This window comes from Miniopterus schreibersii (genome assembly GCF_964146895.1).
Source record: "Miniopterus schreibersii genome assembly, chromosome: 1".
NCBI lineage: Eukaryota > Metazoa > Chordata > Mammalia > Chiroptera > Miniopteridae > Miniopterus > Miniopterus schreibersii.
In genome coordinates, this window is record NC_138101.1 from 22,223,499 (window position 1) to 22,367,677 (window position 144,179).

Here is a 144,179-nt window from a genome sequence, read left to right on the forward strand (position 1 = left end):
GTACCTTAGATTAACCCATCAATGGTTCAAATTTTGAATCTCGACTTTTCTGGTTCAGTAATATGGAGAAGTCAGTTAAAAGAATGAGTTAAACAAAGTCATGGAGTTGCACGCCAACCAAATTCTTTTTTTTCTTTTTTGGTGTACAGGGCAATGCTCCAACCAACTGAGCCACCCCAGCCAGGGCTGAGTATGCTTTTTTTTTTTAAAAAAATATTTCTTTATTGATTTCAGAGAGAGGAAGAGAGATAGAATCCTCAATGATGAGAGAGTCATTGATTGGCTGCCTCCTGCACACTCCCAAATGGGGATTGAGCTTGCATCCTGGGTATGTGCCTTGACCAGGGATTGAACTGACTGGGATCTCCTGGATCACAGGCTGAAGCTCAACTGCTGAGCCACACAAGGCTGGGCAGAGATGGGTAATCTTAAAGGGCCAGGATTATCAAATTATGATAACTGAATGCAACCATTTTAGTAGTAAGGGCAGACTTGCTAAGAGAGGGCTCCTTTTTCTCAACCGATGATAAGGTATTTCTTTTGTATGGATTGAGCTAGAATGGTATAATTCTTGGCTTCTCGCTATCTTTTTACCCATTCCAGGGAAGTGACATCTGATTGGTAAATTCAGGAGGAACAACCTAGGCACCTTGCCTCCTTGCCTCTCTTTCCTCTTTCTTGAGTAAGGCTGCTCTTAGAGAGTATACACTTCGTCCAGGATTTAGCTCACTTGGCCCACGGTGTCGCATAGGGCCAAGTCCTCCATGAAGCACAGTGGATATAGTGTCTAGAGTCCAGGATACTTTCAGGGACCCTTAAGATGTTTTGTTTAAATTTAAAATCAGAAGGAAAAATTATGAACTTGTAGGGCAAATAAAATGTTTTAAAATATAATATTAATATATATATTTTTATGGAGGAAGGGACCCATCTAGGCAGAAGTACCTGTGGCCCCAGACAAGACACAATGAGGTGCTGTGCTGCCTGTGGGACAGGGTGGGGAAGTCTGTCTAATTCAGGGGTTCAGGTGACAGGTCATTTTGCTTCTCATAAACTACATTCTTCAGTTAGCCTGTATGAGTTCAAGGTGATAGTTGAGCTGTTATTTGCCTTATGCTTGTCCTTCATTTTCAGTTTGGGCAGAAAAGAACAATGCTGTTGACTGGGCTCCCTCAAGACCCCAATATCACAGGAATACATATATTTACTGAATTGAACTGAAAGAGACTGGAGAGTGTGTGTACTGAGCAGGACTACCCTGATCAATGCTGGTCAAACCTTCTATGTTTTGGAATTAGCCTAAAACAACATTAAAAATACCCGAAAGAAACTCATTAACATCATCCTACAGATCATGATTGATTTCTGATTTGGAACAGATTTTTTGCAGTAACCCATCCAAGTAAGCAATGAGACATTTCTGTGTTTTACCATAAACAAATATCCAACGTAGGACATATTTTTAAAAATTCACATACATCTACAGGGGACCCAAAGCAGAACCTGGCACTGTTTTACATATTAAAAAGTCACTTATTGCCCTATCTGGTTTGGCTCAGTGGTTAGATCATTGGCCTGTGGACTGAAGGGTCCCAGGTTCGACTTTGGTCAAGGGTACATATCTTGGTTGCAGGCTCCATCCCTGGCCCTGGTCGATGTTCCAGTGGGAGGCAACCAATTGATGTGTCCCTCTCACATTGATGACATTGATGTTTCTCTCACTCTCTCTCTCTTTCTCCCTCCCCGCCCCTCTCTCCTCTCTCCTCTCTCTTCTCTCCTCCGCCTTTACTCTCTCTGAAAAGCAATGGAAAAAATATCCTCAGGTGAGGATTAAAAAAAAAAAAGGTCACTTACTTTAGGTGATGTTATTACATTCAGATAGCAAGTTGGAATGACAAATAACATTTTTTCTAAGACAATAATTATATTCTAATTTTTTTCCTTTACCCGGTTACCTTGATTAAAACCCTAGATATTCCTTTGAGTTTTAGCTGTAAAGCTATGAAAGTTTTGGTTTTTAAGATGATTAAAGTTTTAATCCTAATGTCTGGAGACTTTATCTTCACCTATTATTTGTTAAATGGTGGACTATCTTATGAAAATGTTTCAAGAAATTGTTTAGTAAAATAAAATAAGGTTTTAGCTAACGTCAATTTAAAAATTCCCTGATAATAGAACTAACGCATTATGATAAATGAGTAAAAAGAGTTAGAAACATGTACTCAGTTCAATTCAGTTAGGGAAAGAACAAATATTTATCAAGGACCTGATAGGTAGCAAGCATTTGCTTAGGGACTTTCATCTGTATTGTCTCATTTAATCCTTACAGTGGGCCTCTGAGATTAGCATCCTTAACCCCATTTTGAAATTAAGAAAACTGAGGCTGGGAGCAGTTAACTACCTTCGCAGAGCTCAGACATTAATGACGTGGCAGAACTAAGAATGTGAACCAAATTTTTTATTGTATTAATTTTTTTGTGAACCAAGTTTAAAAGCCACTGTTCTTTTCCACTTCACTATCCTATTTCTCTTAGTAAAAACAGTAATGATAATGCTTTGTATCTGCTATCCTGTATGTCTGATCCTGGAAGAATTACAATAAAGCTCCTTAAGGAAGGATCCATGTCTTATACTTTTACAATATTCCTAATAATAAATTCTCAAGAAATATTGCTTGAATGAAGAATAGTTCCTGTTATTTATAAAACGGTATTTAATTTTTCAATGGAGCTTCAATGATAGATATAAATTGTGTTCTACACCTTGCTATTTACATGCAATTATTCCGACTTATTTCAGATAAGAGGTAATCTCATCATCTTGTTTATATTCACCTTATATAAAAGGTGTATAAACATATGTAGCTTTGCCCAGCTGGTGTTGCTCAGTGGTTGAGCGTCGACCTATGAGCCAGGAGGTCAAGGTTTGATTCCTGGTCAGGACACATTCCTGGGTTTTGAGCTCGATTCCCAGCAGGGGGCATGCAGGAGGCAGCCGATCAATGATTCTCTCTTTTCCCTTCCTCTCTCCGAAATCAATAAAAACATATTAAAAAACACACACATATGAAGCTTCTGTGCTGCAATTCTTGGAATGTGTATCATGATACCACGTTCATACAAACTATATTTAACTTCATTTGCAGGCTGTTTAAGGTATTTGATTTATAAACACACCATTCTGGGCCTCCGGAGATATTTTCCTAGGTACTTCCTATCTTTTCAGTACTGCAAAAAATGATATGAAATAAATATTAAAATGATGGTTCTATCTATAGATTTGGAAATATGGACAAAGAAATGGACACTGCTCTCTGAAAGGGTTAGCCTTAAAATGTTAACTAGCCCTGGGTCTTGGAACTCATATTTGACTATGCTCAAATAATTATCACGCAAGGTCTTTTCACCCTAGGATTGGTGCTCTTGTCCTGTTCCCTAATGCCTTTCCTATCATAATACAAACCAGTCTAAACCAAACCAAAAAAATGTCCTATAATCCTCAAACTCCATCCCAATTAGCAAAATTCAAGAATTTGTCTTTCAGACAGGCTATCACCAAATATTACGTGAGAAGTCTGTTCTTACACAGGGACTAAGAGGAGAGTCTAGTAGGTAGAATGTGTCACTTGGCTCCATACCCAGTTTATATTTTCCATCAGCAAATACCTCTTTAGCTTACGGCAAATGTCTTTCAGAAGGCCCACTTGCCCACTCTCAATTTGAGAGATTCAAAAAAAAAGTACGTGAACCCATGCACAAGAGGTTACTGGTTTGATTTCTGGTCAGGGCACATGCCCACCAGGGTTGGAGGCTCAATCCCCAATAGGCAGGAGGAAGCCGAATGATGTTTTTCTCTCATTGATGTTTCTATCTAGCCTTTCTCCTCTCTCTCTAAAAAAAAAAAAAAAAAAAGCGCAGATTTTGAGAACCCAAATGGATTTCATTATAAAGAACTTCATATAAAACTAATTATAATTATGATAAAAGCTAATATAATTAGTGGGGAGCTGTGAAGTTTCTGAGACATAGTCAAATTTGTTTTTCCCTCAGCCTGAAATGCCCTTATTCGGAAACGTTTTTCTTGTTGTTTTTGTTTGCTTATTTTGTTATTGTTTGGTTTTTCAATAGTAGATGGACTTCCCTCATCCTCACCTATCCAGCTTTATTGAGGTATAATTGACATTATATATACTTAAAATGCATAATTTGATATACACTGCAAAATGATTACTGCAAGTTAACACATCCACCACCTCACATACTTTTTTAAAAAATTTTATTTTTGTTTAAAATATTACAGGTCCCTTTTTCTCCCCAATGACCCGTTCCACCTGGTCCCATCCCCCTCCCCAGTCCCTCTCCTCACCGTTGTCTGTGTCCTTCATAGTTACTTTTTTATGTGTGAGTTGAGAACAGTTAAGATCCATTCTCTTAGCAATTTTCAGTTTTTAAAAGTTGTCTCCTCTTAGTATCCTATTCCTTCTCCCCTCAGGATATCTGTTTTCTCATTTTTTAAAAAACAGCACTTTATGTCTGCCTTTCATAGATAAATAATTGCACAAAGAAAATTACTTTTTCTTCATGATTGAGTCAACTAATATCTGCAAATAATAATAACCTCCTACCATTTACTGAGTTTCACTGTTACCTGCTTTCATTATTTTAATTAATGAGAAAGTAGGTATAATTAATGCATTTGAGAGATGAGAAGACTGAGTTTTAGAGGGCTCAAAATAATGTTCCCAAGTCCACAGAAAGTGTAGTTCCTGTTGAGTTTGGTAAAGCATTCTTTTATAAAGATAAGACCATTGATACTTACTTACTTTAGATAACAGCAATATTACCTACTATCCAGTTTCTACCAGATTTATAATTGAAAAGCACAGAGGTTCCAGCATACATTCGTCCTATTTTCTTTTTGTGAAGTGTTGACATAAGAAACGTCCAAACCTGTAGAGAATTTTTATGAGTTTATTTGAGCCAAACTGACAACATATGCTGGGAGGCAAGATCTCGGATACTCCAGAAAATAACCACTCTGCAGCTTCTTTTATGCATTTGAAATTAAGGAGGGAATGTAAGGAAGATTACAAGAAGGTGGGAGGAAGCAACCCAGGGATTGGGTTACAGAATAGTTAAGATTATGTGCTCTCTCTCTTCCTGAAAGTGGTCCAAGTGAACTGTGAAAATGGTTTGCTATTTACTTGACCCAGAAAACCCCATAAAATCTTGCAAATCAAGAGGTTCAAATCTTCGTGTTTGCTTTAAGAACACTCATGGAACTGGTCAGGCCATCAAAGGTATGCATGTCCAGTAAGCCACCAAGTATCTGAAGGATGTCACTTTACAAAAGCAATGTGTGCCATTCCCTCCTTACAATGGTTGAGTTGGTAGATGTGCCCAAACCAGTGGAGCTGCATGCAGAGTTGGAGGCCCAAAGAGAGTGCTGAATTTTTGCTGCATATGCTTAAAAATTCAGAGTAATGCTGAGCTTAAGGATTTATATTAGATTCTCTGGTCACTGAGCACATCCAGGTGAACAAAGCTCCCCAAATGCAGTACAGAACTTACAGAGCTCAAGAGTGGATTAACCCATACACAAGCTCTCCCTACCACATGGAGATGATCCTACTGAAAAAGAGCAGGTTATTCCCAAACCAGAAGAGTAGGTTGCAGGGAAGAAAAAGGTAATCCAGAAGAAACTGAAGAAACAAAAATTTATGGCCTGAGAGTAAACTCAACATAAAACAAATACTAATAAAAGTAAAAAAATAAAAGATTATGTGCTTTTTTCCATGTTTGCATGGTCAATTAATATTTGACAAAGGACGCAAGAACATACAATGAGGTAAAGACAGTCTATTCAATAAATGGTGCTGGGAAAATTGAACAGATACAAGCAAAAATGAAACTAGACCACCATACAAGAATAAACTCAACATAAATAAAAGACTTTAATGTAAGACTGGAAACCATAAAACTCCTAGAAGAAAACAAAGGTAGTATAATCACAAACATTTCTTTTAGTAACATTTTTTCTGATATATCTCTTTGAGCAAGGGAATCAAAAGAAAAAAATAAACAAATGGGACTACATCAAACTAAAAAGTATTGCACAGAAAACGAAACCATCAACAAAATGAAAAGACAAGCAACTGAATGGGAAAACATATTCACCAATACATCTGATATGGGCTTAATATACAAAATTTATAAAGAACTCATACAACTCAACACCAAAAACAAACTAACAATTCAATTAAAAAAATTCAGGGCAAAGAACTTGAATAGACACTTCTCCAAAGAGGACATACAGATGGCCAAGAGACCTATGGCCAAGATCAATAATCATCAGCAAAATGCAAATTAAAACCACAATGAAATATTACCTCACACCTTTCAAAATGGCTATCATTAATAAATCAACAAATAACAAGTGCTGATGTGCAATGTGGAGGAAAAGGAACTCTTGTGCACTGTTGATAGGAATGCAGACTGGTGTAGCCACAGTTGAAAACAATATGGAGGTTCCTTAAAAAGTAAAAAATGGAACTGCCTTATGACCCAGTGATTCCACTTCTGGGTGTATGTCCTAAGAAACTCAAAACTAATTAGAAAGAATATGCGCACTCCTATGTTTATTGCAGCATTATTTATAATAGCCAAGCTATGGAAGCAACCCAAATGCCCATCAATAGACAAGTGGATAAAAATGTGGTAGTGCATATATACAATGTAATATTACTTGTCCATAAAAAGAATGAAATCTCACCATTTGTGACAGCATGGATGATGGACCTAGGGTGTAATTACATTAAGTGAAACAAGTCATCCAGAGAAAAACAAATACCATATGATTTCACTTATATGTAGAATCTAAAGAACAATATAAATAAACAAAACAGAAGCAGACTCATGGAATCAGAGAACAGACTGATGGTTGCCAGAGGGGAGGAGGTTTGGGGGACAGGGTAAAAAAGGTGAAGAGATTAAGAAGTACAACTTGGCAGTTACAAAATAGTTATGGGGGTGTAAAGGACAGCATAGGAAATATAGTCAATAATATTGTAATAACTATGTATGGTGTCAGGTGGGTACTGGAAATATTGGAACACTTTGTAAAGTATATGACTGTCTAACCACTATGCTGTATGCCTGAAACAAATACAAAATAATATTGAATGTAAACTGTAATTGAAAGAATAAATATATGAAATGCTACCCTGGCCAGTGTGGCTCAGTTGGTTGAGTGTCGTCCTGTGCAGCAGGAGGTTGCCTGTTCGATTCCCTGTTTGATGCTAGGGTTACAGGCTCTATCCCCGGTAGGGGGCATGCCAGAGGGAGGTCTCACGTCCATGTTTCCCTCTGTCTTTTCCTCTTCCTTCCTCTCTCTCCAAAAATCAATAAACATTCTTTAGAAGAAAAAAGAAATGCTAAAAAAGAAAAAAAAAAAGAAAAAAAAGATTTGTGCTCTCTTGAGGGTAGTTATGGTTTATTTCAAGGCATGTTAACCTAGATGTACAGAAACAATGGACAGCGCTTGCTTACAGCAAAGATAAACCTTTTACTAAAAGGTTATATTCCTGGGGCTTGACTATCCACCATGACCTGCCCAGTTTGGAATTTATGATCAGATCACTCTGTGAGGTTATTTGCCCATAGAACCCCCTGTTTTTGGGTCCACAAAAGTTTTTGCACAATGCTATTCTAAGTTTAATTGAGAATGAAAACAAGCATTTAACAGCTATTACGTAGAGGAGGAAAAAATCTTGAGGCAGATTTTCTTTTGATTTGCCATATGCTGTATCATAGAGTAGTGCTTACTCATTCTTTCACTCAGAAAATATCCAGGGAGTGTTTATTTTGTACAAGGCTCTGAGTTTGGCAGTGAGGAATACAAGGCTAAATGGGAAACAGAACCTATCTTCAAGGAATTGATGATCTACTAAGGGAGATTATAAATATGTAAATAATTAAAATTAAGCAGAATGCTCCAAGTGAAAATCAAAGTATAGGTTATTTTTGGAGGAAATCATAGTTATGTTCTAAATATAAACACGCATGTTTAGAATTTAGTCATTTAATAGACCAAAGATGGGTTTAGGTAAAGATAGATTTATTTATAATGCATTGGCCATTTAATTTACAAAAATCCAAGATATTTTCTAAAATATAAACTTCATTATTCCCTTAAATGCCAGTTTTTCATCTAAGGAAGTGTCAGCATTCACTTCTTTTTTTTATTAAATATATTTTTATTGATTTCAGAGAGATGGAGAGGGAGAAATAGAAACATCAAACATGAGAGTCCTTTATCAACTGCCTCCTGCACTCCCCCTACTGGGGATTGAGCCCAACACCCAGGCATGTGCCCTGACTGGGAATTGAACCCGTGAGCTCCTGGTTCATAGGTTGACATTCAACCACTAAATCATGCTTGCCAGGCTCAGTGTTCATCTTATTTAAAGTGTTAAGTAGTAGGCATTTTGCCATTCTTCAGATTTATCTGGTATTTTAGAGAATTAAATATTTTAACAAAATCAATTGTAACATAACCAATAGGAAGATTACAGAGAGCAGAGTGTGATCAGGAATAGTACTGTGGTATTTAAGTACATAAAGATACTCAAATAACTCAAAGATTCTTAAATTTCTTCTTTGAAATTGAAAGATACATGATCTTGAATGAGCATGATAAACAATCCATTTATCCAATGTTTCAATCTAATGCTAACTGATGTTTTACCCTTTAAAAAATGTGTTGTCCTTTTCCTGTTGGCTTAGAATTTAAACCAATAAGGAAGGAGAAAATCTTTTTTAAAAGCCTTTTTATTTTTTAAATATATCTTGATTTCAGAGAGGGAAAGAGAGAGAGAGATAGAAACATCAATGATGAGAGAGTCATTGATCGGCTGCCTCCTGCATGTCCCTACTGGGGATTGTGCCCGCAACCCGGGCATGTGCCCTGACGAGGAATCTCCTGAATCTCCTGGATGCTCAACCCCTGAGCCACGCCCGGCCGGTCGAGAAAATCTTATATTCACAAAGGCAGACTGGCATTGTGAATGTTGTGTAAAAAGACTGCTTTGTTCTTCATTTGAGTTGGACTTTTAGAACTTTATAGTATTTATATTTTTCTTTTATTGATGTAGTAAGCACCACTTAAAAAAATATTCAGCATGGGTGATGTCTTGATGGCTTGAAATACATTTTCCAATGTTAAGAACACTTTTATTTCTTATTGTTCATACTTAAGATGTGATGAATCCTGAACAATGTTTAAAGGGAAAATCAAGAATTTAAATGCCAGCTTTTATGGCCATGGTGAACATATTTCATATGAACAAAATTAATATTATTTTGCTAGATTTGTTTGAAGCTTATAATTACTAGGGTTTGTTAAAATAAAAAACAAATGGAGATCAACCTTGAAGGGTCCCTGAGCAGACAGAACCATTTTAATCATAAAGTTTAATTTAGCTTGTTTTTCAGGACTAACTTGATCATGGTCATTTCTTGCTTATGCTTCTGGAAATCCTAAACAAACTTGAACTGTTTTCCGAGGTTGATATGAGGTAACTACTGAAAATTCTATTATTTTAACCAATCACTGTGAAGAATAAACAGTCACTGCTTTCTCACTATATAAACTGCTTTACAATATATCCCTATGCCTCATTCCAAGTTTTGGCTTGAGTGCTCACAGTTTGCAAACTGTCTTTTTGGTGTGTGCACAATAACATTTTACTAATTACTACTTCAACGATTCATTGGTTTTGCTTTGGCTATTTCTGAACCCTGTACAGGTTTCTTCATTTGTAAAGTGGCATCTATCACTTTTATTAGTCTCTTTTAACAGCTGTTCAGAGGCAGAGTTAATATTAAGTTCTCAGCAATATCTATTTACATCCTGAGATTCTGGGTACTTTAAAATTTTTGCTGTTTTAAAATTAACAAAAGCACTAATAAAGGTGTTTGTATTGTAATTTCTTAACATTGGGACTCAGGGGATCTTTAAAAATACAAAAACAAACCAAAACAAAAAACCACACACTCATACAAAAGAAAAAAACCCTTTTCCTTTGGCTTTTTCTGTGTGGTTGGTTTCATGAGAAAATTTACCATCCTGAGGTCTCTGCTTAAATTTTCCTGGTTTCTAAAAAACAAAACAAAACAAAACAACAAAACACTAGACTGTTTTCATTGAGTGTGAGTAGATGTTCCAATTAGACCTAAATGAAGATAAAAATCCATTTGCAATTTCCCCAAATTTCTACTCAGTTTAAAGCAATTACTGCGACAACATTGACAGCTAGTCTGTCTCTTAGATGCAAAAGAATACTGTCAGGAGTCTATTCATTTCTCTACGAAAAACACTGAAAATAGAATAAAAATTGCAAAGGGAGAGGGACAGAGAGAGAAAAAAACCGATAAGCAAAACCACCACCCACCACCACCAGGAAGCAAGCGTGAAAAATTCGTGTACCTGAAAACACTGAATATTTGACGTCAGAACCCAGAACAAATCAAGGAAAGCCGAGTTTAGGAGGAAAAAAAAAATGGACCCAGCCTGGGGGACATGCTAATAATACAGTGATCGCAAAAAAGAAAAAAAACACCTTTGCTTTTACTTGGCTCCTGAAAAGCGAAGTTCCAAGTGGGGCAAAGGTCGGTGCCTGCAACAGCCGCGCACACGTCTTTGTGCTTCCGCCAGCGTGTTTCAATCGCACTTTGGAAGCGCCGGTTGGAACCTGACATCCTGGGACCACTCCGCGGCCGCCGCGGGTCCCTTTGTCTGCGGGCTCGGAGCCGGCCGCGTCGTATCCGCCGCCCGAGCGCGCCGAGGGGCCGAGGGCCGCGCGCCCGGAAGCCTCCCGGCCGCGGAGCCGCACGCGCAGAGCGGGGTTCGCGCGCCCGCCGCCTCGTCGCCCCGAGCGCCCGGAGTCAACAGCCCAGTCAGGCCACGCGGAGGCCGCCCGGTTCGGCCCGCGAGTCGCCCCGGCTCCGCCAGCGAGTACGACCTTGTGTTTCTGCTTTGCGTTTCGGGTTCGGGAGCGTGAGGAAGGCCAGCCGCTGCTGTGGTGTACCGCGCCGCTTATTTCGACACACATTGCGGGCCCTTTTTTTGTCTCGTTCACTGGCGCAAAACGGCTCCCGCCTGCCCCGAAAACCCGACACACTGAAAAGGGCTTGCTCCTCCAAGTGACCCCTCCGACCAGGGAAGGGGGACACTCAGGCTTCCGGCCGAGCTTCTGGGGGTCGGGGGGAGGAGGGGACGGGTCCCATGCGGCAGAGCCCGCCAGGCCCGGACTCGCTGTCCTAAACCAGCGGAGGAGGCGGGAGCGCCCGAGGGCTCGGGTCGCCGAGGCCTGCCCGGGGGGCGGGCCCAGCGGAGCCCCGGGACGAACCAGAGGTCGCGGCGCCGAGGGGCGGCTGTGAGGGAGGGGAGGGGGAAGTGGGGGAGGGGAGAAGGGGAGGGGGAAAGGGGGAGGGCGGCGATCCACCTGGGCGACGTGGCAGCTAGTCCCTACTCCCCGAGACCCCTCCCCATTCGGCCGCCCACCCGCCCTCTCGCGGCGGGCTGCAGCGAGGCTGCTCTTCCCCGGCCGGGCAGAGAGCGGCAGTGTCTCCCCGCCGGGCGTCCCTCGCGCGTCTACCCTCAGTTACTGCCGCCGCTCCGCAGCCCAGCGCCGCGCCACAGAGCGCAGTGGCGGCGGCGGGAAAGAGCTGCGGCTCCGCGGCGCCGCGGCGCCGCGTTGCGCACTCGACGACGCGGCCCCGGCCTCGACGCCCTCCGCTGGCTCCCGGAGCAGGTAAAGGCGGCCCGTGGGAGGTGAGGCGGCGGGTCCCCGATGAGGGTCCCGCGGGGAAGGCACGCCAGGGCGCCGAGCCGTAGGCGCAGCCCGGAGGCAGGGGCGGGGGGCGAGGCGGCCGAAATCCAAAGTTCCAAATGCGGAGTACGGCGCCGGCCGCTTTCAGCCCGGCCCGTGGGCCCGGACGCCCGGACGGAAGGGAAGTGAGGCGTCGGCGGGAGGCGGGCCCTGGCGCGCCGCCCGAGGCCGGGCGAAGGCGGGGGCCGCGGCACTTTCCCCGGCCTCCCAGTTCCGGGCGGGTCTCCAGGCCCCAGGCACACCCCTCCCCCCACGGGGGCGCTCTCTGGTTCCCGAATGAGCTTGACCGAGCGCCCCTCCGAGCGCCTTCGCCGTGTCCCAGGCAGAGCATTCTTGGAACTTCAGGCTACCCTCCCGAGCACAGAGTCAAGGCAGAGCCGTTTATTTACTCACTTCTTCACCCCACACGTTTTGATTTTGAATACTGCGGGGAGACATTCGCGTCCCAGGTGTCCGTGCCTCCCCCCTCCCCCCTCGGCGATCTTGGTCCTCACTGGGACCCTCCTTGAATCCTACTGTCACCCGGACCCTCTCCGAGGTGTCCGTTTGGAAGTCGGTTTTCCATAGAGGAGTCATCTGACCGGGGGCAGTTCATTCCTTATTCTCGTTTGGTTAACACACTTTCTTCCTCACAAAAATAGAGCTAAAGTAATAAAGAAAAAGTGTTGATGCCAGGTCACGCTCAGGTTGTCTTTAAAGAATCTTCCTTTCGGCAACAATCTTTAGAACTAGGATATTTTTGTGGCACGGACAGGTTTGTGTACATTCTCTCCGTGCAGTGGTTGTAATGTGTCTCTAGCACAGTTCTGACTTGAAGGCAGGATTGGCTGGTTTTTCTACTCGGCATCTTTAAGCCAATCAAGAAGCGCTTCTTGCCTGGAGACTGGTTAACTCAGAAAAAGTGGGGATTGGTTGAGAAGAAAATTCTGGAGATCTACCTGGCCTCTCACGGAACAGTGACTGATCTGCTGCTGCCTCTCTTCTCCCACTTTTTTAAAAAAAAATATGCTATCTTTTCATCCTAACATCTGCCTTTTCATTGTTTTTATTCGTTGTTTTTCACTCAAACACCAACCTCTCTTTTTGTAACTCGTTTTAACGCTCACCGTTCAGTTTTCTATGAAAGAAGCCTTACACGCTTGAAATGTAAACATGTGTTTGGTGTTTTGATGATCACTGTGGTTCAATTTTCTTTCCTTACGTTGTCTCTTTTTAAAGATCAGAAATGAAATCAATTTTTAGTTCTGATTCCAGAGCCTTTAGTATTTAAGTGGTTGCGTTAGGATGGGGGCTACAGTGGCGCTAATGGTGCGAATGGGAAAGTAATGACTTTTTTCTACAAGGAGTCTACAGTTTATTTCATGAAAAAATACTAATGTATAAAATAAAAAACACACCTCTCCAGTACAAATTAGCATACAGTATTTAGAATGTCAGTTTGTGTACCTGTTGACTTTACTTGCTTTGAGGGGAAGAGGAAAGAGGACAGGAGTATCAGACATAATAGAAAAAGTGGATTTAAGTTACCATTAAAGGAATGTTTTTTCTTTTTTAACATGTTTTTATTTTATTTTATTTTTTTAGAGAGCGAGAGGAAGGGAGAGGGATAGAGAAATAGAAACATTAGTGAGAGAAACATAATCCATCTGAGAGAGAAACATCATCAATTGGCTGCCTCCTACATGTCCCTGCTGAGGATGGAGCCTGTAACCTGGGCATGTGCCCTGACTGGGAATGGAACCCTGATGTCCTGATTCATAGGCCCATGCTCAACCACTGAGCCATGCTGGCCGGGCTGAACTTTTTTTTGTATTTACCATGCCAGGCAGTGCATAAGCCAGACTTCTTTACATGCTCATCACCCTGACCTTCATCGTAATAAAAATGGCTATCATTTATATATGTACAGTACCCCCCATCCCAAGTTTTGCTTTTCCTGGTTTCAGTTATCCATGGTCAACCGTGGGTGGTTCAAAAATATTACCTGGAAAATTTCATGAGTTTTAAATTGTGTGTGGTCTTGAGTACCGCACTTCATCTCATCACTTAGGCAATGTATCATCTCGTCACAAGAAGAAGGATGGCTGTGCTTGAGTGGCTCAGTTGAGCGTTGTCCAGTGCACTGAAGGGTTGCTGGTTCAGTTCCCAGTCAGGGCATATGCTCAGGTTTCAGGTTTGATCCCCAGTTGAGTATATGGAAGGCAACTGATTGATGTTTCTCTCTCTCTCTCTCTCCCCCTTCCTCTCTGTAAGCATGCTCTCAGATGGGGATTAAAAACAAACAAGCAAGCAAACATGAGTATAAGAAGATACTTTGAGAGAGAGAGACCATGTTTACATAAAATTTATTACAATATATTGTTATAATTGTCATGTTCTTATTGGTAATCTCTTACGGTGCCTAATTTATAAATTAAACTTTATCATAGGCGTGTATGTATAGGAAAAAACTATATATAGGTTTTGGTACTATTTGCAGTTTCATGTATCCTCTGGGGTCTTGGAATGTATTCGCCTTGGATAGGAGGTGACTGCTCTATTGGTTTGTGGCCTGAACATTTCCCCCTCTACTCTACAGTGAGTCATTCAGTTTGCTTATATAAAACCATATGTAGGTTTTAACATTACCCTGAATTTTGGTTTGTTCAATGTACTTTTAAGTAACTTTCTGTCCATTGTACTAAAGTCTTTAAAATATGGCTAGCCCTAGCCTGTTTGCCTCAGTGATTAGAACATTGGCCAGAGGACTGAAGGGTCCTGGGTTTGATTCTGGCTAAGGGCATGTACCTTGGTTGCAGGCTCAATCCCTGGCTCTGGTCGGGGCATGTGAGGGAGGCAGCCAGTTGATGTGTCTCTCACATCGCTGTTTCTCTCTCTTTTTTTTAAATATATCTGTATTGATATCAGAGAGAGGAAAGGAGAGGGAGAGAGAGAGAGAAACATCAATGATGAGAGAATCATTGATCAGCTGCCTCCTGCACTCCCCTGACTGGGGATCTAACCTGCAACCCAGGCATGTGCCCTGGCCGGGAATCGAACCTGGATCACCTGGATCCTAGGTTGATACTCAACCGCTAAGCCAAGTCTGGCCGGGCTCTCTCTCTCTTTCTCCCCCCGGCCCCCTTTCCACTCTCTCTGAAAAGCAATGGAAAAAATATCCTCAGGTGAGGATTAAAAAGAAAATACGGCTATATGAAAGGTTGGCAGGCTATTGGAAGAATCTCAGCATTGTTCTCCAGAAATTATTTTATTAGTACATCTAGATTGAGGTTAATCAATCTGTGCTATCCAATCTCACATAATTTCAAAAATTAAAAGAGCATTTCATTAATTTCTATGGGAGAATAAACTGGCTAAGCAAGCTAGATTTTTATGACTATTACTCAGTGGAATTACTGGATTAAAGAACCCACATGTTGCACTTGCCTGGGCACTGACTTTGGGTGTCCCAATTTCACTAAACCTTACTAGACTGATGGTGGACACTGTATTTTTCTAAATGTTAATTGTTCATATCCTTCAATCATCTATTGAGTCTATATCTCTTAAAGCTTTGAGCAAGACCCAAACGTGGTTATGTTTTTTCCTTCTTGAAAATTTTTCTCTAGTTTGCTGTTTTACTTTTGGGTTACTTGTATTTGTCAGAAGCTGAACATGTTCATACATGAATCTATTATTCTTTACCTTTGTCATTGCAACATTCTTCTGAATTAAGAAATTTCATTGTTCCATAGATGTGAAAATCAATTTTTTTCCATTTTAAAAATTCACTCTGTAATCAGAATTTAGTAAAAAATGTGACACTACCTTAACTGTTTCACAAATTGCTGTTAAATCATTTTAACACTGTTAAAACTTCTCTCTTACCTTCCTGTTTTAAATCTTTTTTAATTTTTTTAATATATCTTTATTGATTTCAGACAGAGAGAGAGAGAGAAACATCAATGAAGAGAGAGTCATTGATCGGCTGCCTAGCCCGCAATCCGGGCATGTGCCCTGACCAGGAGTCGAACCCCGATTGGCTGGATCCTAGGTCGATGCTCAACCCGAGCCACTCCCCGCCGGGCTTACCTTTCTGTTTTAAAAAGCCTATCTTTTTACATACACATTTTGAGATGTAGTTAGGACTATTTCTGAACTTTTGAAATAGTTTTTTAATCTTTTATTGGATTTTGTAGCTGTACTACTTAATTTTACTGTGTTTCATAATATGCTCTAGTCTTTAGTAGGGTGAATTTCCCTTGTGTCTTTTCTTTTTAAACATTTTTATACATTCTCTCTATTAACTTTAAGAATTAGTTTGGACTTAAAAAAGGCCGCTGTGACCTATTCACCCTCCACTTCCCGTCAGAATCTAAACTCAGAATCTAAACGTGGTCACCTTCGAGTAGAGTGGCCTGCCCGCCTGCCCGCCCACCAGGGGGCAGCACCACCCACAGATGACAGGCACTGTCCACCACCCAACCAAAACCACAATGTGAATTTGCAATGAGAGGAGAAAAGAACCAGTACTTTTTTTTTCTTAAAAGTACTTTAAAAAGGAAAATTTACTTGTGTTTTTAATTTACATTTTATATTTTTGTACATATTGTTAGGGGTCAGCCATTGTTAATGATCTCGGGATGACCAAACCAGCCTTTGGAGTCTTCTCTGTCCTACTGCTGACTGTACTTGTGGTGTGACCATGTTCATTATAATCTTAAAGGAGAAAAAAAACCTTGTAGAAAAAGCAAAAACAACAACAAAAAATCTTATTTCGAGCGTTCAAGCATTCCAGTAACTTTCGTGTATGTACTTAGTTGTACTATAATTAGTTGGTTTGTATGAAATGGTTAAAAGGCCAAAGATAAAAAGGTTTCTTTTTTGCCTTTTTTTGTCTGAAGTTGCTGGTTTTTTTTTGGCCTGTTTGATGTATATGTGAAACAATGCCCAACAATAAACTGGAATTTAAAAAGAAAAAAAAGAAAAAGGAATTAGTTTGGGAGACTGACGTGAACAATATTTAATTTTTCTGTTCTGAAGTAGGGCATCTGTTTTTTTGTTTTGTTTTTTAATTCATTTCTGCCCTTAAATTTATTGTTCCTTATGTCTGGAGTGTATCTTTACTGTTCTTGTCTTCCTCCTCCTAGACTTTCTGCTAGCCTACTTCAAGATTTCAGTGGTGTTTGTTAGTCTTCCTTTCTTTCCCCAGCAGAGATAGTCACTTATTCTGTATTACCTCTGAACTTCTGATGTATTTCCATTATGCACTCATTGCTATTGAGGGGAAAGGGAAAAATTCCCGTTCCTCCTCTGAGTCTTTTGGCTGATTGAATAATCAGATTGACATGAGACAGACTGACAAGAGAAATTAAATATCCTTTGCATGGGAACCCCACATACAGGGTTCAGAGATAGAAAGGGAAAATGAAGTATATGTGACATTTTGAGCTAAGGATGAGGTAATATACCTTGGAGTTTCTTGCTTCAGAGTGTCATTTGCAGGATGATAAGAACAAATGTTCAGTAATTAGTAGTTTGCCCTGTGATATAGATAGGTCAAAAGAGGTAATAATTTTCTGAGGATCTCCTATCATGGGCAGGGACCCTAATTCAGATTCTTCTGTGTGATTAAGGGGGCTGGGGCAGAAGTTTCTCTTAAGCCCACAGGGCATTGGTTGCCTTTAGTGCAAAATAATCCATGTACCACAGAAGCACATCTTGGGGTGACTCTCACTGAACCCTTACACTACATATTGAGCTATCTCCTCCTTCTAGTAACTGAGATTCACTGACTGTTACTCGCTTTTTTCTTTGTTTTGTTACTCCTCACCCAAGGATATTTTTTTCTATTGCTTTTCAGAGAGAGTGTGTGTGGGGGGGGGGGCGGAGAGAAACATCAATGTGAGAGAGATAATGATAGGTTGCCTCATGCATGGGCCCCAGAGGGCCTGCAACCCAGGTATGTGCCCTTGACTGGAAATCGAACCTGGGACCCTTCTGTCTGAGGGCTGATGCTCTAACCACTGAGCCATACCAGCCAAGGCTTACTCACTTTTTTTTCTTTGCTTAACACTCATCCCAAAACTAGGTATGCAGATATTAAATGAATATTGGTATAAATAAAGGAGACATTTTACTTTTAAAACTATTTCTCTGTCTATGCTGTTAATTCTCTACAACCCAAAGCTCTTTCCTGATAAGTGGACTTATATATCACCTGTGTCTATGGTATGTCCATTTGTATGCACCCACACACCTCAAACTTGGCATGTCCAAAACTAGGTCGTCAACCTTTCCTCCTCCATCTTCAAACCAAAAATGTGAAACAAACTGCCTATTTCTGTCTTTTTTCTAGGAGAAGATTAAATGAGATACTACATGTGTGGTAAGAATTCAGTAAATAGTACACACAGCTAATAATAACTTGGCAGAAACGTGGGCTATTCTCTGTCTTCTCCTTTTCCCTTTATATTCTGATTGGTCACTGAGCCCTGTTGGATTTTTTCTTAATATCTCTTGAATCTCTGCCTTTTCTTCATCCCCAAGGCTACCTACTCCATGGTTAGCATCATCTCTCACCTGGATTGCTGCAGTAGCCTCTTAAGTGATTACCCTCTTCTGGTCTTGCTGTCCAGTCCATTTTCCCCACTGTAGCCAGAGTAATTTAACACATTTGAGCATTGTAACTCCCCTGCTTAAAACCTTTTTGTGTGTGATTTTTTTCATTGCCTTCAGGAAAAGTCTGACCTTCACTTGGCTTCAGGACTTCCATGGTCTGCCTTATTCACCTCTGCACCCTTTTTCACTCTCTCCCTCTGCCCTCAGTGCACTCATCATACTCAGTTACTTGCATTTTGCCTTTAAGATGCAAAGTTGGTTAGATTTGGCCTGAGTACTGAAGCCTCCCTCTGTCTGGAATGCCTTCCCTAGTTCCCTGCGTTCCTCCCTTTGGTTTTGTTAGCTAATACTTGTCTTTCAGGTCTCAATCAGGTGATACTTCTATGGGGAGGCCCTCTTTGATAACCACGATTTCAAGTTGTTTCCCTACAACTTTTTTTCCTGTTACTATATTGTAATTGTTTGCTTATTTGTCATTTTACTATGTACTTAGTGTGAAATGAAAGAAAGCGGTAAATTGAGTATCTTAAAAAATGATGCGATTTGCACAGACTGTGTTAAAGGGAATTAAATAGTAATTTGGGAAATAGTAATTTTCCTAGTAGGGAAAGGAAAGAGACATATCTGATAGATGGAAGTTTTCTAAGTTAGGAAAGGCATACTGGGTAGTCCCTTTTACAGCTTCAGTGAAATACATCTTTTGACAAAATTTTCATCTATATAGTTTTTCTGTTTATTAGTTAGGACTTGTTGGATAGCAAGTAACAGAGATACAGTTTGAAATAATCTATGGAGAAAAAAGTTAGTGGTTCATTAGCCATCCAGGGTGGGGTAAAAGGTTTACAGTTGTGAGTACACAAAACAGTTTATTCTTGTGTTATTAATTGTATTATTTTCCACATGAACAACTGTAAACCTATTTTTGCCCCACCCTGTATAACAGAAATTGTATGGGTAGAGATGGCCATAAAGTGTTAAGGTGGGAACTTTGCCCATAATTAATCTTTCCTGTACTTACAGTCTCTGCCTACTGGTGTAATTTCTCCTACTGCCTATATGCTTATTTACAAGGTGGGACCATGTTACTGGCAGCACAGGCTAATCTACTTAGAGCCACATGCCAGTGGCTCTAGATAGATTTGGTCACATGCTCATCCCTTGACCAATTCCAGCAGCTGAGGGCATGGGGCACTATGCTTAGTTCAACCTAAGTCATGCGATGTGCCCACTTTTATGGCCAGGGTTCTGTTAGCAGAAAATAGACACTTAGTGGGGTAGGGGAGGAGAATAAGGAGTTCTGGGCAGACAAAAAGAATATCTGTTATAATTCTTAACCAGCCTTCTGGTTATAAATTTATTTTCCTAGGTACTTTATTTGTGGGAAAGAGATGCCCTGTACTATGGACCTGAGTATTCCAGGTACTGAAATGGTAAGTCCAGTATTTTAAAGAACTAAATTGGCTTTTTGGTTTGTGCTGGCATATAACAAATACTTGATGAACTGTTAGCTAAACAAGACATATCTGTGGGATGCTTATGCTTATAAGCTAGTGTAAACAAATAAATGCCAAGGAGCTAAGATAGAGGTATATCTAGGGTGCTGTGGGAGCTGTGTCTAACTCAGACTTTGGGATAATGGGAAACTTTCCTGAAGGGAATTTAATTGAGCAAAGAAATATGGGTTGGGTGGGATCGGGTAGAAGGACTTAGGGCAGAACATGTGCGAGGCACAGAGATGTGAAATAAGTAGTAATATCTGTGGCATGGTACTTTGGCAACAGCTACATCTCTTATCTACTTTCACCTAATGACTAACTTTCTTTCTCTCCCTATAACTTTAGATTTCATTGATAACTGTTGATTTTTGATCAGCTTTTTAGTTATGGGTTATAAAATGGTACTTAGTTTTGGATTCCATTGTTCCTTTTACATTCTTTTTTCATAGTCACCTTCTATAGAGAGATTTCCCTCATTAACTAGGGCTATTTTATTACCTTGAAATAATATTTTACTTAAAAGGCAGAATAAATGCTTAGTTTTTCCCCCCTTATATAATCATTTCCAGACTGTAATAGTCACTTCCAATGATGGCAAATGTGGTTGGTCTTTTTTCTTTTTCTTTACTTTTGTATCTTTTTCTTTGAATATAATATATATTTATAAATATATTATACTTTTGGACCTTGATTTCATTTAAGATTACAGTTTGATATAAACTTGCCTTTATTGCATATATTATAATTTATATATATATATTTTTTTATAGTAAGAAGACATTTTGAATAATAAGAGCTGTAGAGTTGGCAGATATTAACTGTGGCCTTAATGAGCATATTGATAGCATCCAGACTGACAGTAAGTATTATTATTATTTTTTTTTAAAGTTTTTTTTTTTTTTTTAAATAATCATCACCTGAGGATACTTTTTCCATTTTTTTAGAGAGAGTGAAGGGGAAGGGGGGGGGGAGAGAGAGAGAGAGAGAGAGAGAGAGAGAGAGAGAGAGAGAGAGAGAAACATTGATTGGTTACCTCCTATATGCCCTGACAGGGTCCTGGGGATGAGCCTGCAATGGAGGCATGTGCTCTTGACCAAAAATTGAACCCTGGACCCTTTGGTCCACGGGCCATTGCTCTTAACCACTGAGCCAAAGCAGCCAGGGCAGACAGTAAATATTATTAAAGTCATAGATTGAATATTTTATGCATAGGTTTTCAAGCTTTTAACAGATTTTGTTATTAGAATTTCTCAAAGAGCTTGTGGTTGCATAAAACATGTTGTCCCAAAAAGCCTGAAGAACTATATTGTGGTCCTGGTTTTCCCACTTAATGTGTGTTTTAGTTTCTCTGCTACTAAAATGCCCCTTCTTACTCCTTCATATTTTACACGTTGTTAGCCATCTACAAATATTATTTATGCATCTATTTTTGTGTATGGGACTCATGCTAAGTACCAGATTGGAGTATATGTCATAATCCATCTCCTCAAGGAACATGACTAATTTGGAAAATACACTGATACAGATGAAAATTTATCAGTAAAATCAACACTGTGAGGCTCTAAAATAACTAAGCAAGACTAATACTGGCAGTAAGTAATGAAGGATTATAGAAAATGTTTAAGAGTAATAGAGAAATACACCTTCCTGCCATTCTTTGCCCACAAGCTGCATATCGGTCAGCACCTGACTTTTCCCCTTAAGAATATGTCTGAGATCTTTCTGGTTTCTATATACATCTGGTTTCTGCATTCTGTCTTAAACTTTTTTTCTTTAAATTTATCTTTATTGTTGATACCTTAAACTTAATAGCTGCATAGTATTCCAGAGGGTAATTTTGCCATAATTTATTTAATCATGTTCTTTTCCATCAATATTTAGGATGTTTTTAATGACCTCTTCTAACAGCTCTTATGACAGATATATTTACGATTATTGGTTACCTTAATTTGGTTATGTTTTCTATAAGTACTTTTTTTTAGTGACATACCTTTTGTGCTTTAATGAGATTTAGTATCTACCTTACACTTATCACAGCACACTTAAAATCATGTTGTAGGTAACTTAATTTCCAGTAAAGATTGATTGTATTGGTTCTTGGTAGCATTTGTTTCTGAGGGCAGTGTTTTCTGATCTTGTCTGGTATCATGCCACGTTTGGGTCCTGTAACTTCCCTACGTATTCCTTATAGAGAGCTGTTTTTTGTTTTTGTTCTTTTTTCTAATGATTTTAAAGAGCTATAGTATTATGTTTTATTGATAATATCATTTTTTTTAGGCCTATTCTTCCTAGATGGTTGATAACTAAATATTAAATAGAATCTTTCTTGGTTGCTGTAGAAATTTATTATTTTCTAGATTTTTTTTTTTAAAGGTGAGTTATTTAAAATTACTACTTATATTCATGTAACAAGTTTATTCATAAAATGATGTGGAAACTTTTTTTTAGTATTGTGTTGATTATAGAAAGGCTTTTTTTAATGGAAAGGCTTTTTTTTGAAGTGGTATTTATTGGTATACCCACTTTAATGACAGTACTGACCATTTCCAGACCACTGTTAGAGTTTGTGTTCACTCTATTAATTATAGATTTTTTTTTAATTCTCATCTGAGGATATGTTTATTGATTTTTGAGAGAGAGAAACATTGATATGTGAGAGAAACATCGATATCCTTTGCCTGCCGTATGTGCTCTGACTGGAAATTGAACCCACAACCGAGACACCTGGCCAGGGCAAATTATAGTTTTTTTGTTCATCATGAATTTCTTCTTCTTTTTTTTTTTTTTTTTTTAATATATCTTTATTGATTTCAGAGAGAGGAAAGGAGAGAGGGAGAGAGAGAGAGAGAAACATCAATGATGAGAGAGTCATTGATCGATCCCGCAACCTGGGCATGTACCCTGACTGGGAATCGAACCCCGATCGCCTGGATCCTAGGTCGACGCTCAACCGCTGAGCCATGCCTGGCCGGGCGAATTTCTTCTTTTTTAAAAACATTTTTATTGATTGATTGATTTTAGGGAGAAAGGAAAGGAGACAGAGAGAGAGACATCGAGAGAATCACCAATTTGTTCCACTTATTTATGCTTTCATTGGTTGATTCTTTTTTTTAAAATATATCTTTATTGATTTCAGAGAGAGGAAGGGAGAGGGAGAGAGAGAGATAGAAACATCAATGAGAGTCATCATTGATCGGCTGCCTCCTGCACGCTCCCACCTGGGGATCGAGCCTGCAGCCCGGGCATGTGCCCTGACTGGCAATTGAGCCTCGATCTCCTGGATCCTAGGTGGGTGCTCAACTGCTGAGCCACAGCTGGCCAGGCAGTTGATTCTTTTATGTGCCCTGACCAGGGATTGAACCCTCAACCTTGGTGTATTGTTACAACACTCTAACCAACCCAGCTACTCAGCCAGGGCATGGATTTCTTTTTTAATGGTTAAAAGAACACATGTCCTTATCTGTTAAAACAAACAAACAAAAAACTAGGGTTGCTAAGGCCTCTCCTCCCTATGATATAATATTTAGATGATAATCAGTAAGCAATGTATTGGTTAGGTTCTCTATCAGAGGTGGAAGAGCTTGGAAAACATGTATATGAAATTTATATGTTCATTAATATCACTGTTATTAAAAATATATATTATTGGTTTTTAGGTTCTTCATTTCAGCCAGTCCTTTCACATTTCTTTATAATTTATCAAACCTTACTTCACCATCCTTATTTCCCATATCATTTTAGATTACTCTCTATTTAGGTCAGGTATAATATATATGTGAAGAAGCTACACAAGCTTGTTTAAACTAGTGTATTAATAAGGCGCTCTTTATAGAAAAAGAAAGATACATAAGATTAGGCGATGAAAGAGTTAAACATGAACATTACTTAAATGAATAAATGGGATTGAAATAAATTAGATACACAAAGTAAAATTGGTAGTTGGAAGGTAATGTCAGCTATGTATGTTTTTATATATATGAGTTTCTTCACCATACTAAATATTGGTTGGAACTCAAACTACCTTACATATAGTAGATACAAGGAACAAAGCAGGTAGGAGGTATATATAGTTTGCAAGCTGGAGGAAGTATAGAAGTCCAAGATTCAGCTTTAATTGATAATAGTGATTGTTTTTTTCCTGATTATGAAAGAATGTATATATTATAGAGTACTTAAAAAATACAAAAGTAGTATAAGAAAGAAGTGTGTTAAAGTTACTTTTAATCCCATTATCCAGAAATTTTCTTTCCAGTCTAATCCAGTCCTGTTTGGGTGTCTGTATAAATTACATAAAGTTTTGTGTCTTGCTTTCTTTTGCAGCACTTTTTAAAAAATTCCAGTTAAATATTATCTAAAATATAGTATAATGGCTGTATAGAATTTCATCTTATGGATCTAAAGGGACAATGTAGTTAGTAGAGTCTAAAGAACCTGGGTTCAGATCCAGTTTTGCAACTTAAGAACCTTATGCTTGATGTTTACTTTTTCTAGTCCTTAGTTTTCTTACTTATAGAATAAACGTCGTATTACTTACATTGTAAGGGTTAAGTAAAATCATGATCTTTGTATTTCAGCTGGCATATATTATTTAATAATTATACTAACCATCTCCAGAAATTGTTTTATTATTCCTTTTGCATCAGATCTTTTGTTTTTTCAGTTATTTGTAAAAAAATACTGTATTTTGAATATCTTTATCTTTACAGTAAAATTACTGTATTTTGAATATCTTTATATTTTGAATTACTGTATTTTGAATATCATATATTTTATATATGACATAAAATATCAAAAATCAAAATTTCAACTTCTTAAAATGGCCTACTTAAGATTCTAAACACTAAAAACTCTCTCAAATGATGTCTTGCTATTCTTTGCTATAATTCAATATTAAAATTCATATATAAGTAATTTTATATATAAAATTACTGTATTTTGAGTATCTTTAACACTGGCTAGTATTTTTTATTTAGTAGGCAACATAATATTTTCTTAAATTCATTTATTTATTAATAGGGTTAGACTTTTTAGTGTTTATTGAGTATTTCTTCTCAGAATTCTGTACCTATTGCTTTCTTATTCTTGGTTTTTTGGTACCTTAATCCTTTATTCATCTAGTAGAAATTTAATGAATGTTTACTATGTGTTAGACATTGTTTTAATATTGATATTTAGTTGTGGTACTTATTATTTAGTTTAGTGATAGCAATTCAGGAGTGAACATAATTGACAAAAACATTTGCCTTTAAGAAGCTTATTTTCTAGTGTCAGGGTATATAGACATTAAACAATAAACATCTAAATTATAGAGTGATAATTGCTTTGGAGGAAAATAATGAAAGGGGAATATGGAGAGAATGTGTGTGTGCAACACTTTTGCATAGGGTGTTTAGGGAAGACCTCACTACAAATGTGCCGTGAGTAAAGTCTTGTAAGGAGTGAGGTAGATATGTGGGGAAAGTGTATTTCAGGCTAAGAATCAAGTAAAATGGCGGTGAAGAAGGACAATACTGGGTGAGTTTAAGAAAGGAGAAGAGCAAGACATCATTTGAGAGAGTTTTTAGTGTTTAGAATCTTAAGTAGGCCATTTTTAAGAAGTTGAAATTTTGACTGCATGAAATGCAGGGTGACTGGAGGTTTTAATACTTTTATTTATTTTAATCCGCATCCGAGGATATGTTTATTGAGTTTAGAGAGAGGAAAGGACGGGGGGAGAGAGAGAGAAAAACGTTGATTGGTTGCCTCATGTACACGCCAACTGGGGATTGACATGTGCCTTTACTGGGAACTGAACCTGTGACCTTTCTGTGTACCTGACAATGATCCAGCCAACTGAGCCACACTGGCCAGGGTGTGATTGGACATTTTAAAACAAAGGAATGAGTGACTTCATTTGATTTATGATCTGCTGATTCAACACAATCCCCATTAACATTCCATCTGGCTGCTTTGTGGAAACTTAAATTTCATGTGGAAATGCAAGGTGCACAGAATAGTCAAAAGAGCTACCTGGTTTCTCTGCGTCCTTGTCAGCATTTGGTGTTGGCATTGTGTTTTGTTTTGTTTTACTTAATTTCCCCTCCCCCCCAATATATCTTTATTGATTTCAGAGAGAGGAAGGGAGAGGGAGAGAGAGAGTTGAAATATCAATGATGAGAGAGTCATTGATCTGCTGCCTCCTGCATGGCCCTGACTGGGGATCGAGCCTGCAACCCAGGCATGTGGCCTGACTGGCAATCGAACCGTGATCTCCTGGATCCTGTCGACTCTCAACCACTGAGCCATGCCATGCTGGGTGTCACTGTTTTTTTACGTTAGCCAGTTTGATAGATCTGTGAGTAATGTCCCATTATAGTTTTTATTTGCATTTACTTTGTGTGCCTATTTGCCATCTGTATATCCTTTTTCTAATTGAATTGTTTGTTTTGTTTTAACTGTTCAGTTTTGATTTTACTGTTCAGTTTTGAGAAGTTCTTTATATATTTTAGGTACTGGTCCTTTGGATACATGGATGCATAGTATGCACATATTTTCTCCTAGTCTGTAGCTTGATTTTTTTAGCCTCTTACCAAGGTCCTTCATGAAGTAAATGACCGTTGTAATTTTGATAAGTACAATTTATCAGTTTTTTCTTTTATGGTTATACTTTTGATGTTTATACCTAGACTTAGACCTAGATGCTGAAATTTTTTTCCTCCGCCCCCAAAATTTTATAGTTTTTTTTAAGTCTGCTCTACATTTTGAGTTCAAGTGTGAGACTAGGTCACGGTTTGTTTATTTTTTATAAATGGATGTTCACTTGCTTCTGTACCATTTGTTGAAAAGGCTATCTTTCCTCCATTGGATTGCTTTTGCACCTTTTGTCAAAAGTCATTTGTACATATTTATGTTGGTTTATTTCTGGGTTCTCTCTTCTGTTTCCGAATCTGTAATCTGTTATCAGATCTATATGTTTGTCCCTCTACTGATACCACACAGTCTTGATTAGTGTAGCTATATAACAAATCTTTTTTTAAAAAAATTGATTTTAGAGAGAGGGAGAGAAACATTGATTTGTTGTTCCGCTTATTATGCACTCATTGGTTGATTCTTGTATGTGCTCTGACTGAAGATTGAACCTGTGGCCTTGGCGCATAGGGATGACGCTCCAACCAACTGAGTTACCCTGCCAGGGCCAACAAATCTTGAAATTGAGTTGACTGATTCCTCCCACTCTATTTTCTTTCAAAATTGTTTTAGGTATTCTAGTTCCTTGTCTTTCCTTTTAATTTTAGAATAACCTTGTCCATATCCACAAAAATCTTGCTGGGGTTTTGATAGAATTGTGTTAAACCATTATATTAATTTGGGGAGAATCAACATCTTTACTATGTTGAGTCTTCCAGCCCATGAACATGCTGTCTTTCCATTTGTTTATGTCTTTGATTTCTTTCATCGTGTTGTAGTACTTTTCAGCATACAAGTTCTGTATATGTTTTGTTAGATTTATACCTAAGTATTTTATTTTTTTGAGTATTTGTGAATGTTACTGTATTTCTAATTATAGTGTCCATTGGTAGAGTATATAAATACTGTGTTTTTTGTATGTTTATCTTATACAAACATACATTGTTTTATTGGTGCTTGGCATATACTATGTTTAATGAAGCTTTGTAGCAGCCCTACATTGAGCAAGTCTATCAACACCATTTTTCCAACTGCATTTGCTCACTTCGTGTGTCTGTGTCTGGTAATTCTCGCAGTATTTCAAACTTTTTCATTATTATTATAATTGTTATGATAATCTGTGATCAGTGATTTTTAAAAAAAAGTATATATCTTTATTGATTTCAGAGAGAGGAAGGGGGAGAAAAGGAGAGAGAGATAGAAGCATCAATGATGAGAGAGTCATTGATCGGCTGCCTCCTGCGCACCCCTGACGGGATTGAGCCTGCAACTTGGGCATGTGCCCTGACCAGGAATTGAACTGCGATCTCCTGGATCCTAGGTCAATGCTCAACTGCTGAGCCACGCCCGGCCGGGCTGTGATCAGTGATCTCTGATGTTAGCAGTTGTTTCGGAACATACGAAACACACCGATATAAGACAGCAAACTTAATTGATAAATGTGTGTGTTCTGACTGCTCTACCAACTGGCTATTCCCTCTTTTCTCTCCCTCATCTGTGGTTTCTCTATTCCCTGAGACACAATAATGAAATTAGGCCAGTTAGTAAACCCTACAATGTACCCTTTAAGTGCAAGGAAGAGTTGCATGTCTCTCACTTTAAATCTAAAGCCAGAAATCATTAAGCTTAGTGAGGAAGGCATGGTCAAAGCCAAGATAGGCTGAAAGGCCAAATCTCTTTCTCTAAACATGTGAATATAAAGGAAAAGTCTGGAAGGAAATTAAAAGTACTACTACAGTAAACACACAAATGATAAGAAAGCAAAACAGCTTTATTGCTGGAAAGGAGAAAGTTTTAGTGGTGTGGATAGAACCAGTCACATTCCCTTATGCCAGAGCCTAATACAGAGCAAGGCCCTAATTCCCATCAATTTTATGTAGGCTGAGAGAGGTAAGGAAACTGCAGAAGAAAAGTTTGAAGCTAGCAGAGGTTGGTTCATGTGGTTTAAGGAAAGAAACTCTCTCCATAACATAAAAGTGCAAGGTGAAGCAACAAGTGCTGATGTAGAAGCTGCAGCATGTTATTTGGAAGATCTAGATAAAATAATTAATGAAGGTGGCTACAGTAAAAACCATTTTCAGTGTATGAAATAGCCTTACATTGGAAGAAGATGCCATGTAGGACTTTCATAGGTAGAAAATAGAAGTCAATGCCTGGCTTCAAAGCTTCAAAGGACAGGCTCACTCTCTTGTTAGGGGTAATGCAGCTGGTGACTTGAAGTTGAAGCCAATACTCATTTACCATTCTGAAAATCCTGGGGCCCTTGAGAACATGTTCAATTTACTCTGCCTGTGCTTTCTAAGTGGAACAACAAAGGCTGTTTGACTATACATCTGTTTATAATGCGGTTTACTGAATATTTTAAGCCCACTGTTGAGACCTGCTCAGAAAAAAAGATTTCTTTCAAAATATTGCTAATTGACGATGCACCTGGTCACACAAGAGCTCTGATGGAGATGTACAACAAGATTAATGCTGTTTTTATGCTTGCTAACACAACATCCATTCTGAAGCCCATGGATCAATGAGTAATTTCCTCTTTGAAGTCTTATTATTTAAGAAATAGTAAGGTTATAGCTGCTATAGATAGTGATTGCTTGGATGGACTAGGCAAAGTAAATTGAAAACCTTCTGGAAAGGATTCACCATTTTAGATACCATTAAGAGCATTTGTGATAGGAAGAGGTGATCAAAATATCAACAGTAACAGTTTAGGAGAAGTTGATTTTACCTTCATGGATGACTTTGAGGGATTTAAGGCTTGAGTGGAGGAAGTAACTGCGGATGTGGATATAGCAAGAAAACTAGAATTAGAAGTGGAGCCTGAAGATTTGACTGAATAGCTGTAATCTTATTGTTGAAGTGACTACAAAGGATTTAGAATATTATATAAACTTACCAGATAAAGTGGCATCAGGGTTTGAGACGATTGACTCCCAATTTTGAAAGAAGTTCTACTGTGGGTAAAATGTTATCAAATAGCATCACATGGTACAGAGAAATAGCTCGTGAAAGGAAGAGTCAATTGATGTGTCAGAGAACATCATTTGATTTTAAGAAATAGCAACAGGCACCCCAGCCTTTAGCCACCACCCTGACCAGTCAGCAGCCATAAACATTAAGGCCAGACCCTCCACCAGCAAAAAGATTATGACTTTCTGAAGGCTTAAATGATGGTTAGCATTTTTTTAGTAATAAAGTATTTTTAAATTAAGGTATATACATTGTTTTCTAAACATAATGCTATTGCGTACTTAATAGACCACAGTATAGTATAAATATAACATTTATATGCACAGGGAAACCAAAAAATGTGTGTTACTCACTTTGTTGCAATATTTGCTTTATTGGAGTGGACTGGAAATGAACCTGCAATGTCTCCGAGGTATGCTTCTATTCTGCTCGTTGCTGAACCCATTTATTTGTTGGAGATTTTGTAGATTTCTTGGATTTTTCTACATAGACAATTATATCATCTGCAAGTAGGGGTAGTTTTATTTCTCCCTTTCTGGTCTGTATTTCTTTTATTTCTTTTTTCTTCATAGGCTAGAACTTCCAGCATTATGTAGAATAAGAGTGGTGAGAGTGGACATCCTTGCCTTGTTCTGGATTTTAGGATGAAAGCATTTTGTATTTTACCATTAAATATAATGTTAGCTGTAGGTTTTTTTTATAGATGCTCTTAGTCAAGTTGAGGAAGTTCTCCACTATTCCTATTTTCCTGGTAGTTTTTTTCAGGAATGGGTGTTAAATTTTGTCACATTTTTTTCTTCCTTGAGTGATATGATTGTGATTTTTCTTCTTTAGCCTATTGATATGGTGGGTTACACTGATTTAAAAAAAAAAATTGAACCAGCCTTGCATCCCTGGAGTAAATCTCAATAAATCCCTGGATAAGATTCTTATTTATATATTGCTGATTTATATTTGATAATATTTTGTTATGGATTTTTACATCTGTATCCCCTCTGTTTCTATTTTTGGAAGAGATTGTATAGAGTTAGTGTTAATTTTCCTTAAAAATCTTTGCTAGAATTCTCCATTGAAGCTATTTGGGCTTGGAACTTTTATTTTGGGAGTTTAAAATTGTGAAATAAATTTCATTAAAAGTCATAGGGCTTTTATCTATTTATTGCTGGTTAAGTTGTGGTAGTTTGTGGCTTTTGAGAAATCAGTACATTTCATACATGCTGTCAAACTTGTGTGTGTATAGTTGCTTATAGGATTCCCTTATTAGTTTCTTTTTTTTTTTTTTAATTTAGTTTCTGTGTAGGATTTCCTTATTAATCCTTAGATGTCTGCAGGGTCTGTAGTAATATCCCTTGTTTCATTCCTGATATTGGTAAGTTGTGTTGTCACTTTTTTTTTTTGGTTGGTTTTGCCTAGAGATTTGTCAATTTTACTGTTTTCAAAGAACCATCAATTTGTTTTATTGATTTTTTTCTTTACTTTTGTTTTCAATTTCATTTATTTCTGCTCTCATCTTTATTATTCCCTTCCTTCTACTGGCTTTGGGTTTATTTTGCTCTTCTTTTTCTAGGTTCTTGGATGGGGGCTTAGTTTATTGATTTGAGACTTTCCTCTTTTCTAATGTATGCATTTAGTGCTATAAATTTCTGTCATTGCTGCTTTAGCTGTGTCCTACAAATTTTGATATGGTGTATTTTTATTTTCATTTTTTTCGATGTATTTTAAAATTTTCCTTGAATCGTCCTATTGGACTTATGGATTATTTAGTATATTGTTTGGGCTCCAAGTGTTTGGAGATTTTCATGTTATCTTTCTGTTATTAATTTCTAGTCTGATTTCATAGTGGTCAGAGAACATACTTTGTATGATTTCAGTTCTTTTAAATTTGTTGAGGTTTGTTTTATAGCCTAAGTTATAGCTTATCTTGTTATATGTTTCGTGAGCACTTGAAAAGAATGTATATTCTGCTATTATTGGATGGTGTGTTCTATAAATATTGATTAGATCCTTGTAATGGTATTATTGAGTTCTATATCCTTGCAGATCTTTTGTCTAGTTATTTTATAAATTGTTGAGAGAGGGATATTGGAGTTTCTTAACTCTAATTGTGGATTTGTCTATTTCTCTCAAATCTGTCAGTTTTTATTTCACTTCTTTAGTAGCTTTGTTGTTTGGTGCATACACATTTAGGGTTGCTATATCTTTTTGGTGGACAGATTTTTTTATGTTTATAAAATCTACTTCCGATATTTTTCTTTGCTTTAAATTCTACTTTGTCTGGTATTAATATATGAAAAAAGTAATTGAATTTAAATAGGCACATGTGGCTAGTGGCTGCCATAATAACAGTGCAGTTCTAGAAGATGGAGAGAGCTATCACACAATAAATTTAACTAAAAGGTAACATTTGTTGTATGTTAGAAAAATATTAAGGGCAGAGGGAGTATGGGATATGACTTTATTTTAATTTTTTATTATTTTTTAATCCTCACCTGAGGACATGCTTAGAGAGAGGAAGGGGGGAGAGAAAGAGAGAAAAAGAAACATTGATGTGAGAGAGAAACATTGATTGCCTTCCATACATGTCCCAACCAGGGATTGAACATGCAACTCAGGCATGTGCCCTAACTGGGAATCAAACCAGCAACCATTTGGTGCACAGGATGGCACTCAACCAGCTGAACTACTCTAGCCAGGCTGTGATTTTAAATTGGATAATCAATGAAGAAATTATTGAATGTGACACTTGAACAAAGATTTGAAGGAGTGAGAAAGCAATGCAAATACCTTGTGGAAGAATATATCAAAGGCCAGCAGGGAGGAGGGCCATTGTAAGAATGTTAGTTTTTATTCTGAGTGATATGGAGAACTGCTTGAGGATTTAGAGCAGACCCTGATTCATTCTGACTTATGTTGTATGAAATCATTCTGGCTGGTAAGTTGAAAATAAATTGTAGGGATCAAGGGTTGGAAGCAGGGAGACCATTTAGGAGACAAGAATACAGGGGATGGTAGCCAACCAAATGGTTAGAGCAGATTTTTAGGATAATATCAGACATGTAGTTTTGGATATGTTAAGTTTGAAATGTTTATTAGATAGGCCGAGAAAGCAAGTAGACTGCCTGGAGTTCTCTAGATACATCATTCCCTGCCCTTGTAGTTTCCACTTTCCTGGAATATGGGTAATGAATACAATAAGTAAAACAAATAAATAATATACTATGTTAGAAGATGATTAAGTCTTAAGTAGAAATTCAAGCAAGGGAAGAAGATTAAGTGGTGTTAGGGGAGTGACTTCCTGAGAAGTAATGATTTAAATAATGATAGGAAGGCAGCAAGTAAATAATACCTGGAGCCCGGCAGGGCATGGCTCAGTTTGAGCATCGACCTAGGATCCAGGCGATCGAGGTTCGATTCTGGGTCAGGCCACATGCCTGGGTTGTGGTCTCGATCCCTAGTTGGGGGCATGCAGGAGGCAGCTGATCAATGACAACTCTCTCATCAGTGATGTTTCTGTCTCACTCCCTCTCCCTTCCTCTCTTTGAAATCAATAAAAATATATTAAAAAAAGATAATACCTGGGAGAATAGTAATTCAGGTAGAGGGAGCGAAGATGTAAAGAGGTTCCTAGGTGGGAGCATGGCTAGTGTGTTTGAAGAACAGCAAGGAGATGAAGTGTGGCTGGAGTGATATGAGTGATGAAAAAAGGATTAGTGATGACATCATTGAGGTAACAGTTGTTTGGGTTATAGGCCATTTTAAGGGTTCTGGCTTTTACCCTGAGTGAAATAGGAAGCTAGGATAGTTTAGCAGAAGAGAGGCATGATCAGACCTATGGTTTAATTAAGTCACTGATTGCTGTGTGAAGTAGACTGAAGGGGCAAGTGTAGAAGCAGGAAGATTGATGAGACTATTATAGTAATCCAGGGAAGAGGCTGTGGTAGCAGTGCAGATGGTGAGGAATGAGCATATTCTGGATACATTTTAAGGGTTGTACCGATACGATTAGCTTACTGATTGAATGTGGGATGAGCGGAGTCGAGAATTATTCTAAGAGTTTTGATCTGAACAGTTGGAAGGATAGAGTTGCATTGAGATGGGAAAGACTGGGAAGAGCAGGTTTGAAGGAGATGATCAGGAACTCAGTTTTCGACTGTTGATTTTGTGATGCCTATTAGACCTCCAGATGTGGGTGTTCAGTACTGTTTTATGGTTTCTCTTAATAGAAATAATGATATTAATACAGTGTACTCACTGTTAAAATTTTACATTTGTTAAGATCTTAATTTTTAACATGTTCAATCCTGGCAAAGCTTGCATATTTTGGAGAGGGAGAAATTGTTTGACTGCTCCTTAGCTTTGTGCTAGAGTTGATGGTACTTCCTTAGAGTTAAGTAAGATATTCCAATATTAGAGATGGAAATATAACTATATAGCCTGAGTGTTTCTACTTTCTATTTTAGGTCCTATTACTGCTGGATTGTGCAAGATATTTAACCCTGTTTTCTTTGAGGTATGACTTAAATATTAAACATCTTACATAATAAAGGAAAACATTTTAGTTTTGGAAGTCAGAATGCCAAGGAAAAGGAAAAATCTTGGGGGAAATTCTTTTCGGAAGACCGCAAACTTTAAGGAAGTTGTATCCAGTATTGCTAGTCATGAGGAGCCAACTACTCTTCCTTCCATGTGTGAAACAAAAGTTGATCAGGAAGAACTCTTCGTCAATATCTCAGAGATGTTTTCTGAGCTGGATCCCGATGTAGTGTATTTGATGCTTTCTGAATGTGATTTCAAAGGTGAGAAAAAGTTTAGTTTGAATCCTTTATATCTTATAAGAAGACTTCATGTACTATGTCATGACCAGTAGTGATATAGAAAAATGCCTGCCTTATTTCTTTTTTATCACTTATTGAGCACCTGCAGCTGGAGAGGTTCTAAGTTTGGTATACTGTGATATGAAGAAGAATAAAGTATAGTTTCTGCCTTCAAGAAATGTAAGATGTGTGTATAGATATCCTGGTCTATGCTTTATGTACTTTTTAACTCCCTGCTAGACCAGGTTGGCACTACTGACATTTTGGACTAGATAATTCTTTCTTGTGAGTAGTTGTCTTATGCCTTGTAGGATATTCAGCAGCATCCCTGGCCTGTACCCACTAGATGCCAGTAGCACCTCCTTTCACCCCCAGTTATGACACTTAAAAATGCCTCCATATATTGTCATTGTTCTCTGGGGACCAAAATCATTCCCAGTTGAGAATCACTGTCCTTGAATGTAAGTTCCATAAAGACAGATTTTAAAAACTGTTTTATTTATTCTTGTATCCCCAGCCCTTAAAATAGCAAATGATTCGTAGTAGGACTTCTGTAAATATTTATTGAATGAAAAGGTAACTGTAATTGTGGGAATGAGAGCTGATAAGGGCTGAGGCTAGTACGGTAGTATGCTTTTGAAATGTTGGCTTTGGAGTCAAGAAACTTGGGTTGGATTTCCAGCCCTGCCACTTATCCTTTATGGCTCTAAATTTTCTTATCTGTTAATGAGAAAAATAATAGTATGTACCTCATATTACTTATTTGGCGAGGATCAAGGTGTGTGTCTGTGTCTTGGTAAAGCCTTCAGTATAGTAAGTTATTAGTGACTTGTAATAAATTGTTTAGAAGTATGCTTGCTTTATAGGGGAAAATATCAAAGTTGAATGAATGGATGAGTAAATTAAATGTTGATGCTTAGTATTGCTTTTGACCATGATTAACACATGAAAATTATTCTAGATTTGGGAAGTTTTGATAATGCGTAATAAACTTCCATTTTTATTCATTACATGGTCTGTGATATAAGCATTATTTATCCTGTTATGATATATATGCAGAAAACCAGTTTTCAGCAGTTCACATGATGTGCAGAAATGATGGTGTGTAGAATTTTTTAAGTGTGATTTCAATATTTCCTGATTTTGATGTCTTTAAAATTTGTTGCATATAAACTAACAACGATGTGGAATTAGAAGAAAAATATATTACCCTCAATCCTAACAAAAAACATATTTCTCTTTTCTAGGATCTTCTCTACGCCTTGTTCATAAATACTGATATTTTGAGTAGTTTGAATAGTACCATTGATGAAATTGTGTATTCTACTTTTTAAACTTAACCTAACATAAGCATTTTTTTCAGTGTTGCTGGAATCTTTAAATTTATTTTTATTAGCTTTCTAATATTCCACTGAGGAGTCGTGTTCTTAGTTATTTATATCTAAGTTTTTCATGAATAATTAATATTTCAGAGACCATCTTGCTACACTTTTCTTTTTCTTTCTGTTGGCTTTTTTTCTTATTCCCAAAGTTTTGTTTCTTACATCATGGATAAGAACAGTTTTCAGCTCTTGGAAACACTAATAAATTGCCTACCAAGGAGATGTGCCAATTTGTTATACCACCAGTGCTCTATAAATATAGTGGTTTCACCATGGCCTTTTCAGAATTTTGTAGTATTTTAATAGGAAAAAAATTACTTTTCTCAATTTGTGTTTTTAATTTTTATTTTTTTATTTTTAAAAAATAAAGTGTTGAACATTTTGCATATAAATTGTTCATTAATTCTTGTTTGAATTGTTCATGTGTTTTTGTTTTTTACCATTGTTTTAATTTTTTTCAACAAACTGTATAAGGACTTTTCATTTGTGTGATCTATAGCTTGACTTTTTATTTTAATTTAATACTGCTTTTCTTTTTATACACATTGATTTTTTTCGGTTCATCTTTTCTTTTGTGGTTTTTCTATCACGTACATTTTCTTTCATAGAACTACCTCTTGTATTTTCTTTCTTTTTTAAAACTTCTCTTTTTTCCATGTTTAGGGCTTCTAGCTTTTGTAGTAGTATTGCTGTAATCTCCTAACTGGTCTCTCTGTCAGGCTTGTCCCCTCCAATCCATCTTTGTTTTTCTTCTTAAGGGAACATTAATTGGGTGCTTACTAGGTGCCAGTCCTTGAGCACAGCAATTTTTCATGGATTATCTCATTTAATCCTCACAGCAACCCTATGAGGTAGGTACTTTTATTATCCCCATATCGCAAATGAGAAAATCAGGTTTAGGAAAGTTAAGCAACATGTTCAAAGTGTCATAGCCAGCAAGTAGGGATATAAATGCTGGTGTTCTGACTCCAGATGAGAGTTGTTACCTACTGTGCTGTGTTGTTTACATACTTATCTTCCTTAAAGGAACACAAGACAAAACACAAAACAAAATCCCAAATTTAAAACACTTAACAATTCTAATGGCTCCTTGTTTGTGTTATAATAGAAAGAGATCAGCGTTGGAGTCAGACTTACCAGTCATGGGTCTGTCACTTACTACCTGTGTGACTTGGGCCAAGTTAATGTCCTTTTTGAACTTCATTTTCTTTATCTATTTACTAGGAATACTATACCTCATAGTATTATTTGAGGATTCAGTGAGGGGATACATATAAAACTTCTAGCCCAAATACTGTGATAGGTAATTTCCCTTCAAGTTTCTGTAGAAATAAAATGGGTATTTCTTACTATGACATACAGGATACTTCCAAATTTCACCTGAGCTCCCTTTCCAGTTTTATCTCCTTTTCTTATCCACTGTACTCCTGTGTGCCCACCAATTTCTCTTAATATCTTAAACATGCTTTATGTTCTCAAGACTGGCTTTGCCTTTCCCCTCTGTGTCTCACAAGTTTCTTTTTACTCTTCAAGTCCTAGTTCACGTATCACCTTATGTGAAATCTTTCCTTACTCTCCTATAAGGCTGTTATCACATTTGTATATTATTTAAAGTGTGCATTATTTAATCTATAGTGTAATTGTTTTCTAATGTAATTATCTTTAATTGCCTCCATTAGACTGCAGAAAGTCCTTAAATTGTTTTTTATTTTATTTTTAAAAACCTTTTTACAATTACAGTTGACATAGAATATTACATTAGTTTCAGGTGTACAACTTAGCTATTAGACATTTACATATGTTATGAAGTGATCACCCCAATAAATCTAGTACCCATCTGGCACCATACATAGTTATTACTATATCATTGACTGTATTCCCTGTGCCATACTTTACATCCCATGACTGTCTTTACAACTGGCAATTTGTATTTCTTAATCTGCAAAATTCCTTTAAGGGTAGTAAAACAATGTCTTAGTCATCTTTGCACAAAGTATGTCTGATATGTAGGTAGTACTTGCCTTACATATTTTTCTTATTAAGTGAAATTCATAGCATGGACCACATAATCAAATTAGATTTACTCAAAGAGTACTTTAAATACTTAATATTTAAAAGGACATGCAATAGGTAAGTATTTGTTGAGTAAATCAACTGGTTTTAGGATTTTTAGAAACAACTGTTGTGCATACAATTACAGATCTTTTTACACTTACGTAATAAGTTCATCAGAAAATACCTACTCGATGGCAGGTTATTAGCCTAATTTGTTACTGTTTGTAAGTAAAAACACTGCATGTGTCCTTCTTTCAGACCTTTCACTAATACTGACTGGTATATTAGTAAAATACTAATTAAAAAAATAATTTGAATATTTATAAGTTTCTCTATATACCATTCAATGCAGTATAATTATGTATATTTTAATCAAATTATATTTTAATATTTTCAGTACATATATGCATATATTTTATTGCTGTTATTCTTGTTGTACAGTTGATAATGCCATGGATTGTCTATTAGAATTATCGGCCACTGATACCAAGATAGAAGAGTCATCTTCAGAAAACGTCATTGCTTCTGAGAACCAAGTAAGTGCATCAGGACATGAAATAATGGAAAAGTGTCCTGAAGACGAGAGTGAAGATTCAAAAATGGATTCATTCTTGGACATGCAGCTAACCGAAGACTTGGATTCCTTAATACAGAATGCTTTTGAGAAATTGAACTCTTCTCCTGATGACCAAGCATACTCATTTTTGCCTCTGCAAGATGTTAATAGTTTTAGTGACCCGAGTGCGTTCATAAATTCAGATGCAAGTAGTATGACTCCCGTTCTTTCTGCACAAACTATGGATTTGAACAGTGACAATATAGAGACTTCTGCCTCTACTTTAAGTTCAAGCCCCTTAACTTCACATTCGGTTTCAAATGAGTCCAAAAGTTTTATGAAGGATGACACATTGGAAGATTCTCTTCTCAGTAGTTCTTTAAATGTAGCAAATGACACTGTGGTGGATTGTAGCAATCTCAATCAAAGCAAGAAAGAGCTTTCAGAATCTGAGTGTGCTGAGACTCAGTTCTCTCAAGCCCCTGTAGATTTGGATGCCACTGAACCTCAGGCTCCTTTAAACTGTACTGTGCAAAATCCAGGGCTTGGTTTACTAGGTACAGGTGGGGATCAGAAATCTACTTCTGTCCCTGATGTGTTTGTACCTTCTGAAGAATTCAGTTTCAAGCCACGCAAACATAGTGAATTGCAACCAAAGGGGAAGGATGTGAATTACTGCCCAGTGCTTACCCCTATCCCTCTACTGCTGCCTCCTCCACCTCCACCAATGTGGAATCCAATGATTCCTGCCTTTGACCTCTTTCAAGGAAATCATGGCTTTGTAGCTCCTGTTGTTACCACAGCTGCACACTGGAGACCTGTCAACTATACATTTCCATCTCCAGTTATTTCTCACCCTTCCCCAACAAAGGTGTGGAGAAATAAAGAGGGAACAAGTGCTTATCAAGTACAAGAAACTCCAGTTTCTCAGGTTGTAAGAAAGAAGACATCTTATGTTGGACTAGTTCTTGTTCTTCTTAGAGGGCTTCCAGGATCAGGAAAATCTTTTTTGGCAAGGTATGAGGTTTAATTGAATTTTAAGAAGTATAGTGCATGAACCTGAACAATTATAATAGTATATGAATATGTGCTTTTGCTTAACGTAGATGTTTAGTAACTTCTAAAATATTTTCTTTCTATTGATTTTTTTTTGACTTGGTGGCTGATTGCACTGTTTTCACCAAAAGTTTTTATTAAATTTTCTTTCTTTTTTTTTAAAAAAAAAATACCTTTATTGATTTTAGAGAGAGGGAAGGAGACAGAGAGAGAGATAGAAACATCATTGATGAGATAGTCATTGATCGGCTGCCTCCTGCATGCCCCCTACCGGGGATTTTCCTTGTTTGGATTTATCTCCCAGTAAGTTTCTTCATGTTCTACTCATATGCTTAGCATATGCATGCCCCACAACCTGAGCATGTGCTCTGACCCGGAATTGAACCTTAATCTCCTGGATTGTAGGTCGATGCTCAACCGCTGAGTCATGCCGGGCGGGCTGAATTTTCAATATTAGATTACCATTTTAAGAGACAAAATAGAAAAAAAACTAAAGAAGATTCCAAGATTGTGAGTTTGTGAAATAAACAGAAATAGCTTTATGTGAAAGAAAACTAATTTGAGCGGGAGAAGGATGAGTTCATCTTTGATTAGGGAGTTAAAGAGCCATAATTGATTTTGAATTCAAGGAAGTCTTGAGTACAAGAATTCTACTGGTAATTGGAAATTTGGGATTGTAGCATTTTGTTAAATAATGCTTTTAGAAATGTGTGATTTGAAGGAAGAGAACATAGGATGAGTTGCTGGTAGTCAGAGAACTTGTAAAATGTTGTACCCTCCATTATTTTATATCATATATCCATCTGTGTCCCTTTTGTAGTTTAGGTAGTGGGTGTATTTGTTTGAGAGACTGGAGTCAGGGTTAGAGACAGCTTTGTTGTGTTTTCATTGGTACTAATTAAGGAACATTGTTTTCAAAGTGTCTCCCACCCCTACTTAGCCTTTAATTTCCAGAAGATTTTTATATCTATTTTATTTGCCAGGTTTTTTTTTTTTTTTTCCCTTCCAAATTTTAACTCCTTGTCCGCAGATCCTGGCTATATCTAGTCTTAATGAATATGTATATATACTTGGGAATGTCCTTTGATGAACTCATTTTCAGTTGATTTTTGATATGCTTTCCTTGTCTAGATTTATCTCCCAGTAAGTTTCCACATGTTCTACTCATACGCTTGTAAGCATATGCTTCTGTAGACAGGCTTTTTCTTATTGATTTAATGACAACAATAATACAACATTTTAACTTAATATTGTAGGTATTGAAATCAGTCATGGTATTATATTTTGTGAAAGAGATTAGCATGGAAGATGGTATCTTAAAAGGTAATAGAACTGCCCTGGCTGGGTGGCTCAGTTGGTTGGAGTGCCATCCCACACACCAAAAAGATTGTGGGTTTGATTCCTCGTCACAGCACATATCTAGGTTGTGGGTTTGATCCCCGGTCAAGGCTCTTGCCGAAGGCAGCCGATCATCGTTTCTCTCTCACATTGATGTTTCTCTCTCTCTGTCTTTCTCCCTTACTCTCTCTCTAAAATAAAGCATATCCTCGGGTGAGGATTTAAAAAAAAAAAGGTAATAGAACTGTGACACAGGTTAGATTTCAGGGGCCTTGGAGCAACAGGGATCTACAGTTAGAAAATGGGAAGAGAAGTACTGTTCACAAAGTAGGAACTTAACATTCTTTTGTCTTTTAAAAAAAAATTGATTGATTTTTAGAGAGAGAAAGAGAAAGGTCGATTTGTTGTTCCACTTATTTATGCATTCATTGATTGATTCTTGTGTGTTACCTGACCAGAGATTGAACCGCAACCTTGGTATTTTGGGACAATGCCTTAACCAACTGAGCTACCCAGCCAAGGCCTAATATTTTTTTGAATTAATAGAGAATAATAACTGGGAAGTGCAGAGACGTAGAAGCTATTTCTCAGAGAGAATCGTTGCACAGTATTAAACTAGTGTGCAAGCCCAAGGAAATGAGGGATGAAAAAGGCTTTTGGATTTATTGGAAAGAAGGTCATGAATGGCTATCTTAAAAAAATTTTGATTCACTGTGAAGGTAGAGGACAGAAGGGTTAAGGAAGCATTGATAATAAAGCAGTTAAAGGGGAAGGAAAGAAGTTGGGTAATAGTTGAAAGGGGGTCCTTACAGTGTGGTGAAAAACTTTAAAGATGGCTGAGATGTATAGTTGTTTAAAGGGAAAAGAAGTGTCAGACAAAGGAAAATGAGATGAAAGAGGGTAAGTGTAGGAGCATTAGAAGGTGGTGAGATCAAGTGAGCATTCCTCCGAATGTAAGTTCCATGAATGCAAGAATTTTTATCTTTTTTGTTCATTGATGTATGCTCAGTGCTTACAACAGTGCCTGGTACTTAGTTGATGCTAATAAAAAGAAAATTCAAAAGATATTTTAGCTTTATGTATACTTACACATATTTTAGAGGAGAGAATAAATAGTGGTATTTTAAGTAGATTCTGTTTGTTTAGTTTTTGCATGCATTTCAATTATGTAGAAGACAAATTCCAAAATTGGGGAAGAGAGATGTCAACACCCCCCAAAATTATCTTAGCTTTGTATAATTTAACAGATTGAATTAACAGTCTATTAACATGTTTTTGGATGTTTTTGGCACACTCACTAAATTTATAGCAATATATATACAAAGAATTTCATGTGCTTTTGAAAATCTGTTGAATGCCAACCTTGACGTGACCTTACACTTAGGGTAGGTAAAGATAAGTGTGTATCATGTGACCAGATTAGGAGGAACCCAGTGACTGGTAAGATTCTGAAACATTTTCAGTTATGACTTTTCTTGATAATTAAAAATTTGTTAATCTTGAAACCTTTAGAGTTAAGGATAAAGGACTTTATAACATTAAAAAAATTTTTGAAATGTTTTACATGAAGCAAAATAGTCTTGCCTTCGGTCAGTTTTTTTGGGAGTCAAACTAATGCTTAGAGGATTTCCAGTATGATTTGTTTGAACATTACAATATTTTCATTCTTCTAAATTATAATACTTGAATTTTTTAATTTGCATTTTGACCTTGTGAAAATTAGGAGAGAGAATTTAGAAGAAAAATTAATGAAAATCCACTTATCATTTACAGGACTTTGCAAGAGGATAATCCAAGTGGAGTCATTCTTAGTACTGATGATTACTTTTACATAAATGGACAGTACCAGTTTGATGTAAAGTACTTAGGAGAAGCACATGAATGGAACCAGAATCGTGGTAAGAATAGGCATCAGATTCCAGATAATATTAAGAGTAATATAAAGAAAAAATTCTCTTAGTTTTTGTATTTTCAGAGACATGCAACTTTTAAAAAATTAAAATTGACTTTAATTTATAACTAGATATATATGTAAACTTGTAACTATTCTTGTGTTACATAATAAGAGGTAAAAGAGGTAATCTGATCTCAAAATTGTTATGAGGATTAAATGACTTAATTTTTGGAAAATACATAGAACATTGCATGGCATGTTTAAGTTTCATTTAATCAGTGATCATCTTGTCAGAAGTAAATCAGAATTTTTACTTGGGTCTCAAAATAGCTCAAGATGGTTGCAGTTGTCTGGTATGCTCTGGTTCCTGTTTCCTAGACTGTTAACCATCAGTCTTTCCTAGGTTGGTTTAATTTTTATGGAGGATAGTGTAAGAGTAAAAATGGCTCTCCTCAAACTGGATCTGTAGGGAGATTATAGCTAAATCTTTATTTCTTTATTAGTGCAACTGTCTGATCACTGAAGATAGTTTTGTTTTTTTTTTTTTATCATGAAATGGTTAGTTATATGAATAGTTTGAATTTCATATAGGAAATTTGTATTAAATCATAAACAGCCCATCGGTTGGCCCAATCAGGTCATGTATGGGAGGCAACTGGTTGATGTCTCTCTCTCACATTGATGTTTCTCTTTTTCTCTTTCTTCCTCTCTCAAATCAATAAACATATCCTCGGGTAAAGATTAAAAAAAAGACAATATTTTACTTTGCCTTTCTTTTATGATAAATGCACTATGAAGGAGATACTTGAGTTTGCTATCCTAAGATATTGTTAAATTTTTCTGTATTCCTTCTTGAACTAAATACTGGGGTGGGCAAAAATAGGCTTACAGTTGTGAGTACGAGGAACACAGTTTATCCTTGTATTATTTATTGATTATTATATTATTTTCCATACAAATAATTGTAAACCTCCTTTTGCTTCACCTTGTATGAAAGTAAGAACTTAAGAATTTATGAATATGTCAACACAACTAAAAATAAAGAAAACAGTATTATGTGCTGAAGAGCAGTCTTGGATTTGTCAGTTACTAGTCTCATCAGTGTCTTCATCTGTAAATCCCCAGGACTGTTATAAAGGTTAAATGAGAATGAAGAATGCTTAGCAGTGGTTCAACATGCCCTTACTACACCAAAGCCACAGCAATAATATTAATAGGCAGAACTCTTTGAAACAACTTTATTGAGATATAATTCACATGATTTTTAGTATAGAGTTGTACAGCCATCATCGCAAACAGTTTTAGAACATTTTTATCACCTTAAAAAGATGCTGTACCCATTAGCAGTCACTTTTCATTTCTGTTCAACCTCTCACAGCCCTAGGCAACCATCAATCTACTGTCTCTCTCAATAGGTTTGCTTATTCTTATTTCAGGTAAATGGAATCATATAACATGTAGTCTTTTGTGAATGGTTTCTTTCACCTAGTGTAATGTGTTCAAGGTTCATCTAAGTTGTAGCATACATTAGTACCTCATTCCTTCTTATGGCTGAGTAATATTCCATGGTATGGATATGCTACATTTTATTTATTTATTTGTCAGTTGATGAATGTTTGGGTTGTTTCCACTTTTTGGCTATTATGAGTAATGTTGCTGTAAACATACATGTGTATGTCTTAACATTTTTAGGAACTGTCAAGCTGTTTTCCAAAGCAACTGCACAATTTTACATTCCTACTAGTAGCTTGTGAGGATTCTAATTTCCCCGCATCATCACCAACACTTACTATTATCTGTCTTTTTGATTATAGCTCTCCTGGTAGCTGCGAAGTGGTATATCATTGCGGTTTGATTTGCATTCCCCTGATGGCTAATGGTGTTGAGAATCTTTTTGTGTGCTTATTGGCCATTTGTTTATCTGCTTTGAAGAGCTTTCCAAGTTTTTTACCTTTTTAAATTGGATTATTTTTCTTTTCGTTATTGAGTTGTAAGAGAGTATACAGAACTTCTAAAATTTCCAAATAACTTCCTTGCAAGGCTTACTTATTATGGTTCATTATTAATTTCCTGAATAGTGTAATTTCTTGGGAAAAAGGTAGTTTTGTAAGAAAATCTCTTACACAACATTATATAATAATGTTTTCTTTATTTCAAAGCATTGTACCTTAGGTATTTTTTGTTTTAAAACTTTGTTTTGGAATAATTTTAGATTTATGGAAAGGTTGCAAAAGTAGTATAGAGTTTCTGTATACCACTCACCCATTTTTTCCTAATGGTAACATCTTTTATAACCATGGTACCTTTTGTCAAGATTAAAAATTAACATTGCTACTGAAAAGGGTTCCTGGACCCAGTTCTAGTGTGCGTGTGCGTGCGTGCGTGCGTGCGTGTGTGTGTGTGTGTGTGTGTGTGTGTGTGTGTGTGTAGGCTTCCCCTCACCAATAAGCAGTTCTTGGACACACCAGGTGTCCAAGAATTCACCTAAATTCTAACACTATTTACTCAGAGATGGAATCAGATTCCACACGTAAAGGGCTCAGTCCCACAAGACTGTCCTTCATTTTAAATGCCAGTTGTAAGCCCAGGCTGTTTGTTACCTGTGCTTCTGACCCAGGTGCTACAAATTGGAGGTTCCAATGACCCCCTCCTTGGGTTTAATTTTCGAGAGTGTCTCACAGAACTCAGGAAAACCTGTTTACTCACAGGATTACCAATTTATTATACAAGGATATAACTCAGGAACAGTCAGATGAAGAGATCCGTTGGGCAAGGTATGGGGAAAAGGCATGGAGCATCTGTGCCCTTGAGCCCAGGCTCACCATTCTCCCAGCACCATCACGTGTTCCCCAGCCTGGATGTTCTTCGAACTGAGTCCTTTTGGGTCTTATGGAGGCTTCGTTACATAGGCATGATTGATTAAATCATTGGCCGCAGGTCATTGAACTCGGTCCTTGTCCTCTCTCTCCAACCCCAAGGTCTTGGAGTGAGGCTGCAAGTTCCAGCCTTCTAATCAGGTTAGCTCCACTGAAAACCAGCCTCCATCCCTAGGTGCATTTCAAAAGTCACTTTATTAACATAACATAAGAAACATCTTTAAGCTTTCATCACTTAGGAAATTCCAAGGGTTTTAGAAGCTCTGGGCCGGAAACTGGATGAAGACCAAATATATATTTTTTATCATACATCATAATATTACAGGTACATTACTATTATATACAATCCAGACTTTATTTGGATTTTTGTTTTTCTACAAAAGTCCTTTTTTTGTTTGAGAATCTTGTCCAGGATACCTTGTTGCTTTTAGCATGATATTTTAAATGATAGATTTCTTTTTTTCATTTATGCTGCTAATACATGTAACACATATAAAACTTAGATCATATAGTTTTTATTTAATAATTTTCTCTGATTATAACTTTAGTTTTATTATTCAATGTTTACCTGTACTTTAATTTTTTGTATACTCAGAAGTGATATTTAGAAGGAGAGTTTTGAGTAAACTTAGCACATATCTATGATTTTCAAATTATAAAAACAAGATCAGATTTTTAAAATATCAAATTCATATTTAATATTGTTATTAAAAATGATTTTCTTTTTTTTGTGTGTTTTTCAGCAAAAGAAGCATTCGAAAAGAAGGTCTCTCCTGTAATAATAGATAATACAAACCTACAGGCATGGGAAATGAAGCCATATGTTGCGTTGGTTTGTACCACATATTGTCATAAGTCTATAATAGTGGGTTTGAAATTATTGGGGATGTTAATTACAAAAGTGAATCTCAAGCAAATAGTCCATGGACTGTCTGTAACTGAGCCTTCTCTGGTCTTTAGCAGAATGAGAAAAACGAATAGTTTTTTTTCCATAAAGCTAAATTCAGTTTTCAAATTCTGAGATTCAATTTTAAAATTCTAAGATGGTTTATTTTTGGTTTTCGATATCTTTTTTGAAAAGGTAGTGGTATAAATTTATGTGTGGTGTGTGAATATGTGTGTCTGTGTGTGTGTGTCTGTGTATTTTCGTATTGCTCTTATTTGGCAGATTCAAAATTTGGTTGTCCTTTTTATTCCCCAAATTTCTTTTGAAATTTTGCTATTCTGAGACATTCAGAATTCTGTAAACTCCACTATTTTCAGTTCTCCAAATTTGCCAGATTCCTTTTTTGCCCAACTTTGATGTCACTTTTTGAGGAAGTTAGCATTCATCAACTTATTAAAAAGCTGAGTTGGTAATCTTTCTGCTTTCACAGTACCCTGGCTTACTTCTGTCATAGCATTAAGCACATTTTATCAGTAGGCCGTGGGTTGGCTAACTTTTTTCTATAAAACAACATATAGTAAATATTTTAGGTTTTGTAGGCTATATACGGTCTCTATTGCATATCTTTTTTCTTTTACATAAACTTTTGAAGATATAAAAACTATTCTTTTAAAAAAATTTTTTTAAAAAAAAATATATCTTTATTGATTTCAGAGAGAGAAGGGAGAGAAAGATAGAAACACCAGTGATGAGAGTTGTCTATGATCTTCTGCCTCCTGCAGGCCCCTGACTGGGGGTCGAGGCCACAACTTGGGCATGTGCCCTGACCAGGAATCAGGAATCAAACCACAATCTCCTGGATCCTATCTAGGTTGATGCTCACCTGCTGAGCCACGCCCGACTAGGCTAAAAACTTTTTAGCTAGTAGTCTATTGCAAATATTGGCTGGTAGGCTGAATTTGGCTCTAGGCCATCTATATACTCTTGAGGGTAGGACTGTTTTATTTGTCATTGAGTTACCAAGGTGTAACACTATGATTGGCATATAGTAAATATATATTCCTTGAGTAAACTGATGAAGCTTTTGTGAGTATGGGGTATTGTTTGGTTAGTTCCCCCAAGATTAGCACACGCCTGGCACATGAAAGCTCAGTTTATGCTTCTTTTGTGAGTGAATGTACTTCCTCTTTTGTCCTCAACACATCTAGCCTCTACCTCCTTTGCTCTGTCTATTGCACTTGTACTATTTTGAAGGTGTGATTCTTCACCTTTCTGGAGAAAATTATGTGTCCTTTGGAAGCAAATGGGATTTTACTTCTGTGCAGAGGCAATAGAGGAAGCAAAAAGACTCCATTTTAGTGTAGTGTGAGCTGAAATTGGTTTGCTTTCTGGCCTTAGGAATTCCTAATTTCTACACTAATATATACTCACCATAGGGTCATGCTTTCCCCCTTAACCGTACTCGGCTTTCTGCTCTTAGAAAGTTCTGTAACACTTTATTTTCCTATGTAGAAAATAAAGGCAGCCTCAACTTACTGTGTTTCTGATTTTCATTTAGCCTTCAATGTTTTCTTTTTTCTTCTATAATAATTGAAAATATAAAGCTATTTTTTCAGTATTGATTCCTTGGATCTTCCCAACTCAGAAGTATAAAGGATTCCTTCTTATTGTAGAGTACCATACTCATTTTTTCTTTAAAAAGTAGACAAGAATTACTGTAGAGGAGGAGGGTTGCTTTTTGCTTCTTTTAGTAGGAATATAATGAGAGCTGTGGAGGAGTGGAATAGATGGGTGATAACTGCTTATTACCATCTTCACTGTCGTTTACAAAAGTATGTAGTGACTCGGGGATAAATAGGGAGCAGTCAAGTATGCTTAGTAGCAGCTGGCAATACTTGCTACTTTGTTTTAAGTATATACGTATATCTTCCCTTGTGGGTTATCATATAACTTAAGTCATTTAGAATCCTCTCAAGTAATATTAAGATTTTCCTATTGATATCGGAGTTGAAAAAGTCTTTAAGTTTATAGTCTTTCCTTTTTTCCTGTGTTTGCATTTAAAATTAATTTGATCTTAAGAACTACATGACATCCCTTTAGGTAATTAGAGACTCAGGCTGTTGCCAGGCTCTGAATAAGTTGTATGAAATTTGGTGCTGAGGTGAGGAAACGAAAGTGAGTACTCTCGTTACAGGGTGTTATTTATGTCTTCTACCTCAGTGTCTGGGTTGACTTTTGGGCTTTTCTGTCAGTAACGACAAAGTATCATTGTTCATTTGGTATCTTTTCACAAAATTGAGGGTATCAGTAGTGGGAGATGAGGTCAGAGATGTAATGGTGGTTGGAGAGATGGTAGGGCAGATTATGAAAGGGCTCATAGATCACTGTAAGAACTTTGGGTCTTACTTTGAGTGACATGGAAGATGTATCGGTCTGCTCAGGCTGCCATAACAAAATACCACAGATTGGGTGGCTTACACAACAGAAATTAATTTTCTCACAGCTCTGGAGGCTAGAAGTCCCAGGTTAAGATCTGTCAGGGTTGGTTTCTGGTGAGAGTTCTCTTCCTGGCTTCCAGATGGTCACCTTCTTGCTGTATTCTCATATGGTGGAGAGAGTTCTTTGGTGTCTCTTACAAGAATCAGGGCCCCACCATTATGACCTCATTTAACCCTAATTATCTCCTTAAAGGCCTTATCTCCTAAAATAGTCACATGGCGCAATTTGAGTTTCTGAATATGGGGTTCGAGGGGACACAGACATTCAGTTCATAACAGAGGGTTTTGTTGGTTTTTTTTTTTTTTTTTAAATATATCTTTATTGATTTCAGAGAGAGGAAGGGAGAGGAAGAGAGAGAGATAGAAACATGAATGATGAGAGAGTCATTGATCGGCTGCAGCTCACAACCCCAGCATGTGCCCTGACCGGGGATTGAACCCCGATCTCCTGGATCCTAGGTCGATGCTCAACCGCTGAGCCACGCCCGGCTGGGCATAACAGGGTTTTGATCAGAGTAGTGACACAGGCATTCAGTTCATAACAGAGGGTTTTGATCAGAGTAGTGACATGGTCTGACCATTAACAGGATCACTCAGTGTAGTGCTGTGTGAGAATAGACTTGGGGGGAGGGCACGGATGGAAGCAGGGAGACTAGTTAGAAGACTATAGTGATAAAGAGAGCATGTGGCTCAGACCAACATGGTAACAGTGAAGGTGACAGTGAGCAGTGATTAGATTCTAGATATATTTTGAAAGTCCAGTCAACTGAATTTCTTGTTGAACTATTGTGGATGTGAAAGAGAGAGGAGTCAGGTATTACAAGAGAGCCATTAAGGTTGGTTTTTGACTTGTATAATGAGCTTGTCATCAGCTGAGATGAAGAAGGGTTCAGGTAGAATAGTTTTGAGGTGGGTGTAGGGTAATTGTTTTATAAAGTTAAGATTTGAATATGTTAAGTTTGTTGAATAGGTAGTTGGAGCTTTAAGTTTGGAGTTCAGGAGCAAGTTCTATGCTAAAGATATATATTTGAGAGTCATTACCATATGGATGATATTTAAAGCCATTGAATGGAGTGATATTACTGAGGAAGCGAGTGTAGATTGGAGTACAGGACCAAGGACTAAGTCTGGGGCATCCCATTGTGAGAAGAGGTCTGGGTGAAAAGGAGGGACTAGCAAAAAAAAAAAACTGAGGGCAGCCACTCAGTGGGGTAGGAGGAAAAGCGGTAGTGAGAAGTGTAAGGAGAGGAAAGTGATGAAAGGTAACATGCTGCTGAGGGTCAAGTAGGAGAGGACTGAGCATTAATAATAGCATTTTTTCAACGTGGAAGTAATTATGGTCTTGGTGCCCAGTTTCAGTGGAGTAGCCAATGGGAGTGGGTTTATGAGGCTAAGAGAGAGATTGGAGATAGAAAATATAGTAGTTATTTTGAGACATCTTCTTGCAAAATGGAGCAAGACCATGGGGAGATAGCTGGCAGGGAAAATGGGGTTAAGAGTAAGATGGGAGAAATAACTGAATGTGATGCTTCAAGAAGGAGGAAAAATTAATGATGCCTCAGAAAGGGGAGAATTCCTGAAATCAATTATCCTTGAGATGAAGAGAGGAGATGGATCTAGTTAGTGCACAAGTGTAGGGCTTGGCTTTTTAGATTACAGCCGTATTAGAGTTTCAAAAAATAGAATGAGATATTATTTAAAACAATTTTCAAATTATAGAAGTCATGCATGTATATGGTAAATACTCAAAACCATAAAGAAGAATGCTTAAAATATCACTCCCTTAAGGTAGATGCTTTTAATAGTATTTTTGAGTCTATAAGTTTTCTATACATGTACAAATATGTGAATAATCAATCCTCTTTTACCCAACTGAAAATTCTGTATCTTACTTTCTTAACATTTATATTAAGGACCTTTTCTCATTAAGACATATGGAATTAAAAAAATTAATGTATAATATTTTCATTGTAGGGTTGTATATTTATTTAGCTCATTCATAAGCTCCTTAGTTGTTTGTTTTTTCTTGCTATTACAAATAGTGGTGAACTGGATATCCTGGTGTATACATATCTTTATACTCTTATATAAGTGTTTATCAGTAGCATACATTTCTGGAAGTTAATTGCTGGGTTAAAGAGATTGTGCATTTTACTAATTTAACACAATCATCAAGATTAGCTAATTTTAGGTTCTTCTAGTTTTAACATGCTATGAATTGGATACAGTGAAATTAATTTCATAGATGTAATTATTTTTAAAAGCTTTTATCTTTTTTTCGTAGTCTCAAAAACATAAATATAAAGTCCTTTTCCGGGAACCGGACACATGGTGGAAGTTCAAACCAAAGGAACTTGCAAGGTAAAACTTGGAGACTACCTAAGATATTTTTTTTTCATGACAGTGATAGAAAATCTATTTAGATTCCCCCCCTTATGAATAATGAATGAAACAAAATGGATTTGATTGCAGCTTTACCATTTAAAAATTGATAACAAATTTTGTATTGCTTACAGGCTTTTTATTTAGTTTATGAAGAGTTTGTATCTTTTTGTTCCCCAAATTGAGTTAATGGAAAATTTCCATTTGTCTTATATGGGCAATACTTTATTACTTACTAATAATGTGATGTCAATATCTGAACCTAGATCAGACTGTAGGGTTTGGCATACCTGAACCATGTGCCACTGGGAGGAATAAATTGTTGTAGCAGCCTAGTGACTTAGAGTACTGCAAGGAAGTGAGGAGACATAGATGGAAAAGGTAGCAAATGCTCAGCTGTTCAGGCATTTCACCCCCCCCCCTTTTTTTTAAGAAAAATTTGATTTCAGAGAGAGGAAGGGAGAGGGAGAGAGAGAGAAACATCAATGATGAGAGAGTCATTGATCGAGTCCACAACCCGGGCATGTGCCCTGACTGGGAATTGAACCCCGATCACCTGGATCCGAGGTTGATGCTCAACCGCTGAGCCACGCCCGGCTGGGCCAGGCCCCCCTTCATTTGAATGTTTGAGTTGAATAAAAATGTTACTCAGGACATGGACTATATGTTTTCCTTTGTGTTCTATACTTCCTCAGATAGCCCTAACTTAATTTTGGTCAGGCTACTTTCTTGGTAATTTTAACTAATTTCGATACCAGCTAAAGGAGAACCTAATTTTAATGAGTGAAATCACAACTAACAAACTTCATATTTGGACATCCAGAGACTTCAAGTATTAGGAATTTTTTTTTCTTTGCTTGAACTTAAAATGTATTAAAATGTATGTTTGCTTTAATTCACTTAGGTTTCAGTTTTATTGCAGCAGGAGGGTCCTTTGGGACAGCTAATCTGGAATTTTTTTTTTACTCACTATTTAATACTAATTGAATCCTTGAAATGATGTTCATATTCTTTTCTTTTTAAATATTTTTCATTGATTTTTAGAGAGAGAGTAAGGGTGAGGGGGAGAGAGAGAGAAACATTTATGTGAGAGCAAAACATTGATCGTCTTACCTCCTGCACGCCCCCTACCCGGGATTAAGGCTGCAACCTGGGCATGTGCCCAGACTACTAGAATTGAATCCGCAACCTTTTGGAGCACGGGACCACACCCAGCCAACTGAGCCACACTTGCCTGGTGATGGTCATATTCTTACGGGGTTTTTTTTTTTGCAGAGCTTGAGAATAACTTCTTTTAAAGTTACTAGGATCTGCTCATTGTTTTCCAAGTTGATAAAGGATGCTTGGAAAATATTGTATGGAATGATTAAGAAAATGATAATTTTTAAGACATCCTGAATAAAATGAAAATTAGATTAAAATAGTATATATTGTTATCATAAAAACCAACTTGTTATTTTTATGTATTATATTGTTTTTCACGATATTCTTTGTTCTGATTGTTTTAAAAGCTTATTTACTAATATCCCTACCCTTTTCTCCCCTGGAATTTTTAGGCGTAATATTCATGGGGTAAGCAAAGAAAAAATAACAAGAATGTTGGAACGCTATCAACGTTTTGTTTCAGTGCCAATAATAATGAGTTCTTCAGTGCCAGAAAAAATTGAACGTAGTGAGTTATGTCCGTATTCTTTTGAGGATCGAAGTTCTAGGTAGGTTAAAGTCCCTTTGTACAAATTTTCAATTTAAAACATAATTTTTAAAAATATAATTTTGGAGCTTGTGAAATTGCAGCCAGATAACTTGTAGAGCACATATATAGTCTTAGCTGAAGCAAGATGTATATGATTAGCAGGAAAAGTAAAAGTTTACTCATTTATTTATTTTTATAAGAGGACATTTATTTATAAAATTACAGAGGTAGGAGAAAGTAAAAGTTTATTTGAATGATGATGTATTTTTTTCATTGTCCTCAGGGTTTTGTGGGCCCATGTTTGTATGACGAATATTCCTGTCTTCATTATGTAACTTCCTGCTATTCTAGTCTTGATCCGTTACCTTATCTCCTCATTGTTATTATTTGTATATAATCACATTACTTAGTTTCCTTAGGTATTAATAAAAATACTCTTTCAAGCTAGTATTATAAAAGTTATTATTTTTTAAACAATATGTCTTTATTGATTTCAGAGAGTGGAAGGGAGAGGGGGAGAGAGAGAGAAACATCAATGATGAGAGACAACCACTGATTGGCTGCCTCCTGCACGCCCCCTGCTGGAGATCGAGCCCACAACCCAGGCATGTGCCCTGACCAGGAACCAAAACTTGATCTCCTGGATCACAGGTTGATGCTCAAACACTGAGCCACGCTGGCTGGGCAAAACTTAATTATTAATGGTATAATTTTACTAAGTAATATAAGTCATAGCTTTTTTAAAGAGGGAGGGAGGGAGAGAGAGAGAGAAAGAAAGAAACACCAATGTGAGATACCTTTATAGGTTGCCTCCCATACACTCCCTGAATGGGGATCATACCCCCCACAACCTTTTGGTGCACGAGACAATGCTCCAACCAACTGAGCCACACTGACCAGGGCCAAGTCATAGCCTCTTAAACATTAGTAATCTAGGATACTGATTCTGTTAAACATTTAGTGCATATAAGCAATTGGATAAATGAGTAAAGAAGAACCTTAAATATATATAGAGGTCTGAATCACCCATATTTTTTGATTGTAAGGGATGGAGAGGTTCTATTAAAAAGAAGTTGGGAGTTGAGAAGAGGAAATTCATAAATGCCCTTTCATTGAGGTGTTGCTAAGTAATGAAGAACATGATTTCTTGAGCCTTAAGATCCTGGCTTCAAATTCCAAAGTTTTATAATATGTAACTATAAAATCTCTCTATACTTCAGCTTTTCATTTATGAAATGGCAGAAATAACACTTTGCTCATAGGATCTCAAGGATTATGAATTAACACTTGTAAAGGACTTAGAATAGCATCTGGCATATAGAAAGCTCAATGCTAGATATATTTTCAGTAGGAAGGCTTTATGAGAGGTGGTACTTTGAGAGCTCCTGGAATAAAGAAAAAAAGGAAGAAAGATGAGCTGACAAATTGAATAAGGAATGTAGTAATTAGGCAAACGTGCTCTGAGTTTGACATTAACATTAAGGATGTATTTTAAGTGTTTAACAAGTGACATCTTAAATGAGAACTCTCCTCCCTATTATTTCTCTTAACTGCGAATCATGGTTGACTCTTTGTGGCTTTGTAAATGAAGCTTAAGTATTTTCCTCTGTAGCAAATGACAGATAGGTGATAGAGGCAGACCTAGTTCCACATATGTTAAGCTTAAATAGGGTAGAAAAAACCAGAGAGGTGGTGTCGTCTTCTGGGAACATATTTAGAATCTTAACTTTAATATTTATGCATAATAAACACCATAAAAATCTCATATTTATTACTCAATTAGAAAAAAGTGTTAGTACTTCTTTTATTCCAAGCATTTTGCTAGGTTGGGGTTACAACAGAGGTTTGTGTTCATAGTGTATTATAGACCAAGATTAGTTTTTATAATTTTAATGTAGTATATTTCTAGAATTTTTAGAATAAATAAATGTTAAGTGTCCTGTCTTTCAGTTGAATGCTTCTTTAATCTAAATCATAATATTAATGGTGACATTAAGAGGCTTCCTTATAATACTTTTAAAAAATCTTACAGCCCAAGAGACAATGAAGAAATTACCTCTGAAAAAGAAGAAAATGTTTTATCTGCATCTTTGAAGCACATAGAGTTAACTGAAGAGAAGAAACTTGAAGTGACCAAAGAAACTAAGTTACCTGAGAATGTTCCATGTCACCCTAATGCTGCCGATTTAAACAAAGGAAGAAAAGAAATAAGTGGTGTGAATCCTAACAGTCAGAGTGTTTTCATTCAGGAAGCTCCAGACACGTATTTTTCTGATTCTGAACGCAAAGTACAAGTAACAGACAAAAGTGAAAAAGAAAAGCAAGTAGAAATAGCTTCTGAAAAAGAGTATAGTAAAACCGATGCGGATAGTTTTATAGAGAGAATGTCACCGAGTATTAGCTATGGTGAAAATAATCAAGAAGACTGTGGTCTCTCAACTACTCTCTCACTTCAGAATGAAAACTCTTCACCTGGTGAAATATTGGGAGAAAGAGCAACTGTAAAGAAAAAGACCTTTGGAAAACAAAAGAGCAAATCAACTTTGGAAAAGTTCCCGAGACATGAGCTATCAAATTTTGTTGGTGATTGGCCAGTTGATAAAACCATTGGTCAGAGGACAAAAAGGAACCGAAAAATGGAAAAAGCTTCATCTGTACAAAGTGACAAAAAGTGTAATCGCCCTCCATCATGCAAAGTATTAGATAATAGTCTACCTGTGAATATAGATCAGACCCGGCAATCAGGATGTCCACGTGAAAGTGTAAAGGATGACAGGAAGTCACAGTGTGATGGTGCTTCAGAAGTTTTCAGTAGCTGTAACTATGACACTTACAAAAATACTGAAAAAAACTTATTTGACTGGCCTTCATCTGATTCTTTAGCTCAGAGAGAGCATAGATCAAGAATGCCAAAGACTGGTTTAAGTGAACCCAGCCTAGAATTTGGAACTAATGACATTATGAATGAAATATCCTTATACACAGTACATGAGGCCTGTTGGGGCACAAGCCCTGAAGAACTAAAAACATTGGGTAGCTCTATTCTAGGAAGTTCTGAAGTGCTATCTAGTGAAATGACCTGTGAGAATAAGACTTGTCCAAATAAAAAGATTCGTGGGCAACACACATTGTCTCTTACTTTTACCAATAGTGCTCCAACTAATCCTGGAGTAGTAGGACCACAAACTTTAGCTGAATTTCCAGAAGGAAAGCCTAAAGAAGTCCCTGGAATTGAAGTAGGCATGTGTACCCAGACTGAACCACAGGATTTTGCTCTCTTATGGAAAATAGAAAAGAATAAAATTAGTGTTTCAGATTCTGTGAGAGTATTAACAGGAAGATTAGATGGATTTAAACCAAAAGCTTTCAATATTAACACAAACTTAGATGTTCAAGAAACAATTCCATATCGGGTAATGTATGATAAGAGCACGTTTGTTGAAGAAAGTGAGCTTACCAGTGCTGATGAATCTGAAAATCTTAATATTCTTTGTAAACTGTTTGGATCCTTTTCATTAGAAGCCTTAAAAGACTTATATGAGAGGTGTAACAAAGATATTATTTGGGCCACAAGTCTTTTGTTGGATTCTGAAACTAAATTATGTGAGGATACTGAGTTTGAGAATATCCAAAAATCATGTGATGAAGCACAAATTGGGCCATTTTCTTTGGGATTTAATTTGAAGGAAATTATTAACCAAAGAGGAACCTTAGAGGATTCTAATTCTATGCCAGAATTTAGCCATGAGATTGGTGTCACTAACACTAATGTACAGTCTACCCGTGATTCAGAAAAGGAAAACTTAGAGCAGGCAGAAATAAGAGCTATAACTATTGAAAAACCTGGCTTAATAAGTGTATTTCCTAGTACCACTGTAGATCTAAAGAATACTAATAAATTACTTCCTAATAGTCAGGCAGAACTTTCAGGTGTATATAACATTAACCAGTCTTTTTCAGGTACTTTAAAAGCTCCTTTTGCTCGAGATGTGAGTGAAATGGAAAAGAATCTAGAAGTCACAGAAATTGGAGATAGTATGCGTTCTTTGAATTTGTCTGATATTTTAAACTCTGTATCGTGCACTTCAAATCTTGAATTAAATGAAGAAATTTATTTTACTGACTCTTGTGAAATAAAGAAACATGAAAACCTTCCAAAGGATTTTGTGAAATTTCCAAACACAGAAGAATTTGTGAATGAAGATGAACAGGAAATGGAAAAAATTTTAATGGCAGGGAGTACTTTGCCAGCTGGCTTTAGTGAGGAAGATAAAACCGAGATGTTGAATCCCATGCCAGTGATGGCCAAATCTCTTACCATAGACTGTCTAGAATTGGCATTACCCCCAGAACTGGCTTTTCAGCTCTATGAATTATTTGGCCCTGTTGGCATTGATTCAGGTAAGGAAAAAGTAAATTAGTTATATCTGTGTCTTTATGTGAATAGAATATAGAGAGTTCTGTTTCAATTTAAAAATTATTTTATGTTAATTGAAATGTAAAAGTAATTTGTGTTGTCTGTCTTTTAATTGATTTTAGAGGGAGAGGAAGGGACGGGGAGAGAGAGAAACATTGATGTGAGAGAGAAACATGCATTGGTTGCCTCCCGTACTTGTCCTGACTGGGGATCAAACCTGCAACCTGGGTGGGTGCCGTGACCAGGAATCGAACCTGTGACCCTTTGGTTCACGGAATAACGCTCAACCAACTGATCCACAGCAGCCAGGGCAGTCTACCTTATTTTTGATACAATGTGTTTGTAGAGGATTTTTAAAAATGTAATTTGAAGAAAGTATTTACATGGAGTTTGTGTTCATCCCATGCATATATTGAAAGTTTTCTCTGCTATTTACTTCATACTTATTTACACAGATGAACTATTATGAACCCTTAAGGTTCTACTCCAAATACATTTAAGGCAAAATTAATTTCTTAGAACACACTGAAGTCTTGACTAACGGAAATGAATAAATTAAATTTATTTAGGCTAATGGACACGAATAACTTAAATATATGAAGCATTGTATAATTGCAACAGCATAGAAATGTGGAAACAATGACATATTACTTAAACAAAAATATTCCAAGAGAACTAAAAACATAGATTAGTAATAACGCAAATTAGTATTATGATGCATAAAGTGGTTGAGTATGTTTTTTGCAAATGTATGAGTAATGATTATATTTTCTTTTCTTTTTCCCCCCCTTATCAAGGGTCTCTAACAGTTGAGGATTGTGTGGTTCATATAGATCTGAATCTGGCTAAAGTGATTCATGAGAAATGGAAAGAATCTGTAATGGTTGGTAGGCTTCTTCTTCTTTTTTTAAAAATCCTCACCTGAGGATATGTTTATTGATTTTAGAGAGAGAGGAGGGGAGAGAGAAAAATCGATTGGTTGCCTCCGGTACCCTCCCTGATGGGGGATTGAACCCCCAGCGTAGGTATGTGCCCTGACCAGGAACCGAACCCACAGCCTTTTGGTGTATGGGAAGATGCTCCAACTAACTGAGCCATCTGGGTAGGGCAGGTAGGCTTCTTTCTATAAAGAGCTCCTTTTGTATCCATTTTGTCACCTTTGCTCTTCAGTAAAACCTGGAGTGCTTTTCAATTTGAGAGAGAATGAACTTCTACCATTTAAGAGATTACTGATTTTTATCTCTTTCCAGTATTTTAGATTGTTTCTAGACTGGCTAAATTATATAATTAGTGATGAAGCTCAATATGTTGATTTTTTTTTTTTTAAGGGAATAATTCATAAATAGTTTTTATTCCCTAAATTAAAGACTTGCAGTACTGATTGAGTAAATTTCAAAAGCATAAGAATGAATTAAAAAAATACAGCATAAGAGCTCAATAAGTGGAAAAATATAGATGTAGTCATACTTTATAATTTTCTTTACCTAATTTTATTGTTTTACTTAGATTTTAGCAAGAACAATTGATAATTTTACAAAGAAAGGTGATTTCTAGAGAAAAATAATACAATCTTGTTTTCTAAAGCACCTTCTTTTGCCAACAATCCTCTGTTTTGTATTTGTGTTTAGGAGCGACAAAGACAAGAAGAGGTATCTTGTGGCAAGTTTATGCGAGGTAAAGCACCTATTTTTACTTCTAATGATCTTGTTTCGACATTGAAACTTGGGGTGTGTGTGTGTGTGTGTGTGTGTGTGTGTGTGTGTGAATTTTAACTCATTTTAAGCATACTTCCATAAATGTGTGTGTGTGTGTGTGTGTGTGTGTGTGTGTGTGTGTGTGTGTGTGAATTTTAACTCATTTTAAGCATACTTCCATAAAATATGTTACCCAAGAATTTGGATTTGCAAATAAAAGTTCTTTGAAAATTGTCTTATGTTCACAATGAAGGAAAAAGACTCTGTAAACTATTTAGTTTTCATGAGTGCTGTGGAACACGTAAGATGTGCTCTAATACATATAGTCAGGGTGTTTCCTGTTCAGATTTTGCTCTGAATAAATAAAACTCTCCTGGTTTGAGAGCAATAAAAGTATTCATGCGTTTGATTGAAAGCATTGTTGAAATATTGCTTATTCAGAATTTTTCTTGATGTTACTATTATTAGAGTAAAAAGGTAAGCCTGCTTTTTTGGTACATCTGCCAAATTGAAAATATTTGATTCTAGAAGACTTCTTTGATAGCATTGTCCTCAGTGATTAGTGCAGGGTGGGTAGCAGACTTGTTAATTAGGGTCTTCCTTTTGTGTGTGAGTTCCTCCATATACTTCAGTCCATTCCACACTGAGATTGCAGGTTGAAGATTCTTAGGATGTGCTCGTGTCATAGCTTTAAGAGCTAAAGCTGTTTGAGAGCTAGAGTTCCCCAAAGGGTATCAAGAGTTGTGCAAATGACAGTATCTACTGTTTTTTCACTCTCCAAGAAAGCAAAGGAATGTATCAGAATGTGTTGATATCCCTTAGAAATGCTGGTATGTTACACATTGTTGTGGACTTCTTAGAATGTTTAGCTCCTTCCTTATGTTGAATGTTGAATATCATTTGCTCAATATTTATTGGGTGCCTCCAGTGGGTTGGTTACATATTTGCCCAAATATTGATGTTTTCAGTCTTTGGATTGGCTGGACAGAACTGATCAGAGCTGATCTAGGTGGTCACTTTGAGCTGGTTGAAGTTTCCTGTGTTTACTATTGTATATGTCACTATTTTCTGTTTGTCGATGTGATATGAAAAAGAGTAGGAAGCACTGAGTTGATTTACAGTGATACCTAGATCATGGCTCACTTGAAATATTTCTACATTTACACTGTCATTTCTTGCTTGTAGTTCATATGAAGGTGTATTTTGAAACTTCAGAGTTGCATTATATTTAAAAGCTAAAAGTAAAAACCTTGTTTCCTGGGTCTCTCTGAGGTAGATATAACAGTGTATAATGCTTAATTTGTATGTTTTTTTGTTGAGGGTCTGACACTTTTTATACTGCTTTTGTAGATCCTTCCCTGGTTGGGCATATTGGTCTTGATAATACTGAACAAAAGTCATCTCAGAGAACAGGCAAAAAATTACTGAAGACTTTAGCAGCATCTGAAACGTTACCCTTATTGGATCATTGGAATACTCAGACTAAAAAAGTATCACTCAGAGAAATAATGTCAGAAGAAATTGCCTTACAGGAAAAACACGATTTGGTATGAGTTAGTATAAATATTAAGCCTTTGCCTCTGACTCTTGGTTGATTGTATATGTTTACTTTGTGATTTTCATTTGATACATACATTTCCTAGCCTAGAATCTGTATTTAACTTGATTGAAGTTAATGTTAAAATTGAAAAGTGTTATAAACATAGTTGAAAACTGGAGGTTTTCACTTCTGGGAAATTAGTTGATATTCTACAACAAATTAATCTGTGTCAGATCTGTTGCTTTAGATTTAAATTTTCAGGTGATTGAGCTGCATATTTCTTAGCTTTTTTTTAAAAAATCTTCACCCCAGGATATTTTTTTCATTGATTTTTATTTTTAGAGAGAGTGGAAGGGAGGGAGGAGAGTGTGGAGGGAGAGAGAGAAACATCAGTGTGAGAGAGACAGACACATCAACTGGTTGCCTACTGCATGCACCCTGACTGGGGCTGGGGATCGAGCCTGCAACTGAGGTACATGCCCTTGACCTGGAATTGAACCTGTGGCCCTTCGGTCTGCTGGCTGGTGCTCTAACCACTGAACCAAACCTGCCAGGGTTTTAGCTTTTTAACATTTATGCAATTTTTAAATTCTAGAAACATGAAAGAAATCTTTCATTTAAAGAAAATTTCATTTGTAAATTAGTAATAAGAAATGTCTCTTGCTATTAAAGAATTATCTATTTTTTAAACAAAAGTTTTTAGAGAATGTTTGAGAAACTTAACAATTTGAATTAAAAAATTAAATACCCTTATCTAACTTCTCAATCAAGCAAGTTCAAACAGAAACTTCATTTCACTTGGCACTTTTTGTTCCTTAGCGTGTCTAATTACACGAAGCCATAAGTGCTTTCCTTTTTCCTTTGCATTTGTCCTTCTTAGTCTTTTTTGGTATTCTGAAAATTAGTATTAGGGAATTTTTAAAAAAATCCTCACTGGAGGATATTTTTTTCACTTGGTTTTCAGAGAGAGTAGAAGGGAGAGAGAGGGAAACATCAATGTGAGAGACACACATTGATTGGCTGCCTCCTGCATGCACCCCAACCAGGGCCAGGGATAGAGCCTGCAACTGAGGTACGTGCTCTTGGCCGGAATTGAACCTGGGCCAATGCTCTAACCATTGAGCAAAACTGGCTATGGCAGTATTAGAGAATTTAGAAATCAGAAGAAAAAATACCTTAAAGGTTATTTAATCTAATTCCCAAGGGGGAAAAAACCAACAACTTTTAGATGGTGATCTTAAAAAACTTAAAAACTTAAAAAACTTTTACTTTCACTCATTTGATTGCTCAAAGGAACACCTTTATATTTGGTTGAAATACATAGAATTGGGGTATAAGAGGAAAGATGGGATTCCTATACCTTTATATTTATTTTCTCTAGTTATCTTGTTAATTAAATTGGAAATATGCTAGCATTCCCATCTTTGCATGTTTATATAATCCCAGGAACAATCTCTTCAGTAGGATCTTACAGTTTAGTGTTGTTTTACATATCCTCTTCAGTTTATTTATGTAATAAATTAGACAAATGGGCTTTATTAAAGAATAGGGAAAGCCTAGAATTTATGCCCTAATTGTGTTAAACTTTTTGTTGAAATGCCATTTTCCACTGCTGAAACTTATATTTACGGTTCTAACCTGCCTTTTAATCTCTCAATATACTAGTGAACAAATGAACATCTTTGACTTCCCAACTTAATGCACTTTTTTCCCTATCAGTCATTTTTGCTTGTCTTTGTATGGGTTGCGTAATAGAAGTTTTATTCTTTGGTCCATCCCAAGAACCCTCTCTGAGGTAGAACCCCCAGTGAGAGAATTTTGTGATGCTTTCTCCTCACTCTTTGTCCCCAAAGGAGAAATACACTTTGTTGTGTTTTTGTTTTTTTTTTAAACAAAGAACATAAAATAAACTTTAGGCATAATGTATGAATAGAATAATCAATTGTAATATAAGATTAAGGTCATGAGTTTTCAGATTTTTGAATTTAGTTTCAAAACTCTATGGCTTGGTAGATTGCTGTTAAATCTGATCATTGAATATTTTAGTAAGTTAGATTATAATGCATATTTTAAATAAACCATGAAATGTTTTAATTCTTGAGGTGGCTGTTTCTATTGCTCTGTGATGTATGATATGGTCAGTTTTACCAATCCATTCTTTTACCAGTCAGATGGTCACCTTCTTTTGTTCTTCTTTTATTGTTATTTGGTGTTACAAATGGCCTAAATGTGCTTAGGCTTCAAAACCAATAACTATTCTAGGATTGTCCTATCCTAGGCTTACGTAATTTTTATATTTAGGAATTTTCAGAGTCACCTTTGAAATTTGATAGGAACTTATTTTTCAGACATTAGGATCTTTGTAGCAAACAAAAATATTTATAGTGTCAGCAAATTCTCTTAGAGTTAGAAATCACTTTAGAATGTTTACTATAATCCTAGGTTAGGATTAAAGTAGCACATTTTATAAAGTTCTTTTGGTTTGGCAATTTGAACAAGTCCAGATATGACTGGTGAAAAAATAACAATTAGTAACAATTCTCATACAGTTATTTTGAAGTAAATATGCTTGTGAAACTTTTAAAAATTGTGAATTTTAAGATTTTCTGTCAACCTGAATTTGCAACTTATTTGTACATTGTAGTTTCTGCCCATTGAGGAGAATATGTTTTTGAGGACGTTGTTCACAGCATCACACAGTGTCCCTTTTATGAGGACCCATGGGAGAAATTTCTCTCAGGTCTCAGAAAAAGCTGTACTTCTCCTGAGCAACTGGTTTGTTTTTATTTTATGGACACTGAGAATCTTTGTTTCCCCCTTTGCTTTGGCCACTAAGAAGCTCAGAACTGAATTTGTGGCCCACCTTTAGCAATTGTACAGGATTTTGTTGCATGCATTTATGTACTAATTTTACTTGCTAGCTTTATTCTGTATTCTTTATTTTCTCTACTCTCTGACTTCATTTATTTATATCCTGTTTTTTTATATAAACGTCTCCATCCTGTTTTATGTAATGTGATTGAATGTGCTGAGTGTATATATATGTGAGAGAATGTATGTATATAGGGTGTCCTCCCAAAATGCATACACGCTTTGAATGATTATAAAGCCTGTTTATTAACATACAGTTCATTTTCAAAATTTAAAAGAAATTACAGAAATGAATAATTTTTTTTGTCAACGCATTCTCAGACTGATGACCATTCTGGTGCAGGCACTGCTGATAATGCAAAACAATGGAATCGCAAAATCAAGAATCATTTCGTTCGGTATTTATGTGCCTTCAATTCATCAACTGTTCCCGGTCTTGTACCATAAAACTTTACATTTTATGTGTCCCCATAAAAGTCTATAGGATAAATTTTCTTTGTTCAAAGCTTATTCTGGCTTCACCCATTATTTCAAATCAGTTAAACCTGAAAAGGAGTGAAAATTGAGTTATCAGCTGTGTCCCCCAAAAATGTATACACACTTTGAATAATTATAAAGGCAGTGTTTATACTCCAACTGCCTTTTCAAACTTCCAGTAGCATTTTATGATGAATTTTAGCTTAGTCTGGTTGAAAAGAAAGAAACATCAATTAAGCTATCAGCTGTTAAAGTGTTTATACATGTTTTTGGAACACCCTGTATATTTATATATACATGTACACATATGTATATGTGTGATTTTGCGTGTGTGTGAATATATATATATATATATATATATATATATATATATATATATATGTATGTATATATGAGCAGCTTCAAATACTTTGTAAAAATGGGATATAAATAAATAGTGCAAGAATACTTATATTACTAATTTCAGCCTTTAATCAGTGAAGAAAGTCTGTGATTGCCTTTAAATTTTTAGTCTTTTTGCAATAAAATAACCATGTTTTGGATCAGCATAATTAGTATTATAAATTCCATTTTAAGGATTTTTTTTTTTTTTTTTACTTTTTTTTGTCTTAGAAAAGGGAGCCACTTATGTTTGAAAAAGACTGTGCCACTAAACTAAAGGAGAAACAGCTCTTTAAGATATTTCCATCCATTAACCAAAATTTTCTGGTGGACATTTTCAAGGACCACAAGTAAGTGCTAGAAGGGTTGTGTGTAGTTTCTACTGTGATATCATGGAAAGCATATGTTACACATTTTAATCTGGTATTTTTCTGATAACAAAAATAATATAAGTATATTATTATAAACCATTTAATGCAGTGTACATAATGTAGAAAGTGAGCACTTTCTGGTAGTTGGTTTATATCCCTTCTCATTTTGTTTTTACATACAGTAGTTGTACATACTAATATGTGTACATACATGTGTACCTCTTTGCTTTTGTGTTTACATACAGATATATACTTCACCCAAAAAGAGGTTGTGTTTTATGTACTGTTCCGTAGTAGTTTTGCTGTACTTATTTTTCCTGTCCATACTTCATGACCTGCTCTTTTCTTTTTAAAATCTACAGAGTATTCCATAGTATTCTTAAAGTGATTTCTTAAATGACTGTAATTTATTTAAATATGCTCCTATTTATGGACTTTTTGGCTTTAGAAAAATTGGAAACCATGTTGTACTGAGCATCCTTGAACAGCATACATATTTGCATGCATGGGTGATTGCTATTGTAGGCTAGTTCCTAAAAGTCAAATTGCTGGTTCAGAGTATGTACATTTAAAATTTTTATAGCTAATGCCAAATTTCCTTTGATAAAGGCTTTCCATATTAGTAATATCAGTAACACTGATAGTGTAACCTGCTCTGGATAGTAAGAATCTTTAAAATTTTTGCCTATCTCATAGGAAAAATATTTCACTGTTGTTTAAATTTTTGTTTTTTTGATTCCTAGTAAGTTTGAGTAATTTCATTTCTGTTTCTGTTAATTGCTTGGTTGCTTTTTGTCTATTTTTCCTTTGGTTATTTGTATTTCTATTTTAAAATTTATTTATTGATTTGAGAGAGAGAAACATTGATTTGTTTTTTCACTTATTTATGCATTCATTGATTGATTCTTGTGTGTGTCCTGACTGGGGATTGAACCCTCTACCATGGTGTATTGGAACGATACTTTAACCGACTGAGCTACCTGGCCAGGGCCTGTATTTTTTTCTAGATTTGCGAAGGCTCTTTATATAGTATGTATAGTAATCTTTGTCTGTTAATGTAAATTATATTGTTTTTCCGGTGTGATATTTATCTGTTAATCTTATATAGTCACTTTGGTCACATACATGTTTTAATTCTAACGTTTTATCAGAAAATCTTTTTTTTTTTAATTGTTTCTGAGTTTTATGTCTTTTTTAGGAAGTCTGTTCTGTGCCAATTTTATAAAAATATTTTCTTGCTCTGGCCAGGTGGCTCAGTTGGTTGGAGTGTCGTCTCATACACCAAAGGGTTGCAGGGTCAATTCCCAGTTAGAGCACATACTGAGGTTGCAGGTTCAGTCCCCAGTCAGGTGGAGTATGGGAGGCAACTAATCAATGTTTTCTCTCTCTCCCCCCTCCTCTCTCTTTCCCCCTTCCTCTCTCTCTAAAGTCAATAAAAAAACATATCCTTCAGTGAGGATTAAAATGAACATATTTTCTTCAGTGTTTTTAATTGTTAAAATTCTTAATTTATCTAGCATTCTAATGTGTATAGTATGAGGTGGAGATCTAACTTAATTGTTTTTTCAAATGATTAACTGGATGACTAGATCATCTCTACCCACTGATATGAAATATACCACTAATGTTTACTATGTTCCCAAGTACACATTTCTTTCTTTTCTGCCAACATTTGCTATTTACTTTAAAATATTTTAATTCTAATGGGTGTGACCTGGTATACCATTGTGTTTTTTAAATAATATTTAAAAAAAAATTTCAATTACAGTTGACATACGATATTATATTAGTTTCAGGTGTACAATATAGTGATTAGACATTTTTAACTTTTGAAGAGATCACCCGGATAAGTCTAGTACCCATTTGACATCATCCATAATTATTATACATAGTTATTCCCTGTGCTATACATTTTCTTTTAAAGGCTTTTCAAAAATTCCATTGAATTGTTTGTTTGGGTCTGGATTTCCACCATATTGTTTTAATTATTGTAGTGTTATAGTGTGTTTTAATATTTGGTGCATTAGGAATGCTTCTGGTTTGAATAATATGTACTTTCGTTCTTATATATTTCTTATGTCTTTTTAAGATTCTTTTGAGAATCTAATACAAGTTTTTCTTTAGTTTATTAGTATATTTCATATCAATCACAATAATAGGTTTTTAGAATAAAACATACTTTACCTTTAGATTTTTATTTATTTATTTATTTTCTTTAATGCAGTGTAGGAATTGATTTCAAGATTTTTGTAACAGTAATTAGATGTTATTACTCTTCCTTTGCTATCTTTGTCATTTTGGGTTTTATATGGTATTAGGTTTAATAAAATAACCTGGCAAGACTGCTGTTTTTCTCTGTGCCCTAGAAAGTTTAAATAAATTAGTACCTTGAATGTTCTGCCATTGTGCCTTTTCAGGGAGAAGGTCTTTAGAACCTTTCACTATCTTTTTAAGGTTATTACTTTATTCAGATGTTTGCTTTTTTCAGTCTTTTGTGGTAGTTTGTCTTTCAGAGAATCATCAGTTTACTTTGGTTTTCAAGTTTATTATTGTTAAGTAGCATATAGTACTTTCATAATTAAAAACATTATTTTGTAATTAATTACATTCCTTTTTCCTATCTTAACATTCTTTTCTCTATTTTCTCTCTTGTTTTTGCCATTTATTAGATTGGCCCTTTTAAAGAACAAGCTCTTGGTTTATTGGTCAAAGACTTTGGTTTTATGTTCTCTAATCATTATGTTAGTTTATTTTTAATGACTCCTTTTTATTTTTGATGATTTCTTAAAATTTGTTGATATATTTTGAACTATTTGGTTAGTTTATTTCCTTTTAGACTTAAATAACATACATGTAAGGGTATGACTTTTCTATACAATGTTTTGATTTTGATATGTAGTATTTTCATTTTCTATATAATCTCTAATTCAATTTGATTTTTCTCACTTATCCAAGAGTTTTTAATTGTTTAACTGGTTTGATGGCTTTGGTGGTGGTAGGGGGAGGGTTATTGTTTTATTTTGTTTTGTTGTATTGGGATATAAGAATGTTGCTTGGAGGGTTCTACTTTTTGGAATTTGAGATCTCTTTGTGGTTTAATACTGTTAGTTTTTATAAATACTACGTGAAAGTCCTTTTGAAAAAGAATATTCTTTTTTCTGCTGAGTATTCAGAGTTCTAAATATGTCACTTAAATCAAGTTTTTAATGGTATTGTTCCAATCCACAATTTCCCTATTTAGTTTTTGCTACCTAACCTGCTATTTTCTTAGAGTTATGTGTTAGAATCTCCTAAGGGGCTAGGGATTGGGGTTATGCTGGCATATGACAACTTTGTCCTGTGGGGACCTGGGACAAGATGGCCTGACATGAAACAACCCAGAGTTGGGATTCCCTAGGCAAGCTAAGGAGGCTGAGTGAGTTCTTTTTGGGAATACCCCGTGTGGTTGGTCAATCAGGCCCTCAGGTAGGTTGCCTCCATTTGCCTGCCAACAGCTGGATAACTTCAGCTTCATCCTGGTAAGAAGGGTAGGTGGTTCAGTTACTGCAGTATATGCCTGAGGTGTAATTTTCAAGAGCTGTACCTTTCAAATAACACCACTGGTGGCCACTGGCTTCCAGCCCCAGGAGGGGATAAGCCAGGTGATTTTAAGAGCTAGTTAGGATGTGAATAATTGTTAGTAGCTTCCTATCCCTAGAAACTCCTGCATATTGAGCATTTCTGAGACAGCAAGATGAGAGAGACCTAAAGTGGAATTGGTAGTCCAAAGTGATACTCCTTCAGGGATTATCTTTAATAAATTGGAGAATAAGAAAATATCACATTATTTTGAATAACTAGTTATCACATTTCAAAACTATTTCTTAGTGCTCAGTTCTTCATTATCTGGCTGTTAGAAGAAATCAGAGGCATAAATAGTCTGAAATAATGAGCAGTATAAAATCATTTATAATTTGCTTTGGAATGAGTTTCCTCAGATATTAGAACACAAGTGTTTCAGATGTTTGTCAATTTCTAGAATTTTATACTACAGATAATAAAGTAACACCATTAATACATGCCTGAGTAATGTAGAGGTGAGAGGAAGGATAGTGTTTTACTTTTTCCTTTCTGTATCCCTGCTTAGATTTCTTTGACTAAAACCCCATGGTGTAAGTAAAGAGTGAAATTCAACACAGTAAAAATATCAGTTTAAAGATCTGTTGTCTGTGCTTAATATTTGAAGGAAACTGAAACCATGTGTGAATCCAGTAAGGGATTTAAGAAGTATTAGGTGATACTTCTAAGATAAAAGATTTGTTATGTACAGTCTACCTAGAATGAAAGATCAGAAAATGAATGATCAGTATGTTACCTTTTAGTATTCATTTTTCAATCCAGTTATTGAGAGCTTATACTTAACAGGTTTCCCTCTGGTCATTTTTGAGTCTTTGAGATGCATGATGGGCATTTATGAGTCCATTTTTTAATCTTCTTCTGAAATGTTTGAAGGATTACTTATGTTAATGTTTCCACATAAGTTTTATTGTCATTTATTGACATTATATTTGTACTTAAACTCTCTACAGCTATTCATTGGAAAACACAGTGCAATTTTTAAACTGTGTTCTTGAAGGAGACCCTGTAAAAACAGTTGTAGCGCAAGAGTTTGTTCACCAAAATGAGAATGTCACTTCTTACACTGTACAGAAGTCTAAGGAGAAAAAGGTATAGAATTATTTTTTACTATAATGGTAAATAAATGTGTATGAAAATATAAATGTTTTATTGAGATAATTTAATGATTTCTCACCATTTTGACTAGATTGGGAATTTAACCACCAATAGCATATTTGGTTTAGAATGTCTCTTTACTCAAAATAATGAATTTATACCTGATTGTTTTTTTTCCTTCAATGTCTTTGTCATTGTGTACCACAAGCCCTTGAATTTCTGTAACTTTTTCTGTGTAGACTCTACACAGTAGAGTATGAGGCTTCATTGAACAGCAGTGGGATTGTAATATAAATGGATCTTAGGCTCTAAATATGTGGGCAGAAATATTTAACCATTTGAGAAACTGCCAAACTTTTTTCCAAAGTGGCTGCCCTATTTTACATTCCCACTGGCTGTATATGAGGGTTACAATTTCTCCACATCCTCTCTGACACTTGTTATTATCAGTCTTTTTTATTAGAGTCATCCTAGTGAGGCTGACGTTGCTTTAAGGGTACTTGGTAAGGCACTAAGACATGGAGGTGGCATGAAGGAAGAAGTTTATTATGTGCATAGGTCCCTAGTAACAGGAAGTGTGGCCCACCACCCAGGGCTATATGGGGAAGCACCAGGATTGGTCAGGAGCCAGAGGGAGTAGGGGGGAAATGTTGGCAAGAGACTTTTTGTGTGGTTTCTGTGGGAAGGAATGTGTGAGGCGGGGTAAGCAGGCTTAGGATTGGCTAGTTTGAATAATTTCAGTAGGCTTTGGGGCATAGAAACCATCCCTAGTTTTCTAGTACCTGGCCTGGGTATGTTGATGGTGGCCCAGAGAGTGAGAACCCCAAAACCCAAAAGGAGATGGTTGCAATATGGGCTCTAGATTGGTTGGTTTGCATATCTAAGATGCACTAGCAGGTGAGTTTGCTATCTCTAGGGATTCGTTAACCCCAGGGTTGGGGTGGGAGGCTCTTTCTCCAGGGGTTAGCAAGGCCCCAGATGTCAGAGAATCAGAATTCAGGAAATAAAAGATATGGTTAATACAGAAGTGATTTCTTGTGATTTTGATTTTTCTGATGACTGGTGATGTTGGACATCTTTTCATGAGCTTATTGGCCATTTGTGTATCTTCTTTGAAAAAATGTCTATTTGCCCGGCCGGGCGTGGCTCAGCGGTTGAGCGTCGACCTAGGATCCAGGCAATTGGTTCGATACCGGGTCAGGGCACATGCCTGGGTTGCGGGCTCGATCAATGACTCTCTCATCATTGGTGTTTCTCTCTCTCTCTCTCTCTCCCTCTCCTTTCCTCTCTCTGAAATCAATAAAGATATATTTAAAAAAAGGAAAAAAAAAAGAAAAAAAACGCCTATTTGTATCCTTTGTTCATAAAAAAATTTTTTTGGAGTTGTTAAGAGTTCTTCATATTAGATTCAAGTTCCTTATCAGTCATATAATTTATAAAATTTTCTCCCATTCTGAGGGTTGTCTTTTCACTTATTTGATAGTGTCCTTTGAAGTACAAAAGTTTTAAATTTTTTGATGATGTGATCTTTTGTTGCTTATACTTTTGGTGTAATGAAGATTTACACCTATTTCTAAGAGTTTTATCGTTTTAATGTGGATTACATTTAGATTTTGATCTATTTTAAGTTAATTTTTGTATAGAGTGTGAGATAGGGGTCCAAGTTCATTCTTCTGCATGTGCATGTCCAGTTGTCATAGCATCACTTGCTATAGACTATTCTTTTCCCATTGAACTTTCTTGTCACACTTGTTGAAAATGAATTGATTGTAAATTTATTGCTAGACTCTCAATTTGATTCCATTGATCTGCATGTCTGTCATCATGCCATCACCACACTGTCTTGATTACTGTAGTTTTGTATTTTATAGTAAGTTTTGGAATTGGAAAGTGTGTTTCCAACTATGTTCTTATTTTTTCAAGATTGTTTTGGCTATTCTGGTCCACTTGCATTTCCACGTGAATTTTAGCATCAGCTTGTCAGTTTCTGCAAAGAAGTTAGCTGGGATTTTTATGGGGATTGTGTTGAGTCTGTAGATCAGTTTATGTGTGTTGCCATCCTAACAATATTGTCTGTGAACATGGAATATCTTTCAATTTATTTAGGTCTTCTTAATTTCATTCAACAGGGTATTACAGTTTTGAATATTAAGTTTTGCATGTCTTTTGTTAAATTTACTTAAAATAATTTTTTTATTGATTTCAATGAGGAAGGGAGAGGAAGAGAGATAGAAACATCAATGATGAGAGTCATTGATCGGCTGCCTCCTGCACGTCCCCCACTGGTTATCGAGCCCGCAACTTGGGCATGTGCCCTCATGGGGAATTGAACTGTGATCTCCTGGATCATAGGGCTGTGCTCAACCTCTGAGCCACACGGACTGGGCATCCATTTTTTCTTTGACTATTTCACCATCACTTAGTTGATATATAGGATGTAGGTAATTTTGATATACATGTGATCTGTTAGTGATGTACATGGAGCAGGAACCAAGTGATACCACTGATGCCTGTGTACATCATGGATAGATAGGTGCAGTGTATTAGGAAATGCAGAGTGTGTATAAGATAATGATGAGGCCTTCAAGGCCAAACTGTGGATGAAGATTACTTCTTTTCTCTCCTGACAAGAGAGCAAGGCACTGTAGGTCATTATGGTGATAGAAGAGGTGATGGGGAGAAGGTATACTTACTCAAAGTTGGAGATGATTAGAAAATGTTGGAATCAGAAAAAGATTTTTGTGAGTTATGTAAATGTTGGCCAAAATGTAAACTTTAAGTTATTTTGGAGATTATTCTTAATCTTTCTCAAAAAATGTAGGCAGGTGTCACAACTCTGATAAAAATCTTTTTATATTTGTGATCAGAATAGTTTATCTTTGATATCCCAGGACCCTATGGAGCCACAGATACTAAAGGGGATTATCATGGTACCAGTAATGTTTTGGTTTATCTGTTTTCAAGATGCTAACATTTAAACTGTCTTACTGCCCTGGCTGGTGTGCGTGAGTGGTTAGAATGTTGGCCCATGCACTGAAAGGTCGCAGGTTCGAGTTCTGGTCAAGAGCATGTACCTGGGTTTCAGGCTCCCTCCCTGCCCCCTTCTGGGTGCCTGCAGGAGGCACCCAGTCGATGTATTTCTCTCTCCCTCCACTCTGAAAAGCAGTGGGAAAAAATCGTTGGGTGAGGATTAAAAAACAACAAACAAAAACCTATGTTTTATTAACACTACTGCTTTTCTCCTTTAGCCTTTAATAAAATTTATGTTTGTTATGATAGGAAATGGTTTTGGTATTATAGTATATCATGTTTTCAACAGAATAAGTGGCACTAATTAGGTGAATTGCTAGGAAGCATGTATTTCACTCGGCCCTTGTTAATGAAGTTATAGTAAACCACATCACTATCAAATGGGTACAAAAACAAATCTTAGTTTTATTTTAAAAGAGAATAGCTATTTGAGAACGCATCTCTCATTGAATGCTGTTTTTTTCTGTTTTAAAATAAGAAATGAAGGGTCTCTTCCTAGAGAACCAAATAGGATTTGCATTTTTTAGTATGAACACCAACAGAGACTCTAATGCTATAAAATATTTATGTTTATAGTGTTAGTCACTATGGGCTTTTCAAAAGTCATAGAAAGCGCTTTTATTATCCCCTCCCCACAAAATCTTTCATTTTATCGGGGATGCAAGCCATACACTCATAGAATATTTAAACATTAATATGAACCAGCTTGTGGTTAAGTTTTGGCAAGAGTGACATAAGGATATAGGTCCTATGAATATTCTCTGTCAGAGAGAGCCTCGTGTTCTTTCTTTAAGCTGGATATTTATTACAAAAATAAATTGACTCTGTATTTATAAATTTTTGACTCTGGTGATGAGTTTAGAAGTATGGTGATGCCTTTATTTTATTCTCTGTCTTAAAAATTTTTTTTTAAATTTTTTTATAACTCTTTCAAGCCTCTAGAATTCTAGGGGCCATGTAAACAAAATGTAATGAGTGAAAAATTATACAACCAACTACTGATATATATTAGATATGGTTTTTTCCAACCTTTCTTGACTTCTGAACTCCATTCACAGGCAGGAAATTTGAAAAAATATTTTTATCAATTAGTAATATATATAGTATAGTTGACATAATGTTTTATAATATTTAATATATATTAAATTATATTACATAAAACATTTTTCTAATCCTCACCAGAGGATATTTTTTCCATTATTTTCAGAGAGAGTGGAAGGGAAGGAGGGAAAGCGAGAGAAACATTGATGTGAGAGAAACACATCTATTGGTAGCCTCCCGCATGCTCTCCCACCAGTGCTGGGAATTGAGCCTGCAACCAAGGTTCGTGCCCTTGGCCAGAATGGAACCTGAGACCCTTCAGTCCATGGGCTCATGCTCTAACCACCAAGCAAAAATGGCGAGGGCTACATAAAATTTTTGATCGACATTTATTAAAGATTGTATTATAGATTACATTATAATTATAATCCTTAATAATATTTTAAATTTAATGACAATTTTTAGCTTTTAGAAATTTAACAAGTAACCTAACTAATTTACTTTCACTTAATTATATCAGAAAAACATGATTTGTTTTTAAAAAAAAAAGAAATTAAAAATTATATTTTGGGGGGGGATTTTGGGTTTGAGTGTTCATAAAATGTTCATTAAATTACTTGTTATAGCACCTGATACTTGGAATTCTTTTAAGCTTTTAAGAAAATCAACTCAAATCATAGTGATTAATTCCCCCCTTACCCCTCAGTGACATGCTAAGAAACAGCAGATTGCTGCTTGCAAATAACATTTTAGAGAGTGGGATAAATGAAAACCAAATTGGATATAGAAGTCACAATATTTTGCTCTTTTTAAAATGCTGACTTTTGATATTTTAGAGTTATCTAGATGGACTATATAAGAATTTTCTTCATAAAAATGGAATTTTCTATTTGGTGGAGAGCATTGAGGCAAATTTGTGTAATTATTATTTCCATTACTTCGTGTTTTAAATTAGAGCTACTTTTGCTTCTTTAATAATATACTGGAAATTTTCCAAAAGCTCAGAAAGTCAACACTACACTACCATAGCAGCTAGTTGGTGGTCAGCTGATTGACCAACTCCTATAAACCCACTTATGACTTTTACTACCTATCAGGCATGGTCACTCCACATGCCCTTCTGTTTTAAAAAGAATATTATTCAATTTTTTATCAGGTTTTAAAAAATTTATTGGGGTGACATTGATTACTAAAATTAAATAGGTTTCAAGTTACAATTCTATAATACATCATCTGTATATTGCATTGTGTGTTTACCCCCCAATATCAAATCTTCTTCCGTGACCATATATTTGACCCCCTTTACCCTTTACTACCTCCCCATACCCACTTTTTTCCCTTTGTCTGTGTGTATGAGTTTTTGTTTATTTCTCTTGTTTTGTCATTTGTTCTTTTCAGTATTATATCCTCTATATGAGTGAAATCATATGGTTCTTGACTTTTTTCGTCTTACTTATTTCTCTTAGTGCTGTATGCTCAAGATCCATCCATGTTGTCACAAATGGCAGTATTTCATCTTTTCTTATGGCTGAGTAGTATTCCATTGTGTGTGTGTGTGTGTGTATAAAACATCTTTATCCAATCCTCTATCAGAGGACACTTTGGTTGTTTACATGACTTGGCCACTGTGAATAATACTGCAACAAACATAGGGATGTAGATATCTTTATGAATAAATGTTTTTAAATATTTTTGGGTAAATACCCAGAAGAGGGATTGCTGGGTCATATGGTAACTCTATTCTTAATTTTTTGAGGAACCTTTGTACTGTTTTCCATAGTGGCTGTACCTGTTTACATTCCCACCAGTAGTGAATGATAATTCCTTTCTCTCCACAACCTTTCAACACTCGTTATTACTTGTCTTGCTGATAAAAGCCATTCTGACAGATGTGAGGTGATATCTCATTGTAGTTTGTTTTTTAAAAAAATATATCTTTATTGATTTCAGAGAGAGGAAGGGAGAGGGAGATAGAAACATCAGTGATGATAGAGTCATCAATGTGCTGCCTCCTGCATGCCCCCTACTGGGGATTGATCAGCCCACAACCCAGGCATGTGCCCTAATTGGGAATCGAACCTCGATCTCCTGCATCCTAGGTCGATGCTCAACTGCTAAGCCATGGCAACCCGGGCTCTCATTGTAGTTTTGATTTGCATTTCCCTAATAGCTAGTGAAGTTGAACATCTTTTCATATATCTGTTGGCCATTTGTGTGCAGAAGTGTCGTTTTAGGTCCTTTGTCCCTTTTAAGCGGATTATTTTGTTGTTGAGTTGTGTAAAAAAATATGAATTGAAATACACCATTACTAAAAAAAAAAAAAAAAAAGACTTACCTGCCATCATTACTACCTTCAGTGACTTGACCCTTTGCATGGGTTTACAAACTAAAATTTGAAAAATTTTCCATTAGTAAGTGCATGACTTACTAGGTAGGCATTGGGGAGATTCTCTTTTCTGAGAAGAAAAATGAAAAATAATAGAGCTTAGTTTTCATATATATTTTTATGAAGGTAAAGCCTGTATCTTCTACTTTCTTTGTGTTGTACTTACTGGGTAATATTTTGTAGGCAAAGAAGTCGAAAGAGACTGATGAAATGCCAAGTGAACCTTGCTTCCAGGACTTGGAGTACCCAGAGTATGACGACTACAGGGCAGAGGCCTTCCTGCACCAGCAGAAGAGGGTGGAGTGCTACAGCAAGGCCAGGGACGCCTATCGCATGGGGAAGAAACACGTTGCCACCTTTTATGCCCAGCAGGTATAGGGGAAAACTTACCATTGGTTTCTTCTTTGTCGCTTAGGATGTCTGAAGAATCTTGAGGCAGGTAATACTTGTATTGTGGCTAGATAAAGTTATTCTGGGGCATGTAGATTATGTAAGTGACTTAAGGTGTCTTGATACATAATAAATGTATGGTTCTGAGAATTTCATCTTTGAAATGCTCAATTTCTGTGGTTGCTTTTGCATTTACAGCTTACATGAATTGCAGTTTATTCTGACAGTCCACCTTTTCTTTTGGTTAGATTCACCCATTCAGTACCATTTCTAAACAGATACAAGTCTTCTGGAGGAAAGACAGCAGAATGTTAATATTGGCCATCTCAGGGTGGGATCATAGAGCCTTGTGCTTTATATCATGTTTGAATTTTTAGTAATGTATCACTTAAAAAAAAAAAGTTTTTATTGATTTCAGAGAAAAGAAGGGAAAGGGAGAAAGAGATAGAAACATCAATGATGAGAGTCATCGATTGGCTGCCTCCCGCACGCCCCCTACTGGGAATCAAGCCCGAAACCTGGGCATGTGCCCTGACCGGGAATCGAACCCTCATGTCCTGGTTCATAGGTTGACACTCAACCACTGAGCCACACCAGCCAGCAATGTATCACTTTTATAGTCTGAAAAAGAAAGTTACATTAATATCTTTCAGGGAAGTAAAATTTCGACTGGGGCTCATTTGGCATAGTATTACAAGAAATCTGCCTGATTTACTTTTTATTTTTGTGGTTCCATGTGGCTTGCTTTTTTGTGATTGAGCAGAGAAAGGTATCAAGCTGGTATAACCTGTGAGCCCTAATAGCAAACCTTGAGGGTTTGCTTCAGGGGTAATTACAAGGTGTTGAAAGGGATGAGATTTGGGGTTACCAATGAATTCCTTCTTGAGACGGGCAATGTTTAAGTTTCTGTTTTCTATGATTTTTGGATCAGGAAATATGTTAGAAATTATTTATTAGTTTGAGAACTAGCTTGTTAATCCACGGAAATTGCATTTAAAAATTTTAGAATAGTCTCCCTTTTTTTTCTACCTTTTATTTGGGCCACTATTTGTTTCTTGCCTAGCAAGTAGCAAATATCACAAGTGTTTATTGGTGACATGTTTATAATTAAAGGGTAGTCTCCATGAGCAGAAGATGAAGGAAGCCAATCACCTTGCTGCCGTGGAGATCTTTGAGAAAGTCAATGCCTCCCTGCTGCCACAGAATGTTTTAGACCTCCATGGACTGCACGTGGATGAAGCTATAGAACATTTGATGGCAGTTTTACAGCAGAAAACTGAAGGTAGGATGTGAAAATGACAAATTTTCAATACAAAATATATCTTTGCTTATATTGGTATAAATTATAAATTCAGGAGAGTTTGTGCAGGCTGAGGATATCTGTGCCACATTATAGATGTTTGTATTGGGCTCATTCCTCAAAAGAACCTTCTTGGGAAAGAATTGTCATCAGCATGGCCATTAACAGTTTCTTTTTTATTTCCCTGTGTCAGTTATATTTGTATTTCTTGGATGTGTTAAAGGAAGGGTCTGGTGTAATCTGGGAATGCTAAGACTTATAAGTGGGACCTTTATACACCTTTGTTCAGTAGACATTTATTAAAATTAATAGATATTTATTAGATACCAGTCTCTCAGTAGATGTTTAATAAAATACAGATGTGAGTAAGGTGGTAGAACTTTTACAGAATTATTACAAAAGGCAGGATTTGTGAGTGTTTTGCATTATGATGCTGTCCTGTTTTCCCCTTCTGCTTGTACTTTGTCTTTTCAGGTCAATAGGAAAGGCTATTTCCTACCTCTTATCTAAATTCTGCCTCTTCCCAGGGCTTTGGATAAGGATCTTTCTCATGTTCCTATTCAATGTCATGTAATTCACATATATTAAAGTGTCTTGTTGGTTTAGCATCTTATTTCCTTTTCATGATCGGCTGGTAGCACTTAAAAAAATTCAATCTGTTTTAGTTACCCCAGACTCTAATACTAGATGTCATCTCCTTTCATCACCAGTATAGTATTTTTGAATTCTCAACTTGGCTTTTTCTTAATCTTCCTTTTTGTTATGGAGGTAGAGTTCTTGCCTCAGCTATTGACTGTCTCTCCATAGCCCTGCCTTATCATTGATAGCTGTATTGTTCTGGTTAATTGATTTATATATATTTTAGAAAGCTTTACACTGTACTTTATACAGGTTTATCAGTTCACATATCACTTGTAATTAATTAAATACTTGATTAAATATGATAGATATGAAAAGTTGAAAATTCATCTGTTTATCATATAAATCATATTGAAAAGATTACATGCAGAGTAATATAATAAATACCTTTGTATCCATTTATCCAAGTAACAAATGATAACATTTTACCCTACATCCTTCCCATTTTTTTATTCCTCCCTTTGTATTCTTCCCAATTCCTTTTCTTTCTTCCCTTTTTAGTGGAAATCAATAATCTTTCATTTGGTTTACCTCCTTCCTGCCCAAGAATACCTTTATTGTATGTACATTCAGCCATAACCAGCCTATAGTACTCCTTCCCTGAGTTTTAAAAAATGAACATACATGGTGTCACACTGTATCATCAGCCACGCCACTTATTTTATTTGTACCCAGTACAGTTTTCAAGATCTGCTTATCTTGATCTTCTGGGTTTTTTATTGTAACTGCTGTGTAGTATTCTATGAATGCATCATAGTGTATCATTACTCTATTGGTGGATAAGTTATATATAATGTAGTAGTGAGCTTTATTTTGCATACTGACACATATACTCTTATCACTATCTTTTTTCCCTAGCTTTTTATGTTGAAAAATCTAAAACCTACAGAGAAGTTGAAAGAATTGTACAATAAACACCATATATTCTTTATCTAGATTGATTAGTTGTTAGCATTTGGCCACATTTGCTTAATCTCTCTAAAACTGTTTTTTACTGGATGATTTGAAAAAAAGTTGTTAAACATTCTGGTGCTTTACCTCTAAATGCCTCAGCATCTTTCTCTCTTGAGAATGAATCCATTCTACATAATCACAATACCAGTATCACTTTTAAGACATTTAACATTGTTACAATAATATTGTCTAACATACAGGCCATGCTCAGATTTCTCCAGTTGTATGAAGATGCCTTCTACAGTTGTGCCATTTTATCCCCTCAGTCCAGGATCCAGTAAAACATTGTGTGGTCCCATTGATTATCCCATGTCTGTAGCCTCCTGTAATACAGAATAGTTCCTCTGCCTATTTTTTGTCTTCCATGTTGTCAACGTTTTTGAAGACTTCAAGGCAGTTGTTTGGTAGACTGTCCTACAGTTTTACTTTGATTGTTTCCTCGTGATTAGATTCAGTTTAAAATTTTCTTGGTAAAAATACTACATAGGTGATATTAAGTCATCTTTGGTGAACACATCAAGAGACATATATGGTCCATTTTCTCCATTATTGGTGATGTTAGGTTTGATTTCTTAGCTAAGGTGTCAATGTACCTTTCTCCCTTTGTAATTAATTAGTAATTTTTGGTTATTGATACTTTGTGGCTGTGTGAACTGTTCTACATTATTTCGCCTAATAATTTTAATAATATCCATTGATAATCCTAGGCTAAATCAGTTATTACATTGGTGGTTGCATATGGTGTGTTATAATTTGTGTCCATTCTATGTTTATTAGCAGACATTCTTTGATGAAGGGCAGGATTCCACTCCTTCAGTTTTTTAAAAATAGAAATTTGGAAATCCTGAAGAAAATCTAGAAAACAATAACGATAAAGGTTAGAAAAGAAAATTTAAGAGCATTTTAAATACATTATTTAATCTGGAGAATAGAAAGACTGTCATGTAGCAGTATTGTAAGAGAATATTCTGTCTATAGAGGATGAGTAAGTCATTCACTCAATAAATTTGATTACCTTCTATATTCTGGGCATCAAAGATAAAGCAGTGAAAAAGACACTGTAACAAATAGTTACATAAACAGTTATGCTAAGAAAGTACAGGTTGCCATGTTTCATTTAGCATAAATTCCCAATTCCCTGTGTCATCTGTTCCCGCCTGTGTCTCCATTCTCATCTCATATTTTCTCCTCCTTTCCTGTATGTTTATCTACATTGTCATTTCTTCATCTCCAGACCAAGTTAGGCTCCCCATTAATCACCTTTCATGGTACTCCTATGTATCACAATATTTATAAAAACACTTACTGTATAGTTGCTTATTAAATGTCTGTCTTTCTGGCCTAGAATCAAGTCAGTGATGATTATTAAATCATCATATGTATGTAGAGCCTTTTCAACATTCAAAAAAACTTTTAAATAAATGACTAAAGGGTAGGCATTCCTCTCATTTTGTAGATGAGGAAACTGATTTTGAAAGCTTAACAAAATGGAAAATAATAAGTGTTGGTAGGGATGTAGAGAATTGCAACCCTCATATATTGCTAGTGGGAATGTTAAATGGTGCAACCACTGTGGAAAAGATTGGCATTCTGTGAAAGGTTAAACATAGAGTTACCATGTGACCTGGCAGTTCTGCTCTTAGAGAATTGGAAACAATCCATTCACACAAACATTGTACATGGATGTTCATAGTTAGCTAAAAAGTGAAAACAACCCAAATGTCCATCAACTAATGAATGGACAAACAAATGTGGAGTATCCATACAGTGGAATATTATTCAGCCATAAAAAGGAATGAAGTACTGATACATACGAAAACATGGATGAACCTTGTAAACATGTTATGTGAAAGAAACCAGATACAAAAGGTCACATATTATATGATTTCCATTTACATGAAATTTACGGAATAGGCAAATCCACAGAAGCAGAAAGTGATAGCTAGAAAGGGGGAAAAGGGCTAGAAAGGGAGGGGGTATAGGGAATAACTGCTAGAGTTTCTTTTTGAGATGATTGAATATTCTGGAATTAGATTGTGTTGATGGCTGCACAACATTATAATATACTAAAAGCCACTGAGTTGTACATTTTAAAATCATAATTTTATATTATGTGAATTTTATATCAATACAAAAATTAGAAGAAAAAAGGAGTTAAGGCCAGCCATCATGGCTCAATGGTTGAGCATCAACCTATGATCCAGGAGATCACCATTCAATTCCCGGTCAGGGCACATGCCTGGGTTGTGGGCTCAATCCCCAGTAGGAGGCGTGCAGGAGGTAGCCAATCAATGACTCTCATCATTAATGTTTCTCTCTCTCCCCCTCCCCCTCCCCCTCCCCCTCCCCCTCCCCCTCCCCCTCCCCCTCTCCCTCTCCCTCTCCCTCTCCCTCTCCCTCTCCCTCTCCCTCTCCCTCTCCCTCTCCCTCTCCCTCTCCCTCTCCCTCTCCCTCTCCCTCTCCCTCTCCCTCTCCCTCTCCCTCTCCCTCTCCCCCCTTCCCTTTCTCTCTCTGAAATCAATAAAGACATATTAAAAAAAAAAAAGTTAAATAGCTTGTATAAGGTGATAGATACTTGACCACACCCAAGATACAAATCCTTTCTGGAAGCCAAAGGCCCATTTTGCTGCCACCTGTGGTGGCCTGTAGTTACTGTCAATTAGCACCAGGTGGTAGTATTGTTGAATAGAAATGTCTCCAGGGATGGCTCTGCCCTGAATTGCTTTGTTATAAAAGGTGATTGTCAAAATTGGGGATGGGGGCAAAAAAGATATCTGACCTTTTTGTGCTTTATGATGGAAATATACACCACTACCATCTATGAAGTATTTTTGCCCCAAAATAAATCAGAAACAGATAAAGCCTTTAGATCTTACGACTACTTTATAGGGATTTATAGGGAACAGAGGAACATGTTAAATGGCACCATGGAGATGCAATCAGCAAAACCCAGACTGTGGAAATCTAGGATAAATGATCCAATTTTTTTCAACAAATTGCAAAAAAACCACACAAGGGCGGTGGGATCTTTAGAATTAAAAATTAAGAAATATGTCAACCAAATGCAGTGTGTGGACTTGTTTTAACCCTGATTCAAACAAACCACTGTAAAAACATTTCTTAAGAGTATTTGGGAAATTTTTTAAGCTATTTTTAGAAACATGAAATTAAGTATCTTTTTAATTTTGCAAGATAAGGTGACAGTGTGGGTATCTTTAAAAAAAGAGTCACTGTTTGAAGTACATACTGAGCCCGGCCGGGCCACCTAGGATCCAGGAGATCGGGGTTCGATTCCCGGTCAGGGCACATGCCCAGGTTGCGGGCGAGGCAGCCAGTCAGTGACTCTCTCATCATTGATGTTTCTATCTCTCTCGCTCCCCCTTCTTTCCTCTCTCTGAAATCAATAAAGATATATTAAAAAAAAGAAAGAAATACATACTGAAATACTTACAATTGAGATGATAATAAACTTAGTATATGCTTTAAAATGAGTTAGTTTTTTAAAAGGTAGTAAACAGCAGAAATCACCAGAAATTTGTGAACCTAAACATAGGCATTAATTTGTTCAACAGACATCATTTGAACACCTACTTTATTTGAGGCACATGATTCAACTAGAAAAAGCTTTCAGAGCAGTAAGTGAACTATTGAAAGCGGGGATGGTGTAAATGACTGTGACCTAACTGGGAGCAGTAGTGAAGGAATGGTGAGAGTGAATTATAGTTAGTTAAGAGATTCAAATTTTTTTAAAAGTAAACTTTTATTTGTAATATCACATCCATAAATAAAAATGCACAAATAATAATTGTATAGCATAAAAACTTTTTACAAAGTTAATACCTTTGTGTAGCCAGCACCCAAGCAGAGTTGAATTTTGAACAAAATATTGCTTGAAGTATTGGATATGGTTTAGAGTAGAAATGGAGATCTTAAGCAAAGAAGGAATTAAAAATGCAAAAGCAACCTATCCTCTTAAAATTCCAGGCTAAATATTGTCCTGGAGATATGAGACTTGAAAAACCATCTGGATCTGCTGGAGTCTTAGAGCAACTTAATGGGCAGAATATGGAATGTTTTTATTTTATGGAATGTGTATTTTATGCTAAAGATCAAAACTTGTGCTATTTATAACTGAGGAACAAGTGTTTACTAAATTCATTAAATCAACTTTTATTATTAACAGGTTTTTAGAATTTTATTGCAGCTATTATTGACTTTCAGGATATTTGATTTTCTCAAGGTCATCGCCAGAGTAGGAGCTGCAGTCTTTCAAGAGGCTCAGGTTCATTCAGTATTTAAACACCATCTATTTGGAAGAATTTCTTAAGTTAATAATTGATTATCTTTAACAGTAAGACTGCAGCAGTGCTATAATTAGTGGGTTTGTTGTAGCCATTCCTGAGGGTGATATTGTATAAAGTACTTGCTTTATATCCCATTTTACTGATTAGGAAACAAGCACAGCTAGGCTAAGGAACTTTTTTATGGTCATAATACAGTCATTTAGTGGCAGAGCTGCTAATGAGGTCAAAGCTTGCTGGCTTCAGAATATTTAACCAATAGGGTTGTTGTGAAGATTCTTAGTTAATGTATTAAGTGACTTATAATACATAAGTCACTTAAAGCAATGCCTGATTCCATGTGTATAATAATTTTTAAGTATCAGTATAATTGTAATTATCACTGTTTCAGAGAGAAATTTTGGTAGCACAAGGAAATCTCCTTCCCTATAGGGGAAAAAGTTTCACTTTAGTCTTTAGGCAGATGAATTTCTATGAGGCTTCTATACTTAAACAGTGTAGATGAAACATACATTTAAAAACATTAGTTTTGGGGCTTCTTAAGGTAATAAATCTCTGAATTTCTATGAAGATAATTTCATACATGTTTTGAGTAGTTTGGGTTTGTTTTCTATTGAGAATGTAATTTAAATGGATTTCAACTGTTCCAATTTCTATTGTAACAGAATTTAAGCAAAATGGTGGCAAGCCCTATGTCTCTGTGATTACCGGGAGAGGAAACCACAGCCAGGGAGGAGTAGCTCGCATCAAACCAGCTGTCATTAAATACCTCACAAGCCATAACTTCAGGTGGGTATGTATAGGTTTTTGTTACCGATAATGGCAATTGCCCATATATATAGATAATAAACACTAAGAGTGTGCTCAGAATGATTTGTTAAGTGAAGTAGTTAACTAAATTTGACCATCAGATTTTAGCTGTAAAGTCATGCTTAAATTATGATTCCCTGCTGGATTTATGATGTCTAGTAAACCAGAAATGAAAGAAAAATGTGTTTGTTGTTGAAGCAATCATCTGACAAAACTATTAATCATAAATTAAAAATCTGAAAGAAGTATGTTTGTATTTCTTTGATGATGCATTATCCAAGATATTTAGATTATATATACCATAGTTTAAAATTTGCTGTTTAATTATTGTTTTGAAAGTAAATGTATATTTGTGGATTTTGGAAGGAATTGGGAGCTTCTGCTGAAATATGGTTATAGTTTGGATGTGTTTAAACTTTAGCAGAAATACTGTAGTCACTGTGAATTTGTACATCTTTATAAGTTAAATGCCATTAATGATCTCAGCTGACAAATATGAAATTCCTTTTTTAGTGAGTAGTTATTATTCAGTAACAGAAAAAACAAGTTTGAGAACAAAGATGTGTTGATGATGAATAGATTCCCTGAGAATATATACCATTAAGTACCTCTCTCTCCCTACTACTAGTTTCAATTAGTGTAGCATATTTTGTTTATGTCATGCAATAAAATGTTGTTTGGCTACATTTTAGAAAATGGTATTATTAATTCTGAGCATGAAAACGGATGACATTTCAGTTATTTCACAAAAGGAATACTTAGATAAGAACATTATCATGTTGGGATTAATGATCTATTTTAGAGACTAGGGGTTTTTTTGTGTGTGTATTTTTTAAAAATTTCACACACAGAGTTGAAACCATTTCATGGCCTGATGAATCAGACTTACCTATTATACTAGAGATTTCTTCTTGCTACTCACTTAATGCATAGAAATAATATAATGCAAGCATCATCTTATCCTTGATACAGAGTGCTCTTCTTCATGAAGATCAAATTCAGGCTTGAGAGTTTTGATAAATCTTAAATTATAATAACTATTAAGTTAGGAGTAAACCCCAGCCTTAGGATTGTATTTATTTTGATAATAGATTAAAAGGAACATAAACATAGATATTGGTCCTGGATATTGACTTAATAATGGAGAGTACTTTGATAGTAAATATATTTAGCATAGGCATTTGCAATTGATTATAAGATATATTTCTTAATGAGTTTGAAGTTTTTAATCTTTAAAATGACTTTTCTCATTTCTGCAGGTTCTCTGAAATTAAACCAGGGTGCTTGAAAGTCATGCTAAAGTAAAATAAACGTCCTTGACTTAGAAATGTGAAGGTTTGTATGTTAAAATTAGTTTTATTTGCAGTAATTTAGTCAATTTTACTGTCAACATGTGTTTTATTAGAAATACTGTTCAGTTATAAAACAAACATTATGATGTTTTTCAAAATTCAAGACAAGTTTAAATTTTTATTGAATCAAATGCCAAATATGTTGTCTGTTAAAACTATTAAATGTAATTTTCTTAGATAAAATTATCAGATTCAGTTTTAAAGTGTGAACGTGCACAGATTCTTTCTGAGAGAGAAATTATCTTTCTATTAATTGTTTTTTGACATTTAGTGAAGATCTAATGGTATCCATGAGAGGTATTTAAAGTGCTTTGAGACTTGGTTCATGCCTTTCAAGACTGGTATTAAAAAAAAAATAGTAGTAGTAATGAAAGAAAGGAGAACTAACAAAAACACTTGAATGCTTTTTTATTTCAAAAGCAAATTTAAAACTTTTATTTTGCTGCATCCTATAGGAAGGAGGACATGCTGTTGTGCATTCTTCTGCTTTGTATTTGTATGTGATCTTGATCTCTTAACCTTTTGTTTCTTTTTTCTGTGTGTGTGTATTTTCTAGGAGGAAAGTTGGGGTCTGAAATTATATTGCAGTTTTATACCTTCCATAGGCAGAAAAGTTCTCAGAGAAGGAGAAGTGGTTAGATATCTACCAAATGTTGTCGTCTTAGAAAACTGCTTCTAGAACTGTCTGTTGTAAGTGGTATTTTAGATAGTACTAAAGAGCTGTCTTTTATATTGAAGCATGTAATTTCTAAACTGCAGTAAGGTAAAAATTCTATCAACTTAAAACAAATATAGAAAACATTTTTTCTTGCAATTTAAAAGTTTTTTACCTTTATTTTTAAAAAGAGCCAACTTTCTGAAAGGAAACCTTCATTGACTTCTGGTTTTTGGTGAGGTAAAAAGTCCTGTTAGTATGTCAATTGAAACTTCCTTTATACAAGTTCAATGTGATAAAGTATAATTTTCCAATATGAGAAAATGGTTAAATAAATCTGACTTTGGATATAGAGAATACTTTCAACATACATAATTTTTAAAAACAGTTGTGTTACTTTTTGATAAGTTTAAAAAGTCATTTGGATGAGGAATTATAGGATTGAGCTGTAGCTGAAAGAATCTGGGATTACAGAATGGTTTCCTAAAATAAGAGACATTTTAATGAAAATAAAACTCAAAAACACATTTTTATATATCATAAAAGCATGCTTTTAAAAAAGCTCTATTATTGAATTTATTTTACAAAAATAAAAATATGTTTATTATTTAGAAATGGTTAGTGACTAGCATTGAAATATTATTCATACTCTATGTTTCTAATAATTTGTTAAAAAAAGAAAAATGCCAACAGTTTAGCATATGTTTTTTATAATGTCTAGAAGAGTTGTATACATTAAAAAGAAAACAGTTCAACCATTTATAAAATTATAGTTGTTAATGATATAAAATATTTTTATGTATAAATTAATCCGATGTAAGAAATGTGACTAACAATACTAAAACCTAGAGTGATTTGAGTGTGCAGCTTCATATTTTCTGTGTTTTTATATTTCCTCGCCCAGTTTAAAAATTGCTTTTGAGCACTTCGGCTAGACTTACTTCACTATTACCATAGTTGTTATTGTCGTAGGAGCAGTCAAGAACAAGAGGTGTGAGGTATTTTGTGGCAGAATCCAAATGAAACAAGCTATGTTTTATGTTGTATCAACTTAAATTTTGTGCTTTATTTTGCTAAATCTAGGGTATTTCTCCTTAACCATCATTTATGAATATATAGGCGTATTTTAAGCATCATATGTATTTTTATGAAGTTGTTTAATCCCAAACTGTCACCTACCCCTTGATCTAGCATAGTTTAAGCAACAGATAATTACGAAAAAAAAAATTTATAATTGCTTCTTGTTTTGCCTATTTATGCCAAAGGTAAACATAGTTCGGGGATTATCAAATTTTTCACTTTTGTCCATTTCTAAGTCCTCTGTGTCAAAAGTAAAGATAATGTGGGGATTTTCAAAGTTTTTATGTATTGGTAGATTTGTAATAGTACATGGTTCATTTGAATGGCTCTTTGCAGAAGTATTAATATTTTAAAAGTGCAACACTTCTGTAGTTAGAAAGGTTTTAGTAGCAGTTATATCTCTCAGTAGTCTCTTACCAGTATCTACCAGGTAAGGAGAGAACTAATGTGGAAACCACAGGGGACCTGTAGTTGGACTGAGTGACCCTTAAGAGTATTTTCTTCTTCTTTTTTTAAATTTTATTTTTGTTTAAAATCTTAAGAGTATTTTCAATCCATCCACTTCCTTACTTGAATCTGAGAAATGGAAGAATGTTGTCTTATATTTATTAGCTGTTCGTGTATTCCTATTTATTTTCAAATTGAGGTTGCCCCCAATTTATTAGTATTTCCGTATTATTTGTAATTCTATGGCCTTTAAATATAGGACAGATAGTAGAAATCCTGACATATTTTAAAGTGTCTTGTGTATTATAACACATTTTGAGAAGAAAAGCCAAATAATTCTGTTGGATTGTTTCTAGTCCTTTATCTTTGTTCTTTTTCTTTTAAAATTCAAGTGTTTTGTATGCTTAGAAAAAGGGCAGGTATAATAGCAAGATTGGTCTGAACTGGAAATTGGAAAGTTTGAAACTCAGGAAATTGCTCTGACAATGTTTTAACTGCTCTCAGTTTAAGAAAATGACAAAATGTATAAAAAAGATACAAAAATAGTGTTTGCTGTTTTTTTCTAAGTGCTTTTTCTAAGTGCTTTTCCATTGTGCAATGAGGTGAAGTTTGATAATTTTTCTGTGCAGTGGTTAAAGACTGTTTGTTTCTCATTATATGTTAAACAAATTTAAATGTTTGTGTGGCCAAAAAAGTAAAGTAAGTTTATGTAGAATGTTTGTTAATGGTGCTTATTTTTAAAATGTAATTCAAGTTTACAGTATTACTTAATGCCTCGTTAGAGAATTCAATAGACAAACAAGGCTAGAATACATCTACATCCCGAAGAGCCTTTTAGAATTTCACAATGTATGATGAGAAATTTTATGATTTTCCATAAAGTTGAGCAATTGACTTTTATGGTCCAAATAACGAACCTATTATTAATAAATGACTGAATTAACCGTGAGAATTCTCATTAAAGTATATCATTGCAGCTATCAGTTGGAGAATGTATAATAAAAAATTTCAGACAATATATCAGAAACAAAATGTTTTTATTTGTACTATAAAGAAAATGTAATTTTGCTGTTAACTCTACTTTTTTATTGAAAATGTTTTATAACTTTGCTTTAAAATTTCTTATGAAACCATTTGCAAATTACATATTTAATTTAATAAAATACTTTAGTCACAGTCCAGTGTGAGGAAATCTTTTATTTGATGTGGTAAGGTTAGTAGTTTAACTATTACAGTATATTTTTATTTTCATTTTTAAAGTTTATTTTATTTTATTGCTAACACTATTACAGATGTCCTTCATTTCCCCCATTTACCTACCTGCCTCCACCCCCATCATGCATACCTTTGTAGTCTCAAGGGAAAAGTGTCATAAAATTTTCATTTCTGTACCACAGCTTTGATCCTAGCTTAAATTATTTTGCTATAGCAAATAGGGGGTCCACTTTTGAACCAGATAAATGGGTTACCTAGGTTTGTCTCTTCACACCTTTGTATCTTTTGACAGATGTCAAAATTAAGATTTGTGTCTCTGAGAGACTCAAGTAATACTTTAGCTCATATTAAAGACCTTTGAACTTCTCACTCCATGGTGAAACAACTCACTCACTTAGCAACTTCACAATCTTTATTTGATGAATGCTTATTGAGTACTTGTTACTGTGAGACAGAGTGTCTATCCGTAGGTATCTCATAGTTGTTTCATTAACTCTTGTGTATAGTGATGTATACTTTAGAACGCTTTCATATACGTTATATTTTAAGACTTGTCAACTTTTTTCTTAAAAAATATGTTTTTATTGATTTCAGAGAGAAGAAGGGAGGGGGAGAGAGAGAAACATCAATGATGAAAGAGTCATTGATCAGCTGCCTTCTGCACGCTCCCTACAGAGGGGATCGAGCCTGCAACCTGGGCATGTGCCCTGACCGGGAATTGAACCGAGATCTACTGGATCATAGGTTGATGCTCAACAGCTGAGCCTCGCTAGCTGGGCAAGACTTGAGAATTTTTTAATACAAATGTCTTACAGAGGCTTAGAGAAGTTGTTGGATTTGCTAGTCAGTGGCAGAGGTAAGACTCGAACCGAGGTTCTCTGACTCCTAGTATAGAGCAACTGCATCTGCCATAAGAGTAAGGATTTACTTAAAGAGATAATATCCTATTATCCTCAACTAAAAGAGATGTGGCTCCACAGTATATGTCTGAAAACTGGCATTTATACACCTGCCTTACTCCTTTATCCAAAGGAAGCTGGTATTATGGGTTTTCCTAATAGATAAAGATAAAAATTTATTTCTCTCAATATAAAATTCCAGAGATACAGAGTCTAGGACTGATGGCTGTGCTCTTTTACATGAAGTTTTTGGGACCTAAGATCCTTTTAGGTCACCACTGTACCATACTTAAGGTGTGGCCCTTATTTTTCTAAACCGGGGTAGGTGGCTGGAGCTCTAACTGTCACACACCTGCATTTTGTTGGAGGTAGGACAAAGAGGAAGGGAAGTGCCAGCAGTCTTTTTATAGAAGATTTTTGGAAGCTGCCATAGGACACCAATACTTAGATCTTCTTGGCCATAACTTAGTCATGCAGTCACATCTGGCTGCAGGAGGCTGGGAAATTGTCTTTATTTCAGACTACCATATGTTCAACTAAAATTTGGACATTCTCTTGGAGGAAAGAGAATGGGTATTAGGGGAATGAATAGCAGTTTCTGCCACATCATTTTTGATCACTGAATGCAAATAATGTAAAAATTAGTTTTTGATACATTTCTTCAACAGATCTTTGTTGATAATGACTATGTGCTAGGAATAATAAAAAGATAATCACAGTTGTATTTTAACTTAAATATTCGAATGCTATTAGTAACCAACGTGGCTAATGCCATGGGCTTCCAGTTGACTTAATAACTAATGGTATCACTTTTGATCTTATAACTCAGTTGTGGCAACTGGATTAGGTGTGTAAGTTATTTCTGGTGATACTGCTTAGTTAGTATATTTGCATGCTGCTTTTGTGTTTTCTTAAATATTTATTAATCAGATCAATGTGTAAAAGCTCAGGACTTGCTGTAAGTAATTTAAAGCTAAGTGTATCAGGGTAGGGGAATGTAAATATGTGTGTGTCTTAAGGACTGGAAACTGCATACGAAAGAACTGTGGAGGCGCTGGGGGGAATAAGTAATTCTTTTTGGAGGCAGTAAATTTGTACTTTGCTTCCTGGTTGAAATGTTTAAATGATTTCATGGCTTTTATACATATAACTATATAATTGTACCTTTCATAGGTTCTGGAATACTCCTTCAAGTAATCTCTTTAATTTGTTAGAGGTTTTAAAAATTTTAATAGCTAATTAAATATTAACATTTTAGCATTAAAGTTTCAAAATTAAACAAATTTCTTAAAACAGGGAATGATGCCCAGCTGGGCGTGGCTCAGCTGTTGAGCATCAACCTAGGATCCAGGTGATCCAGGTTTGATTCCCGGTCAAGGCACATGCCCGGCTTGCAGGCTCGATCCCCAGTCGGGGGCGTGTAGGAGGCAGTCGATCAATGACTCTCTCATCATTGATGTTTCTATTTCTCTCTCCCTCTCTTTTCCTCTCTCTGAGATCAGTAAAGATATATTTAAAAACACAAAAAAACAAGGAATGAGTCTTTTGGTGTAGAGAAATAACAGCATGATCAATTGGCAGTTCTATTTCTGGGCAGATACAGGAGCAGCCAGCTGTAGGATGTTAAGGTAGGGTATGGTAAAGAAATGAGGTGATGGAATGATCACTTTATTTTCCAGCTTTATTGAGATATAATTGATATATGACATTACATAAGTTTAAGGTGTACAGTGTGATGATTTGGCATGTGAATATGTTGTGAAATGTGTACCACAATAAGATTAGTTAGCATTTCCTTCACCTCACATAATTATCATTTTGTTGTTATGGCGAGACCACACATTATAGCCACTTTTAAGTATACACTACAGTATTGTTAATTGTAGTCACCTTGCTGTATCTTAGATCCCTGGAAGTTATTGAAAGTTTATACCCTTTGACCGACATCTCACCATTTCCCCCACCCCTCAGCTCCTGGCAACCACCATTCTACTCTGTTTCTATGAGTTCAATATTTTTAGATTCCATATATAAGTGAGATCATAAAGTATTTGTCTTAAAAAGAAGACAAACCAATGAAAAAATGGGCAAAGGACCTGAATAGATACTTCTCCAAAGAGGACATACAGATGACCAAGAGACATGAAAAAATGCTCAGTCACTAATCATCAGAGAGATGCAAATTAAAATGACAGTGAGATATCACCTCACACCTGTCACAGTGGCTGCCATCAACAAATCAAGGAAGGACAAGTGCTGGCAAGGGTGTGGAGAAAAGGGAACCCTAGTACACTGCTGGTGGGAATGCAGACTGGTGCAGCCACTATGGAAAACAGTATGGAGGTTCCTCAAAAAACTAAATAATAAACTGCCATTTGATCCAGTCATCCCACTTCTAGGAATATATCCTAAGAAATCCAAAACACCAATCACAAAGAACTTATGCACCCCTATGTTCATAGCAGCACAGTTTACAATAGCTAAGATCTGGAAACAGCCCAAGAGCCCATCAGTAAATGAGTGGATAAAAAAGCTGTGGCACATTTACACCATGGAATACTATGCAGCTATAAAAAGAAGGATCTCTTACCCTTTGGGACAGCATGGAGGGAACTGGAGAGTATCATGCTAAGCGAAATAAGCCAGGCAGAGAAAAACAAGTACCACATGATCTCATATGTGGAATATAATAAACTGATGAACAAAATAGAAACAGAGGCATGGACACAGGGAACAGGGATCTCAGAGGGAAGGTGGGGATGGGTGGCTGGGTAGGGAGAGAGTAACCAGAGAACTTACATGCATAACCCATGGACACAGACTATAGTATGGAGAAGGCCTGGGAATGGGCGGATGCAAGGTGGAGGGGATCAATGGGGGGGAAAATGGACATCTGTAATACTTTCAACAATAAAGATAAATTTAGAAAAAGACAATTGCAGATATCTAGAGGGAAAAAGATATTTATAAAGTACTTAGAAAGATGGTAAAGAGCTTCAAGGGTCTCTGTGCTTAACGATACTTCCTTTGTAACAGTTTTGATATTCAAAATGAATAAATGCATTGACTATTTAAAAAAAAATTTGTCTTTTTCTGTGTGACTCATTTCACTTAGTTAATGCCCTCAAGGTCCATCCATGTTGCAAATGGCAGGATTTTCTTTCTATTTTTCCTGGCCTCATACTTCATTGTGTATATACACGCCACATATTCTTTACCCATTCATCTGTTGATGAATACAGGTTGTCTCCACATCTTGGCTATTGTGAATAACACTGCAATAAACATGGGAGTGCAGATAATCTCTTTGAAATACTGATTTTGTTCCTTTGGATATATACCCAGAAGTAGGATTGCTGGACCATACGGTAGTTCTATTTTTAGGTTTTTAAGAAACCTCTATACTGTTTTTAGTAGTGGCTGCACCAAATTTACATTCCCACCAGCAGTGCACCAGGATTCCCTTTCTCCATACTCCCCAGCATTTGTTATCTCTTGTCTTTTTCATGATAGCCATCATAACAGGTGTGAGATGACATCTCATTGTGGTTTTGGTTGCATTTTCTGATGATTATAGATGTTGAGCACTTTTATTTTTTAATCCTCAGTGGAAAACATGTTTCTAATGATTTCCAGAGAGAGAGGAATGGGGAGAGAGAGAGAGAAAAACATGGATGTGAGAAACATCCATCAGTTCCCTCCTGTACTTACCCCAATGGGAGATTGAACCCAAAACCCAGGTATGTGCCCTGATGGGCAGTTAAACCCACAATCTCTTGTGTGGGATGACATATTAACCAACTGAGCCACTTGGCTAGGTGAGCACTTTTTTATGCACCTGTTCACAATTTGTATGTTGTTTTTGGAGAAATTCCTTTGCTCATTTTTTAAAATTAGTTTTTTTCTGTTTTGCTCTTGAGTTGTATGAGTTCCATGTATATTTTGGATATTAACCCCTTACCAGATGTATGATTTGCAAATATTTTCTCCCATTTCATAGGTTGCCTTTTCATTTTGTAAGTGGTTCTCTTTGCTGCATGGAATTTTTTTTTAGTTTGATGTAGTCTCCCTTGTTGACTTTTGCTTTTGTTGCTTGTGCTTTTGGTGTTACAGCTAAAAAATTATTGCCAACACCAATGTCAAGGAGCTTACCTCCTATGTTTTCTTTTAGGAGTTTTATGGCATACTAAAATCCCTACTACTGGGATTTTAATGGAGGCTTCCTTAGGTAGGTATGATCAATTATTAACTTTGTTTCCACCTTCCTCTCTGGAGGATTAGGGGTAGGGCTGAAAATTTCAATTTTCTAATCATGGTTTGGTCTTCCTGGTGACCAGCTCCCATTCAGGAGCCCACCCAGAGTCACCTTAGTAGAATAAAAGATATTCCCAGTGCTCTTATCACTTAAGAATTTACAGGGGTTTTAGGAACCCTGTGTCAGGAATGGGGGTCAAAGACAAATATTAGAATGAGATGCTTCTAGTGTTCTTATCACTTAAAAAATTACAAGCGTTTCCGGATCTCTGTGCCAGGAATTGGGGGCAGAGACCAACACACAATGTGGGGTAAAAATAGGTGTACAGTGGTTCGTATGGAAAATAATACAAATAATAACACAAGAATAAACTTTTGCGACTCACAATTGTAAACCTTTTAATTTTGATGTGGTTGTGGGAGGATGTGAGTACTGCCTTTATCTACACTGCCATCTTGATTGGAAGTCCCCTGTCCTTTTATTTTTTATTTTATTTTAAATATATATTGATTTCAGAGAGAGGAAAGAAGAGAGAGAGAGAGAGAGATAGAAACATCAATGATGAGAGAGTCATTGACCGGCTGCCTCCTGCAAGCCCCTGACTGGGGATGGAGCCCGCAGCCCGGGCGTGTGCCCTGATGGGGAATTGAACCCCGATCGCCTGGATCCTAGGTCGACGCTCAACCACTGAGCCATGCCCGGCCGGGCGTGAATTTTAAATTAATACCCCAGGTGGGCCACATTTTAAGAAATGCTACCCCCTTAGGGCGACCCACCACAAAGACCTTATTCTTAGCTATCCCAGGTAGTGTTCCATGGCTTCTACCCTAGTCCTGGTTTGCAGGTCCTCAACTGTAAACTCTGCCATGGGACACAGAAAGAAAGGTACTATTTTAGGTTTACATTCAGGAACTTATTTAATTCTCATACCAATCCAATGAGGGAAACTGAAGCTCAAAGAGATTTAGCAACTTTCCCAAGATTACACAGATAAGAGTGGATGGAATCAGGATTCAAATCGAGGTAATCAGACCCCAAAGCCTGTGCGTTTAGTCATGATGCATATTACCTCCCAGCAGCAGGCTAAGAAGCTCTGACTCCTAATTTATCAAGGAGAAAATCAAGATATTCTGACCTGGACTGTGAAAGTAAGCTAACGAACCTTGCTGCCCTCCCTGGCAGGCTCAAAGCAGTTTCTTCAAGGCCCTTTAAGTTTTCACTAGCAGAAACCCCTTTTGGTACCAAAATCTGTATTATCAATTGTGTAAAAAAAGTTACTCCAAAATTTAGTGGCTTAAAACAATATTAAATGGTGATTATCCTCAGTCTCCCAGGATTCCGGGAGTGGCCTAGCTGGGGGCTTCCGGGTGGGAGTCTTTCATGAAGTTGCAGCCAAGATGTGCCACCTGGGATACCAGTCATTTGAAGTCTTGACTGGGGCCGGGGAAACTTCCAGGGTGCTGATGGATGATGGGAGTCCTCCGTTTCTCCCTATATGGGCCCTTGACAGGCTGTTTGAGTTCCCTACAACCTGGCAGCTTTCCCAGGTGGGCAATCCGTGAGAGCACAACAGCAACTGCAATGCCTTTGATGACGTGGTGGAAGAAGTCTCACCATTATTTTCGCCAAATTCTGTTGTTCGAACCAAGTCACTAAGTTCAGTCAACATTCAAGAATAGAGAAATTAGCTCTATCTGTTAAGGGAAAGGGTCAACAGATTTGTGGACGTATTTAAAAACCTTCATTACTACCATGTGCCAGGCATCACTAGGTACTTTGCAAATATATCTAATATAATCTTTATAACTGTGTGGCATAGTTCAGGTGTCTGGTGGCAGTGTCTTCAGGAAAGATAGACCCAGAGGGTGGGTTGTGATTGGTCAAGGAGGCAATATGACAGTCCCATTTCCCTTTGCAGTGATTGGTTAAAGGGTGGATATATGATCGAGCCTAAGGGACTTCAGGAGAATTCTATTAGGAAGGTTCTAGGAATGGTTTTCCTCCCTAATGTAGAGAGGCACCTGGGAGGAAGTGCACCCTTTCCCAAGACCTTGTGTCTGTAATGCCTAGAAATGCAGTTGCCAATGTTTTACCTATGAAAAGATAAACCTGAGGCTCAAGCCACTGTGCTGAGGATGATGGAGCATAAAAAGAAAGGAACCTTTGTTGTGGATGACATCAGTGAGCCCGAGTTAACCCTGGAACCAATCTTCAGCCACCTTGTTATGGGAGGCAATATGCTAGTTTTGGTTGGGTTTTCTGTTGTAGCTGAAAGCATGCTAATGGATATATCTATTTACAGATTAGGGAACAGATATTCAGAGAGATGATGTCGTTTGCCCAAACTTTCCCGGCTAATAAGTAGCAGAACTACCTTTCAGACTGAGGTCTATATATCCTAAATACCTGGTACTTGTTTATTGTATCAAGTGACTTTTCTCCAGCAATTCTCAGGAGTCAGAGAGAAACAGAGACATCAGTTGGGTTAAGCAGGTGAGTGAGCGGCAAACAGGTAGGGTAGAGGGTCAGTGTGGGAAGGAAGTGAGGAGAAATTTAGGGTGCTGTGTGTATAAAGTTGAAATGGCTGAGGTACAGACTGGGCAAGGAGTCGGGCAGAATCCAGAGGGGCTGATGGAAATGGAGGTGAACAGTGAAAGTGTGGTGCAGGTGAAGAACATCCAGGAAGGGTGAGGGAGAGGGAAAGTGAAAGGGGGTTGTTGGGAGAGAACTTCAGAGATGATATTAGGGATACTACTCTTAGAGCTTGATTTGTGGCTGACCATGGAGATGATGGTTATCAGAGTGGAGAAGGTCACAGAACTGATACCACATTTCTGAATCATCTATTTTTGCACAAATTGCCCAGGTTGGTGACAAGCAACGGAGTAGAGAGGAAAGTTGAAAGTCTGCTGAAAGTGTTGATGGATTAAAAAAGTTCTGTTTTTAATTTGCATGGTCCCCATCCTTCGCACTGATGGGATCTGACTCACACAGCCCAACTTTGAGGAAATATGTGTAAGATTTATTCTGTTTAATCAACCGTTTTTCACCCAGTGGAGAGAAGAGAATGAGAGATGAAGTCATCAGGGGAGCTGAGAGAACACTGGGCAGTGGGAGGTTCCTCAGCTCTTTCTGAAACAGTTCCTTGCAGGGGTCCTTCACTGTGTTGTGTGACGTCTCTTCCCTGTTCATTTAGCCATCTGAATACATGAAAATCTATGAATTATACATAAGAAATTACCCACTATTTTGGATGATCTCAGTGTCCCTATTTACATGAACAAGAATGATGGCACATTCCTGAGTCTCTTTGGTAATTCTGACATGGATGGTGCTGTATAGTAAGAAGCACTCACTGTCTTTTTAAAGCTCTGGGCTTTTTCTTCTGTCTTTGGTAAAATTAATTTCTCCCTTCTAAAAATAATGCCTGGCATTTGGTTACTTAGGAATCTATTTTTAAAGCACTTTTAAAAAATTTTATTACACTCATGAAATTATTAGCTAGAATTTCTGAATTTAGTTTTAACCTTGGCTGTTATTTTTTTTTAAATTCCTGTCCTTGGAGTCAGGTTAATAATTTTAGGTCCTATGCCTGTGATTTCATTGTAAACTAACTTAGATCTTTTTGATAAGTAGGCAGGATATAAATCAATCAATTTATATGTTTAAGGGGGAAAAGAAGCCAGTATGACCCCATTTGTGTTTTTTAAAAAGGACATATGTAGATAAACGTACTTACATACTACACATCTCTATGCACACACATACACACACACACCCACACACAAATGCACACTCACAGAGAATAAAAAGAATAGCTCCTGGGCCTCAGTGATTCAACCTCAGAGGGCATCATGTTCAGAATACAGTATAAGTAATTCTAATCTTTATTTGTATTCCTCAGTGAACTTGTATGAAACACTTGTATATAACACAAGTTATATAAAACATAGTTTGTATGAATACCTCTTTAAGTCTGCATTCCCACTCTGTAAGTCTGTCTTCCACTCTCTCATAACCTGCAGACACCTCAAAGCTCCTGTCTCCATATTTCTTACTCTCTTCCGTCCACTAAAACCCTCCCCGCTATCTCTGCAGATGCTGGGCCTCCCCACCTCTCCCTCTCCACTTTTTTCTTCTTTTTTCCCTTTCTCTGTAGTGCAGGGGTGGGGAACATATGGCCCCGCTGGCTGTGGAAATCATTTGGTCCGGCCCTGCAAAGGCAACCGCAGGCAGGACTCGAAATCCAATAAATCTAGGAGCTTTTTTCATAGCTAATTTTTAAGTTGATAATTTTGTATGGCCTGCAAATGATGTTATAAATATCCAAATGGCCCTTGGCAGGAAAAAGGTTCTGCACCCCTGCTGTAGCAAATAGGCCTGGGCTTTTTGGATATAAAGTTCCTACCTCAACTTATTTGGTTTTTCACTTACAATCCCTCCCCCCACCTCCCACCCCATTTGTCCCCTCTGCATAATCAGGCAGTGGGAGGTGGGAAGGGGTCAGGGTGTAAATGTCAGAATTTTTTGTTTGTAGGTAGGAGAGTATAAAGAAGCTATGAATATTCCCACAGTAATAAGTTTTGTCACACAAGAATAATTTATTTAAAAAAAATTTATTGATTTTAGGGAGAGGAAGAGCGAGAGAGAACATTGATTTGCTGTTCCCCTTATTTCTGCATTCATTGGTTGATGTGTGTGCCCTGACCGGGGATGTGCACCTGCAACCTTGGTGCATTGGGACAATGCTCTGCCAGGGCTAACATGAAGAATTTCTGAACAATTTTATAAGAAACTGAAGTGTAGGTCACCTTAGGGGTGGTCCTGACGAGTCTGAGGTAGGAGAGGAAAATTTTACTTTCACTGAGCAGTGTTAAAAAAAAAAAAAGTGTATTGCTTTTAGAATATTATTTTTTAAAAATAGACATAATTTAATGGTAATGGATACATATTTTAAAATATAGTGAAAAACATACTTGATAGAGTGAATTATATAGTATGTAAATTGTATGTATATTACTATATTTCATTTTAGGCTGCTTTCTAGTACCAAATGCTATAATCAGATAATTTAGCTGATATGTAATGATCCCATATTATCAGGAAAAAAACTAATCTAACTTTTCACATCCTTAGATGGATACTTTAACTGCTGGAAGAAAGGAGGACACATCCGGGAGATCTAACACGTGAGTAAAAGAGAGTGAATTACAAAGGAAAAGCCAAATTTAATATATACAAATTTTCCTGAGCTAAGGGAAGGCTTGTATTTGCAGTTAAAAGTGCTCATGAAGTTCTTGGCAGGACTGATGAGAAAAGACACACTTCAGCCTATTCTGACAGAATTCCTGCATCCCAAGATTGAAGAGAAAAATCTTATGTTTCTAGACAGAAAGGAGAAATTATTTACAACAGGAAAAACATTCGGCTGGCATCAGACAGTGGAGTAATTCCTGTACCCAGTGAGAGAGAAGGAATGTAACCAAGGGGTCTCTGCGGCCAAGCATCACTCACCTGCCAGGGGGGAAGGGATGCGGGAAGGAAGGGATTCCAAGGCTGTCACGGATCTGCCCCATCTGAGGACACTATGGCAAGAGGGTTCTAGCTAAACACCAAATTGATGAGAACAGAGGTTTCAAGAGCGGGGGTGGTGAGGTAGAAGGGAAAAGTGGGAGTGAACGATGAGCCTCGTGATATCCACGGGCAGTTAGGGGTGCCCGGGACTGTGCACTATCCGTGCTAACGTGAAGGTTCCTGCGGTAAATGAGGCCGACCTGCCTACTGAGAGCCTGGAAGCCCAAGCTGGCAAAATTTCTCAGCAAAGCCCAAGAGCTGGAGCTGGGAAGGTAAAGGCATTCTAGAAATATCTCTCATCGAGGCGGAGGGAAGGTATCAGGAGACAGACAATTGGGGGGAAATAATACCTTTTCATAGAATAGTAACAAAATATGCTTGATGATGTACGTTAAAAAAGAAAATAACCTCTAGTGAAATGGAAAAGCATAATATTTTGAAATTAGTAAGGGTTTGAAAGAAGGAATACATGATAACAATGCATGCAAAATAAAATAGAAAGAAAAATGAAATGGTTAAAGGGAAAACAGTACAACTTAATGGCAGGAAGTATACATCAAAGGGAAAAAGGACACTCGTGGAGTAAGTTCAGTAGGAATTATAAGCAAGAGAGAAGTAATAAATCATTATCAGTGATTATCGTAAAATGTAAATTAGCTCAATTTTCCTCTCAAAAGATAGGCTGTCACATTAGGTTAAAAACAAAGCCAGCTATATGTTGTAAGCACACTCAGCATGATGATGAAGTATTTTAAAGTAAAGAGATTGGAAAAGTAATATCACATAAATGCAAACAAACAAAACTATGAGAAGCAATAGTATTAATATTAGATGAGATGAGACTCTTGATAAACAGGAAGAAGAACATTGCCTATAAAAGACATAACATATGAAGATGTACAGCAAACATCATAAAATAGCTAAATATATTTAAGCCAAAAGATTATTAGCAATGTAAGTTAACTTCATAAACATGAAGTTAGAGTCGATTTCACTATACCTCTTTCAGAACTAGATCTAATAGAGAAAAAAATAAGGAACACCATTCAAAGGCTAATATAATCAGCATATTTGCTTTAATAGATATATCCAGAATCTTACAATCTTTAAACAGAATACAGACATATTTCCCAAGGGCCACTGACTGTTTAGAAAAGTTTATCATTAACTTTGCCATAAAAAACAAAGAAATTTAAAAGTTAAGATTTTTACAGGTCACACTATCCAGTGAAATTAAATTAATGAAATTAGAAATAAAAATTTAAAGGATAAAAATAATATAACCATTTAATTTATTTGAAACTTAAGACCACCCTACAAAATAATCCTTGATCAAATTAGAAACTTAAAAATTATAAGCTCTCTAAAGCAAAAAAAGAAACCTTAACATAAGCAAACCTCTAAGATCCAACCAAGCTGTACGCAAAGATTACAAATGTAAGAACTCAGTGCTCATCTTAAAAAATTAGAAAAAAACCCCCAAACCAAAAAATAACATAAAGTAGAAGAGGACATTAATTAAAGCTTATATTAATGAAAAGTAGAAAATAATAGAAAAGATCAATAAATCAAAAGCCCCTCCCCAAAGATAAGCTCATTATGAATCAGGTAAAAAAAACACCCCAAAAAACTAGTAATTAAAATACACATTTAACCCAGCACTTCTATCTACAATTCTCATGGAAATAAAAGCATAAATATGAAGATATACATACATTCAAGGAAATTCATTGTGGTAATGTTTGCGGTGGCAAAGACTGGAAGCCAAGTGAACGCCCTTGCAAAGGAGGTGACCGAGCAGGTGTGTCACAGCCACACTGAAACGCTGTGTTGCCACTAGAAAGGACGAACGGACCCTTCTCCTGTTATATATGCTGTGTAGTCAAGTTCCCCACAACTTGCCGACACAACAGCAGGTTTCCTGTGCTCGTGAATTCTGGGGGTGAATAATGTGGACAAAGTGCAGCAGAGGCCGCGGTTGGGAGACGGTTTGTGTGTGTTGCGCGGCGCCTGGACCGGCCTCATTTGGAAGAGAGGAAAGCCGAGGGCGACTGGAAGGGATCTGGGGTGACCCCAAGGCTCAGTCGCTCGCATCTGGGCGTTTGGCTTTTAGCTGAGACCTTTGCTCGAGCCGCCTGCTGGAACTTTCCAACACGGGCGTCCAAGTAGCCTGGGCCCCCTGGTAACACGGTAGCTGGGGTGGGAAGCGGGGGTGCGGGAGAGACGGGGAGATAGACCCCACATTTTCATAGCCGAGTAGCAAGGTTTTGGAAGACGACAGGGTGAGGGGCCAGGCGGAGGGCAGAGGTAAACAAGATAAAAGTGCATGCATCCCTGCCCACCCGCATACAAATATCAAAGTGCTAATAGTGGAGATAGAAACATGGAGCGTGGGGGTGGCAGTGTGGCAGGTGCATGTGGGGCTGAAAGGACAAGCTCTAGGGCATGGCAAGGGCTGTGATGGACCAGATGTGGTGAGCTTCACAAGCAGCGTTCTCTCTCCGAAGTGCTTGGGATTGATTAAGATTGGGGAGTTTCCAATTTCATTGTCTATGGATTTGAGTCAAAACGACGACCCTGTTGTCACTAGGGAAGATAGTTTTGTTTTTCTTGAAAAAGACGTTTCTTCCCAAATCTCGTTTGTTCTGCTGTTGTTTTAAAAAGAATATTGTGTTGGCAATCTTCCTCTTTAGTGGTGTAATCTCAACTGATGGGACCAATGTCTGAGTGGTTACATCTACTTTGTAGTTTCAAAAGTTTAAGTTCAACCGATAGATGGTAGTGGAAGGATTATTTTCAGATGTCTAAATGTCACATTCCTTTTGGTGCATCAGTATTGCTTTTTGTTTTTGGAAACATTATGTGTGATTAGGTGCTATAGCCACACTTTTTAGCACTTTCATGGTAACGAATTATCCACACCTTTCTTTCCTCTGCTTGCTTGTTTTGGGTTTTCTCCTAAGCACTAGTACTCTGAAGAGGTTGGGGAGAAGGTGAGAAAAGAGTCTGAACGCAAAACCAAGGGCTGTTGCTCTGTGTGGAGTTCTCGGGTGAAGCTTGCTTGCATGAGGGTTGAAATCAGATTTAGGCAGAAGTCAGCCAAGGAATTCACTCATATCCCAGAGCTACCCAAGGTCAAAGCGACCAGTGCCCTCTGAAATTGTGGGTTACTGTCTTCCTTTTAGACCTTTAGAGATTTGAGGGCTTTATTACAGCTTTACCACTAGAGGTCAGAAATTAGCCCATGAACCCTGCACAACATCAAGAGAGTAGATAATACTTTATGCATATTCATTTGGTTTACACTTGTCATGTGGTTCAGAATACTAACCTTTGAAATTTAAAGGGAACCCCTGTATCTTTTTTACACCAAATGTTAGCCATGGGATTACTTGGAGTCTTCACTCTAATCTACCCATAATCATTAACCTCAAAAAATGTTTTTTACCCACTTACTCACTACACACACTTATACACACTCACCATCCCAACGATAAGTGCTCATTTGTAGTAATATATTTAAAAATTACAAAGAAAACAGAAAATGAACAAAGTAGACTTCTAATAAGGATACATGCATGAGCTCAGCAGACCTCATCCATTTTTGTGCTCTAATTAGAAATTGTTGACTACATCTATTTTTTCAGCTGTATCTTTTTGGCCAGATGCTATCAAATGAGATAATTTCCTGTTCAATAACTATATCAATTATGCATTAACTTAAATATTGAGTTAATGTGTCATGGGCCATTTAAGACAGTGCAACTGCATTTTGAATATCATCAATTTCTTCAATGATGTCTTTTCTACTTTAGTTTCTCTTTGGTGTGTTGGAAAGGGAATTAAACTAGGGAATAAGTGATATGATATATATATTTTTTACAATGGAATGATTTAATTATTTTGGGGAACTTGTTTAAGAATTCAGTTTTTAATATTTCAGTGAAAGCAGATTGGCTTTTTGTGTGTGTGTGTGTGGCGTCCAGTTTAATGATTTTATCAGTTATGTTGGGGTTTGGTAGAAGCATTTAGATATGTGTAGCCTGTCTTGCCGGGTTGCATATTTTCTTGGTTTCTACTTTCCTCAGGCTGTCTTCTGCCCTTGGCAAGCCCCGGCCAAGTGAAAGGCCAGGACATGCGACAACCGTCATTGTCTGCTGTGGGCCTCTCTCTGCTGCCAGGAACTAGACAGGAAAACAGGAGCTGAGCTCCAGAACAAGGCTGCCACCCCCCTTGGCAGGATGAGAGTGCCACTTTGCCACTTTATACCTGTTGCTGTCGTAATTGGTGACCCTCCTACCTTTGCTCCCAGAGATAATGCTGGGTGGCCATCCTTATGCAACATGGCCAGAGAAGCAATTCAAGGCTGTCTGATGACATTTAGGTTTAGCTTTGGATTATCCTCTAAGATGTGGGTGGGCATTAAGGGTTGAACTATGTGCTTCCAAAGTTCATAACCCCAAGTACTGCAGAATGTGATCTAACTTGGAGGTAGGGTCTTCATAGAGATAATCGAGTTAAAATGGATTATTTGGGTGGTCCCTAATTCAAGTACGCTGGTGTCCTTATAAAAAAGAGAAATTAGCACACAGAGATGTACAGAGAAGGAAGATGACATGAAGAGACAGGGAGAAGATGACCATCCACAAACCAAGGAGAAAGGCCGGGAGCAGATCCATTCCTCACAGCCCTCAGAAGGAACCAACCCCGCTGATGCTTTGATCTTGGACTTCTAGCCTCCAGAGCTGTGAGATGATCAGTTTCTGTGATTTAAGCCACCAGGTCTGGGGTACTTGGTTACGGCAGCCCGAGCCAACTAATACAGCAGGTTTGGATAAATTCAAGCCAGCTGTGAGTGTTTAAGTCCGAGTGACCATTTCACTGCAACCTTTCCAGCAACATGTATTATCATATATTATAATTTCCCAATATCCAGCACATGGCCTGACCCTGGTAGCATTCATGTTTGCTGATCAAATGAAGGAATGATTATATTGAATCCATGATGTTCCAAAGCTAAGAAACTTTTTGTCCTTTTGCAAAAGCCCCACCAGTATGTCCTGTAGGTATCTCTGAGAGAGAGCCCAGTTGACACCTCTCTGATGTTGCCTATTTGTCCCCCTAATCATCCCCCCCAGAACAAAGGACGGTCTCTTCCTATATCTAGTTCTACTCTCACCATCAATAGAGGGCGTCCCTTGTAACCAGGGCAACTCCCCCTTGAGCCCCTTGTCTGCTCGGAGAGGCTGTTTTAGGAAACCTGTTTGTTTTCCCACCTCAGTAAATTGCTCAGATCCTGGATGTGAGCAAATCCACAACCCAAAGGCAAAAGACAATTGGCTACCTTAACACCATAGCCTTTCTGTCAGGTGCCCCGTTTTGCTAGAGAGTTCTTCTTTTTTACATAGCTGGGTGAGGAAGCAGATGTGATTTCTACCCTGTTCAGTGCTGTGGGGATACAGTCCCTGCCCTCAAGGATTTATGGAATAGCAGGGAAGACAATAGGACACAATTGCTATATGATGAGGCAGCATTTATCATAAATATTACATTAGAAGACTAGGGAAAAGGAAACAGGGAAACAGAAAGAAGTTTATTTTGTCTGGGACAGCCGGGAAAGTTGAAGATGGGTTTAAGATGAAGAAAGATTAAGCAGGGTTTTAACAGATGGAGATGGAGGGGACGTGCTCTGTGCAAGGAGACAATGTGTTCAAAGACTCACAGCGAGGGTCAGGATGTTGAGAAATAAACCTTCAACACCACCTCCCCTTGTAAAGTGAGCCTGAAAACAGGTCGCTAGTCAGTGGGAGCACACCAGCGTGAGCAGACCGGCTCATCACAGTCAGACTGTGTGCTCACTGTGTGGAGCCTGGGCCAGACTCTCATGAAATATCTTGAATATCACCCTCCCTGGTAAACTGACAGTATTTCCTTTTCTCTGAGTTATAATTTTCTCCCCTCCTCCCCTTTACTTCCTTCAGTTCCCTTCTCTGTCTTTCTTATTTTTTTTCTTTCTTCAGAACTGATTATAAGAAAAAAGGGTACAGATTTGAAGATTTTACCCATAAACCTTTCTTGATTTGTTTCTGAATTTAAAAGCAATAATGCTGGTGAGAAAAACACGAAAAATACCCCAAGAAAGGATAAAGAGAAAAGAATTTTAAAAACTCTCCGTTAATCCCATTCAAAACAAAAATCCACTAACATTTTGGTGATTTTCCTGTCCAAACTTTTTTGCTATTAAACAAATAATTGAGATTATATTTTAGATATATTTTTGTATTCTGTATTTTGCAGTGAAAGTTAAACCATGCATCTTTTCTCATGTTGGTGAAAGTAATTACAGTAGTTGTAAACCTCCATAATATGGATTACGGTAACGTAATTTATTTTCCTTCTGTTGGACATTCATGCTGATCAAAGTGTTCGTCGTTGGTCATGTGGTGAACATCTGTCCCCAGTTCTAATCACTTCCAAAATTAGATTTCTAGATTCCTTTTTTGTTTTGTTAGCTCCCCTCTCCTTTGATTGTTGTTTATTTCTCAAAGAGTGGAGAGTGTATCATTTCAGTAAAAAAAACTCCCAAGGAGATTCCCGCAGGCCTCCCCCTCCCTCCCCCAGCTCCAGTTAAGAACTGCAGGATTGAGGCAATGAAATCACTCTGTGGCAACTGGGAGAAACTATGAGACTAGGAACCATAATAAAGGACCAAATAGTTGTGACATATCTTTTTTCACCGAGTTAACTTTAATTACTCAAGCTCCATGGGCTTGCATCTAGAATTCGCAGTCAAAGCAGATGTCACCAACAGCTGGCCTGTTCTTTGGCCTTCCAGAATTTCCCTCCAATTTCCAACCTGCAGGGGAGGAGGGAGCCTGGGGCAGTAGGTAGCTGAAGCTCAACTTTGAAAACAGAATTCACACACTATTTCTCATTTGGGTTGATGATGAAAGCTTAACTGGGTTCTCTGTGGGATGTGGGGTGATCGGGTATCATGCAAAGGAAGGAAGGGCGGGAAGGAGGCAGTTCTTTGCTGCTTTGTTTTTTAAGACTTCTTGCTCAACGAGAGCACAAGCTCAGTGAGAGGACATCAGACTTTTTTTTTTGTTTTAACCCTGCCCGGAGGATATGTTTTTATTGATTTTAGAGAGAGAGGAAGGGAGAGAGAGAGAAACACTGATGTGAGAGAGAAACATCTATTGGTTGCCTCTCATATGTGCTCCGACTGGGGATCGAACCCACAACCAAGTATGTGCCCTGATGGGGAATCGAACCCGTAACCTTTCTTTTTGGTGTACGAGCCAACTCATCAACCAACCAAGCCACTTGGTCATTAAAAACCCATCAGACTTTTTAATATCAGACAAATGATCTCATCTGTCATCAGATCCCTCCTTTGTAGAGTGGAGGGCTTTGGTTCTCTGAAAGGGTGCTCTCAGCCCGGCCGGGCGTGGCTCAGCGGTTGAGCGTCGACCTAGGATCCAGGCGATCGGGGTTCGATTCCTGGTCAGGGCACATGCCCGGGTTGTGGGCTCGATCAATGACTCTCTCATCATTGGTGCTTCTATCTCTCTCTCCCTCTTCCTTCCTCTCTCAATAAAGATATATTTAAAAAAAAAATAAAATAAAGGGTGCTCTCAGTTCTACATTCTACCACTTTCTCCCCAGGCATCTGGCACACGGGTCTGACTTTGAGAGAGCGACCCTACTTTTATAAATCACATGTAGCCTAGATGTCTGCTGGGGTCACCCTGTCCTTTGACATTCAAATAAAATTGTTGCAATTAAATGCTTTTATTTTGAAATGAGAGTAACTGAAAGGAAAACGACTGAGCACTTCAGCAACCAGAAAACAAACAACAAAATTAATCAAAGAAAGTAACAGGGATGAATTGTTTGCTCAGAAATGAGTACAATCTAAAACCAGTCTTTACCTTTCTATCACCTGTTAGTGTCACTACAAATGAAAAATAAAATCAGAATTGAATGAATTAGAAAATAAAAATGTAACAAGAATTGGTAAGTAAAATCAAAAGCTGTTCCTCAAGATATGTAAATGTTATAGAGAAAACTGGCAAGACTCACCAAGAAAAAAGAAAAGAAAAACACATTGAGCTTTAGGCATAAAAAAATATACTCACAAATATGGAAGAGATAAAAGAACTATAAGAAGAACTATAAGAAGAACTAACAGGACTTAGGGCAGCATGTGCTTTTTGGGTAGATTTCAGTGATTAACAACTTAAGGCGGGCACACTTTATCACTGTAAAAACAGTGCACAATCTTGGTCCTCCCGCTGCAGCAATCAGGCTCTCTAGATAACAATACAAAGTTGCCCAGGATTAAACAGAGTTTGAGAGGTTTGAACACAGTGTTGTCCAGTGAGACTTGCTAAACGTATGGGCTAAGTGTGTGGGAAATGAGCTGCCTTTGGATATGAAGGGCACGTTTGCCTCAGAAGGGATAGGAGATTCGTGCAGCTGCTGCTTGAGAGCCCTATCGGGACAAGACTCACATTTGAAACACATCGTTCCTGTCTTATGCTCTTCGATTTGCTTATAACTTGTTGAGTTTTTGTAGCTGGTACTTCTTTTCGATTTGCTGTGTGGCACCCTGCCCTTCTCGTTTGCCGTCTTCGGTTTTCTGTCTGTCTTCAGTTGCAGAGTTTCATTTTTATTGATATGGGCAGGTGGCAGAAAGGTTAAGACCATTTATAAGGGTTAGTGCATTTCTGGAATGTTCATTTTTGTCATATCAGATATGAAGACACTTTGGAAAACTGTCATAATAATAACTGATGTTTATTGAAACTGTTGCAAGGCGTGTTCTAAGCATCTGGTATGTACTAGCTCATTTAATTCTCACAACAGCCCTGTGAGGTGTTTAACAGTTGAGAAAATCAAGGCACATCAAAGCTAAATAACTTTCCTGAGGTTACACAACATAGTCAAGATTTGAACTCAGGTTGGTGCTAGAAGGCTGTACTCTTAACTATTCCATTATTGCCATGTAATTTTGAAAGAATGATTATAAAATATAGGAAAATATTGTTTACATTTTGGAGTGGTAAAGTCTTTCTAAGTAATCTCTAAAATTAAAAACTTGGGCATGGCAAAAGACACCATAAACAAAGACAAACAGACCTAGAGATATTTTTGTAAAATATGTGTAGACAAATTATTGATATCTTTACTATATCAACAAATTTTCTAAATCAATATGAAAACAAACAATTCAATAGAGAAATGAACATAGGTATAAATATGCACTTCAGAGAAGTACAACTGAGTAGTAAATATGTGAAAAGATGTAGAATCTCACTAATGACTAATTAGCATGATGCCACTTTTCAGCTGACAAAAACGAAAAAGACTGATAGTATCTAGTGTGGTGAGAGTAGAGGCCAAACAACACTCTCATACATCATTGGTGGACTTCTCTGTAAAGTAATTTGGTAATATCTATAATAAAAAACATGCCTATCCTGAAATCCTGCAAACTCTCTTCCTGTAATTTTTACACAGGAATACTTACTAGCTCATGCACAATTGCATTCAAGTGTTACATTGTTTTATACAAGTATAGCACTGTTTGCAATAGCAAAAGAGTGCACTTTCATCATTATGGACTAGTTAAATTAGTTATGGTACTTCCATATGATGGAATACTGTGCTGTTATTAAAGAATGAGTTTAATCTATTTGGAAAGATATACAGGGCATATTGATTGGTTAAAAGAAAACAAAAGTAAAAGTTGCAAAATAATATGCCTAGAATGACTCTATTTCTGGTATAAAGAAAAAAGACATGCAAATAAATGTAAATATATTATTAAACATGCTAATACATGCACAATTTTGGCTCTAAAAATAATTTCATTATGAGTGGGAAATGCAGCATTTCTACCCATTTTCCTGAGGATTTGGGGAAGCTGATGCTTATTTATAAGCTCTGATTTCTAGCTTCCACTAAATGTACAGCCTTTTGGTATTTCACTTTTGTTGTTGTTTTACTCTGCCTGACTCCCTTTCCTCGATTTTCCAAAAAACCTGCTCACTCCAGGCTATTATGTCTATTATGTTTTTACCGAGAATTTGGTGGTAACATTAGGGAATTATATTGTAGCAGAGTACAATAGGTGACTTAATATTTGGTATTAGTCGTCTTTATTCCTAAAACTTCTTTGGCCAAATCTTTGCCCCGTCCATCTCCCGGATAGTCCCTGGCGGCCTCGGCTTCTTACTCTACTGCTGCTCTTTTTCTCTTCTTCAGCTTTTTGTTTTCGTTCGCAAGCCAGACCCACTCCCAACTTTCTGTTCATTTCTTCTGGATAGCAATTCAGAGATATTGTTGTCATCCTTCTTCTAGAAGCACTTTTATGGCTATTTTATCTTGTAAATTAATATATCAGTTAAGATTAGCTTAGATTGTGTGTGACAGAAAACCCAAAAACAATAGGTGGGGTATGCAAGATAAAAGTCTATTTCTCTCTTCTTTGCAGATGAAACGCAGACGAAGGTGCGCTAGGGCTGGTGTGGCAGCAACTGATCAGGGACCCGGCCCCTTCTGCTACCGTGTTCCTCCAGGCTCAACGCATGGCTTTTATTTCATGGCCCAAGTTGGCTGCTCAAACAAACGTCTAAGAAGGAAAGGACAAATAAGAGAGCATCTCTTCCTATTAAGGATGTTCTGGAGGGTACCCACACCGTGGTAGCCAGAACAGTCACAAGACTACATCCAGCTGAAAGGAAGACTGGACATACAGCCTTTAATATGGGTTGCAATGTGCTCAGATGGAAATGATTTTCTATTACTGGGTAAAGAGATTTTGGGGAATTACCAGCAGTCTGTCACACCAACAGTTGTTTACCTCGCACACAAGGAAAAGCATGAACACAGACAGAAGCACAAAAGAGTGTTCACTGTGGCTGAACAGGATGTGCGGTGGGAGGTCAGGCGAGAAGGGCAGGCCGGGGCCATGTTTGAAAGTCAAGCAAAGGAGCTTGGTTTTGGCAATAGGGAAGCCAAACCTATTCTTATGTTTGATATAAATTCTTCCAGGGATTTATAGTGCCTGTTTATATGTTACTTTATTTTATGTTTTAATGTGAAAATTGTAACCTATGAGGCCCAATATTTAGAAAAGAGAAGAATGGATAAAATAGTCTATTGGCAATCCTGTCTCCCTAAGACAACTTCTGTTAGTGGTTTGGGTTTGTTTCCTCACAGTCTTTGAAAACATTGCTATAATCACAGTGCATATACAAGCCCAAGTCCTTTTATTCTTTATTCTCTTTTTTCCACATAATCTTACTTCGTGAGCACCTTCTCATTTGGCCATATGGTCTTCCTAAATGATATTTTTAAATGACTGTGTAATATCCCAGTAAAATAATCTATCCAACCATTTCTTTATATTTTCCAGCTTTATTGAGATATGTTTGACATACAATATTGTGTATACTTTACCATTTCTATATGACATTCTACATTATTGGCTATTTAGGTTGGGCTAAGTTGTTTTTTGTTTGTTTTGTTACATTTTGTAAGATGTTGATACCTGCATCGTCAGGTTTTTGTTATTCTTTTTACTGTACTGTTAGAAGATACTCAGTTTCAAGTATTAGTTAGAATAACTAACTGTGGCTTAGATAATACAGGTATTTAATTATCTCACATAATAAAAATTAAGAGGTGGTGAGTGGGTCAGCAGTGTCCAGCTTCTGTCTCTTCATCCCTGTGGTTTTCTTGGCTTTCCCACTTGTCCAGGGATGGCCGCTATAGCTCTCAGGGCATCACTTTTTCATATGATAACACCCAAAGCATGAAACAAAGATAGGTGCTTTATGAACACATCTCCATGATCTAACTGGTGAGGAACACCTTTCCTAGGAACGCCCAAAAGTCATTCTTGCACATTTCATTTATTAGAACTGGGTCACATGGGTACCCAGAGCTGCAAGGGATGCTGGGAAGCCAGGAACCAAAAGATTCTCTTTCACCGTCTTAGACTGGACATCATGATGCATTCTCTGATTTGGGACACTTTGCCCATCCCAAAATAGAGCTGCTTTTAGTAAGGAAAAAGAAATGACTATTGGGCAGGTAGTCATCCAAGTTAACAGTTAAACCTTAGGGCTTATTGTGGAGACAAAGAAAACCATAGAAGTGATTTTTCAGGTTAAGGTCTCAAAACCTGCCCTATGTTGCTACATGGACTAGAATAGAGAACCAAGCCCTCAAAATACAGTGCTGTGATTTCACATTACTTTTTTTTTTAACATTGAAACCACATCTGCCTTTTTTAAAATAAAAAATTCCTAGCATACCAAAAAGCTGAAGCGAAACAGAATGCATTAAAGAATCACTGAAGAGAATAAACTCGATGTTTATAGCACTTTATTAAAAATAACTTGTGATGTCTACTTATCTGATTTTAGAGTTAATACTTAATGATTGCTAAAAAACTTTAGAGTCCAAAAATATTAAAGAAAAGTAACTGAAAAAATGATTTCTAATTTCATCATTCAAAGATGATCACTATTATTATTTGATATAATTATTTTTAGTCTTTCAGATATATGAATAATTTTTTCATATGAAATTAGAATTTTATTGTACAGATACTTTAGTTTTATATCTTACTCCTTATATTAATAAATCCATGATCCTTTAAAAATAACAGATTTTCTCAAATTTGTGCATGTCTTTCTTCAATGTGTACCTCTTACCGTGTTTTTAAGGAACCATTTGGGAAAAGTAGTTTGTTTTCTGGTATGGGAAATGCTGTAGAAGTAAATTGATCTAGAGAGCTCACTTATTCACTGGCTGTGTGGCCTTATATAAATTTTTTAACCTTTTTGAGTTTCTGTTTTCTCACTTATAAAATGAGATTTCTGAGAATGATAATACTGGTTTCTGCTATTTTACAGTGATCTTGTGAGGATCAAATATGCTAATATACATAAAAGTACTTTGTAAGTTGTAAATTGATTCCAAAAAACAAAAGTTAAAAGTTAAAAGAAAACTTAGTAATTTAATATTTTACTTCCAAAGCATTAAAAAAATCTCATTAATTTAAAAGACAGAAATTACAAAGAGCAAAAACAATATTATTTTATATTTTGAATAATAAACACCATAGAGAGATAAGTTTGCTCAAAATTATAAAAATCAGTTTGTTTTTGATAAAAATTTGAGAACTTAAAGATATTATTTGGAAAAATGTTTTAATAGAAATGTTGCTCTTTAAAGGTTTATGAGGTTAAAAAGGTAAAAAGAATAGATATTTGTTTATGACTAATCTTGAAATTTTATGTATAATTTTTGAAGTCATTTAAACAGAAAGCACTCATTAAGGAGAATTTACAAAAATACTCCATTTTTCTCCTAAATGATTAAAAAATACATAATAACTCATGCAATAATAACAAGAAAATAGCAGGTTTAGTTTGAAACCAAATCTTGCAATCGTTGACTGCACTTGTCACAAACATGTTTTCCTCTAATAAGCGTCAAGCATTTCCCACTACCTCTTTCTTTTTGAGTTCAGACACTGAATAAATTTCCCAGAAACCTCACTCTTATTTCTGAGTACCCCTTTATCTTTCCCATGAGAAGATAAAGCTAGTAGATTGCCTAGGATATATCTCCAAGCTATGATTTTCATCTTAAGGGAAATTTAAGATAGGTCTTCAGGAGGTTTAATGCAAACACCTCTGGAATCCCTTGTTTTGGAGTCCATATAGAAGTGGAATTTGCATCTGGTCGGAATCATCTAAATGTGACCCTGTAGAGGAAGATGACTTTGCAGGGTTCAGCTGTGGTTCAGTGATTCTCCTCAGAATCAAGTGCTATAAAATCACTGGTTATTACGTAAAACATATTGCAACTGAAGCAGTGATAAGGGTTTATGGAGATAACGTAGGTAAACTTGCTCAGTGCAGTTAAAAAAAGTCAGCAATAATTTTTCCATCTGGCTTAAAAAAACAATAGGTGTTTATTATAGAAAACTTGGTTTCTTCTGCAGCACAGAAGCTTTTCAGTTGGATGTAGCCCCATTAGTTTATTTTTGCTATTGTTTCCCTTGCCTTTGGAGTCAAATTCACAAAAACACCTCTGAGACCGATGTCCAGAAGTTTAGTGCCTATGTTTTCTTCCATATATTTTATTGTTTGCGGTATTACACATTTTGAGTTAATTTTTGTGTCAGGAGTCTAGTTTCATTCTTTTGCATATGGCCGTCCAGTTTTCTCAGCACCATTTACTGAAGAAATTTTCCTTTCCTCATTGTATGTTTTTGCCTTCTTTGTTGTAAATTAGTTGCCCATATTTGTGTGGGTTTATTTCTGGGCTCTCAGCTGTGTTCCATTGGTCAGTATGTCTGTTTTTCTGACAATACCATACTGTTTTGATTACTATATATTTGTAGTAAAGTTTGAAATCAAGGAGTGGGATACCTCCAGCTTTGTTCTTTTTTCTCTGGATTGCTTTGGCTACTTGAGGTTTTTTGTGGGTGCCATAGAAATTCTAGGATCTTTTGTTCGGTTTCTATGAAAAATGCCATTGGCATTTTGATAGGGATTGCACTGACTTTGAAAATTGCTTTAGGTTATATGGACACTTTAACAATGTTAATTTTTCTAACACATGAACATGGAATGTTTTTCCATTTATTTGTATCTTTTTCAGTTTTTGTCAACAATGTCTTATAATTTTTACTGTATAGGTCCTTCACCTCTTTTGTTAGGTTTATTCTTAGGCGTTTTACCCTTTTTGACAACATGAATAGATCTTGAGGGTATTATGCTAAGTGAAATAAGTCAGATGGAAAAAGACAAAAACTGTGACTTTACTCTTGTGAATATAAAATGAAAAAGTAACTAATAAACTAACAAAACAGGCTCATAGTTACAGACAACAGAATGGTGGTTACCAGACGGGAAGGTGGGTAGAGGGAGGGAGAACTGGGTAAAGGGGGGCAAGAATATTGTAAAAGAAGGAAACTAGACTTTGGGTGGTGAGCACGCAATAGAATATACAGATACCAGATTATAATTTTATACAGCTGAAATTTATATAATGTTATTTACCAATGTTACCTAAATGAATTTAATTTTAAAAAAGAAAATTTGGAAAGTATGGAACAGGAAAAAGGAATAAAAACGAGTTGTATCCTGTCAACCAGAGGTTACGTCTATTAACATTTGTATATATGTATATGTTAAGTTGAATTCGAATTCAAGTTTTGAATCCTGCTTTCTTTTTCACTTAACAGTAGTATAATGTGAACATGTTTTCATGTCATTAAATATTTTTTATTTATAGTGAGCTGAAATTGTCTGCTTCTGAGGACTGAGCCACAAGCAACAAAGAAATGAAGTAAGTGCTTTCTAGAAGAAAGTGGTTTCCTCTACTGTTAAACCTGTCTCTCTTTCACTGAGCCCATAACTATTTTTCCTGATATGCAATGCCAGCTGGTGTCAAGTCTCAGCTGGATGACATGATGTGGTTCTTTTTTTAACCTATGGGCCTAATTGCAATTTATAAATAAGTACAAACGTTCACGCAGATGTTTCAAGCTGGTTCTCTCCATGAAGGCTGCATCAGTATTAAAGTGAATGGAATTCACAATTTTACTTAGTTGACTCAATATTTATCATTTGAACAAGTGGGTATTTCCAAGACAAGAAGACACCGGTAAGGAAAAGAGATCCAGTCATCTGAATCTGGTTTCCCAAAGATCAGGCCAAATTATTTCAGATTTTCCAACAAGTCAAATATATATTTTCTATTGTAGTAAGCAGCAGCACAAGGAGTACGCTACTTTCTGGTAAGCTGAAAAAGGTCCCCATTTTTCTTAACCATTTTTAATATTGTGAATGGAATCTTAAAAAAACTACATTCAGCCAAAGCCAAAAATCTGTACATATTCTGGGCATTTGTGCAAAAAATATTTAAAGCTGCTCTATGTAATTAAAACACCACTGGTCATCTTATTTTCAAGTTCCTTGTGTTTGTTGTATCTTCCTATAAAATGTATTTTATTCATTTAAGAGACTGACCTGTTCAGATTATGAACTGACAAGCCCTATCAATTCTAGTTTTGGGTGATTTTCAGAAGACAGTGCCATGCCTTTTCTATAAATCAGCACATGTCTGTAATAGCTTCCAGAACTCTATTCAGTAGTGCACATGAAAGCCATTTATAGTGTCCTTCACACTCATGCCCAGCACAACTAGTCAGCAGTGGGCAAAATTCCTCTAATTTATTTGTATAGTGGCAAAAGCTAATAAAAACAGCATCTAAAAATGAATGTGTTTAAATACATGCCTATACGTTAAAGCAGGAAACGGGAGGCATCTCAGAAAAATAAGACAAAGGGGGGCAAATAATTATTCTTTAAAAGTGCAAAGGCAAAAATATATTTTTTTAATGAGAATAATGGCAGCTGTTGAAGTTTAAAATTAACCTTTGTCAATGAGCCATGTGGATCAGGCAAACAGGCCTGGGATGTTAGGGTGCCCACCTGGTGTGAGAGATCTAACAAATAATATTTAAATGATATAGCTGTGTTTTGTAGCCAAGGGTAGCAAAGATATTGGCAAAACTCAGCTGGTTACCACGGTAAAGAAATGTAAAGATGAACTGTGGAATCAAGCTGTACCATTTATTGTCTGTGTGATCTTGAGCAAGATAGGTAAACTCTCTGTGCTTCAGTTTCCTCCTCTGCAAAAAGAGAGAACAGTGGTACCTACCTCATAATTGTTGGGGTGGCTTAGTAAGAAAATGCATAGAGCCCCAGCCAGTTTGGCTCAGTGGTTAGAGTGTCGGCCCATGGGCTGAAGGGTCTCGGGTTCAATTCCAGTCAAGGGCATGCACCTCGTTGCAGGTTCAATCTCCGGCCTCTATTGGGGTAAGTGCGGGAGGCAACCAATCGATGTGTCTCTCTCACATCGATGTCGTCCCCCCCCCCTTCCCTCTCTCTGAAAAGCAGTGGAAAAAATACCCTCAGGTGAGGATTAAAAAAAGAAAAAAAAGAAATGCACATAAAGTGCGTAACTGGCACATGTTAAGTGCTCAATAGATGGTAGGCCAGTGTGACTATTATTATTAAATTATTATGACTTGGTAAGATCAAGAGAGCAGAAGACTAGCTGAAGGACAGGACAGCATTGTGACACTGTGTCTTAAAATGCTCAAACCATCCTGGAATTTTCCACCAGGTTCTTAGCTCTGGTCATATTTTCTCTAGATGTCAGCAGGCCATCATGAAAATGACTTACAAGGATTCAGAGAAGAGGCTCATAAAGGATCAGGAAGGTGGAGAAGTGAACAGTTAGTAGAGGGCCAGGGCTGGGAAGTGTGCATCACACTTGGGGGAGTGCTGCACACAGGGCTGGCTGGTCAACCCCTCTCTCCCAGGTGTGGGCAGAAGAGAGAACAGCTCCTACCAGTGTGGAGAAATCAAGTGATCATTAAGCCTAGGGATGCATGCTGATGTTAATTAAGGATGATTAAGCATTGAAATGGCTATTGGATGTTTTTAAAAAAGACCTTCCTCTCTCATCTCACTGAGGCCCCTCCTGACCACCCTATTTAAATATGCACCCACCCAAGCTTCCTATCCCTCTTCCTTTATTTTTTTTTTTAGTTATTAGCATACTGTAATATACTGTACTACTAAATTATCATGTTCATTCTAGGTCCTTTTAACTGTTGAGACAATAAACACGTGACATTAGAATCCTATGTAAGATGTGTAAGCTTGTATGACTTCATTCAATGAGAATTTGGACACTGGCAGAGCTTCTCAGATTCTGAAATTCAACTGTTACGCAAATATGGGGTAAGGATGAAAGGAAAAAACCCCAGGAGCAAAAAAACACAAGTGGCTAATAATAGCCACTGTGTATTGAGTGTCTACTATACTCCAAAGACTGCAGCATTTTTATAAAACCCCTCCAAGATAGGTATTATTATACCCATTTTCCAGATGGGAAGATCAGAGCCTCATCCTTGCTCATAAGTGGAGCTGGGATTTGAATTTTGCTTTGCCTGTATCCAAATTTATGCTTTCTCTAAAATGTCAGATTGCCTTTGGGTACAAGGTTCAACCTGTTCCCTCTGGAACTGTGCAGATCTGCTATTTTGAAAGATGACAAGTTGACACTGGGCTTTCCCTTATAACTGAAACCCTTGTAACCCCGTGCTCGGAGCAGGTGTGCTGATTTGCAGTTACCCTGTGATGTTTGTGCCCAAACCGAAGATCCCTATCAAGGCAACGGGTAAAACATGAATGTGAGAAGCAGCAGCGATGGCCTTCTCCCTCTTCTTTTTTAAACAAACCATAATGTCTGCATCAGAGGGAATGGGGTGTGTTTGTAGGAGTCCTCGGGGAGTTTGTGCACTTGACCCAAAGATGCTGCTCTTACATCATGTCTCAAACTCCTCTTCTGGATTTGCTCTCAGAGCCGGAGGCATTTTCTTTTAGATTTCTTCAGTGATAGCAAATCTTTGCCCGTTTCAGGTGGATTTGATTTCGGGAGACAGCTCCTGGAAAATACATCCAGCGAATAAGGTGGGTGACCACTTCAGATTATATTTTGAGTCAAAAACAAGTTGTGAATAGAATGTAGTGATACTGGTTTTCTTTTGTAGCTTATTAATATGTCTGAAGGGTGTTGTTAAAAAGTTTTAGAAATGCTTTGACCAGTGTCTGCAATGTTGGAAAAGTGCACCGACTGCTGAGTGGGATGGACATTTGGCTACATTAGCTGTGCTTTGACAGATAAAAAGAAAAAGTTGTGCCTTAACTTTAGAGCCACAGCTTGAATGATTCCTTTGGGTGCTACCGTCTTATGCAACAAGGCCGTGCGTTGTTATGAATTATAGCTCTGTAATAAAATGAACCAGGATGTAAACGTTTGTTAGATAAACATAGTTATACAGGGCAAACAAAATGGCAGTTGAGAATCCTGAGAACCTAACATTAACTGAAACAAAAAGCAATATGTTATGTTACGTTAAAACAGTTGAAGAGAAAATAGACGAGAATAACTGGGGGAAATGATATTTTTATGGTTACGGCTGGAAGAGGAAGCTAGAAGATGCTTGAAGTGATATTCTCAACTGGTTCAGGAGGCGGCTGTTCATAATGAATTAAAGTGCATCAGTAGGAAATCATTCATGTGATTTCCAGCGTGTGGCATTTCTAAGATATGCTAACATTTAGAGTTTTTAAAAAAGGGTACTTTATGTGACTGTATTTCACACCGATGTGTTCTACATCAGAATTAAGCTCTTCCTTTTATGAAGAGCTAACATCTTACAGTGCCCATCATGAAACCTCTCCATCAGAAGCAGTGCCCGTTTTGGTTGAATACAGTTGTTCATCACTTAGTGGGGACCTGGGTAAGAACAATGACAGTGTGACTAATGCCCGGGGCTTAAACTCAAAGCCTTCAGACCAGGCTTTTGTACACATTTTCCGTCTTCAGTACCCACTGAAATATTTTATTTCATTAGTTGGCATGTCACAGACGAGGGTCTGTGTAAACATTAAAAGCTACCCACTAAGTCATTTCAGTTAATAAGCTAATTGTAAGGAGAAGGGAGGCATCTTGCTAACCCAGGGTAGAAATAACTGAGTAAATGATTGATAGAGCAAGGTTTCCAGGATTCACCATTCATTACAATTACCGTTGTCATTAAGAGTTCCCTCTGGTATAAAGGGCAGAGCATCTTTGCAATGAGCAAGAATGCTACTTCTGCATGAGTTCAGGGTACACAGACAGTTGTCACATTATTTAAAAATCCTCAGTAAAGGAGGTCCTTGTTCTTAGGAGACTGTTAAAAGAGAAAATAAGCTGTTCTTTTGCCGTATCAGAGGACATTTCAAACAAAGGTGTTTTGAGAGAGCAAGTCTCTCCCTTTAGGGGATTGTGTTTGCCTGGGAATCTCAGAGGAGGGGCTCTCGGGAGAGAGAAATGGACCCATGGCCTTGGGGCTCAGGCTGCCTCTCCCTCTCCACAGTGTCTCCATGGGGAGACAGTGGTGTGAAGGGCTCCAGGACAGATGGACTGGGTGAATCTTTGACAGATGGACTGGGTGAATCTTCGTTTTGCTTTTTGTAGGCTATAGAGTTTCATTTAACCAGTAGAGGCCTCTTTGGCTGTAAAGTATACTTAAAAGTGTTTAAGCCCTGGCCAGATGGCTAAGTTGGTTGGAGCATTGTCCAGCACATCAAAAGGTGGTGGGTTCAATTCCTGGCCAGGGCACATGCGTAGGTTGCAGGTTCGATCCCTGACCAGGCCACATTCCTAGGTTGTGGGTTTAATCCCTGATCGGGGCACCTACATGAGGCAACTGATCAATGTTTCTCTCACATCGATGTTTCTGTCCTTCTCTCTCTCTTCCTCTCTCTCTAAAAATCAATAAAAAACACATCCTTGGGTGATTATTAATTTAAAAAAAATGTTTACCACCTACGGCTAGTGTGAAGATTAGATGAGAGAATCTATCTTTTATTGTACTTTATTTTTATTTTTTATTTTTTGTTGTTTTGTTTTGTTTTTGTTTTTAAATTTTATTTTTGTTTAAAATATTACAGATGTCCCTTTTTCTCCCCAATGACCCGTTCCACCCGAGAATCTATCTTTTAGCATGTGTTTCTTGAGTGACTATTTAGTGCTTGAGATGCACCAGTGAGCAAGGCCAGACCCTGGGCCTTGAGGGCCTCTCAACTGGATGTTATAGGGCTGCTTGGTGAGCGCTCACAAGTATCTGTGGGAGCTCATGGGAGGACACCTAACCCGACTGCAGGGGGAGGGTGGTGGTCATAGATGGCTTCCGGGACTGTGGTTTATAACGGGGTCTGGTTGCTGCTCAGGAACTCCATACCTAAAGTTTCCTTCCTTCCCGCCACTCTGAATTCCCCGGGCTTCTCCCTGCCCACTCCCAGGGCTGGACTGTGTAGCATCAGGGCGGACACACCAAGATGTTTGGGGGGGTGTGTGTGTGTGTCTGCAAGCAGGTAGTACATACACATATCTGCTTCTTCCCCCTCACCATTGCGCCTGCCTGTTAGAAGAAAGCCAGGATTGGAGGGAGAAAGAGGAGAGAGAGAGAAGCAAAAAAGATTTCCTTGAAAGGAAGAAATTTAGATAGCTAGGTGTTCCCAGCCCTCTCCCATCCCCCACCAAGAAAATACCCTCTGAGATTCAATTATGCATGAAGATAACTGTTTGTACCATCAGGACTAGGAGAAAGCACAAAGCCCGACTATGTGGGAACATCTAAAACTACAGTTATGTGCACAGAGAGACCAAGAGGAAGGGTCTCGGACAGGGAGCCAGGAGGGAAGGGGAGATTGGCAGGCAGACGTGGCTCTGACCTTCCCAGGACCATCCGGGTGGGTGGGAGCGCCTGGGCCTGTGAACACACTCCACGTGTCCTGTCTCCTGACCCAGGCATATGCAGGACCTTCTGTGAAGTAGGCCCGAGGTGCTGAACTTATGAGCTATGCTTGTGGGGCCTCTTGCTTTCTTTCTACTGGAGGTGGGGGGGGCTGTGCACTCAGGCACGGTCCTGGCCTGACACCTGCTTCCTCATGGGACACGGGCACTGAGAAAACCACTGGATCTCTTGCTGGAAGTACAACCAACTTTGAACTCTTTGCCGCCCCAAGTCTTTTAGAAGCTCAGATGAGAAAACTCCTATCCTGAATCTTCTGAAGCATGTGTGAAGTCACTCTTCATCTCTGCATTAAATTAGCACATCAAAGACGTGTCCTGGGCTAGAACACTTTCTTTTTTTGACTTCAATATTTTTTATTATTTCTGTTTTTTTTTTTCTTTTTATATTATTGACAGTATTATAGATGTCTCCCATTTTCTCCCTTTTTGCCCCCTTCCACCCACCCCCCTTCCACCCCAGGCCTTCCCCCACACTATTGTCTGTGTCCATGGGCTATGCACATATGTATATATGTTCTTTGGTTAATCTCTTCGTGTCCCTGCCTCCCCTCCCCCCTCCCCATGAGATCTGTTATTCTGTTCCAGGCATCCAAGCCTCAGGACCTAGTTTTAGAACCCACTGTATTAATGCCCAGGCACACCCTCCCCTGCACACTCCCTAGAGTTCCTCTAAGTGGACTCCTTCGTGAGAGAAAATCGGCCTACACTAAAGGAAAATATAAGGAACCACCTCACAAGTCTTGTCACTGGCTGTGTTTGGCCTAAGGATGGTGTTTCCCGTCCTCTGTGGTGGTCTCTCTGCACTGGAAGCCAGGAAGACCCCACTATCTTGAGCATCACACTAATTTTTATCCAGGGGGCACTCAGTTTTTTATGTGGTGGTGGTTGCCGGTTCATTTACCCATTGCTTAAAAGCTTAGGAACCACAAGGCATACGTTTTCTGTATCTCATCCTTGGTTTTAGCTTAATTTTTGTCTTATTTCTTTTGGCTTCATCTTTTCATTTCTTTTTAAAAATTTTGTTTTATCTTACCAAGGTGTATGCATTTTTATTAGCTGCCCTAAATCTTTTGATGACCAAAACGGGAGATAAAGAATCTACCAGCCATGTGCTCTGCTTACCTTATAATATCGTGATGGTGATCTGGCTTTCCATGGAGAATTTTCTAGAAGAAGATAATGTGCTTGTCAGGGGGCTCAAAGATCTCACCTGGCAGATCGAGTTCTTCCTGCATGTTAGCAGATTGATACTTGGGCTCATGTAAGAGCCCCTTATGGGCTTAGTAATTGTATGTCCATCTCTGAGAATGCTCATCTCACGTCGTTTATTCCTGCCACCGCTACACGCCAGACACACTAAACCTCCTTCGAACAATCCAGGCTCTTTCCTACCTCAGGGCCTTTGCACATATTGTTGCCTCTGCTTGGACTGTCTTTCCTTCTGCTCTCCCTAGGTTCCTCTTTCTCATCATTAGAGTGGCAGCAACATATTAGAATGATTGGGGGAGTTTTTACTGATGCCCACGCCCCAACCCAGACCAATTGAACTAAAATCTCTGGGGGGTGGGGTTAGGTATTGGTATTTTTAAAAGCTTCTCAGATGACTTTAATTTTTAGCCCAGGCTGAGAGTCAAAGCTTTAAGTCTCAGCTTAATTGTCAGTTGCTCAAAGAGGTCCTCCCTGACCACCCAGGATATAGATTTTGTCTTGCTCTCTAGCTCAGCTTCTTCTCTGACTCCTTTGTACTACTGATTACAATTTATAATTATTACATGTATTTGACTGCTTGGGTTTCTTTCCCCCACTCTAGGACATAGGGACTGTGAGGACAGGGAATATGTCCGTCTTGGTCTTTGTGCTTTTCTTCAGTGCACAGTATCAGACACATAACATATGAGTCTGCAACAATGACAGTGGCTCACAAATAATGGACCATGGGGCCTCCTGGAAACCAGCCAAGTCCCCTTGGTCTATTATGAGAGAATTCATGTCAAAGTTCAGTGGCTATTTTAACTGGGAAAATGGTTGTATACACTTTCCTTTTACCTGACTCTTGTGTCCCGGTATTCTTCTTGTGACCTCTTAAAAAGATTCCGACGCACAGCATCTCCTCTATGTCCATGTCTTTCTCCTTTACTTGATTTTGACCATTTTGAGTGAGAAATTTCATCTCATTCATCCTTGTGTCCCCGCCCCACGCCACCCCACCCCAGCACTGGATCTTGCATATAGTCGTGGCTCTATCAATGTGTGCTGACTTGAATGGACTTGCCTTCATCTTTATGGCATGTAGGTATTTTGACCAAGATTTCACCCTGGGCAGTAGCATTTGTGATTACTCGGGGATTTGAGGCATGGGGCATTGTGAACACATCATGAAAGTTAAATTTGTTGGCTTAGGCAATTTAGCCATAATCTAAATGCAGATGGTCTCTACACCTGGATTGCACTGCAGGACAAAACAAGTAAATTTGTGTTTGAGGGCAAACACTGAAACTTTGAGGAGTCTGGAAACAACTCATAGTCATGCTCCTCACAGCACAGGTGCTGGTCCATAAGACGGACTGCCTGGCAAGGCTGCTTAAGCTCTTGCTATAGCTGAGTCTGTTTTTTACTCAAATTATTATTTGGTAGTTATTAATAAAGCAAAGCAAAGCAAAGCAAACCACCCACCTACTGGTTTCCCACCATAGTATGTTCATCAAATTGACCTGTGAGTTCTAAGGTGCTTTTTCCTAAGCTTAAATTAACCAAGACCAGTCAGTGGAGTGGACTTTTTTCTTTTTTTCTGCCTTATTTCACTTCCTTAAGGAATCATCTTGGGTTTTCACTCTTTCTTTCCTGTTCTATGTGAGTGATTTGCTGGTGAGAAATGGAAGGACAGGGGAAGAAAAATGGTCCCAGGAGGGTTGATACATTAAACATAAATCCAGCCATGCGGCAAGGGTCTTATTCTGCCTCTTATCTGGGGAAGTTTTCATATTGTCACGGAGAGGAACGCACGTGTACACACAAACCCTGAAACCCACACGAATGAAAACCCTAATTCGGAGAAGCTGCCTACAGGAAACTGACTTAGGCACAGGAACTTGCTAACCTCTTTTGTCACATTTGGCTGGTTCCTGCTGCCCCAGTCACCACGCACTCTCCACACAACTGTTTTGGGTTGGAATTTTTACCAGCAACTCTTACATTTTTAGTTCTTCCAGTGTGAATCAGTTCGAGTTTTGGGGAGGAAGGAAAGGTTGATCTCAGAAGAAAATCATAGCAGTGAGAGGGCCCGGCTGCTCTTGTTTTTACTTACCTGCACTGAACAGCGTTGACTTCCGGAGTTGGTCATTTTGATGTCAAGAAATGTCTTCGGCGTTCAACAAGTGGTAAGACTTTTTTTTCTTTAAAAATATTTTCTCGGTGTCAAAAGAAATCTTTCTAATTTTATTTAGCTTTTACTTTAAACATTTTGATTATCCTGTTCTACCTGTTGTAAAATATGGAACGACATTATGGGAGAAAGGCGTGTTGCTTGGATATCCAACTGCCCCCCCTCCCCACATCCTAACAAGATGCATATAGTTTTTGAAACATTAAATGTTATAATAGTTGGCTTTTGTTTTTTCAGATAATCTCCTAGAGGATTTATATGCTTGTGACTGACTATGATTGAGCTCAGTTATTCGGGTAGCTTAGTATGGTGTCAGATGGGTACTAGGTTTATTAGGGTGATCACTTCATAAGTTATATAAATGTCTAATCACTATGTTGTATACCTGAAACTAATATAATATTGTATGTCAACTGTAATTGAAAAAAAATTGGGTAGTTTAAATATCACCCTACATTTGATGAAGTAAATCTAAAGATTCCCTAAGTTGTGCAAATATGAGTTTTAAACTTTTCTAATTCAGAAAAGAAATAGAACCAAATCCAAATAATGTAGATTTGGATCTGGAATTCCAAGCTATTTTGTTTCACAAAAAGTCCTCTTTCTAAAAATAGTATGTAATGTGTAAGTATATATATTTAAATTAAATTAAATTTATTTTTTGAGGTGTTTGATTTGGAGACATGCTGTGAGGTGCCAGTCAGTAACCTGGGTTGTAAGTGAATAACGTTTGGGAAATCACTAGTTTTAGGCACTTTAGTAAATTAAAATTGCCATTAAAGTAAACAACACGTAGTTGATAATCAATGATCAATTCTAAGCCGGTGCTGTGGAGGATATAAGATAAATATAAAGAATTTCTATGTTCTTTATATTTGAAGGACCTTGTTATCTAGAAGCCATATAAGAAGTAAAATTCAGGAAGAGTACGAGATGGGAATTAAGTGATGAAGGGGACGGCATAGGCTGTGAGAGTTACAGGAGTTCCGAGAAGGGGATTTGAAGCTGGACTAGCCTGGAAGACATGGGCCTGGGAAAGACATAAGATTTGAGTGGCAGGAGAAGATTAATTCACACTGGGAGCACTGGGTGGGCACAGGCACAAGGGTGAGGCTGACGACCAGGTGACCGCTCTAGTTGAGGAGACTGGCCCAAGAAAAGCAGAAAGTCTGTTTTACACACTGGCAGAAAATAAGCTTCGAAAATTAGCATGCAGGCAGGTTATGGGAAATGTTAAGAGGCTGTTGAGGAGAAGAGACTCCAGTCAGCAGTGTCCCAGTGCTCTCATGTCCTTAGGCTCCCCTCTCTCGGGCTTCCCGGCTCGAGCAGGGTTCTGTGGGAGAGGGAGCCGGGGGTGCTTGCCTCTTCACCCTTGGGACCGCTTGATGTATCTGTGGTCCCTCCTTGGCCTCTACTGTCTTCCTTTAGTACATCAGTTATGTAGAGAAAGGGTCGTGTGGCTTGGGGCACCAGTAAGACTTCCATTTCTGGTTACTACATTTGAAGGAGACCCTTCAATCATGGCAATTAAAGTAGCCTTCCTCTTGGAAGAGTGAGTTAGTTGGCCAATTACAAGCAAGTGTGTATTCTTCAAAAGCCAGTCCCCAAACTCCATGAAATATGTGTTACTTCTTTTGCATGTCTGAATGAGATAGTATGGATTGGCTGCTCTTCCTTTCCTAATCATTTGGAGCACCTTTTCCCCCTGGGCCACAAAATATGTGTGTCCACATAGTGACAGAAATACAGTATGGTGAATGAGAACGCAGGCTTTGGGGCCAGACTGCCTTGTGTGGAAGCCTGGTGCTGTCGCCGCTGAGCTATGGGAACCGGACGCATTACTTAACTTCTTCAATCCTCAGATTAAAAAGAAATCTGCCCTGGCTGGTGTGGCTCAGTGGTTAAGAGGGTCTCAGGTTTGATTCCCAGTCAAGGGCACACACCTGGATTGCAGGTTGGATCCTGGGCCCTGGTCAGGGTGCATGGAGGAGGCAACGTATGGATCTGTCTCTTTTACATTGACGTTTCTCTCTCACTCTCCTCCACCCTCCCTTCCACTCTCTCTAAAAATCAGTAAAAAAATAACCCTGGGTGAAGATGAACAACAACAACAAAAAAGAGTCGGGACCATTTTCACAATAAGTGCCCAAAGTGCTTATCTGGGTTCTAGATGCCTGGGGTCTCGGTGGAAGCCAAGATTAAGAAGCACCCTTCTTTCCCATTCCACTCTCCAGATTAGAGATTCTTTTGGGTTAGTAAACCCCCTTAAAAAATGCAAATATGGCCTGATCTCAATTATACATGCATATCGCTTTAGTCAAATAGTAATATTATTTTCCTTTCAGAGCCCCACTGATAACATAAGACAGGGAAGTTTGGGGCTTTGTGTATGGCAAGGGCAGACCCAGGTCAGGGTGGGTACCGAAGCGGAGTGTGCTGGAAGGCCGTATGGCAGTTCGCGGTGCTGGCGTGGGCCGCGAGACATGGACGGGTGGATAGAGGGAGGTGTGCGGGGCGCAGAAATAAAGGTTCCTCCTAGCTCTTCGGTCATTTAACTAGCAGCTGCTTGAATGCCCTGAACAACTTCTTGACTCTTTGCATAAGAAGATGTCATTCTGTCTCCTGATGTGGACAGTTGTTCAGAGACGATTTGGTTTGTCTGGTTCTGGCTCAGAATCATCGTTCCTAAAACCGCTTGGGGAGCTTTTAAAAACTAGCAGTTCTCATGTGTTGCATCCCGGCCCCGGAGCGGGGCCCAGAAATCTGAGTGATAATAAATGCAAACCCTTTCCCCTCAGGTGACTTGGAGGTGGCTGTTCCACAGATGAGCAGCCGGGAGCCATTAAGCTACAACTCTCCTGCCAGGGCCCCAAGCACTGAGATGGTAAGTCGAGTAAGGGCTGAGATGAGGCAAAATGATCTCTCCTCTATTGCGATTCATGTTGTCACCCAAAAGTATTTTCCTTTGTTTTGGATTGACTTCTTAGGAGAGTGCCTGAGAGTAGGATGACTGAGCCAATGCGTATGGGTAGAGTTTTTGTCAGCCGTGTTTACATTTTCACATACATAGTAGGGCGCCACTTAAAAAATTCTAAAGCATTCATTAGATTTCACATATAAGTGAAATGATGTGGTACTTGTCTTTCTCTGACTGGCTTATTTCACTTAGCATAATACTATTCAGGTCCATCTATGCTGTCCCAAAAGTAGGATTTCTTTCTTTTTTACGGCCGAGTAGCATTCCATTGTGTGAATGTCCCACAGCCTTTTTATCCATGCATCTCCTGATGGGCATTTAGGCTGCTTCCAGCACCCCTGAAACCTATATAATTTTATTAACCAATGTCACCCTAGTACATTTAATTTAAAAAATTCAAAAGTGTTTTACACATATAGAGGCTCTTTATTATTACCCAGGGAGGGCCCAAAGAAAGGAATTTGCTTTCAATGGTGAAAATGCCAAATCACCCTCCCAGTTTCTCTTTTCCAGAAAAACAGAATACTAATGAATTACTTTCGGGAGAGAATTTCAAAGCATTACAGAATGCGCAGTTGCTTCTTAGAGCATGAGTGAAAGCCTTCTTATCTCTGCACTTAGTTTCTTGTAAAACTGAAGTCAGCGGTGACTTCTTCCCCATTTCACAGAACAGGATACCCAGGAAGAGGGTGGTTAAGTAACGTGCAATATGCCTCTCATCACATTTGCCATGAGAACTACGTATAGTCATCCATTCAGCCATTACTCAAAATAAATGACTGAGTAGTTTTTTTTTATAGGTGTCCCCATGGAAAAATGCTAGTAAGATGAATACATGAAGAGAGAAGTGTCCACATTGGGGGAGGGTGGACAGAATTAATTGACCCAGATAGGCCTTCTCTATCTTTTATTTGCATTATGTTTTATTCATTATGTATTTACACAATCTGCTAACCTAAAAGCATGGTTATTGTTTGTGACACAGATGGCGATAGGATGAATATTCAGTGGCTTCAATAAAAACACACACAAAAAAGACATGCTCTTGCAAAATATCAAGTGAGATATCTGCGGTGGTGTGCAGGAGCCTGCCTGTACTTGCTTGCAAGAAGTTGATTGTAAAATTTCCAGAAAATTTGCAAGCTAGTTGTTAAACATATCCACCATTACAATTAAATTATATAACTCAGTTAAATAAGTTATTTTAAAAATAAAAGTAATATCCCTGGCTAATGTGGCTACTGTGGGTTTCATTCCCAGCCAGGGCACATACCTAGGTTTCAGGTTCGATACCTGGTTGGGGAGGGTATGGGAGGGCAGCCATCTTTCTCTCTCTCTCTCCCTTCCCTTCTCTCTAAAATCAAAATCAATAAGCGTGTCCCCAAGTGAGGATTAAAAAAAAAAAAAAAGAGCCTGGCTGGCATGATTCAGCAGTTGAGCATCGACCTATGATCCAGGAGATCGAGGTTCGATTCCCAGTCAGGGCACATGCCCGGGCTGCAGGCTCGATCCCCATTGGGGCAGGAGGCAGCCGATCAATGACTCTCTCATCATTGATGTTTCTATCTCTCTTCCTCTCTCTTCCTCTCTCTGAAATCAATAAAGGTATACATTAAAAAAAAGAAAAAGATAAAGGTAATATATACTTAAAACTCATTACTTCCTAGTTATTTGCTACATTTTACTATTATCTATGCTCTTGAAGTTATTTGCTCTAATTTAGTTCTAGATAGAAATATTATATATTGATGTGCCACTGAGCATCTCTTTCCAACTTTGCTTTCAGTGATGCAATGTTGGTAGCTTGAAATTGATCACAGTAGAAGAGTCTACATCACGGAAATGGACAAACACTATAAATCAGGCCCTTCACACTTTTTTTTTTTTGAGCAGAGCCTAGTAAACATTTATCAGCATACCACCAAGGAATTGTGTAAAATACAAATATGGCAACTTGGCAGTATGTGTCAAGAGTCATTAAAATACTCATATGCTTTGATCCATTAATTCTATCTCTGGGAATTTACTCTAAATACATTATTCAAAGAAGGAAGTAACATGTGTGAACACACTCACTGTATTATCATTTATAAAAACAGAATCTGAGAATAACCTAAATAAATGCCATGATTCTGGCAGCATTAATTTCACGGATAATTTTGTAGTGATGAAAGGTCATAGATATGTTAGTTATGAAAATACATTTGATATGGTGTTAGATTAGAAAATCAGGGTTAAAATTTTCACTTACATTCTGGTTTCATTATGAATGAAGATTAAATGTGAGGATGAACAAATGAAAGCATTTGGTGTGTTAGAATGGTAAAATAATAGGATTTTGTTTTTACTTCATTTATTGTGGTAGTGGTATATGTGTTTAAAAAATATGGAGAAAGCCTGTATATAAGTGACCTTAAGTCGTTTTAATATTTAAGAGGAAAGGAGGAGTTTTGGGGACCAGATGGGGGCCTGCCTTTGACCAGCAAGTATAGTCTGTGAATCCTGGGTGGGGTATAGTGAGGGGAGTCTGGATCCAGGCAGTCTGGGATGATAGGTGCTAAGGGGGTTGCTTTAGGGCAGCTCAGGGGGGAGGAGGAAGTGACTGGTTGGGTGCTGAGGACTTGCCAAGGTAGACTGCCCAGGCTGAGAGATCGCCCACAGAAGAGGTGCTGGCAAAGGCCAGAGAGAGAGAGAGAGACATGAGACCATTTCTTAGGAAGAGACAGGGAGATGCTGATCTTAGAGATGAGCAAGATGGATGTGAAAATAGTTTCACTTAGATCTGAAAGCAATTGGGCTCAAACCAGAGAGGAAATGGTTGTTTTAAATGAGTTCTTGCCTGGCCGGGAGTGGCTGAGCGGTTGAGCATCGATCCCCAGTCGAGGGCGTGCAGGAGGCAGCCGATCAATGACGACTCTCTCATATTGATGTTTCTATCTCTCTCTCTCCTTCTCCCTTCCTCTCTGAAGTCAATAAAGATGTAAAAATAAGTAAACCATGAGTTCTCAAATTTTAGTGTGTATAAGGATCATCTGGCCCTGGCTGGTGTGGCTCAGCGGTTAAAAAGTCTGCCAGAGCACCAAAGAATTGCGGGTTCGATTCTTGGTCAAGGGCACATACCTGGGTTGCAGGTTTGATCCCCAACCCCCGTCGGGGCACATGTAAGAGGCAAACAATTGATCCCCCCCCAAGAATCAGTGGAAAAAATATCCTTAGTTGAGGATTGGAAAAAAAAAAAATCATCTGGATGGATGGGGGACATGTTAACAAATGCAGCTTGTTAGGTTCCACCTCCATGGACTCTGATCCAATTGGTCTGGGAGTTGGCAGGAATTTACGTTTTTAACAAGTCTTCCCCCCCATAAAGACTCTGATACCAGTGGTCTGCAGGTCACGTTCGAGAAGCACTGACAGTAGTAGTTTGGTTTGACCCGTGGAATGTGTATCTGTGGGGTGTGTGTGTGTTGGGGATGAAGCTGTTATCTTGAGGCTTAGCGTCTGAGGACTTAAAATGTAAAAGGGGTCTGACAACAGAGAAAGCCCAGAAGGCACAAGTTATTGGTTAAATCTATAGAAACAAACTAAAAACAAAGCTGTACCTAAGATACCCCTTAAAGGAATATCGTTTGTACCACAAGATTCCCTTATACAGTTAAACAGGCATTTGGACCCACTGACAGGACTTGGGAACAGGTCACTACAGGCAGGTAGCACAGAGAGAGAGGGTCCTAGGGAGAGTCCGGGCCCACCGACATTCTAGTGCAAACCACTGGGAGGTGGTAATTCAGAATGAACTTGAGGAGTATATGTAGTGCTTTGTCCAGAAAACATTAGGGGAAGGAAAGGAAGTCTAATTGCTGATGAAATATACTTTATGTAGAGAACTTTAGCACTCAAAGTAGTCATAGTGATAGGCGTATGCCATAACAACCATAGATCACAAAATAAACATATCGAAAGTAACTGACATGGCCATAGCAGAAGCCATGCTACCGAGACACGACTTCGCCTGGCCTCAGGGGAACTTGAGATGGTAGCGAGCTCTCGAATAGCCTTTACTATCTTGAGCTGTTCCAACTTTACACTGAAGATGATTCTCTTACTTTAAAAAAGTTTTCACATTCCCTATCATCAGTGTCATTGGTCTCTTGGGACACGGCATGATAAATCAGGGATAAATCCACAACCCTTCTTTAGCACTGGTCTGTTAGGTGGGCAAGGGCCTGACACCTTCCACAAGCAGCTGTTGACTGTCCTGTTCCCCATTTAACAGGGTTTTTCGTGAACCGATTGTGACTTACACTTAGAGCAGTGTTTGCTAATAACTTTTTGGTCACAAATGAGAACCAAAGACCTCCCCCTTGAGAAAAAGCACAGATACCAGCACATGCACATTGATAATTTTGGGGGGATTTAGGGATCCTCTAAAACCCACCCATGGGCTCCTAGTAGTCCAGAGGCCTCACATTAATAACTCCTTCACCGAGGCTGTCAGTACACCCAGGGCCTTGCAGAGGTTGAGAAGGTTCTGGTTATTGCTGGTGTCGGATTGAGCTGCTTAGGAGAAATGCTGACTCTTCAACCGACGGCTAAGATGAGAACGAGACTGCTAATGGGTGTGCAGTTTTACGGCGCTGGATCCTTAAGTCGAGTAAGCACGGGGGCTGGGGTTGGTTCTTCTCAGAGAACGTGTGGCTGTGTTAAGTCCTTAATTCCAAATTCTCTTGGGGTAAGCCAGGGCCAGGTCATCTTTGGGAAAGCCATCTCTCAAGATTCTACTTTAATGGCTCGTTTACTGTCATGTGGGACCTGGATGACACCAGGCATGCAAGCAGGGTGTAAATGCCGAGCTGGCAGCTCCCGAGTGTAGCAAGTGGCCTGTGGCTGGCTCATGCCCCTCAGGGAGGAGCGCTGGAGACCCAGCCAGGCTGCTTGCAGGGGCGAAAGGCTTTGGAGGGCGTGTAATGTGCTTGCTTCTGAGTGTAAAACGTAGGTTTTCCTATCTGAAGCTGAACATCTGCTTGGGCCCTGATGACTTTGAAGATAGTACTTTTCCTGTGTGGCCTTTCGACCACGGAAGCCCAGCCGGCCATCTTCCGTTAGTGGTGCCTGACTTGCAGTTTGGGAAACTGGGTGTTTTCGGCCGAAAGCTCATGCCGCGTGAATTTCCTATCCACTCGGACTGGGACAGGGGCTCAGGCGGGGTATGATTTACCCCAAACCTGTCTGTTTAGCCAACTCTGTTGAAACCGGTAAGACCCTGATATTGTGTCATGGTCACGGAGTGGGAGATACAGGATGGGGTTGCACCCCATCTTCAACCTTCCAGATAAAAAATATGTGCAATTGGCTAAATAAATTGTGAAATATGACTCAGGCTTCTGTTGCTCTGGTATACTATAAGAATTATACATCTTTCTTTGAGGCAGAAAAGGAAAACCTATAACAAATATGCTCCAGTAGTTAGTGCACCTCAGCTTCTGCAACCATTTTAATTATGTGCCCCCAGGACTAGGTCTCCTATTCAAGCCAATTTCAAGTCAATGCGTTCAATGTACTTTACAATGCATTTAATTAATTAATTAATTAATCCTCGCCTGAAGACATGCTTTTATCGATTTTAGAGAGAGAAGAAGAAAGAGGAAGAGAGAGAAACATAGACGTGAGAGTGAAACATTGATCAATTGCCTCCCACACATGCCCCAACCAGGGATCGAACCTGCAATCTAGGTACATGTCCTGACCGGGATTCGAACCCACGACCTTTCAGTGTCCAGGATGATGCTCCAACCAACTGAGCCACACCAGCCGGGGCTTTTTCATTGCATTTTAATAATAATACTGCATCATAGAATCCTCAGTTACAGTCCACAAAACAGAAATATTCCATGTACAACAAAGGCCAGTAGCAAACTCTCTACCCCTCTTGTCTCCTGGAGGTGGCTTCTCCTGCTTTCTTGTTACACGGACTCACCCAGTTAGTGGTGCAGGGAACTGACTGGCATGAATCTCTCCCTGGATGCCTTTCCTTTCTTTCAGAGGATCCCTTTGCTCTCCCCACTGTGGTTCCAGCTGCTGTCTTCCTGAGCACTTCTAAATAGACGTATCTCCTCGTGAGCCTTTTTCTCAGTGGCCAGAAAAATTCTGCCTGTCCTTGTTCTGACGTGAGCAACAATGACCTCAGCCATGACTGAGGAGTGTAAGAATGCTTGTGATTATTCTAACAAGAACAAGGGAAGCCACATATTTTGACTCAAATTTAAATGATGTAAAACTACCGCCATCAACTACAAACACCCTTAAAGGGCCTAGAAATCCTGTTTGGTATATATATTCTTTTATATGAAACCCAATTTTCCTCAAGTTGCAATGCCTTTGGGTAGTAACTTGCTGAAACTTGTATCAATAGTCTTTCTCTTCCTCTTGTTGTGATGAGGGACTAGAAGAGGGTGTTGGACATATATACAGGAAATAGGAGGGGAAAAGCTACAGAAACCTTACATATTGACAGTACCACAATTTCCTACATCTGCTAAGATAATATTGTCACTATGTTTCTATGCACAGAATACCTGGTAAGATCAGAGAAATACCTGTAATAATCTTGAGTTTAAAATGTAATAGTAATACATGTACATTGTAGCAAATGTGGCATATGCCTTTTAATTTAAATATACATGTATGTATTTTATTTATAAGTAATTAAGTTTTTTTAAAAAAAGATTTTTTATTGATTTTTAGAGAGAGAGGAAAGGAGAGGGAGAGAGAGGAACATCAGTGTGAGAGAGAAACATCGATCGGTTGCCTCCTGCATGCTCCCTCCTGGGGATCGAGCCTGAAACAATGGGCATGTGCCCAGGCTGAGAATCGAACTGGCAACCTTTGGGTGCCCAGGATGATGCCCAATCAACTGAGCCACACTGACCAGGGCAGTAATTAAGTTTTTATATATTGAAAATGCATCATCTTAATGCTTTCCCTTCAAAATGTGTGAAATCTATAGAAAGAAGCTTAAAGTAAACGTTGTTTCCTAACATAATAGAAATATAGCTGATGCTTACAAAGATCACTTGATTAACAAAGGGCAGCTGTGGTATCTTTTCTGAGTCCTATAACTACCTTTTCTTCCATCCTCTACATCTCAGGAAAAGCAATTTCAAAATGTAGATTGTGGCAATGTTTCTGTTAGAATGTTTCTAGAGCCGTGAAAACACATGGACAGTTTTTTTGTGTGTTTGTTTGGTTTTTTCCACGGCAGCAGAATTGTACATAAAACTTGGATCAAAAGTTCAAAACCCAAACCCATAGTTTTGGATTTCCCCGAGGGCTGCTCATTTGACATGTCATGCAGGAAAGACCCAACACACATATGTGGAAAGAAAAAGAAAAGTTTCTCTGCCAATAGTGGCCAGATTCTTGTGGTTTTCAGTTTAAAAACCAGATTGTGCAATTTGTACTCATGAAAAAAAAAAATCACCAGCATTTTCAGCCCAAGTTCATGTTCACTTTTTTTAAACCAACCTTATGAAGTTGCATGAACTTAAAGCTTCCTCTGATTTACTGGCCCTTTCTTTAAAGAGCTGAAGTGATCAGACGTTTTCAAGTTTCTCACACACATTCATGCTCTTTGGAATTTAAATGTTAGTGCTTCCTTCTTTATATATTTGATCATGACTGGTTCTTTTCTCAACAGGTATGTGGCTCATTAATTTATGTACCAATTAGAATTACTTTTCATTTCTTTGCCAATTTTGAGAGTGCTTAACAATTCTTAAATACTAGATCTTTAACAAACTAATTACTAAGGTAAACTATAGGATAAATAACAAAAATTCAGTTAACTTCACAGTCTTTTAGAGTCTTATCACGATCTTTAAAATTATTATCAAGTTTTTTCTTTTTCTATAAGATATTAGCCAAAGTACAATTTATAAACAGTGGTATATATGAGTTATAAGATTCAAATGTGTTTTTCTTCACTTCCATTCTCAAAACTTTCTACAAAGGCTGTGTACTAAAATCCTAAAACAAAATAAGTGAATTTTTAATAAAATTATAAAGTAAGGGAAAGATTATAGGTACACAAAAATGGAAATTTTCTCTTATTTTATACCATAAACTATAATGTTTTGAGTCTATGTTGAAAAAGGAGAGTCTTTGTCTTTTAGAGATACATGTTGAAATATTTACAGATTAAATGATACAAGGTGTGGGACTTTCTTCAATAGAATTAGGGGTTGGAGAGACGTAAGATGGGGGGATTGAGTGGGGGGAGGTAACACAAGATTAGATGTGAGTTGATAACTGTTGAAGCTGGATGGTGAACAAATGGATTTTATATATGTATTATCTCTACTTTTTGTGTATGTTTTAAAGTTTACATCATATACAGTTTTTGAAATTAAATTCATTGGGGTGACACTGGGTGAATTTCGGGTGTTCCCTTTATAATGCGTCCGTGAACTCCACTGTGCTCACTGCCCTTCTTCGTTCTCTATCGCCATGTGTTTGACCCCCTTCCCTCCCTTGTCCCCCTCACCCCCCTTCCCCTTTGGTAACCACATATGAGTTTGTTAGTTTTGTTTGTTAATTTGTTGCTTTTTGTTTTATATCCCACATATGGGTGAATGAGAATTATTCTTAAGAAAATAAAAAGAGGTATTTTATTATAAAGCAAAGCTTTTCAATGAAGTGGTTTTCTTTTATAATAGAGAAACCTAAAAACCACCCAAAATGTCCAACAGAAAGGTAAAATTAAATAAATAAAATGTTAGCTTATTAAAGATTCATTAAAATATTTTTAAGAATTTTTAATGACAAGTGAAAAAAAAATCAGTGTATCCAATATATACTTTTGTTTAAAAAGACCTACAAATATTTTATACATGGATTTAGAATATGAAGCAGCCAATGTTAATAGTTATCATCTAGTATATAAGATTATATATGATTTTAAAATGATTTTTATTTTTTCCTTTATTTTCTGGAAGCAGCATATATTATTTTTATAATGAAAAAGGCCAAAAATCCTTCTTAAAAGAAAGTCATTTTATGGTATGAGGTTAATAACAAAATTAGTAAAATGATTTTGCTATGAGGATTATTTTGACAGTTTGAAGGAGACCTAATACTTTGAAAGCCCTAAGCCTGTAATTAAATTTTATCTTTTAAGATTTAGGGGATCTTTAGCTTTAGAGGGATCTGGAGTTCCTTTTATCTTGAACCTTGTTAAGCCATAGAAAATTACTTTTAATGAAAGATGTTGGAGTTATTAAATAGTATGTGAGTGGTTTATGTTTTTAAAATAAGAGAATTAGCTTTAGCTAGTGTCAGGATTTAAGTAAAATATAAAATGTTCAAGTGATGAATATAGATGATTACTTAAAATTTTTTTAACATATATATCTGAAAAGATCCTAAAGAGATCTTTTAAGAGCACATATTCCTTATGCATATTAAATGTTTAATTTAGAAATAATTGACTTTCAAGTATTTCAAAAGATATAACAACTACGCAAATCACAAATGTATTCATTTTGGTATAAAGTAGAGAATTATCTTGTAGCCTTTCATGGACATTTTTCTACACAATAATATCAAATACCTAAAAGTTTATTAGTTTCAAATACCAAATATTAGTGGGAGTATTTTAAAATTTTTTGAAAAGCTAATTAGTTTAGCGAAGGGGAGTTCCCTTTTAAACGTGAGTAAAATTCCGTGTTTGGTCTGTGTAATATTCCCGGTTACATTTCTTGGTTTTGTGCGTGCTCCTCTCTGGTTTTCGTGTGACAATAACTCCTGGTCACAGTCACGTCAGACGGCTCTTGTGCGTGGACATCCTATCAGTTAGCAATGCTTTCCGCTGCAAGTTATACAATACCTGATAACAGCACCTTCCAAAACCCCAGAGTCATTTCTCCCGCTTAACGAGAAATCTGGAGGCCTGCGCTTCGCCTGGCCGAGTTGCTCAGTGACGCCTCTGCAGTCCGCTGGCCTCCCGTGGTGGCTGCGAGACGGCTGCCCCGGCTTTGGGCCTCGCGCCTCGCGCCTCGGTGGAGACGTGGAAGTTGGGTAAAGGTGGCCGTAGCTTTTTCTGGGTAAACAGCGTTTTCCCAGAGACCTCCGAAAGTTACCTGCCCTGTGTCATTGCTAGCACTGGGCTACAGGGCCACCCAGCTTCGAGAAAGGTGGGGAAACAGGAAAGGGAATGGTTATAATTGCCTTAGACCGTGCACCCTTCCCGGGAGGGAGGGCGAGGAATGTGGCAGAGACGGGGGGCAGGTGGGTGGTGGGCTGAGGGTGGGGTGTGCTGCCCCTCCTGAGGGGGAGAATATTATTTGGGGAGGGGGAGAGGCAGAAGAAAATCTTACTCTTTTTATGTATAAAGCACAGCTGTACATGCAATACATAAACAGACAGGTAGTGTACCTATGGTATTAAAGTTTCCTGGGCAGGGTGATTAGGAAAGAAGCATCTAAAAATGCTCTTAGGAGTGTGATAATGAAAAGGCGGTTGAGAAGTAGTGACCTAGACCAAGCACGATCCTTTCCCTGAGGTTCGCACAGTCTTACAAACAAAACTGGATTCTATTACTAATGACAAAGAGAGTCACGGACATTGAGTAGAGAACACACAACGTCTACTACAGATAATGTCCTAAGTTAAGTTAATGAACAACTCATACTATCTTCTAACAGTGGTCTTTTCTAATTAGGCTGCAAACTTCTTAAGAGTAGGAACTGTGTCCTGTTCATCTTTGTATATTAGCACAATAGGCTCTCAATATATATATATATGTATTGTAGAGTGAATGGGACAAGCTTCATTGGACCTAACTTATGTTTTCCAGCTGGACCAATTACCCTCAGCTATCAGTGTGAGCATATTAGCCTACACCAAAGCTTTCAGTAGCTTTCAATTCCTTGTAGACATTCCCATTCTCATTTCCTACCGCTTCCTCAACTATCATCTGGCTGGGGTCCAGGCAGATTGATCAACTTGGTCCCTAAACACATCTTTGGTCTTAATCTGCTTTTTTTGCATGTTCAGTTCCCTCTCTTGTTGCCCTTCAAACTCCTTCCCCCGAGACTCTGTTCCAAGTCACTTCCTCCGGGAATTCTTAGGTGCTTCGAACCACTTGCCTAGAAGACCTTTTCCTTCCTCACCACCGTTTTCAAATTCTGTTCACAGCCTGGTTTCGGTCCCGCTCCCTCCCTGAGTACTTTACAGGGCCCCCAGCCCATGCACACCCCCATCCTCTTTATATTCTATGGAGTTTCCGGCCTGTTTTCATTCTTTGGTGTATTTAATTAAGCAATTAGGTGTACCCAATGTCTTTACTTTTAGTTGTCTGACCCAAACATCTGTATCTTGTCTCCACAATGGGCTAAATTCCAGGAGGGCAGGGGATCCTGTACAGTGTCCAGTGTAAGTGCTGCGCATCTAGGAAGCAAGTGAGAAAAGCTGGGTTCTTAATAGAGTAAATCGATAAATATCAATAGATCAAATGAGAGCCTATAGGTAGCTGGAAATTCTGTTTTCTTTGCCGTTCTAAAACCCACCGTGTTTGTATTTTAACATAAATATACTGAGCACGATGGGGATTCAGTCACAAGAGAAAAACCAAAAGGCCTGACTTAGGAGCGAGAAGCTGTCCACCAGTTTTGTTCTGCCTTTCAGTGCCCGATCCTCTCTGCATGTAAAGCTCAGGGCTTGCTTTGAAGTTAACCAGGGATGAGTTATTTAATTTCTCTGGGCTTTAGTCATCGCATCTGTAACACGGGGATAATATTCTCTACCATGTGGGATTGTTGTGTGGATAAAATGCTAGTGCCTGCTCCAGGACCTGGTATCCCATAGGCACTCAATAAATGGTGCTGTGGATGGCTTGGCTTCTCAGCCTGACGTTTGGGGGGCAATATGCCTTTGCTTTACTGAATTTTCCTCTTAACTTTCCCTTGAAGAGAGGAAGTCACTTAGGTGTACTTGTTTAAAAGGTATTTCTATCCTCAGAGTTAGGATAAGAGTAGTATCCACATTTCATAGCATTTTGAGCTGGAATGAAACCCTCTTGTTTTATGAATGATGAATGGTATGCCCAGGGAAGGTGAGTAGCTTGCTCCTGGTTCCAAGGCCAGTGGCAGAGATGAAATCGAACCCCAATACCCTGAGTCCTTGTTAGGGCTTTTTCCCCCTTGTCTAGGATTGCCAGATCTAGCAAATAAAATAAAAACAAACAGAATGTCAGTTAGATTTTGAATTTCAGGTAAACAAATTTTTTATTGTTATAAATATTAAATTCCATGGACATTAGTTAAAGAAAAAAGCACACCTATTTGAAGAACAGATTAGAGAAAACAGCCCAGCCGGGTATGGCTTAGCAGTTGAGCATCGACCTAGGATCCAGGAGATCGCAGTTTGATTCCTGGTCCCTGGGTTGCAGTCCGGGGCATGATCAATGACGACTGCCTCATCATTGATGTTTCTCTCCCTCTCTCCCCCTCTCCCTTCCTGTCTGAAATCAATAAAGATATGTATTAAAAAAAAAGAAAAAATTGATGTACAAAGGATATCTGATATGTAATTATGCTTGGCAAGCTGTTTTTATAAGCATTGAGAATTTGCCTTTACAAGGGGAAAATGGCACTTTGGGGAAGTGAGGTGGTTGGTTTTTCAAAAGATGTTTTATAATAAAAATTTTGAGCACATCTAAAAGTCCCTATAAGCCCACCACCCAAATTTAGCAATTGTCAAGATATTACCATATTTGTTTCATTTTTTATTTCCCCTTTGCTGAAATGGTTTAAAGTAAGTCCCAGACATCATGCCACTTTACCCATATATGCTATGCATCTCTGAAATCAGGAGTATTTTCCTACACTGCCATGCTGTCATTGTCCCACCTAACAAAATCAGCAGCAATCCTTTGGAACCTTCTAATACCCAATCCATAATCATATTTCCCTGATTGTCTCAAAAATATTTGAATTCAGTATCCAAAGGCCATCCATTATATGGTTGTTATGTCTCTTAAGTATCTTTAATGGCAAAAATGAAGTGATGAAGAAAGACATTGGTTCACGTCTTGGGGAAGTTTTATTAGGTTCATAGCAAGCTGTTTGATTGCTCTGATATCAGTGGTACAAAGACCAGAAGAGGCTTTGAAAACAGCAATGTCACAAATGATTGTTTGTGAGCTAATCAGTTATAATAGTTCTGCTTTGTTTATGCCAGATGAAAAAGAAAGTGGAGAAAGAGCGATTTTGTTTTGTTTTTTTGAGCTGATTGTTTTTTTGTGTGCTGAAGCAGCTTCACATGTAAAATGAGGCTAATAATATAATAATCCTTACTTCCCAGATTATGAAGGTCAAATGTAAAGCTGTCTGAGAAATCTGTGGGTAGCTGTGTAACAGTGTTTCTCCAATCTCACTGTGCCTCTGAGTCATCCCAGAGCTTTAAGAATAGTTTCTCTGCTTCTTCCCAGACCCACTGAGTGAGACTGTTCCCATGAGTGGCGCAGGAAAACTTTTTAAACACCTCTCAGGGTAATTTTGATGATGATCACATTGGGGGTCAGCAACTTCACCTCCCTGGACCTCGATCACTTTATAAGTTGTGAATACTTCCCGGGCAAATACCACTTCACAGCACGGTGGGGTGGGTACCAGATGGAGTGGCACCAAATCCTTCCTGAATACCTTAGTCATGATCAGTATTTTAAACACAGGTGATTCTCATCCATATGTTGGACACTTGACTTTGGGATGGATTGGAATTCCTCAACTTTGTCCCCTGGGCAACATCTAGTATAGTGACTGACACGTGGAGTACAGTACATGTTGGAGAAATGAACATGTGAGTGATATTATTGAGAATTCTGATCAGTGACTCTTCAGATTATCAATGTGCGGACAGCACAGGAAACTGGTAGGCCAGCACTGCTGTTCTAATTTAGGAGGGGCCCTGTCTTGGATGGGAACGGCCGAGAGAATGGGATTAATGCCCAGCAGAATATATCTTCCAATGTCTCACCTCTCTTTGTATACAGTTTTTGCTTTTTGTGCAACTTCTCCCTTCCCCCCCCCAATCAAAACTGGCTTTGAGGAAAGAGTGAGCCTGGAAGCACATTCATATAAATACGGAAATGGTAAAAAGGGCTTTGCCTTCCAGAGATATTCACCTTTCAACAAAGCCCCAAGCTGCTAGAGAAAGAACTGGTCCAACGGTGGAGAGATGTGCAGCAGGGAGGGGACTTCCCATCACCCTTGATGTCACCCTGTGTGGGCGGGTACTTCCTAGTAAGGCTGTCCCCTGATGGGACACGCTGGGTGCGTTGCTGTGCCAGGCTCAGACTTTCTTGCAGGGAGCCTGAGCAGCAGGGATGGCCGCCGCCGCTGGATGAGGGAGCTGCTTCCTTTGCCCTCTCCCTGTGGGGAGGTTTCTCTGAGCTGGGCCTCTTGATTATCCCAGATCATGAATCATGCTGTGGGGATCTTATTAGATGCTTTTGAACTACAGTTCTTCCTCAAAATCAGGAACCCAGACACTCAATTCTGTGCATAAATGGCAGTGATGATGACTCATACTTGAGAAGACACTGGAATTCAGCCAGGAGAATATCACTGCCGGAAGAAGACAAGATAACAGACTTTTGTGTGATAGAACAAGGAAGCCCTTTATCTCAGAGGTGCCCAGTAATGCGAAAAGGAGGGGACACAGTGTACCCACTGATAGTTGGCACTATCACAGTGAAGTTTGAAGTTTTCTGGGATCTTATTTTAGAAAAATAGCAAGTGTGGGCCTCACTTTTCTAGTGCCTGATCTCTCTCTCTCTCTCTCTCTCTCTCTCTCTCTCTCTCTCTCTCTCTCACACACACACACACACACACACACACACAGTGGGCCGGGCTAGTAAAGCCACATGGGAAACGGAACACTGAGGAGCTCCCTGGGAGGTTTTCAAGTTTAGTCTTACTAGGTAAGCACACTGAGGATGATAAAGCAGAAGGAAGCTTTCTGATGGATGCCTGCATGGCATATGTGAGTGGCACAAGACGCGGGCACAACGTACAAGTGGTTAGAGGAAGATGGAATGAGGTTAAGGGATGATTTTCTGGTCCATTTCAGTTCACTTTGGGATTATGGATTTAAGAAGGTTGGCTAATGCTGATGTTCAGGGTGGTTCGTTTTGGAATCTTACTTTTGTATCTTGAAAGTAATTTCGGGTTGGCTTCTATCACTAAGGCACAACTAGGGTAGCCAAGTGCATGAAGATGACTAGAGAGTTATCTCTTGGGGAGTTGGACTTATATGAAGAAGTGTTCATCAGAAAGAAGAGGGTTGGTTATCCATGGAAACAGAAAACAAGCAAGTCTGAGAATCGTGCTTTTGCAGGGCTTTTTTTAGGCATTGTCAGTGGAGAGAGAATCTTGGCTAATGGATTTCTTGTATTCTGATCTCATTCATAAGACCATGAGGAGGAAGAGAACCTGTGAACCTTAGGGTAAAGCATGTTCTTGACCACTCTGGTACTCAGTGAATGATAAAAGGAAACAAGTTCCCGTAACTCCTAACAGTGGCACCCACCTCTGTTACACAAGAAACTTATCTTAGGATCTTAGTTCCCCCAGAAATTTTTCTAGTATGCTGAGCAGGGTGCTTGAGCACAATCCAAATCACTTAAATATTCCAATTTTTTTTTTCTTTTAATTTTTTTTTTTACTTGGCGTAGCATCTCAAAGAGCCCTGCTGTGAGGAGTGCCAGCCTGTGTAAGAGAGGGGCTTTAGGATCCAGCGAGACCTGCTCACCTGACAGATGAGGTGACTGTCAGGAGGGAGGTCCTGGCCTTGTTCAGGGTTATTTCCTTAGTCAGGGGTCGAGCCTGACCCAGGAGCCAGGCCTCCTTTGCCAGACTTTCTCGAAAGTGACTATCCAGTGATACCAGCGAATGCTCCTTCTACCCAGGAAGGAACTGCAGGACATATTTATATTTCCTTTTACAAAGAATCATGAGTTATTTACAACTTTTTTTTTGTTATAAAAGCTGTATGTGTCTATAAAGGAAATTTGGAAAATACACATAAACACCAAAAGGGGAAAGGTATAGAATTGCACCGATGAAAACATTAACTTCTTGGTATATCCCCTCTCTATTTTTGTTGAAACTCAAGATCATGCTGCACATACTGTTTTGAGCTTGCTTTTTTTCATGTAACTTTGTTGTCATTTACTTTTCCCCACATTATGAAATATTTTTCTAAGACAGTGAATTCCATGATAAAGGAAGTGTGTGGTTTTTTCCTCCTTTGAAAAGTTATCCTGTGTGGCAGGTTGTCTTGTATTTTAAAAGTGCAGACAAATGAAGGCAAAAATGAGTAGATGGCAAGTCAGTTCCACAGGGAATGTGTTTTCTGAAAGTTCCCACTGCTAGAAACAAACTTAGGACTGTGCCTCCTGGTTTCAAACATGTTGATAATAGCTGTGTAGAGGGAAGCAC

General features: G+C 37.6%; 1 protein-coding gene across 14 annotated transcripts; it reads left to right on the forward strand.

Annotated features, from left to right (window-relative positions):
- The first annotated feature begins 5,930 nt into the window (after window positions 1-5,930).
- On the forward strand, window positions 5,931-89,073 carry N4BP2 (NEDD4 binding protein 2). Of its 14 annotated transcripts, XM_081146444.1 has the most exons (21): window positions 11,480-11,812; window positions 18,228-18,257; window positions 19,857-19,920; window positions 20,757-20,845; window positions 34,086-34,421; window positions 38,318-39,449; window positions 42,600-42,724; window positions 46,340-46,428; window positions 51,265-51,341; window positions 52,919-53,074; window positions 55,088-57,456; window positions 58,270-58,355; window positions 59,101-59,146; window positions 60,517-60,713; window positions 64,667-64,785; window positions 69,375-69,513; window positions 76,160-76,348; window positions 77,480-77,648; window positions 84,226-84,349; window positions 85,630-85,705; window positions 86,279-89,073. In XM_081146444.1, exons 5-20 carry the CDS (start codon window positions 34,199-34,201, stop codon window positions 85,673-85,675), a joined length of 5,286 nt encoding a protein of 1,761 aa, XP_081002570.1. In that variant the 5' UTR covers window positions 11,480-11,812; window positions 18,228-18,257; window positions 19,857-19,920; window positions 20,757-20,845; window positions 34,086-34,198; the 3' UTR covers window positions 85,676-85,705; window positions 86,279-89,073. The 14 variants fall into 14 exon arrangements, with proteins under 14 accessions (XP_081002569.1, XP_081002568.1, XP_081002572.1 ...); XM_081146443.1 differs by lacking the exon at window positions 11,480-11,812 and adding an exon at window positions 5,931-11,013 and having other exon boundaries at window positions 85,630-89,073; XM_081146436.1 differs by having other exon boundaries at window positions 84,226-84,353; window positions 85,630-89,073.
- The last annotated feature ends 55,106 nt before the right edge of the window (window positions 89,074-144,179 follow it).

What these genes read in the sequence shown, in the direction of transcription:
- N4BP2 (XM_081146443.1), top strand. Translation starts at nt 34,199, where the DNA reads ATGCCAAGGAAAAGGAAAAATCTTGGGGGAAATTCTTTTCGGAAGACC. An exon ending in TGAAGCCATATGTTGCGTTG is followed by an intron (nt 46,429 to 51,264) that starts GTTTGTACCACA and finishes TTTTTTTCGTAG; the next exon opens with TCTCAAAAACATAAATATAA. An exon ending in TACAGGAAAAACACGATTTG is followed by an intron (nt 60,714 to 64,666) that starts GTATGAGTTAGT and finishes TTTTTGTCTTAG; the next exon opens with AAAAGGGAGCCACTTATGTT.